Source organism: Puma concolor, chromosome D2 (genome assembly GCF_028749965.1).
Source record: "Puma concolor isolate L17-30 chromosome D2, mPumCon1.1.hap2, whole genome shotgun sequence".
Taxonomy (NCBI): Eukaryota; Metazoa; Chordata; class Mammalia; order Carnivora; family Felidae; genus Puma; species Puma concolor.
In genome coordinates this window covers 14,077,354-14,221,532 of record NC_141677.1, presented here as the reverse complement: position 1 = coordinate 14,221,532, position 144,179 = coordinate 14,077,354, and the positions used below count along the sequence as shown (strand labels likewise).

Sequence of the window (144,179 nt, the reverse complement as noted above, 5' to 3'; positions counted from 1 at the left end):
TAAACGTTGAAAAAAAAAATTTTTTTTAAAATAAAAAAAAAATACACATTAAAATTTGTTTTCATAAAAAAAAAAAAAAAACCCAAACATAATGCCATTGATATTAGCATCTCCCAAAACTTAATACTTAGGTATAAATCTAATAAAATATGGACAAGATCTACATAAGGAAAACTATAAAACTCAGATGAGTGAAATCAAAGAACTTAATAAATGGAGATATAGTTCATGTTCATAGGGTAGGAAGACTCAATATCAAGTCATCAGTTCTTCTCAACTTGATCTATAGAGTCAATCTAATTGCAACCAGAATCCCAGCAAGTCATGTCGTAGATGTTGGCAAACTGATTCTAAAGTTTATATGGAGAGGCAAAAAACCCAAAATAGATGACACAATACTGAAGGAGAAAAACCAAAGTTGGAGGGCTGATAGTACTTGATTTTAAGACTTAACTATAAAGCTACAAGATCACGTGGCATTGGCAAAAGGGTAGACAAGAAGATCAATGGAACAGAATAGAGAGCTCAGAAATAGATTTATTTGTAGAAATACAGTCAACTGATTTTTGTCAAGGACCAAAGGAGCAAAAATAGTCTTTTCAACAAATAGTGTAGGAACAACTGGACGTCCATAGGCAAAAAAAATAAATCTAGTTATAGACTTTACACAAAAATTAACTCAAACTGGATCATAGATCTAAATGTAAAATGCAAAACTATAAAACTCCTAGGAGATAATTTATGAAAAAAATCTAGATAACCTCGGGTATGGTAATGAATTTTTAAATACCAAAAGTACAATCTGTAAAATAAATAATTGATAATCTCGATTTCATTAAATTTAAGAACTTATCTGCAAAAGACAATGTCAAAGAACTGGAAGACAAGCCATGAATTGGGATATAATAATTGTACCAGACACATCTGATAAAGGATTGTTACCCAAAATATACAAAGAACTCCTAAAACTCATTAAAAAAAAAAAAAAACTAAAAGGACTCAAAGATTTTCATATATACGTCACAAAAGAAGATATACAGTGGCAAATAAGTATACGAAAAGATGCTCCATATCATATGTCATCAGGGAAATGCAAATTCAAACAACAGTGAGATACCACTACATAGCTATTAGAATGGCCAAGATCTGGAATACTGACAACATCAAATGTTGGTGAGAAGGTGGAGCAATGGGAACTCTCATCAATGGCTAGTGGGAATGCAAAATGGTATAGCCGCTTTGGAACATAGTTCCACAGTTTCTTACAAAGCTAAACATAAGGCTTACCATATCATCCAGTAATTGTGCTCTTTGGGTAAATACCAGACAGTCGAAAGTTGAAACTGTGTGTCCACACAAAAACCTGCACATGGACATTTGTATTGGCTTTATTTGTAATTGCCAAAACATGGAAACAGCCAAGATGCTGTTCAGTAGGTCAATGGGTAAGCAAACTATGGTCCATCCACACGGTATTATTCAGCACTAAAAAGAAATGAGCTATTGGGGTGCCTGGGTGGCTCAGTCGGTTAAACGACAGACTTCAGCTCAGGTCATGATCTCACAGTTCGTGATTTCGAGCCCCACATCAGGCTCTGTGCTCAGAGCCTGGAGCCTGCTTCGGATTCTGTATCTTCCTGTCTCTCTGCCCCTCCACTGCTCGTGCTCTGTCTCTCTGTCTCTCAAAAATAAATAAACGTTAGGGGCGCCTGGGTGGCGCAGTCGGTTAAGCGTCCGACTTCAGCCAGGTCACGATCTCACGATCTCACGGTCCGTGAGTTCGAGCCCCGCGTCAGGCTCTGGGCTGATGGCTCGGAGCCTGGAGCCTGTTTCCAATTCTGTGTCTCCCTCTCTCTCTGCCCCTCCCCCGTTCATGCTCTGTCTCTGTCTGTCCCATAAATAAATAAAAAAAAAAAACGTTGAAAAAAAATAAATAAACGTTAAAAATTTTTTTTTAAGAAATGAGCTATTAAGCATGAAAAGACATGGGCCTTAAATGGATATTATTATCAAGTGAAGGAAGCCAATCTTAAAAGGCTACATACTATATGATTTCAATTCTGTGACATTGTAGAGTAGACAAAACTGTGGAGGCAGTAAAAAGACCAGTGGCTGCCAGGGGTTGGGGGAGAGAGGGATGCATAGGCAGAGCAAGGAGGATTGCTAGGGTAGTGGAAATATTCTGTATGATTTTATAATGATCGATACATGTCATGTGTTTACCCACACCCATAGAATGTAGAAAACCAAGATTGAACCCTAAAGTAAATTGTGGACCTTGAATGATCATTATGTCATCAGTCGTAACCAAAGCACCACTCTGGTTAGTGATGTTGATAATGGGAGAGGCTGGGCATGTGTGGGGGCAGGGTGTAAATGGGAAATCTCTGTACCTTCCTCTCAATTTTGCTGAGAACCTGAAACTGCTCTGAAAAAAATAGTCGCCTCTCTCGCCTCCCCCCTCTCGCCTCCCCCCTCTCGCCTCCCCCCTCTCGCCTCCCCCCTCTCGCCTCCCCCCTCCCCATTCCCCTCCCCTCCCCAACAAGGAAAGAGATTAGGCTGAACCATACTTCCTCTCCCATCCCAAGTCCTGAAAATGGAGGGTCAGGAGTGTGGAAGAATTCTTGAGAATAGAAACAAGATGGGATTTTACTTATGGAAAGAAAACTAAGCAAATAAAACTGCAACTCAAAACACGCTCCAGAGAAAATATAGTCAAGAGTAGAAGCCATCGCTCCTACGTAGCTCCAGAGAAACGCCAGCCACACTAGGATGAAAACTAGGCAATGCCTCCTAAGGCAAACAGCTGGGCCAGAGGAAGGCAGGCAGTCATGGCATGCGCCCCTAGGGGTAAGTCCTAGAATGCTTGCTAACCTGAGGGATTAACCTAGCAGGGAAAAACTATATTGGTTTGAGACGGTGACGGGAGCAGCGCTAAGGTGAGCTAACAGGGCCCCCTCAACCCTGACAAGTTGAAGCAGAAATAGAAATGATGCAGCGGTCTCAGACACACAGTGATTATTCCCTGCAGGAGAAGTTCTGATCCCACACGCAGAATCCCCCCAATCTAAAGAGCCAGGGCACGGGCTAAACCATAATTTAGCAATGACAAACACGAACAGATAGAGTACAAGGTTCACCGAGCATTTATTTAAGCAAACCCGACACTGAAGTCATGAAACCCAGAGGTCAGAAGGACAGTCGCAGAAAAAGAATCTATCGAATGAACATAGGAAGTCTTTTTAAAACAAAGCAGGACTGGTATTTTCAGAGGATCGCATAAAATAACAATGGGTTGGTCAGTCACGGGATCCAGCCTTTGTCTTTGGGATGCAACCCTAAACATCATCTCTTGTGACTGGGTCCACGTCCTTGAAACAGATCCAAATATGATCCGAAGCTGTATCCAAATATTATGAAAGCTTTGTGTTGTGCCACTGTTGATATCAGCATGTAGATGCGTGGCTGGGCGGGGAGGATCTGCAGGGCAGAAGCGCTTAGGTTAGAGAAAAAAATAAATTGTCAACTCCTTCTTGTGAGGTACCATAAATGCAATAAAGTCTTGTATTACGAATGTCTTTTCCCAGGAGCGGCAAGCCCCCATTTATTCTCAATTCATGATTTTGAAGACACTCACAATTTAGCGTAATATTCATAACAGTTGCACTTGGTGACCAGAGAACATTTTCAATGTTAGGCAATTGATAATATTCACAGGTACATGCATAGTGGTCTAGATTTAACACGAGTGAAACATGATACCAACTTGTTACATTGGCAGCGGGGTGAAATTTGGACGCTAAACTTGCAAATAGCTATAGTGTCATAAAAAAATTTGACAGGCACCTGGGTGGCTCAGTTGGTTAAGCATCTGACTTTGGCTCAGGTCATGATCTCACCGCTCGTGAGTTCGCTCTGTGCTGACAGCTCAGAACCTAGAGCCTGCTTTGGATTCTGTGTCTCCCTCTCTCTCTCTCTGCCTCTTCCCTGCTTGTGCTCTGTCTCTCTCTCTCTCTCAAAAAAATAAACACTAAAAAGTTTTTTTGATAAATATTTAAATTTTGGGGAAATTAAATACAATGTAACTCTTTTCATGACGGTTTTTTGTTTCATAGCCATTGACTATCATTTGCTTCGCCTTTTCAACTTTAATAGATAAGTTTGAGTATTTTAGGATAACTTTACTATGAATGTACTTAAAAATAATTTTAATTTTCAGTTCTTTACATGGATTTCAATCTACATTGTTGCAAATGTGTATTTAAAATTTGTACATTTTGAATAAATTACATTTACTTTTAACATTGAAGTATAGTTGTTTCAGATGTCTCAGATAGTGATTGGACAATTCTATATTTACACCATCCCCATCACCTGTCACCACACAAACTTACCATTTATAATGTCCTTACCATCTGTCGCCATACAAAGTGATTACTGTATTAGCGACGGCCTTCCCTATGCCATACTTTTCACCCCTGTGCCTTGCGTGTTTTATTACTGGAGGTTTGTATCTCTTAATCCCTTCACCTATTTTGCCCATCCCCCCTCCCCCTCTCCTCCGGCAATCACTAGTTCATTGTATTTGAGTCTATTTCCAGTTTTGTTTGATTATTCATTTATTTTTTTTTTAATTCCCCACATGAGTGAAATCATATGGGATTTGCCTTTCTCTAACCTGACTATTTTCACTTAGCATAAAACCCTGTAGGCCCATCCATGTTGTCACACATGGCAAGATTTCATTCTTTTTTATGGCTGAGTAATATTCCAGTGTGTGTGTGTGTGTGTGTGTGTGTGTGTGTGTGTGCGCGCATGTGTGCACATCTTCTTTATCCATTCATCTATCAGTAGACTTTAGTTTGCTCCCTATCTTGTCTATTGTAAATAATGCTACAATAAAGGTGAGGGTGCATATATCTTTCCAAATTAGTGTTTTTGGTTTCTTTGGTAAATATCCAGCAGTGGAATCAGTGGATCATATGGTATTTCTATTTTTTAATTTTTTTTTGAGGAAACTCCATACTGGTTTCCATAGTGGCTGCACCATTTACACTCCCACCCGTAGCACATGAGAGTTCATTTCCCACATCCTTGCCAACGCTTGTTATTTCTTGCCTTTTTAATAATAACCAGTCTGACTGGTATGAGCTGATATTTTTCTGTGATTTTGTTTTGCATTTCCCCGATGGTTAGTGATGTTGGTCATCTATATGTCTTCTTTGGAAAAATGAGTATTCAGGTCTTTGGCCAATTTTTAACTGGATTATTTCAGGATCTTTTGGTGTTGAGTTGTCTGAGTTGTTTATATATTGGATATTAACCCCTTATCATATATGTGCTCTTAAAATATCTTCTTGGGGCGCCTGGTTGGCTCAGTCAGTTAAGTAAGCATCTGACTCTTGATCTCTGCTCAGGTCTTGATCTCACAGTTCATGAATTTGAGCCCTGCATTAGGCTCTGTGCTGCCAGTGCAGTGCCTCCTTGGGATTCTGTCTGTGGTTCTCTCTCTCTCTCTCTCTCAAAATAAGTAAATAAGCTTTAAAAGAAGTGCTTCTTTAAAAAAAAAAAGAAAATATCTTCTGCCACTCAGTAGGTTGCCTTTTCATTTTGTTGATGGTTTCCTTTGCTATGCAAATCCTTTTTAGTTTGATTTAATTCCAATATTTTATTTTAGCTTTTGTTTCCTTTGCCTGAGGAGACATATCAGAAAAATGTTGCTAAGGCTAATGTCTAAAAGATTATTGCCAATATTTCCTTCTAGGATTTTTTTTTATGGTTTCAGGTCTCACATTTAGGTCTTTAATTCATTATGAATTTATTTTTTGAGTATGGTCTAAGAAAGTGGTCCAGTTTCATTCTTTTGTGTGTGGCTATCTGGTTTTCCCAACACTATTCATTGAAGAGGCTGCCTTTTCCTCGTTGTATATCCTTGCCTCCTTTGTCATAGATTAATTGACCATATAATTGTGGGTTTATTGCCGAGCTCTCTATTTTGCTCTAGGCCTTCAGTACTGTGTTGAATAAAAGTGGTGAGAGTCGTATCCTTGTATTGGTCCTGATCTTAGAGGAAAAACATTCAGCTTTTCACAGTTGAGAATGATGCTATCTGTGGCTTTATCATATATGATGTTGAGATATGTTTTCTCTAAATTCACTTACTTGAGAGTTTTTATCATGAACAGATGTTGAATTTTGTCAAATGCTTTTTCTGCATCTATTGAGATGATCATATGGTTTTTATCTTTCATTTTGTTAATGTGGTGTAGCCTGTTGATTAATTTGAGGATATTTAACTATTCTTGCATTCTTGGAATAAATCCCACTTGATCATGGTGAATCTTTTTAATGTATTGTTGAATTCAGCTTGCTAATATTTTGTTGGGGATTTTTGCATCTATGTTCATCAGGGATATTTAACCTGTAATTGTTTTTTGTTTTTTGTTTTGTTTTTAAGTGTCTTTATAGTTTTGGTATCAGGGTAATGCTGACCTCATACAATGGATTTGGAAGTTTTCCTTCCTCTTCTATTTTTTGGAATGGTTCGAGAAGGATAGGTATAAACTCTTCTTTAAATATTTGGTAGAATTCACCTATGAAGCCATCTAGTCCTAGACTTCTATTTGTTGGGATTTTTTTTTTTTTTTTTTTTTTGCCAATTCAATTTCATTACTAGTAATAAGTCTGTTCAGATTTGCTGTTTCTTCTTGATTCAGTCTTGGAAGATTGTGTTTCTAGGAGTTTATCCATTTCTTCTAGGTTGTCCAATTTGTTGGCATATAATTGTTTGTGGTACTGCCTTATAATCCCTTTTATTTTTGTGATATTGCTGGTTACTGCACCTTTTTCATTTATTTTACTTTATTTTCATTTCTTTTACATTTACTTATTTGAGTCCTCTATCTCTTTTTCTTGATAAGTTTGGCTAAAAGTTTATCACTTTTGTCACTCTTTTCAAAGAACCAAGTCATGGTTTCATAGGTCCTTTCTGTTGGTTTTTAACCTCTATTTCACTTATTTCTGCTCTAATCTTTATTATTTTCTTCTTTTTGCTAGCTTTGGACTTGTTCTTTTGCTAGCTCTTTTAGTTGTAATATTAGTTTATTTATTTGAGATTTTTCTTATTTCTTGAGGTAGGCCTGTGTTGCTATATACCTCCCTCTTAGAACTGCTTTTGATGCATCCCAAAGACTTTGGACCATTGTGTTTTCATTTTTATTTGTCACCACATATTTTAAAATTTCCTCTGATTTCTGGGTTGACCCATTCATTGTTTACTAGCATATTGTTTATCTTCCATATATTTGTGTTCTTTTTTTTTTTTTAATTTTTTTTTTCAACGTTTATTTATTTTTGGGACAGAGAGAGACAGAGCATGAACGGGCGAGGGGCAGAGAGAGAGGGAGACACAGAATCGGAAACAGGCTCCAGGCTCTGAGCCATCAGCCCAGAGCCCGACGCGGGGCTCGAACTCACGGACCGCGAGATCGTGACCTGGCTGAAGTCGGACGCTTAACCAACTGCGCCACCCAGGCGCCCCCATATATTTGTGTTCTTTCCAGATTTTTTTTTTCTTATAATTGATTCCTAGTTTCATGTGGGTGTGGTCAGAAAAGAAACTTGATGTGATTTCAGTTTTCTCAAGTTTATTGAGACTTTTTTGTGGCCTAACATGTGATCTATTTTGGAGAGTGTTTCTTATGCAAATGTAAAGAATCTGTATCCTGTTTTTGATAAAGTGTTTTGTATGTATCTGCTAGGTCCATCTGATTTAATGTGTCATTAAAAGCCATTGTTTCCTTGTTGATTTTCTGTCTGGATAATCTATCCATTGATGTAAGTGAGGTGTTAAACTACTATTATTGTTAGTTTCTCCTTTATGTCTGTTAATAATTGTTTTACGTGTTAAGGTGCTTCTATGTTGGGTGTATAGATATTTACAATTGTTATATCATCTTGTCAAATTTTTCCTTTTATCACTATGTAGTGCCCTTTGTCTCTTACTGCGGTCTTTGTTTTAAAGTCTTTTGTCTAATGTATGTATTATTACCCCAGCTTCTTTTTTTCTTCCATTTGCATAGTATGCTTTTTCCAGCCCTTCATTTTCAGTCTGTACATGTCTTTAGGTGTAAAGCGAGTGTCTTCTAAGCATCACATAGCTGAGTCACCCTGTGTTTCTTTATTAGAACATTTAGTCCATTTGCATTTAAGGTAATTGTTGATATATATATATACATATATATATATATATATATATATATATATATATATATATATATATATATATACTGACATTTTGTTAGTTGTTTTCCTGTTGTTTTTGTAGTTCTCTGTTCCTTTTTATCTTGCTTTCTTCTCTTATTTGATGGCTTTATTTAGTGTTATATTTGGATTCATTTCTCTTTATATTTTGCATATCAATTACAGATTTTTAATGGGTGGTTACGATTAGGTTCATATATAACATGTGTATAGCAGTCTATATTAAGTTGATGATTACTTAATTTTGAACACATCCTAAAAGCACTAAAATTTAACCGACCTTCACATTTATGTATAAGATGGCGTGTTTTACCTCTTTTTATTTTATGTATCCCTTGATTGATTTTTGTAGATATAATTGATTTTTACTACATTTGTGTTGTAACCTTCATACTGGCTTTATATGTGATTAATCTACTACCTTTATTTATTGTTTGCTTTTACCTATGATTTTTTAAACTTTCATTAATGTTCTTCTAGTTATGGTCTTTTCTTTCAAATAAGTTTTCTAACATTTCTTGTAAGGCTGGCTTAATGGTCATGAATTCCCTTAATTTTTGTTTGTCTGGGAAACTCTTTCTCTCTCCTTCTATTCTGAATGATAACCTTCCTGGGTAGAGTATTCTTGGTTGTAGGTTTTTTTCCTTTTAGCACTTGGAATATATTATGTCATTCCTTCTGGCCTGCAAAGTTTCTGCTGAAAAATCAGCTGATATCCTTATGGGATTTCTTTTGTATGTAACTATTTTCTTTTCTCTTGCTGCTTTAAGAATTCTCTCTTTATCATTACTTTTTGCCATTTTAATTATCATGTATGCTGGTATAGAACTCCCTGGATTAATATTGGTAGGGGCTCTCTATGGTTCCTGGATCTAAATATCTGTTTCCTTCCCTAGATTAGGGAAGTTTTCTGATATTATTTCTTCAGATAAGTTTTCTGCCCCCCTTCTCTTTCTCTTCTCATTCTGGGATCCTTTTAATGTGAATGTTACTGTGCCTGATGATGTGGCTGACTTCCCTTAACCTATTCTCATTTATTATTATTCTTTTTTTTTCTTTTTGCTGTTCAGCTTGGTTGCTTTCCATTAACCTGTCTTCCAGATCACCGATCCATTCTTCTGCCTCCTCTAATCTGCTATTGATTCCCTCCAGTGTTTTTTCTTATTTTTGTTATTGAATTCTTTTTTTTTTTAAATTTCAGATATTTTTTTACTTCTTCAAGTTTATTTATCAGGAGTGACTGAAATAAAAACTGTAATGGAGTCCCATCATCATGGAAATGGCTTTAAGAGAAAACTGGTCAGATGAATATCATTCCCTCCCATTTCAACCAGTAAATAGTTACTATTGATAAATAGCCAACAATCTGTCAAGAATGCTCAAGATATGTTATATAATATTGCATGCCTGTTCACACGGGGGATAAGCTAGTTAATAACCTATGTGAACTTATTGATTTCATCACACAAGACCAGCACAAAAGCACCACCTATGTCTCTGAGAACATTGGACTGTGCACAGTTGACAAAAGCTTTGACTCTTTATCCCAAGCAATCTTCCTCCAGCAGTCAAGTGAGCCTGCATACATGATGTCAGTTCATTTGCACCCTGACTACATCATCATATGACGGCGAACAGTGTCAAACAGATAGAATGTCAACCCAGCAGCCACTGTGACAGAATGTGTGATCATCCAGCTGATGAAGATGTGAGTATTGTTGGGATCTGGAAGCATTCCCTTTGCAGTGTCATAGATACCGAAGTAGACAACTTGGTAGGTGATAATACCCTACAAAGACACACTAAATGCTTGGCACAGGCCCTTAATCCCATGAGATTTGTAGATCTTAACCAGGCAGCCACTGAGGCCTCTGAATTCCCCTTTAGCTCCAGCTTGGCCACATCAGCTGCTAAACGCATATGGGCAAAATTAAGAGGATACACAAAACACAAGGATCTATAACCCCAGCAGCACTACCTGATGCCAGATTCCCTGCAAAGTAGCACCAAAACTGGGTTCTCTTGTCCACACCACCCAGGAAGGTCTGCTTGTGTTTATCTTTGAAGGCAAAGTTGAGAGCCTGGGTAGGAAAGTATCTGATGACATTGGCCAAGTTACCACACCAGGACAGGGCTGCCTGCTCCTTAGGGATATGAGCCATGCAGTCTATAGTGCCCTTGTATTGCTTATCTGTGGTGATTTGCCTACTGGCATGCTGCACCTGCAGCAGCAGCTTGACCTGCTTGATAGGAACTGTCGTGGTCTTAGAGATGGCCACGGCCAATTCACCCACCAGGAAGTCCTTGGCAATGAAGGATACAGCAGCATCTGTCATGCTGAAAGGAAAGAGGAGGGAGGCAACTGCCTGGTTATCGAATTCTTCATCTCTGACTTGTTCTGTTTTATGTTTTCTATCTCTTTGTTGAAGTCAAAGAACTCCACTCTTCTCAAGTCCAGTAAGTGTCTTTATGATCATCACTTTGAATTCTTTATTAGACATATTGCTTATCTTCCTTTCACTTAGCTGTTTGCTGTGATTTTGTCCTGCTCTTTCATTTGGGACATATTCCTCCATATCCTCATTTTGTCTAACTCTCTGTGTGATTCTCTGTATTAGGGAGGCCAGCTTTGTCTCTTGGTCTTGAAAGTAGTGGCCTTGTATAAAAGAGGTACTGTGGTTCCCTGAGCACAATGCCCCGTAGTCACCAGAACCAGATGCTCCAGGGGGCCTCCTATATGCTCTGCATGCATTCTACTGTTGTGCCTGGGCTCCACTTGCCTTCAGCCCAATCTTCTGGAATAACTTGCTTTGCCTTCTTTGGGCCCCTTGGGCAGGGTCTGGTCCGGGCACTATTGAGAGGCATATCTGAGGCCTCTGTGAGCTCCTCAGTGGGTGGGGTCAGAGTTGTGCTAAGTGGTTGCAATTGGCCTTTCTGTTGCAGCTGCAGCTGTACCAACAGCAGGGCTCTCCCCCTGCATGGCCTGCTGAAAGGCGTGGCTGCTGGAACAGCAGATGCACTGGGGTGTGGGGTTATCTCCCCCTCTCCCTCAGACTTTGGAGTAGCACTAGTCCCTGCAGGGGCTGCTTTGGATGGATGACTGGGTGGGTTGGCTGGGAAGGGTCCCCAGGGGAATCCAGGGATAGGTCACGTGTTGCTGGGAATATAGGTGGAGAGTGTTAGGGCTGGTTCCCACCAGCATCTTGCTACCTAGGCTGGGGGAGGGGAAGAGAAAAGGCACCTACCAGCATTTTTGTTCTTGGAGAAGTCCCCTGACAACCCCTGCCCCTCCAGCACGTGCTTTGAGATTAGTAAATAGGTCTTCATGTATACGTATACCCCAGGTGCTTTTCAAGTTGCTGCTTCAGTGCTGTGTTTCAGGCCAGGTGGTTACATATGCTGGCTCTTTAAGGACATAGATTCCATTTCCTACCTCACTCTGACTCTTTTCGAGTTAAGCCTGCTGATTTTTAAAGTACCCAGAGATAAGACCCACTGGTTTTCAAAGCCAGAAGTTATGGGGACTCACCTTCCCAGAGCAGATCTCCAGTGCCTAGGGTGCCGATGTGGGGTCTGACCCTCTGCTCTCTCGGCTTGTGGTCTCTCGCCTGGGGTTTGGTTCCCAGCTGCTTCTCCCCTGCTACCCTTTTCAATGTGGCCTCATCTCCACGATTCACCGTGGAAGGTCTTAACACACCTTCCAGTCTGTTGGGTCTTTGGGTCATTTCCAGAGTTTGCTGCACAAATGTGGCTGTTAGCTCGGTGTGTCTGTGGGATGAGGTGAGCTCAGGATTCTCCTCTGCCATCCTCCTTTATCTCTCGTGAAAATACTTATTCAGCAACATAATTTTGCTGAAATGAAGGCAAGAAAATGCATTTTGTAAAATAAATATATACTTTTGTACAAGTTAGTTAAATACCACTAACCCATTTCTAAGGTCTAAATATTTGTGTTCCCCCACCCCCCCCCCAATTCATATGTTGAAATCCTAACCCCTCAGGAGGTAGGGCCTCTGGGAGGTGATTAGGTCACAAGGGAGGAGCCTTCCTGAATTCTATTCGTGCCCTTATAAAAGAGATCCCACAGAGCTCCTAGCTCCTTCTGCCATGTGGGGATACAGGAGAAGTCTGACCGGAAGAGGCCCCTTACCTGACCCTGCAGGCACCCTGACCTCAGACTTCCAGCCTCCACACCTGTGAGAAATGATTTCTGTAGTCTATAAGCCACCTAGTCTGTGGCATTTTCTTAGAGCAGTCTGAACAGATACCCACCAATAGGACTCGCAGATACGCAAGATTTTAATTCATCCATCTTTGACTTTTTGCAACTTTTAGTCATACAAAAAGTATACCTTTAAATGTATTGTGTAATGTTGCCATGATGAAGCCATACTTATCAAGGTAAAGGATAGAACATATTTTGTTTTCAGCTTGATTCATAATCTTTACTAGCCATATGAACACGGGCTCCCATTTGTTCCAAATTCCTAGAAACAGGTCAGGATAGGCTGCAATAATGTGCAACATATTCATAATCCTTGTGAATGAAAACATATTGCAATCGCCCATTTAAAAACAGATTCTCAGATGAGATTTTAAAATGTCACTGTAGGCTGTGCATAGTAGGTAAAAATGAACACAAAATCATAGGGAAAAAAAGTAAAAATAAAGGATTGAACAATATATGTACCGGGGAAATGCCACAAAAAAGAAAGATGAGATAATATCAGATAATGTAATATCATTCAAGGCCAGAAATATTAAACAAGTAAATAGGGACTTCATATTGGTGGAATATAGAATTCTATACACCTAACAAGACAACTGTGAGCTACTAAAATGGTTTAGGAATACAAAAAAGAGAAATAGATAAATACATAATTATAGTGACATACTTTAATATACTTCTCCAAGGAATCAACAAATATTCATAACAACAGAAATGCATGGGGTTTATGGGGCGCCTGGGTGGCTCAGTCGGTTAAGCGTTCGACTTCGGCTCAGGTCATGATCTCATGGTTTGTGAGTTCGAGCCCCGCGTCAGGCTCTGTGCTGACGGCTCAGCCTGGAGCCTGCTTCAGATTATGTGTCTCCCTCTCTCTCTGACCCTCCCCTGTTCATGCTCTGTCTCTGTCTCAAAAATAAATAAACATTAAAAAAAAAAAAAAAGAAATGCATGGGGTTTGAGTGAACAACATAGTGTAAGCTTAGATAATAGATTCATAGATATATAAATAGATACATGTATACATATATAGTAGATAGATAGAGTGACAGATTTACCTCGCAGAGGCTATAAATATTACAAACACCCATGGATTCATTTGAGATCTTAAATCAATGCAGCAAGAATGGAATGTTCATACTGGTATGGGACAATGGAATGAAGGAGGTGGGCGCAGATTTCCATTTGGGGAGATCTGATAGGATCTGGTGAGCAAAGACTTGGAGAAAAACAGGTCGTTGGGAGGAAATGTTCCAGGCAGAGGGACTCCAGGGACCAGCCGGCACCAGGGCTCTAAAGCAGGGAAGTGCTTAGTGAGTCTGAAGAACCGTAAGATGGTCCGTAAATCCCTTTGACAGACAGCTCCGGGCCTTTCACGTGTGGGTCTTTCTGCTGCAAATGCCCCCTTTCCCGTTCATATCTGGAAAATGTCCATGCACACTTTAAGCTGAGCTCAAAGTTCACGTCCTCAGCGAAGGTCCCCAGCTCTCCCGGGAAGGGTGTGTCCCTCCGTCCTTTGCGCTCCCAGCACTTTGGCCCGTAGCTCGGTATTTGCATTGATCACCTTGTGGCTTGTGGATTTCGTGCCTGACGCCCACCTCCAAACTAGGAACAAAGGAAAGGTAAGGACTCAGCTCTGCTTCCCCGTAGGTCAGGCTTGGTACCTGAGACCTTGAGGAAGTGTTTGTGGATCAAGCGAGGGACGTCCTGTACTAAGCGATGCAAGTCCTCTTTCGGCTACTTGTTTCCTGTCTTGCGTGCAAGTGGCAAGTGTGCTCCTAAGTGCCTTCTGCGGGCAGTGGCAAGGTCTCTGTGCCATGCGGATAATCGGGAGCTAATCAACCCCTGCTCTGGGTAGAGCTGGGAGGATCAAAGGACAGACGTGAAAGGAGTGGCACAAAATGAATGTGGTGTCCTATCCCCCAGGCTTCTGGAAGGATCTCTGTCAGCTAAGTCTGGCAGAATGTATGGGATAGGCTGCTGAGCGGAGAAGGGCATCAGGGAGGCAACCTGAGGCCAGGACTACGTCTGCGTCACTGAAGCAACCCCAGACCGGTGGCACGGTTGAAGAGATGTCTGCTGATATGTGAGTGGGTGACCGAAAGGGTCAGAATTTGGGCCAGAAAGAGTTGAGATGGGCTCCGGTGAAGGAGGGGACCTCATATCCGATGTCCCAGCCAGAGCCAGCCATTTACAATTTTAGGAGACCTGCTTTGCCCCAACTCTGAACATTTGCATCCCCTCCTGCTCTGCCTAGAAGGTTCTTCCCTCCTGTAGGAGGCAGGCCAGAAGCACAACCTTTTGTCAAGATCCGAGTTGGAGTTTGTACTCTGCCCCATACTTAATGTGAGTCTTACAATTTATACCTGCCGTCTGTAACTTTGCTGTCCAGCTGCTGGCCATGTGTGGCTATCGGGCATTTGAAATGTGACTAGTCCAGGTTAAGATGTGTTTAAGTTAATGGGCGCCTGGGTGGCTCATTCGGTTAAGTGTCCGACTTCGGCTCAGGTCGTGATCTCACAGTCCGTGAGTTTGAGCCCCGCGTCGGGCTCTGTGCTGACGGCTCGGAGCCTGGAGCCTGCTTGGGATTCTGTGTCTCCCTCTCTCTCTCTCTGCCCCTCCCTCAGCTGTGCTCTGTCTCTCTCTCAAAAATAAATAAATATTGGAAAAAAAATTTTTAAAGATGTGTTCAAGCTAAAATACATGCTAGATTTAGAAGACTTAGTATGAAGGGCGCCTGGGTGGCTCCGTTGAGCATGTGACTCTTGATTTCAGCTCAGGTCATGATCCCAGGGTTGTGGGTTCGAGCCCCATGTCAGGCTCTGTGCTGAGTGTGGAGTCTGCTTGAGATTCTCTCTCCCTCTGCCCCTCCCCTGCTCGTGTGCGCTCTCTCTCTCTCTCTCTCTCTCAAATAAAAAAAAAAAAAAAAGAAGACTTAGTATGAAAGAAAAGTAAACTACCTGATTAATTACAGGATAAAATGATAATATTTTAAATATATTGGGTTAAAGGAAATATATTACTGCAATTAGTTTCGTCTCTTCCTATTGTACTGTGTTAATGTGGCTACTAGAAACTGTAAAATTGCAGCCCTATAAAAGGGGGATAATGGAGCGCCTACTTCAGGGGGTGCTTATAGAGAGATTAAATGGGATCATAATTATGAAATGTTTAGCCCAGTGCCTGACAAAGAGCAAATGCTCAGAAAAGAGATCACCACGTTATTACTGCAGTATTTCATGGACTCTAATACCCCCATTTTTGTTCCCGCATTTCTGCCTCTTGGACACTTGGATGTGTCCTAGAGTTGACAGTAGAGTCCCCAGATCCAGTTATAAAACATAGTCGTCACCGACTGCCTACCCTTAGCCATCCAAACTTGCGGCGTCAGTGGCTTAGATGAAAATCTAGGAGATCTGAAGGGGGCGCTCTTAACCTCTACCAATCAAAATGTTAAGGGAAGGGGGTGGGCAGAGGGCAACTCCAACTTGTTGAGCAACATCCCCAAAATAGGAATGAAAACTGGGTGCCTTATACCTACTTACAAAGCGGGCAGCATTGTTCATCACCCTTTTGTGGCTCTGAAAAGTTTCACAGCCCAGGGAGGCGGGGCGCCTGGGTGGCTCAGTGGGTTAAGTGTCTGAGTCTTGACTTCTGCTCAGGTCGTGATCTCACAGTCGTGAGCTTGAGCCCCGTGTTGGGAGGCTTCCCCAGAGAGAATCAGCTTAAGATTCTCTCTCTCTCCTTTCTTTCTGTCCCTCCCCCATTCTCTCTCTCTTTCTCTCTCTCTCTAAAAAAACAGCAAACAAACACACAAAAAAACTTTTAAGAGCCAAGAGAAGGGAAGGGGAGAAGATGAGGACTTGCTCAAAGTGCTTAAAAGCATAGGTGGTGAGATTGGTGGAAAAACACATTGGTGACTAGGTCAGAGAGGGACTCCAGGGACTAGAGCTCTAAATATAAAGAAGCTTTAGGAATACAATACCTTAGTCAATTTCTGCTTTTGTTTTCCTTCTTATGTGTGTATGTAATGATATGATTTTTAAAAATTCATACATAAATATGCCTAAGTAAGTTTACTAAATTTAAGATTAGAACCCTAGTTAAGAAAAAGGAATTGCATCACGGTTTAATTGGGAATGCTTTTTCTTTTCTTAGTGGAACATAAAATAACAGTGCAAATTATTTATAATGAATGCATCTTTGATTTGGTGAAACATGGTATTCTCTTCAAAGGACTTCTCTTCCTTGAAGTCCATGGTCAAGTGACCTCTCAAATACAGCATTAATAACTTACACTTACCTTTTTCTTTGTCCTGTAATACTTCTCTATAATACTACCTATAAAATTTCTTTTTTATGTTTGTTGTTCGTTGTCTCCCTGTTAGAATGCACATTCCACGAGGGCAGGAGTGCTTATCTGTATCGTTCCCTGATGTCTCGCAAGCCCCTAGACCAGCGCCTGGCACACAGAGAATAAGCAGACGAGTGAAATCCTTTTGTGTGTCGGGCACTGTTCTGAGTGCTTTGCAGGGATGATTTCATTTAACATTTACAAGAAACCTAAGGTAAGTATGACTACCATTCACATTCTCCGTTGAGGAAACCAACATGGGCAAAGTCCCAGTAACCTGCCGAAGGTCACATAGCTTGTCTTTGGGGGAGGCAGGATTCAAGCCATCTTGGCTCCAGAATCTACACTTTGCTGCCTCTACTACAACCTATATTTCCCTTCTGGATCACTTTGGGAGAACTCCTATGTGAGCTCCCCCTGTCCTGGGCACAGGCATGCCTCTACCATAGCTCTCACTCCCGTGTGTTAGAGGACGACGTGCCCCCCGTCCCCCACTAGACTGAGCTTCTTGAGGGCTGACACCTGTCCTCATTCATCTTTTCCCCCCACAGCCTGGCACTGTGCCTGGCACTGAGCAGGTGCCTAATGTCCATGAAATAAACTGGCTGCGTGAGTACAGAGCAGGAAGCATGACGGAGGATTCATAGGTCCCTGACTGGCAGACAAAAGACCTGCGGAACCAATGGAAAGGGAAAAACTGTTCTGGAGAGAAGACACCATGGGTCCAGTTTTGAGCTTACTGGACTAATGGAAGGACATACAAGTGGGGATGTCCAGGAGGGACTTGGAAAGAGAAAAGTGGCACAGAGGTTCCCTTAGGACGAAACTGTAGGCTCAACAGGTCTTTCTGATAAGCGTGAATCAGCTCACCAAGGAAAACAGAGCAAAGAAAATGCAGGCACAGGAAAAAACGAAGAAGGAAGAAGGCCAGCGCCTTGGAGAGCAGATCTGTAGTTCACGGGAGGAGAGAGACCAGGGGCTGGCGCAGAGATCGCCGGGAAATTCACAAGGATCTCTGCAGCAACACTCCAGTCAAGGGAGGCTTTCTCCTGTTTGTGTGCCTGCGTAGGTGTCCGTGACACTGGTTGGTACAACAGTGCAGATTATAAATAAAAGTCTGTGGGCAGCAACAGAGAAACAACACATACGCTTTCCGTGCTCCGGGGTCTGTCTGGCCCTGCCCAGCCGTGCTTTGGGGATCGACTTAGCTCAGACTAGAGATACACCCACACGAAGTTTCCTCTGGATGGCAACAGCCAGCACAGCTCTCTTCCACCTGTTCACACGGACCTCTCTTCGCCCCCTCTCTCCTCCATACACGCGGGGAGACGACACTCCCTTCGTGGCAGGACAACACATGTGAAGTCATCTCTTGGCAGCCCCGTTCTCTTCCTTGTCCACAGCCTTCCAGATCTTATAAGGCGAGTCTGGCTTTTGCAGTTCTTACCCTGTGTCATTTTTGGCTTGTCTTGTCAGCCTCTCAAAATGTCTCTTTCCTAGCTGTTTTGTGCTCTGTTGGATAAATCGGGCTTTCTCCGTTGGTGAACCACGGACCTCCTTGGAGGTAAGGGTGGGGACCATTACTTTAGTTCATTGAACCTCTTTAGTAATACTTTCCTGACTGGGGGCGCCTGGGGGAGGGCGGTGCTCAGTCACTTCAGTGTCTGACTCTTGATATCGGCTCAGGTCACGAACTCACGGTTGTGGGATCGAGCCCCGCGTCGGACTCTGTGTTGACAGCTCAGAACCTGGAGCCTGCTTCAGATTCTGTGTCTCCCTCTTTCTCTACACCTCGCCTGCTCACACTCTGTCTCTATCTCTCAAAACTAAATATTTTTAAAAATTAAGAAATAAAAACTAAAAATTGTGGCATATATCATTCATACAGAAGAGTGAATAAAACATGCTTGTACCATTTATTTAAAGAATAATTAGAAAGCAAGCACCCAAGTCCAGAAATAAAACTTTGTCGGCCCTTCAGAAGGCCCCTGTTCACCTCTTCCTTTTGCTAATAGTTTTACTACTCGTCTATGTGTCCCAAACATAGCTCAGTTTTGCCAGTTTTTGAACCTTAGGTAAGTGGAGATACACGGTATCTATTCTTTGGTTGACTTGCTTCTCAATACGAGATACATCCTGTTATTGTAAGTGGACTGTAAATGCTCCTCTCATTGCTGCATCATGTTTCATAGTATGACTATACCATGCTTTATCCATTCTATTGTTGATATAAGTTTAGGTTGTATATGGTCTCTAGCTTGAACAGACATGTGCGTGTAGAAGTCAGTCTGTAGAAGTGCTGAGCCATAGTGAATGTGTATCTTGAGCTTCACTAGATGATGCCACACTGTTGTCCAAAGTGATGGCATCGATTTATATAACCATCTGGGTATGAGGATCCTTCTTGCTTCATTCTTAAACTTGTTACTGTCAGATTCTCTAATTGATCACTCTTTGGTCTGGTTGGTGTCTAACAGCATTGCATTGTGATTTGAAAGTTCAAGTCCGTGGTTACTAACAAGGATATGGGTATTTTATTTTATCGGTCATGTGTATTTCCTCTTGCGTTCTGTGCTTATGTAAGCTTTGGCCTATTTTAAAAACTACATTGTCCCTTTCTTATTGATTTCTAAGTGTTCTTTATATATGCTGGGCACGAATTCTTTGTTTTACAAACTTCTCCCACACCGTGGTTTTGTCTGTTCTACTTGCTTTATGGTATTGTTTGGTAAACAAAAATTCTTCATTTTAATACAAATTTATTGATCTTTTCCTTTATGGCTAAAAATACTTCTTGACCCCTAAGTCATAAAAACATTCTTCCATACAGGCCTATGCATTTTATCTGAAATTCTTGGAGCTGGATGTGTTTTGGAATACAGACTTTTTGGACATTGGAAAGGTACTGTGGAAAACACAATATATATTATTTATGTAACACTCTCAGCAGGAACTGGGAGAGCACCTATAGTCAATAACCAATATTCAAACATTACTACTTCTGCAGCAAAACATGTAATCACCTAAGTACATAAAGAGCCTATATAGGACTATAAAGAGCCTCATGTCACCAAGTCACATTTTCACCTAATGAGTTCCAAATACTTTGGTGTTTCAGAAATGGGGGATTTTGTAATTAGCACAAAAGTTATGGCAGCCTCATACAGGAAGAATGTAATTATTTCAGAGTTTAGAGGAACTTACTGGTGGAGCTGTGGACCTGGAATTTGTGTGTGAAAATTTTTTACTACTGATTGAAATTATGGTTTAGGCAGATTCAGATTTTCCACTCTTGAGTCAGCCAGCTGTGTTTTGCTTGAAGTTGTGCATTTATCTAAATGTTATTTGCATTGAATTGTTCATAAGATGTCCTAACTTTTTGGATGTCTATAGTTTTCATTACTAATACCGGTTAACATCCCTTCTTTTATTGTTCAATACTCTCAGATATTTGTCAATTTTATTAGTCTTTTATTGTGTGAATACTACCATCATGGGCAATTCCAAACCACTAACGTGATGTTAGTGACCATGGAGCTGGGGAGAGGTGTGCACAATTTGCTCTCCTGGGTCAGTACCAACTGTCTCTAGCACACTACTTTTGTTTCCCATTTCATTTATTCCTGCTCTTAAAATTATTTGTCCTTTAATTTTTTGTCCTTTTACTTTATTTAAATTTTCTCTCCTTTTTCTAACTTCTTGAAAAGGGGTGTTTCGCTAAAAACCTTTTAGCCTTTTTCCTAATATACTTAAGGCTACAAATTTTCCTCTAAGTTCTGTTTTAGCCTCACGCCACAGGCATTGCTGTTGTATTTTATTGTTCAGCTCAAAATGTTTTCTAATTACCATTGTGACTCTTTATTTAACTAGGTTTTATATGGACTTGTTACAGTTCTTTAAAAAAATTTTTTTTTCATGTTTGTTTATTTTTGAGGGAGAGAGAGACAGAGTGCAAGTAGGGGAGGGGCAGAGAGAGAGGGAGACACAGAATCTGAAGAAGGCTCCAACCTCTGAGCTGTCAGCATAGAGTCCGATGCAGGGCTGGAACTCACAAACCGTGAGATCATGACCTGAGCCGAAGTCGGATGCTTAACCGACTGAGCCACCCAGGTGCCCCTGGACTTGTTATAGCTCTTTATTGATTTCTAGCCTAATTGTGTCATGGTCAAGAAACACGTACCAAATGATTTCAATCTTTAAAATTTGATGAGAGTTGCTTTACAGCTAAGTATGTGGTTGATTTGGGAATCATGCCATGTTTACTTTGGAAAAAATGTACATTCTGATTTTGGTTGTGTTCAGTGTATATTCATTTAGTCAAGTTTATTAATCATGTTGTTCAAATTTTCTATATCCTTATTGACTTTTCTTTTACTTGTCTTAAAAATCACTGAGAAAGGCTTATTAAAATAACCTGATAGGACTTTATATTTTTTCTTTGTAATTCAGTCAAGTTTCACTTTTATATATTTATTATTAAGTACAAATAACCTTAAATTTTTTAAAAATTTAAATGTATTTTTTTCAACTCACACGTCATCCAAGACCCGTTCTTTTTTTTTTTTCATCCTTTTTATATTTCATCAGTCATACTTAGAAGATATTATCTTTTTTTTTTTATTTAAAAAAATTTTTTTTTCAACATTTAATTTATTTTTGGGACAGAGAGAGACAGAGCATGAACGGGGGAGGGGCAGAGAGAGAGGGAGACACAGAATCGGAAACAGGCTCCAGGCTCCGAGCCATCAGCCCAGAGCCTGACGCGGGGCTCGAGCTCACGAACCGCGAGATCGTGACGTGGCTGAAGTCGGACGCTTAACCGACTGCGCCACCCAGGCGCCCCAGAAGATATTATCTTTATATAAACTATCTTTGATAGACATAGTGTAAAAGAAATGAGTGGCTGCGGTAAAGATAAAGCATTCCACTATCATCTGAGTCCATTAACTATTACAGAAATACTTCCCATATTGTAGAACTGAAAGGAACAATCCAAATGACAGCCCTGCCTTAGTTTAAAGCTAGGTTCTCTTTTCTGCTTATTATGGATCTTTGATAAGAAATACAATTGCTGAGAAGTCTGTTTTGCTTGCTGTTTGCTACGAGCATTGTGAAGCCCTTCCTGAATGTAACCCGCTGTGTAGTAGAATGGGTTGTAAACCTTCCTAAATGTAGTCTGATATGTAATGGAATGAGTGATTGTACATAAACTAACCGGCATTTCTCGCTTCTGTAAACCTGCTTGCTTAGCACATTCCCCACCTACCCTACCCTCTTCCCCCTTCCCCCTTTTTCTTCCCGCCACAAGTAACGGACAAAGCCTTCCCGCCAAAGGACAAAGGACGCCCAATCAGAGAACAACAAATGTCCTTACTTTAAAATCAACCAATCAGGCCCCTCATAATTTGAAACCTCCCCTGTGCTATTTGTCTCTGTCTATAAAAACGCTGTACCAACCCTGATCGAGGCCTCTTGCGTCACCGGCGACGAGTGCGCAGAGGACCAGGTTCGAACCTGCAATAAACGACCCTCGCTGCTTGGCTTTGACTCACGACTCTGGTGGACTTTGTGGGAGGTTTCGGAACTTCGGGCATTACATTTGGAGGTCCCACCGAGATCTCCCCCGAGCCCACCAGACTTCTGGTCAACGGGTCGTATCTGATTCCGATCGGTAAGTAAGCCGGCTCTAAAGTTTTTCCTCTTCTCTCTGATCTGTGTTTCTTCTCTGGAGAACCGGTTCTGTCTGGAAGCTGGTGTGACCCTGGCGGACGCGCTATAGGGCACCCGGCCGGGGTCAGCTGGAGACGTCCACTGACATCTGGGGACCTTCTTGGTCCATCTGGGGGCATTCTTGGCCCATCTGGGGGCCTTCTTGGCCCATCTGGGACCTTCTTGGTCCATCTGGGGGCCTTCTTGGCCCATCTGGGGGCCTTCTTGGCCCATCTGGGACCTTCTTGGTCCATCTGGGGGCCTTCTTGGCCCATCTGGGGGCCTTCTTGGCCCATCTGGGGACCTTCTTGGTCCATCTGGGGGCCTTCTTGGCCCATCTGGGGACCTTCTTGGTCCATCTGGGGACCTTCTTGGCCCATCTGGGGACCTTCTTGGTCCATCTGGGGGCCTTCTTGGCCCATCTGGGGGCCTTCTTGGTCCATCAGGGGACCTTCTTGGTCCATCGGGGGGCCTTTTTGGCCCATCAGGATTCTTTTCTGCGGGCTGCTTATGCCCAACGCGCTTGCGAACTAAATACTTTCATTTTCTCTATGAACTTCCAGAGTGCTAAGAAATATCTCTAGGCGTCTAAAAGAAAAAACCATCTAGGCATGCCAATTGTTACCCGTATTTTGATGTGATGTGTGTCTGTGTGTCTGTCTGTGCAATCGACTGGAATGATTGTTGGGAGTCAGGGGCACGCGCCTGACTTACCCTATGTGTAATCCCACAGCATAAGCTACGGGATTCGAGTGGGCTCTAACCCGACTTCCGCGGTGATCCTCATACGGCTTAAGGCGGTCAAAATTTATTTTGATCCGAGCAGGGGGTTTATACCTGCCCGCCCATGCTAAAAGGCACCTAAGTTCCCGCGAGGGACGCGGACGGGCGAGTACGCGAGTGCTTCTATGTCAGTCTAAATGTATTGTCACCCCTGGGCCCTTGTAATTACCGCTGTCCTAGCCATAACCCTTTCTGTTAGGCTGGCCGAGACGGCACCAGAAAGTTGGAACCGCTGCGAAAGATTCTTGTTAGTTCTTGTTTTTCTTTCATGGGTTTTTCTTTCATGGGTCGGATGTTTTATTGGAATTAAGTGTTTTCTCGGCTGATCAGAATTAATTATTCCATCCTTTTTCCTCTCTCCTCCTTCCTCAGCTCCCTGCGGCTTTCCCTCCCGCCCCCTGGCCAGCAGCGCCCCCTCCCCCACGTCCGTGCTGCCCGCGCCCCCTTCTCTTCTCCTCTTCCTCAGAATCATAACATGGGCCAAACGCAGAGTACCCCTCTCTCCCTCCTTCTCGCCAACTTCAGGGACGTAAAAGCTAGAGGACACAACTTAAGCCTAGACATTCGCAAAAGGAAGTTGATCACCTATTGCCGCTCTGAATGGCCCACCTTTGGGGTCAATTGGCCTACAGAGGGAACCTTCTGCCTCCCTGTGGTCCTTAAAGTAAAGTCAAAAATTTTCCTACCAGGGAAAGAAGGTCGCTCGGATCAGATTCCCTATATTCTGGTGTGGCAAGATTTAGTAGAAAACCCACCTCCCTGGATTGCCTCTTTCTTAACAACAGGACCATGCAAAATTCTAGCAGCTAAACCTATCAACCCTCCCAAGCCGCCAACTCCAACTGCACCCCCTGTTCTCCCCGACAGCCAAGATTTACTTTCCCTTGACCCTCCCCCTTACCAGGTTCCTCCTCTTATTCCGCAAGCTGCCCCTATCCCTGCTGCGCCGGCAGAGCCTCCCGTAGCCCAGCCCATAGGAGAACTAGAGAATAGGGAGGCTCAACCCGCGCCCATGCCTAGTAGGAGCGAAGTCCAAAGGCCGGCCGGAGGTACCTGTAGGCGGGCCCCTCATGAGCCAGGACTCCACCTTCCTGACTCCACTGTAGCTTTACCCTTACGGGAAATAGGGCCTCCCGATGGTACAGGGAACCCCCGACTTCAATACTGGCCCTTCTCTACCAGTGACCTATATAACTGGAAAACCCAGAATGCCCGATTCTCTGACAACCCTAAAGATTTAATAAGTCTCTTAGACAGCGTTATGTTTACCCATCAACCCACCTGGGATGATTGTCAGCAGCTCCTCCGAATCCTGTTCACCACCGAGGAGCGAGAAAGAATTCAATTGGAAGCAAGAAAGCTGGTTCCTGGAGATGACGGCCAACCCACTGCTAACCTTGATCTCATTAATGCAGCTTTTCCCTTGACCCGACCCCCACAGGATGGCTGGGACTACAACACGGCAGAAGGTAGGGGACGGCTGCGCATTTATCGCCAGACTCTAATGGCGGGTCTCCGGGCTGCTGCACGCAAGCCCACTAATTTGGCAAAAGTGTATTCAGTAATACAAGGTAAGACAGAGAGCCCTGCTGCTTATTTAGAAAGATTAATGGAAACCTTCAGACAGTATACCCCCATGAACCCCGAGGCCCCCGAAAATCAAGCTGCTGTTGTAATGGCCTTTGTAAATCAGGCAGCCACTGATATTAAAAAGAAACTCCAGAAACTAGAGGACCTGGAGGGAAAACAGATTCAGGACTTACTCCGCATTGCCCAGCGTGTCTATAATAATAGAGAGACTCCAGAGGACAGGCAACTTAAAGCCACCGAGGAAATGACCAAAGTCCTGGCCGCTGTTGTCCAAAAGCCCCTGGGTAAACAAAAGCCCCTAGATAAGGACCAATGTGCCTATTGCAAAGAAAAAGGCCATTGGGCCCGAGAATGCCCTAAAAAGAAAAAGCCACGTCATGATCAAAAACCGTGGCGGCCAAAAACCACACCTGCCCTCTTCACTCAAGATGCAGAATAGGGGAGACGGGGTTCGGATCCCCTCCCCGAACCTAGGGTAACGCTACAAGTGGAGGGGAACCCAGTTCAATTCCTAGTCGACACAGGGGCACAACATTCGGTCTTGATCAGATCCCATGGAAAAATTTCTGAAAAATCTTCCTGGGTCCAAGGGGCTACCGGGATAAAAAAATATCCCTGGACCACCCAGAGGACTGTGGACCTAGGAAATGGAAAGGTCACCCATTCCTTCCTGGTCATCCCCGACAGCCCATGCCCCTTATTAGGAAGAGACTTACTCACTAAAATGGGGGCCCAGATTCATTTTACGCCAGGGGGCCCCCAAGTGACTGGCCCTCACAACCAACCCATTACCATACTTACTCTAAGATTAGAAGATGAATATCGACTCCATCAGGGGCCACCCTCACAAAGTCAAAACATAGAGCCCTGGCTCCAGCAGTTTCCAGAAGCATGGGCTGAAACCGGGGGTATGGGGTTGGCTAAACATCGCCCAGCTCTATTCATAGAGCTGAAACCGGGGGCAGATCCAGTTCGGGTCCGACAATACCCGATGTCAATGGAGGCCAGAAATGGCATCACACCACATATCCATCGCCTCCTAGACTTAGGCATCTTGCGTCCCTGCCATTCAGCCTGGAACACCCCCCTGCTGCCTGTACGAAAACCTAACAGTGCGGACTACCGTCCGGTACAAGATCTGAGAGAAGTTAACCGCTGAGTCATGGACATACACCCAACAGTACCCAACCCCTATACCCTCCTAAATGCCCTCAGCCCAGAAAGACAATGGTATACTGTCCTTGATTTAAAAGATGCTTTTTTCAGCCTGCCTCTGGCCCCCAAAAGCCAAGAGCTCTTCGCCTTTGAGTGGTCCGACCCTGAGAGAGGCATAAATGGACAACTCACCTGGACCCGGCTCCCCCAAGGATTTAAAAACTCACCCACCTTGTTCGATGAGGCACTTCACGAGGATCTGGGTGAGTACCGGAATCAAAACCCCGAAGTGACTCTCTTGCAGTACGTTGACGATCTTTTAATCGCCGCTGAGACTGCTGAAGCTTGCTTGCAAGGCACCAAAAACCTCCTCCGGACACTTGGTGCCCTGGGGTACCGGGCTTCAGCAAAGAAAGCCCAAATTTGCAGATCCGAGGTAACCTACTTGGGGTATCTGTTAAGAGAAGGCCAACGATGGCTCACTGATGCACGGAAGGAAACCGTCCTCCGCATCCCCCGACCCACAACGCGAAGGCAGGTAAGAGAATTCCTGGGATCGGCCGGGTTCTGCCGCTTGTGGATACCTCGGTTCGCCGAGATGGCTAAGCCTCTTTACCTGGTCACCCGAGAACAGGTGCCCTTTGAATGGACAGAGGAAACTGAGCAGGCTTTCCAGCAAATTAAACTCGCCCTGTTGTCGGCACCAGCCTTAGGGCTCCCCAATGTCTCCAAACCCTTTCATCTCTTCGTAGATGAAAATAAAGGGGTAGCCAAAGCAGTGCTGACGCAACTCCTTGGCCCATGGCCCAGGCCTGTCGCCTATCTTTCAAAAAGACTGGACCCAGTAGCGGCTGGCTGGCCCCCTTGCCTCCGTATGATCGCTGCTACAGCTCTAATGGTAAAGGATGCTGATAAGTTAACTATGGGACAAGAGTTACATGTTACAACCCCTCATGCCATCGAGGGAGTCCTCAAACAACCTCCTGACCGATGGATAAGTAACGCCCGACTGGTTCACTACCAGGGACTATTATTAAATCCCCTCAGAATCATTTATGCTCCCCCCCGAACACTAAACCCTGCCTCCCTGTTACCAGACCCGGACTTGGATACCCCCCTCCATGACTGCGCTGAGATATTGGCACAGGTTCATGGAGTTCGGGAAGATTTACAGGATCACCCGCTACCAGATGCTGAAGTTACCTGGTTCACTGACGGCAGCAGCTTTGTACATCAGGGTCAAAGGTATGCGGGGGCAGCAGTCACAACTGAAACTGAGACTGTTTGGGCACAGCCTTTGCCAGCTGGCACCTCTGCCCAACAGGCTGAACTTGTGGCCTTAACCAAGGCACTGACTTTGGGAAAAGACAAGAGACTAAACGTGTATACCGATAGCAGATATGCTTTTGCTACGGCCCACATACATGGAGCTATATACAGAGAGAGGGGACTGTTAACTGCAGAGGGGAAAACTATCAAAAACAAAGAAGAAATATTGGCTCTTTTAAAGGCACTCTGGCTGCCTAAACGACTAGCCATCATACATTGCCCAGGCCACCAAAAACCGGTCACACCGGTGGCCAGAGGAAATAATTTGGCTGACCAGGTGGCCCGAGAGGTGGCCTTACAGGTGGACTGTGCTTTAATGACCACCCTACCAGACCCCGGTTCAGCTAGTTTACCAGAAAGTCCCACCTACACTAAAGAAGACCTAAACTGGATCCAAAAATTGCCTATGACTCAGTGCCTTAACGGATGGTGGAGAGCAGCAGACTGTAGCATAATCCTCCCAGAAGAAATGGGAAATAAAGTCTTATCCAAGATGCACCGAGCCACTCATATGGGCACAAGAAAAATGCAAGACTTAATAAGACATGCTAGGATCACCATTAAAGACTCTAGGACAAAAATTGAACAGATAGTTACTAGCTGTAAAGCTTGCCAACTAACTAATGCCTCCAACCACGGGAAAAACCCTGGCTCCAGAACCCACGGAACCAGGCCGGGAGCCTATTGGGAAGTAGACTTCACTGAGGTAAAGCCTGGAAAATATGGATACAAATATTTGTTAGTGTTTATAGATACCTTTTCAGGATGGACAGAGGCCTTCCCCACCAAGCATGAGACTGCGCAGGTAGTAGCAAAGAAAATGTTGGAAGACATCATGCCCAGGTACGGATTTCCTACCCTAATAGGATCAGACAACGGACCAGCATTCGTTTCAAAGGTAATACAAGGGATAGCGCAGTTTATTGGGGCCGATTGGAAACTACATTGTGCATATAGACCCCAAAGCTCAGGACAGGTAGAAAGAATGAATAGAACCCTAAAAGAGACCCTAACCAAATTGACCATAGAGACTGGCGCTAACTGGGTAGTCTTACTCCCCTACGCTCTGTTCAGGGTGCGGAACTCCCCTTACAAACTGGGATTAACCCCCTTTGAAATCATGTATGGAGTGCCCCCCCCTATAATTCCCAACCTACAGTCTAATGTGTTAACTGAATTTGATGATCATAAACTTCTTATTTCCCTGAGGGAACTCCAGCACACCCACCAGGAAGTTTGGCCCAGATTGAGAGCCATTTATGAGAACGGGCCCCCTCCTGAGCCGCATCACTACCGACCCGGAGATTGGGTATACGTGCGGAGACACAAGCAAGAGACCCTCCAACCACGGTGGAAGGGACCCTACATTGTGATCCTACTGCTACACCCCTACTGCTACAGTGGGTGATCCTACACCCACTGCTCTCAAAGTCGACGGGATTGCTACCTGGATCCATTACACCCACGCCCGACCAGCTGATCCCTTTGCGGTTCGAGAAGACTTCGTGCTGGAAGCCAACACCGCCTGGACAGTTGACCAGAGTAAGACCCACCCTTTAAAATTGACTCTGCGTCGAAAACCTGACCCCGAAAACCGGCTGAGACCAAAGGCCTGGGTGTCCCATACCAAGACTGTTGCAGCAGCTCCGGACCCACCATGATCGGAGGAACACTCATTAGCGTGCTCCTGCTCACCTCCTACGGACTGATAAGTATTGCTAGCAACCCCCATACACCCTATACTTTAACTTGGGAGATATCTAATTTAGAAACCCATGAAGTCTATAATACTACTACAGTAGACGATACTCCCCTAAATGCCTGGTGGCCTGATCTATATTTTAACCTAGAGGACGTAGCCATAACCATGGGGGTACTTCCCCCCAATGAAAGCCGCCAGCGTCCTAATCCGTCATGGACCGGAACCCCAGAAAATGAAAAAGAGCGCATAAGATCTAGTGGGTTTTATGCATGTCCCGGGTTCAGAACAGGAGCAATGAAAAAAAACCTGTGGAGGAATCGAATCCCTCTACTGTAAGGCTTGGAGTTGTGTCACTACCAATGATGGAAGCTGGAAATGGGAGGTAAAACCCCATTACATTGACATGAAATTTGCCAGCCCCTGTCCCAAGCAAACCCGTGCCTGTAACCTTATTCGTATCAAATTTCTAGAGGACGGAAAAAAGGAGACGAGATGGATTACGGGACTAAATTGGGGAATTTACCTGTATCGGGGACCGCCTTACTTTGCAACTGTTATTCAGATAAGATTAAAAATAAAACCCAAAGCTTCACCAACACTAATAGGGCCAAACCAGTCAGTATGGCCCACAAGTAAGCCTAATACTACCCCGCGGTCCACAAATAAGGGTACTAATCCTCCGGCCACTCAGGTGGTCACTGTAACCGGGACTACTCTAAGAAAACCCCAAAAAATTCAAATCCCATTCAAAGATGACCCCTTATGGGTAATGATAAATACCACTTATAAGGCCTTAAACCATACTAAACCCAGTGAAACAGAAGCTTGTTGGCTGTGCTATTCCACAAAACCTCCATTTTACGAGTCAGTAGCAATAGTAGGAAATTATAGCACTGCAAACAACTCAGACGCTTGCAGTTGGGGACAGAGAAGACCCGGCCTCACACTACCAGTGCTTACGGGAAATGGGACATGTATAGGAGCAGTGCCAACAAAATATAGCCACTTATGCATAAGTAACAGAAATATATTCAATACTTCAGAAAACTGGATTATTCCACCAAATAACTCATGGTGGCTTTGTTCTCAGGCGGGATTAACCCCTTGCCTCTATAAGGATATGTTCAATCAGTCAGAATTCTGTGTAATGGTAATTGTGTTCCCAAAAATCATATACCACACAACTGAGTATGTAGACCAGATGTGGATAGCACCCAAAAGAGTAACTAAGAGAGCACTCATTACTGCAGGGGCTCTAACTCTAGCCACCATGTTCGGACTCGGGGCCATCGGAACAGGGACAGGGATCTCGGCCTTAACTATACAAAACAAGGGATTTAGTATACTTAGAGAAGCGGTCGACAAAGATATAGAAAGAATTGAAACTGCCATCACTTCGCTTGAAAAGTCCCTGACCTCCCTCTCAGAAGTAGTTTTACAAAACAGGAGAGGATTAGACCTGCTGCTCCTACAGCAAGGTGGTCTCTGTGCAGCACTAGGAGAAGAGTGTTGCTTCTATGCTGATCACACAGGAATAGTAAGAAATTCTATGGCCAAGGTCCGAGAAGGGCTAAATAAACGAAAAAAGGAAAGAGAACAGGAGGCTGGATGGTTTGAATCCTGGTTCAGTGCGTCCCCATGGTTAACTACCCTGCTCTCCGCTTTACTCGGGCCTCTAGCCATCCTACTTCTCGCTCTCACATTAGGCCCCTGCATCATAAACAAAATTATTAATTTTGTCCAAGACAGGTTCAATGCTATACAATTAATGGTCTTACGAACTCAGTACCTACCGCTCGAGACATTACAAACAGAGGCTTAAAAGATCCAAGATTGGCTCTCTAGGCACAAGAAAAAGGGGGGAATGAAAGGAACAATCCAAATGACAGCCCTGCCTTAGTTTAAAGCTAGGTTCTCTTTTCTGCTTATTATGGATCTTTGATAAGAAATACAATTGCTGAGAAGTCTGTTTTGCTTGCTGTTTGCTACGAGCATTGTGAAGCCCTTCCTGAATGTAACCCGCTGTGTAGTAGAATGGGTTGTAAACCTTCCTAAATGTAGTCTGATATGTAATGGAATGAGTGATTGTACATAAACTAACCGGCATTTCTCGCTTCTGTAAACCTGCTTGCTTAGCACATTCCCCACCTACCCTACCCTCTTCCCCCTTCCCCCTTTTTCTTCCCGCCACAAGTAACGGACAAAGCCTTCCCGCCAAAGGACAGACAAAGGACGCCCAATCAGAGAACAACAAATGTCCTTACTTTAAAATCAACCAATCAGGCCCCTCATAATTTGAAACCTCCCCTGTGCTATTTGTCTCTGTCTATAAAAACGCTGTACCAACCCTGATCGAGGCCTCTTGCGTCACCGGCGACGAGTGCGCAGAGGACCAGGTTCGAACCTGCAATAAACGACCCTCGCTGCTTGGCTTTGACTCACGACTCTGGTGGACTTTGTGGGAGGTTTCGGAACTTCGGGCATTACAGAACATATGTTTGGTAGTACTTAGCTTCACATAGCTGCCCTGAAAATCTGCATATATTTAATTTGGAAAATATCAAACACCTGCATCGAATGCAGAACTGTACATTGTTTATGAGTTTTATAACCACTTCAGATCAGGATTAGATGATGCAGGTGAATATGTTAAGAGAACCAGACAGCAGATGACTGACTGATCTTTATCCATAAACGTGCTTTTAAAGATTCTGCTCAGAGATATTAACTTGTTTATCTATTAGAAAAAGCATACTTTTGAAATATCTGGAGCAGCTCTTTTCATTCTGTTTTAAGATACCTTGGCGTTTGGGGAGTAAAAAGCCACAAGACTATATCAATATTACAGATATTGATTTTCTCCATTCTCCTGACCAATTTGTGCTACCTTTCCACAAATTTTATATCCAAGTCCACAGATCCTATCTGTAACCTATAATCAGGCTCACATTTTACCTATCACATCTCAGCCGAACGGCACTTTGCTTTCACATTCTCTTTCACTAGATGTCTCCCAATACCAACTAAAAAGACATTTTCTTTGCACAGAAGCAAGCCTCAAGGGTTCAAGGCAAGCTGGTGATGTTGAGAAATGTACCAAGATGAAATCTCAACCAGGGGGCTAGGAGCTCAAAGCCTAGGGTTCGCAGCTTGATGCACTTTTTTGCCAAGTCTTCTGGGTCGTGTCCCTTTCCCTCTCTACCCATCTCTCTTCCCCTCTTTCCTCTCCCCCACCTCCCCTCCCCATCTTTCTTTCTCTCTCTCTCCCTCTATCATCTCCATCTCTGTCTCTCTACACATCTCTCTCTAGGAAGCGATGAGTCAGGCTTTTCATCTCTAACGCTTTGTCTAGCTCTTATCCCTCAGGGGCAAATTTCCACCCCAAACTGCCTTCTCCCGCAGGGCTGGCGAGTCAAGCCTTCCAGGCGGCGCTGGAGGAAATATACATAGCCATTGATATTTACGAAAGGAGCACAGTTCCTCACAACTTTTCAAAGCTGTGGGGGGGGAGAGACTTTACACACAAATAAGGTTCAGGTCTCGCTAAGCGGTGACAGAGTCACACCCAGCCTCCACCTCCACACCCCCAGGCACCGCCTCCCACAACACCGGAGATCCGGAAGGAAGTAGCTGCAATACGAGAGAGCGGAGCCGGAAGTCCCGCCTTCCTCGAACCGTGAACGGGATCCCATAAGGGTCATTCCAAGCTGGAGGGCGGATTCACCGCGTGAGTTGCTTTCTCAGGGTGGGGTGTTCTAACGCCGCTCGAGCCCCAGCGGGCGAGGCGACCCTCCGGCGCCAGGACTCGGCACCGCGCCTTCTTCCCCCAGTTTGTTGGGCTCCATGACCCCTGCCTCCCCCCACACCCCCGTCGGTGCCGAAGGGAACCTGGTTCTGGGCGGGTGAGAGTTCAGCGCGCGGTTGGGTCCGGGCGGGCGAGCGAGCGTGGAACGAGGACGCGGTGGTCACCGACTCCGCGCTCCTCGGGCTCCTCTTCTGCAGGCCTGGGTAACACTCCTGGCCCTTGCGGGGTGATTTCGCCCCCGTGCGCTTGTTTGTGCAGAAGTTTAGTTCCATCGGCAACCTTGTAAACTAGGCACTGCTACCCCGTTTCACAGATGGGCAGCAGGTCCTAGAGGATAAATGAGCTCCCCTAAGTGACAGCCCCGTGCCAGAGCCGTACTTCTAACTCGGGCTTCCCGAGACCAGGCTGGCACCCAGCAGTGGATGCGGTTCCATAGAGTAGGAGCTAAGCTTCAAAAGCAGGTGTTCTCATGGGATCGTTAATTTAGAACAGATTGATGTCAGTTGCATCATTAAAGAGAGGAAGTGGCAGGGAACTGCGGCGTTGTCTGTGAATTGACCAGTTCCTCGTTAATGTCACATGTTGTTTCGTTAATGTCACATGTTGTTTCGGCCGACAGCTGGAGCCCACTGGGAATGGCAGCCCCTTCTATGAAAGAAAGGCAGGCTTGCTGGGGAGCCCGGGATGAGTACTGGAAGTGTTTAGATGAGAACACAGAGGACGCTTCTCGGTGCAAGAAGTTAAGAAGCTCTTTTGAATCGAGTTGTCCCCAACAGTGGGTAAGGCACACTCGGATGCGTTTCTCTCCGCTGTTAAAATGCATAGAGCTTACAGGGTGAGTGGTCTATGACGAAATGAAGCCCTGTCCGAGGCGTGTCACATCTAGTTTCTGTGAGCAGCAGAGAGACCTCTGGTAATCCCGGCGTGTTTTGTGCACTTACATCAGGGAGGCATTTGGGAGATGTTACCTGACACTTTAAAGATCACTGAAAACAAACATATAGACAGTAACCAAAAATTGTGACCCACTACATGGGTAGGTTTCTCCAGGATCTTAAGAAGAGTCTTGAATCTTGGGCAAGGGTCGGCAAATTCATGGGCCTAGAGCTACTGTCGGAAAGAAAGCATTCCCTGTCGCCCACCCCAAATCATAGGGCCATAAACCCAAAATGCTTTGAGAATGGTTTAGAAAATAGAAGAGGATGCCCTTATGATGGCTTCTGCCACCCTCCGCCCCAGATGCCTCCCCGACAGGCCTTTCCCTGCTCTGTACTGCCTGCCCTTCTGGGAGTGGGTGGAGAGGGGAACTAACATTGAGCTCAGCAAATGGTCCTAAGTGGTGGACACTCCTGTATCCGTATCCTTTCAGATGGGCGGTTTGCTCTTTGTCCGGAGGAGGCATCTGAAGCTTGGGGTATTGAAATAACTTACTCTATTGGTCCGTCAGTGGCAGAATTGCAGTTCGAAGTCAGGCCCCGCTGGCCCATGGCAGATTTGAACCTGAATTTGTCTGTGCTTTTTCACTCCCATCGTGCTGCTGCAGAGTGTGCTAGGTAGCGTGCGAACAGATCATCCTAGAGATGAGACGTGCTTTTAGGGTCTTTGCCACATTTTTAGATGAGGAGCGGGAGGCGTGTGGGAGACCAGGTGGAGGGTGGGGGGGTGGTTCCTACCGGAGGGCTGGGCAGGGAGTGAGGCAGTCCGAGAACCTGCTTTAGATGAGCTCCTGGTCAGATCAGCATCATGCCATGTACCTCATGGGATTCCCTTGGAGAGTCGATGTCTAACTTGACACAGAAATAGAAACCTGATAAATGTGGGGCTTTGTGATCAGATTGCATCATGATTTAGGAAAAAAAAAAAAATGTTATACCTCCCTGGTTTGCCCACCAACCGGATGCACTGTGAACTGCCTGGTTTAACTAGCAGGTGGAGTTTGGGCTGATCAAACCTGATTCCTGGAAGGCCCTGATCCCTTTGCTGCCTGTGCTGCCCCCTTCTCACTGGGCCCTCCGGGCCTGTGGTCACAAGAGGTTGCTGAGAACCGGGCAGGACTAGGCCGCCCACCCCCCCCCCAGGCGGGTCACAGCTGGGGTGTTGGTAGGTTCCGTTCTCGCCCCACCCCCGCATTTTCTCAGGAGAATTTTGTCACTAGACCGGTCTTTTGACAAGTGTTGCCCTGATTTCCACTCAGATTACGTCTTAATCATGTGGACGTTTGCTGAACAGCCATGTCCCAGACCTCACCTCCGATTTGCTGAATGTCTGGAAATAGAACCCGAGCTTTTCAAACTGGCTGTGGTTCTACAGGTGATTCTGACAGTAACCACCCTTGGGAATCACGGTCTTAGCCCCTGGCAAAGTCGCACTTCAGTCCTATTTTTATCCTTTCTCCATGGAAACCCACTGCTTTCTCTCCAACCCAGGGTTTGGCAGACCCTCTCCCTCCCCTACCTTCAGGGCACCTTCTGTTCTCTGCATCATGAAGGGTTTTGTTTTGGTTTTTGGTTTTTGTTTGTTTTTACTGCCAGCCAGTTGCTTCTTCATTCTGTGTCCCTTCCATTCTGACACTGGCTGAATGTTGCAGCCTGAGGGCCAGCCCTCTCCCCAGGTTCCTGTGTCCCTGTCACGCCTCTTATTTACTGAGGAAGGGCTCTGAGCATCTCAGATGTGTTCCTCCTAGCAGCTGTCACCGAGTTTTGCAGACAGGGACCCCGGGCACATTGAAAGGAAATCACCTGTAAGCGCGGAGCCTGGATTTGAGCCCAGGAGTCTGAGTCCGGACCCCACGCTTCCCCCTTCTCCACACGCTGCCGCTTGTGCTTGCCCCGCGACACCGAGATGCCTGAAAGTAGCCTGCGCGAGCCTCCTGCTGATCTTGAACCTCAGTCCTAAGTTTCCAGTCCGTTGAAACGCAAGAGCCCCTTCTCCCTGGGCGCCTTTAGGGTTCACTGCCCTAGTTCCCCCTGCGTGTGTCGCAGCCACGCCTTTTGGAACGCCTGCCTACGCGTGGTAAGGGCTGTGCCCGCTCTCCCGGGGCAGGCTGGTCTTAGTTGGTGCCCGATCTGCAGCTCCAGCTCCCGAGGCACCTGTCGAGCGGTCTAGTTAGATGTTCACAAGCACCGACCTTGCCCTCTGCGTACACAGGACTGAACTCCTCCCCATCCTGTGCCCAGCAGGCCTCTCCTCCCGTGCCCCTCACCTCGGTGATGGCCACCTGCATCGACACAGGCCCGGAGAGCAGGGCGTCAGCCTTAACTGCGGGGCGTGCTGAAGGAGCATCCTCAGGAGGGCGGCGGGACAACACAACGGCCCTGCCGTTTCAGGAACAGCAAGGAGGGAGTAGCGGAAGTCAGGGTCGGAGAGGCGACCGGAGGCCAGGGGCCGTGGCATTTACTCTGAGTGCTGCGAGAAGCCATTGGAAAGCTTGGAGTTTGGGGCGCCTGGGTGGCGCAGTCGGTTAAGCGTCCGACTTCAGCCAGGTCGCGATCTCGCGGTCCGTGAGTTCGAGCCCCGCGTCGGGCTCTGGGCTGATGGCTCGGAGCCTGGAGCCTGTTTCCGATTCTGTGTCTCCCTCTCTCTCTGCCCCTCCCCCGTTCATGCTCTGTCTCTCTCTGTCCCAAAAATAAAAATGAACGTTCAAAAAAAAAAAAAAAATTAAAAAAAAAAAAAAGAAAGCTTGGAGTTTGGCTGTGAGGTGGCATGAGGAAAGGAGAAGGAGCCAGTGACAAGGTGGCGGGTGGGTTATTGGCGTCTGGGTCTCACAGAGAAAGGGAAGAGCTGGTGGTTGGAGAGCAGGATACTCAGAATTGGGACTGCGGACAAGCTGGATTTACTGGGAAGGCCGAGGCCTACACTTTGGTCTTGGGAGGAAGGTTGGGGGACAAGGTCACGGATGAGGTCAAGGAGCCGGGAGGCCTGGGCCACGGAAGGACTGACCCCGCAGATGCTGGAGCCCCCCCCCCCAAGCACTAGGACGGGAGTGTTGGTGGAGAGAACGAGAGTAGCCTGCAAAGCCAACCCCAATGCAGGAGGGCGGTGGGTAGTGCAGCAAAATACTGGAATTGACTTCTGCAGCCTTTGACCGTGGTGGCCACTTTCCTGGTTAAAACGGTCCGATTCTGCAGTGCGGTGCTCTTTCTCAGCCACCTCCCGCCTCACCGGAGCGCTCTGCGCAGGTATCAGCTGTTGCAGCCTTACCCCAGTAGCCAGAGTCTAGAAACGGAAAGATGTTTTCCGGAGCAGTGTGTGAGAAGGCGGGGGGGTACATGGGCAGGGAGGAGTCAGAAATGCAAGTATCGTTTGGGTCCATCCTGGGTGAGACATTTTTTTTATGAGCTTTATTTTTCATTCAGTCTCGTGAGTACTTGTGTGTTTTACACGGTAGGACCTAAGGCTTAGAAAGGTGAAGTGACTTGTCCAAGATCAGCTGAGGTCAAGTAGGAAAAGGACCTTTGTTACCTAAGAAGCGTGGCAAACAGCTGAAATGCTAGCTGTCACCACAACGAATTACTCTTCACTCTTGCTTTGTGGCTTTTAATGGCGCTCGTCAGCCTAACTTGTGTAACAGGCCTGTGTAAAGTCTCCTGTCGGTTCAGCAGAGGAAGGAGCAGGGATGAGATCCATCATTCCGGCATCATCCGAGAGACCCGATCCCATTATCAATTTCAGATACTGTCTTTTTCGTATAAACCTTTGATACGTTGTAGAAATTCCAGAGCGTTGGCGTTCGCACTGCTGTCCTGTATCTCATGTAGCGGCTTAGAGGATGCTAGCATTTCGCGTACACGGTCCTTCTCGGTAACTGCTCGTTGGCTTACTAGCTTGGAGAGAGAGAGCGCGTGCGCCGTGTTGAGGATCCTGGACTGTGAACCGAGGAGGGGAAGGCCTGGGAAGAGAGCGGTTCGGGCAGAGGGTGGAGCACACAGAGGCCTGGAAGTACAGTGCGCAAGAAAGAAGCGCATCTAGGAGCTGGAGGGGCTCTGTTGGGCCGGCATTTCCGGGACTGGTGGCACATTCAGGGAGGACAGAGACCAAGCCACGAATGGCCTTGTCTGTCTTGCTGAAGAGTTTGGATGTGGACCTTAAAGCGCAGGGATACCCGGAAAGACCTTCCAGCAAGGGATGGGACCAGCTGTGGGCTGCGGAGAGACCATGCCTGGCAGCAGCACGACAGACAGATCAAGAGGTTCAAGAACCCAGTTCGGGAGCTGTTGGGACAATCCGAGCTAGAAGGGAGGGCCTGTACTGTAGTGACGAGGAGGGGGTGGGATCGAAGTGTGGGGGTGCGTACGGGCACATCCACTGAAGTGTTAGAGGACAGACGCGTTTGAAGCGGCGGCTGGGACCGAGGTGTTAGGGCGTCTACGTGGAATTGTCGGTTAAGCGGTTGGCAGTGTGACAGATGTCACAAAGATCTATTAACTTGCCACAGATGTCCAGACCCTGTCCACTTCTTTCTGTGGGATCTTTAGTAAAGGACACCCGTCCCAGCCACCAGGGGTGAATCTGTAGTCTGACAGATGTATTAACACATAACCGGGGAGGGAGGCCACATATCAGAGGAACTGTGGGCACCTCACCAACTGGAGGAAGGGAGTCCTCCCCAGGCATAGGGGCAGGATGGGATACAGGCAAAATTGAAATGAAACAGGGCTGCATCTAAACAGGTCATTGTCAGCTCCAGACTGAGAAGGGGACCAAGGGTCCTGTTTTCTTAAAGGTGAACATCGTGTTCAGAAATCCCTTGAGATCCTGCCCCTGGGTTGGAAATAGAGGCTGCTGCTTTGTGTTAGATTGCCTTAGATCCTCCAGGCAAAGGTAAGAGGTTTCACTTTTATTGATAGAACCACTAAGAGCAAATTTCTGATAGTCTCTGGTTGCAGAGGACAAGGTTTCTTGGTGAGGCAGAAAGCAGTGGTCCCTTAGCGGGGTCTGTCAGGACGTTCTGTGGCTACGGTGTCCTGGGGAGAAATGGTCTGTCTCTCATTCCAGCTGGAGATAGGTTTACATTCTCAGTCTGATTTTCACTTAGGATTTAATTCTTAAATTATTTAGTGGAGCCTAAGGAAAGCTTTTATCAAAAGAACTAGTGTTGTTTATTCTGACAGTGAAGACGTGTAGTGTTCTGCCTTTGCCTGGTCTGCACAGCAGCTCAGATACAGACACGGAGAGTTTTGTGATTGACCTTGATTTTCTGCTGGAATTTTACTGTTTCAGGATATGGGGCTTTAAGATACTTCAAATTCCCTAGGCAAGAGGAGGATGTAAATAAGAGGACGTCTTTGAGTGGATGGTAAAATTTCAATAAATTAGTTTATAAGTAAAATTTATAAGTATAATTTTTAACTATGTGTTTCTGGATGAGATCACCTTGCTAAAAATATGGTTGGTGAACTACAAAATTTATTGAAACTACAGTTGATAAGAAAAACTTGTACAATGTCTTTAAATCATGAGTGTTATGACCTATGAACTCTCAGCCTGCATGGCAAGATTCATACATCCAGGCACAGGGGCATTTTTCGAGAAGGTTCATGGGTTCTTTGAAGTCTCAACAGGATCTATAACTCAAGGGGTCAGGGCTCACTGGTTTACATCCTCTTTGGAGACTCATATATCATATGCACAGATTCAAAATGATTCTAGAATGCAAATCACTTATACCACTTACTCAACTAAATCTGTGCTTTTGTTTAAACTGCAAAACTTTCCCTTCACTTTTTTTCTCAACAGATAAAATATTTTGATAAAAGAAGAGACTACTTAAAGTTTAAAGAAAAATTTGAAGCAGGACAATTCCAGCCTTCAAAACCGACTGTGAAGTCCTAGGCTATTCCTGAACTTGTCAGAAGGGTTGAAACGATTCTCTCTGCACCTGCAGCAATGCTCCGCTGACCGTGGCAATGATGGGACTCACCATCAGTACTTGTTCCACACGCAAATGGTCAAGTAACAGATTCCATCATTCACACTATGAAGAGTCGAAATGGTATGAAGTATGCTTAGTTTTAATGTAGTCAGAAATCTATATTTTAAGAAAAATTAAAGCCTATTGTAAAAACCCATGTACTCTTGTTTGTTTTGGTTGGAGCGTCAGTAGTAGGCAAATACAGGCAGACCTTGGAGATGGCGCACGTTCGGTTCCAGACCACTCGATAAGGCAAAGAGCACAACTAAGCAAGTCAGATGAATGATTGCTCAGGGTACATAAAAGTTACGTTTACACTATACTGAATTCTTAAGTGTACAAGAGCATTATGTCTAAAAAAACAATGCACATACTTTAAAAAAGATGATAACCATCATTTGAGCTTTCAGTGGGCTGTACTTTTTTTTTCCCTGCCGGTGGAGGGGCTGGTCTTAATGTGGACGGCTGACCAGGGTGGTGGCATTCTCTTGAAAGTAATGAAGTTTGCCCCGGGTTGACTCTTCCTTTTACAAGCGATTTCCCGTAATATCTTAATGCTGTTTGTTAGCATTTCAAGAACCTTGACAGCATCTTCACCACGGGTGGATTCCGCCTCACGAAACCACTTTGCTCGTCCGTAAGAAGCACCTGCTCATCTGGTCAAGTTTTAACATGAGATTGAAGCCGTTCGTTCAGTCCCGTCTTCGGGCTCCGCTTCTGATTTCCGTTCTCTCGCTGTTTCCACATCCGCAGCAACGCCCTCCCCTGAAGTCCTGAACCCCTCACAGTCATCCGGGAGGGCTGGAGTCAACTTCTTCTAAACTCCGTTAATGATGTTCACCTCTTCCCATGAGTCATGAATATTCTTCATGGCATCTAGAGTGGTGAGTCCTCTTCCAGGTGTGCTTTGCCCAAATCTGTCAGAGGGGTTCACTATTTCCGGCAGCTCTAGTGTATTTCTTAATAAGATTTGGGAGCTGAAATTTCGTGATCCACGGGCTGCAGAATGGATGCTGTGTTAGCAGGCATGAAAACCACAATCTGGGTGCCTCTCCAGAGCTCATAGGTGACCCGGTGTATTGCCAATTAGTAATATTGTGAAAGGAAACTTTTTGAGTAGGTTTAAAACCTGCAGTAAAACTATGTTGTAGACAGATGTGTTGTCATCCAGGCTCTGTTCCATTTATACAGCACAGGCCTTTATTTTATTATTATTATTTTTTTACTTTGATTTTAGAGAGTGGGGGAGAGGGAGAGAGAGAATCCCAAGCAGGCTCCATGCTCAGCACAGAGGCTGATCCCATAACCCTGGGATCATGACCTGCGCTGAAATCAAGAGTCAGACGCTCAACCGACTGAGCCACCCAGGCGCCCCAGCACAGGCTTTTAGTTAAAGGCACTGCGTTTAGTTAAAGCTGCGTTAGCCCCTAACAAGACAAGCAGCCTGTGCTTTGAAGCCAGGCACTGATTTCTGCTCCCTAGCTAGAGAAATCGTAGATGGCCTCTTCTTCCAATAGAAGTTAGGCAGTTCTGCCTACACTGACAATCTGTCGTTGAGTGTAGCCGCCTTCACTGATGATCTTGGTAGGTCTGGATAACTTGCTACCTCACTTTGTACTTTGAGGTTATAGAGACGGCTTCTCTCCTTCAACCGCATGAACCAGCCTCTGTGCGCTTCAAACTTTTCCTTTGCAGCTTCCTCACCTCTCTTGGCCTTCATAATACTGAAGAATTAGGACCTTGTTCTGCATTCGGCTTCAGTTTTAGGGAACGTCGTAGCTGGTTTGATATTCCCTGCACACCGCTCAGATTTTCTCCGTATCAGCGGTAAGGCTGTTTCGCTTTCTTATTATCCATGTGTTCACTGGAGCAGCACTTTTTAACTTCCTTCAAGGGTTCCTCTTTGCATTCACAACTTGGCTGTTTGGCAAAAGAGACCCAGCTTTTGGCCTGTCTTGGCTTTGGACATGTCTTCCTCACCAGGCCCAATCATTTCTGATTTAAGGTGAGATGTAGGATTCTTCCTTTCACTGGGAGACACTGTAGGGTTATTAACTGGCCTAATTTCAGTGTTGTTCATTCGTTCTCAATTGCCAGTCAGTGGAACAGTCAGAACACACACAGCTTTAAGTTTGCCACCTTCTATGGACACCCTCATGGTGCCCCAGAACAATTACAATAGTAACGCCAAAGATCACGGATCACTGTAACAAATATAATAATGGAAACGTTTGAAATACTATGAGAATTACTAAAATGTGACACAGAGACATGGAATCAATGGTGTTGGCAACATGACATCAACAGACTTGCTCAACAGAGTTGCCATAAACCTCCGATGTCTAAAAAAAAATGCAGTACCTGAAAAGTGCAATAGAACGAAGTATACCTCTATAGTTAAGATAGTGAAGAAAGTCGGCTGGTGTGTGTCCTGGGAATTAGCATTTTAATATAGGCACAAAAAAAATGAAGACTGGAAGAAAAAAGTCGAACTTAAAACATAGAGGTAAAATAACAAAGACCATCTATAAAAAAAACCCCTACAGCGAATATCATACTTAATGTAGGAAGATAATACATGCTTCTTCCCTAAAATCATCCGTAGGGTAAGGATGTCCCTTCTCATGTCTGTTCAACATTGTGCTGGATTCCTAGCTGCTTCAAAGACAAAAAAGAGAGAGCATACAAATTGGGAAGGAAGAAATGAAACCGGCTCTACGAACGTAAGACACAACTGACAAATGTGGTAAGTTCACCGTCTTCCGTGGGCATGCTTAACTGCTCCCCAAGACAATTTCAATAGTGATGTCGAAGATCACGGAGTGCAGGTCACCGTAATAAATATTATAATGAGAAAGTCTGAAATATTACAAGAATTAGGAAAATGTGACAGACACAAAGTGAACCAGTGCATTGGAAATACGATGCCTAAAGTCTTGCTGAACACAAACTTCAGTTTGTGGCAATGATGGTGTCTCTGTAGAAAGTCTCAAAGCACTGACCAAAAAGCTCCTAGAACCGAGCGAATCTTAGACGGCAAGAAACAAGGTTAGACGGCAAGAAACAAGGTCAGTATACGCAAGAAAATCCTATTCCTGTAGACCAACAATGAATAATTGGAAGTTAAAATAAAAAACATACCATTTATAGTAGCACTAAAAAAATTAAAATACTTGACATAAATCTGCGTATAGGACTGTATGTGAGAACTACAAAGCCCAAAATATTTGAAGTCAGAGAAGATCTAATTAGATATACTGTAGTCAAGATTTAGAAAACTCGTCTTAATTTTCTCAATACTCTTAAATCCTCCCAATTTGTTCAACACAACCCTAATCAAAATCCCAAGCTTTTTTGTGTAATTATTGACAAAAGCTGATACTAAAATTCGCATGGAAAGGCAAAGGACCTAAGATAGCCAAAGTAATTTTGAGAAGAACAAAAAGTTGGATGATTCATGTTACATGATTTCAAGGCTTATTATAAAGGTACGGTTATCAAAACTGGTATTGGCAAAGGACTCCCACTGAGCTCAGTGGAACAGAAGAGTCCAGAAATACACCCACACAAATAAAATGAACTGAATTTGAGCAAAGGTGCAAGGCAGTTCAGTGGAGAAAGAAGAATTGCAACATGTGGTGCTGGAGAAAGTGTCCTCCCACACACAACAAAGCAAACCTTGACACCACACATCTTACTAAAAACAAACTCAAAATGGATCATAGACCTAAATGTAAGATACAAAGCTACAGAATCCCTAGAAGAAAATACAGAGGAATTCTGCATTTTCATTTTTATGTAATGACATCACAAGCACAATCTGGAAAAGGACAAAAGTTTTGTAAAAGCTGAAACTGTTTGAAAACTAAAAATGCTGTGTGAAAGATACTATTAAGAAAACGAAAAGATAAAATTACAGACTGGGGAAAAAAATATCTACAAATCACACAAAAAATTTGTATACAGAATAAAGAAGTTTTCCAACTCCTGACAAAAATAAATCACCCACCTAAGCTTTAAAAAATGGGCAGATTATGTGAATATTGTTGCATATCTACTCATAGTGTTGAATATAACATTAGGAAAAGAAGCTCCATGTTAGTAGAGTAATGCAAATTAAAATGAGGATGATCTCTCACACCTATTAGAATGGCTTAAAATTAAAAAGCTGATGGTACCAAGTGCAGATGACACGACCGAACAGAAACTCGTAGTCACTGCTGAGGGGAATGCAAAACAATAAAACCCCTCTGGAAAAGTTTGGAATTTCTTATAAAGTTAAGCATCTGCTTACCTTATGAGCCACCAATCACACTCCTAGGCAGTTCACCAAATGAACTGAAAACAAAACCTATGTTTATAGCAGCTTCACTTATAATTGCCCAAAACTGGAAACAACCCAGATTCCTACAACAGAGGAGCAGAAAACCAGGTATACCACTCAGCCATAAGAAGGACTGAACTTCTGAATCTCACAGCAACAGGCACGAACCTTCCATGCATTTTTCTATGGGTAAAAAGCCAGACCCCAAAGGCTATGCGTTATATGCTTCCATTTACAGGATTCTGGGAAAGGTTAAAATTAGCACAGAAAACAGATGAGTGGTTGGGAATGGGGAAAAGGGTCTTCTCTGGCCCTGTGGTGGGGGATTCGTGAGTATGCACTCGTCAAAGCCCAAAGAACTGTGCACGCTAAAAAGTGACTCTGTATGCACATTAAAATCAGCCAGGATTTTGGAGGGATTCCGGTTTGGAAGGTAGATAATGACAAATGAGTCTACTTGTATTAGAAGCATATGCCATATACTCACTGGAAGGGATGGCTAAGAGAGGAGCTGACCCATGTGACTTAGAAAAATGGTGATCTGACTGGATCCTGTAAGGCTCAAGACAAAAAGAACTTACAGAAATTGTGAAGTTTCACAGGTTCCGGGTTAGCGACTCTCAAAGTACAATAATGAGAAGCATGTGCAAGTCAGAAAAAGCAGTTAAAAATAAGCTGTGTCAGAATTAACCTTGTAGAGCTGGACTGGTGTCTGAGAGCTCTAAGAATTCATGCTTACATTCAGACGTAGATGTTGTATTTCTGTGCACATGTGTGGCAGACGCCTAGATTCCTTAGCTCCAGCCGCCAACAGGGCCTGCAGGGATACTCGGGCAGCCACGGGCACGTCTGGAACCAGTGGTCCTTGGAGAAATGTCTGATTCTAGAACCAGGGTGGAGAAAATAAAAGAGCCTGGAGCACTGTGTATTGCCGGAGAGTAAGGAAGGTTTAAGAAAAAAGAATGGAAGAATGGGAACAGGTCAAAAGGACAGGAGCCAGCCATCCACGCTGATCTAAACAAATGACTGAATAAGAAGGGACTAGTCGTCCTTCTAGCAGAATCCCAGGTCACGGATGCAGAAGAAATGAGGGAGATGGACTCTCACCGTGAGAACACGGCAGGCAGTACCCACTGACAAGTACTAAAATGAGTGGGCAACACACTCAGGAGCCACCTATCAGCATAGCCTCCCAAGTATCTCTCCCACAGTATTAATTACCATGGTCGTTTTACTAGGTGCCCCCAGCAGAGGTTGAAGCTTATCTTCTACCCTTGAGCGTAGGCTAGGCTTAGTGACCCCACTTCTAACAAAGAGACCACGGGAAGCAAAAAACAGCAACTTCACTGAGCAGAACACGGCAAACGTTGCCTTCAACAAATGACCAGGGTGACGGTCATGCTGCGATGTGAGGACAAGGGCACGTCATCCCTGCAGTGTCCTTCCTGAAACCCCAGACGCCTCAGTCCGACCATGAGAAGACGCTAGACAAACCCAAATTATGAGACATTTACAAAATACCTGACCAGTACTCCTCAAAAGTGTCAAGGTCAGGAAAGACAAGGAAAGATGGAGACCCGTCACAGATCACAAGACACTAAGGAGACTTGAAACCCTAAAGTGATGTAGCGTCCTGGAGTGGCTCCTGGGACAGAAAAGAGATGTCAGTGGGCAAATAAGAAATCTGAATATAGGTCAGCTTTGTAGTCTGCAGTTAGTGAACGGCACCGTTACCAAAGTTAATTTCTTAGTTTGGATAAATGTCCCCAGTTGGAGAAGATTCTACTACAGGCATCTGGGCGAAGGGCATACGGAAACTGTACTTTCTTTGCAACTTTTCTGCAAAACAAAAATTATTTTAATAAACCTACAGAAGGAAACATATACACTGGTAACAGATTCTGAAATTTAGCTATTATTAAAAAGGACCCAGACATGACTGAAGTTCATTGCTGGACGGTGATATGTGGTCACCATTAAATACTGAGGTAATTGCAGGATCAAACAAAAGCCCCCTCAGAACAAGAGAGAGAGAAAATCAGCCTTCTTGGGCTCCATTCTCACTCTTGGTGATGATGTGCAAGAAAAATTCACGGTCTTTGGTCTTTGGGTGGAGACAGTGGGGAGGGGCAGAGAGAGAGGAAGGAGGGTGGGGCGGAGAAAGAGAATCCTAAGCAGGCTCCGTGCTGCCAGTGCAGAGCCCAGTGCAGGGCCTCAAACTCAAGAACCGTGAGATCATGACCTGAGCTGAAATCAAGAGTCACATGCTTAACCAACTGAGCCACCCAGGCGCCCCAGAATATAGTCTGTTTCTGTGAACTCTGTGACCAGAAGTAGTATATGAAAAATTTCCCAGAACTTCCTATGAATGATAAAGGCCTATTATCTGAGTATTACGCATTCAGGAGGGGAGCTGGCTCAACATCCTGCCGAGCAGGTTCCCTCCCTGGGAATAAGGCGACAAAAAAAGCAGCAAACAGGACCTCTCCCGTGCAGGACCTTGGCCTCCACCCCACCGTGTTTCCCGAGGACGTTCGGGGGTGGTGTTCACAGGTAAGAGCCGCTGTCATTCTGCCTTAGTCCCATCACTGTCCACATTTCTGACAATGCTAGCCCCTAGGAAAGAAAGAAATCTTAAGACACGTTTTATTTCCACAATTGCTTAAAATATTTTATTAAAGACAATGCAATTTAGCTAAAAATATTTATTAAAGGGGACGATATATAGTAATGTATTTAAGGCACATGAAGAAGTTTTGGCATTAAGTTGCAAGAAAAGGAATACAAATTATCTCAGTAAATTTCAGACTATTACATTAGCGCACGTAGTTTTTCAAAAACGTTTCAAGAGCACCAGTAATCCATCCCCGATAAGGCACAAGCTTCATGACTCGGTGTCCCCATGCTTGAGCAGCTGCTGTCTGGTATACTCCCAAATCAGCAGCGCCCCACTCACGTGGACGTTGAGTGAGCGGATAATACCCTGCTGAGGGATTTCCACGCAAACATCCAGCTGCTGGATCAGGTTTGCTGGAATTCCTTCACGCTCATTTCTGATGAAGAAAAATGAGAGAAGAAAGGTTAGTTTTTGTGTAAGACACTAATTTTTTCTTAGCTGTCATGAACGTCAGCGCAGAGCCAGATTAACAAAACGAAGTCTGTGGCCCCGGGAAACAACATGGAGATTTAAGGGTTGATCTCTGTTCACTTGACCATCCCGAACAGGTGACAGAAAACAAAAACCAGGGGTCTTTCCATAAGCGGGACACGTGAGAAGTCCTGATGTGGGTATAACATCAGGAGTCTTGGTGAATCCTAAGATTTCCGAAGCATTTTCCAGACCGACTGCAACGCATCTTCTTACCCCAACAAGAGCAGAGACCGCTCAGGAAAGCTGTACTGGGTTAGGTCTACACTTCTGGCGGTTTGTTCCACACCGATGACGGTGTAACCTTCCGCTTTCTTCTGTTGCAGAAAATCGATTAGCTGAGGTGGTCTTACCTTAAAGTGAGTTTTAAAACAGAGTAGTAAATTATTCATTTATAGCCTTGTCTGGAGTAAAATCAATTTCATACAAGTTATTTTGAAACTCTTAAGTCTTTTTACAAGGAAAAGGAATTATACACCATAAAAAAGAATTCTCCCCAGCATCATATATATTTATAAAAGTATTCCTAAGAGTGAATTGCAACTCATAGGACATATGTTACTGAAAAGAATTCTGTTATTGAGGATCTCTAAAAATACCACAATGTGAAAGATAATTTGGACTAGGAGAACAGAGGGGGCTGTATTTTAATTTAAGTTTATTTTAGGCTGTTGAAGGCTGGACAACTGTAAAATACTCCAAAAGGACGGACACCTGAAGACAGAGGGCAATGAAAGACTTTAGTGAAGAAACATTTTAATAATAAGTTACTTTCTACCCACCTCCACTAAAGGAAGCCACTGCTCGGCCGAAACACTCAGGCACTGAAACTGCTTGTCTCGGGTGCACTGCAGGCTGCCTACTGTGAGCGCCGAGGCCCCGAACACCTCGCAGGTGCGGCACAGTCCTGCAGAATGGGCCGCATTACTGTTTCGCACGGTGCCGTGCTCACTGTGGCCCACGCATCCCTCCAAAGCTCCCAAGGATGGTTAAATGTGGAAAAGACAGGCAAAGTGGCATGGGACCGACTGTAGGTTTTCAGGATCCAGAGATTTTAAGCAACCCCCCTGGAAAACTAATTTTACCTCCTAAATTAGTTGGCTTATCGATGAGTGAGGCCACTACAATCAGTCTGCTAATCGACTTTCCAAGTTTGGCAACACGATCCTGAAACACAAGCTCCAGATCTAAATCTGGAACGTTATTTTTCCACGGGATAATCTTCTTCTGAACATCAGTCCACTCTGACTGGTCATCTGCTTCACCTGAGTTAGAACCTGGGAGGGAAGAAGAAAATAATCCCGTATCTAAAAATCTATTTATTTAAATACACACTTTTTTTTAAGAGTTTAAATTTTTTTTTTCAACGTTTATTTATTTTTGGGACAGAGAGAGACAGAGCATGAATGGGGGAGGGGCAGAGAGAGAGGGAGACACAGAATCGGAAACAGGCTCCAGGCTCTGAGCCATCAGCCCAGAGCCCGACGCGGGGCTCGAACTCACGGACCGCGAGATCGTGACCTGGCTGAAGTCGGATGCTTAACCGACTGCGCCACCCAGGCGCCCCTTAAGAGTTTAAAATGATAGTTTAGGGGCGCCTGGGTGGCGCAGTCGGTTAAGCGTCCGACTTCAGCCAGGTCACGATCTCGCGGTCCGTGAGTTCGAGCCCCGCGTCGGGCTCTGGGCTGATGGCTCAGAGCCTGGAGCCTGTTTCCGATTCTGTGTCTCCCTCTCTCTCTGCCCCTCCCCCATTCATGCTCTGTCTCTCTCTGTCCCAAAAATAAATAAACATTGAAAAAAAAATTAAAAAAAAAAAAAAAAAAAAAAAAAAAAATGATAGTTTAGGATAAGATTCATTAACTAAACAACTTTACTTGGATTGGGACACAACTGCCATTTTCAATAGTAATTTTAAATGTTCCAATTCAACTCTAAAAACCAATACTACATTTCATGAAAATTTAAGATGCACTGTTGTTTACGTTTTAGCATATGCAAACTTAGGAAGCATATTAGTATCCACAGGGTCTCATAGTTTGGTAAGATTTTCACATTTTTTCTTAGAGGTCCATAAAATAATGGTGTATCTTAAAAACAACAGAGTATTAGTATGGAATTTTCTGTAGAAATAGTGTATTCCTGAAAACAAATAGACAGTCTTTATCTTAAATTATTGGACAAGTACTTGGGCCAACTTTTCTAAAACAAAGGATATTCTCCGAAGCGATGCACCGAGTACGCAGAATGTTGTTGACCTTTCTCATGCAGTGTTGTGAGCTGTAGTGCAGGACTGAGACTATCCTTCCAGGCTCTTCCTCAACTGCTCCACTCAAAAGTGTTCACTGAACCATCAAGGAGCACTTAGCTCACGGGGATGGAAGAGACACACAAATACTAGAACACGGTATGACAGTGAGGGTAGGTAATGTCTGCTGGGGGAGGAAGGGAGGCGCAGAGACCCAGGAAGACTCAAGGGAAGTAAGAGTTTGCAAACAGAGAGGGGGAAGGGCAGCACTGACTGTGGGGACGGCGTGTGCATGGGCACAGGACGTGGAACGAAGACGACGGGCAGTGGCAGGACTTTGGTATAAGCTCACAGCCTGCCAGGATGGAACGAGGTGGCTCAGACCATGCGAAGAGCATGAAAAGCATGTAGACGATGATAAAGAATTTACAGGTAGGAGCCATTAGAGGCTGTTAAGAAGGGGGAGAACAGTACTGGTTTTGTGTTTTAGGAAAAACCCCTCATAAAAGTGAGGTGGAAGATCAGCTGGAGCCTTTGTACAAGTCCAGGCAAAGACAGAGACAGTCTAAATTAAGGCAAGAGCAGAAGCAGCCAGATCTGGGAGGCAGAATTACCACGATTCAGTAACAGATCAATGTGGCTGGCACGAGGGAAAAGAATGACCTCTGTGATGATCCAGTGACACCCGTAATAGCGTTTATAGAGGAGGCAAGTTTGGGCAAAGAGGGAAATCCAATTTGTGTATGCTGAGTTTAAAGAGTTTATGGTGTATCTGGGTGTAAATGTCCAGCAGGCTCAGGAAAGAGGCCACAGAGAGATACAGATTAGAAGTTATGCTAACTGGCAGTGGTTCTGCATTGTGGAAATTAATAAAAATGTTCAGGGAGAGCATGCAGAATAAGGAGACCAGGCCCATGAAAACATTCAGGGGATACGAACACCTAGTCCTGCCATAAATACCGCACTGTGATACCCTTCTCCTTACCACACACCAAACAAAACAGATACACACCTCCTCAGCTTTTTTCCAAACAACACCTGATTTCTCAGCTCCGCTCTGTGGCCCAGCTCAAACCAGCTGCCCACATGCGTCGTCCTTGTCTCTCCTCTGTCTCTGCTCAGCCTGCCCTGGCGGGGCCGTCCCCACTACACTGATGAACTAGCTTTTGTTGCCATCTTTTGCCCCCAAATCTCCCTGACTGATGTCCTGCTTTGGGAAAGCCCTTCCTCCAGATCTCTGCTCGACCTGCTCTCCCTTCACATGGGTCTCTACTCATTGTCAACTCCGGAGAAACGTCTCCTTGATCCTCTGTCACTATCTCTATCTGCTCTGCTCTCATGGTACTGTTTTCATAGGAACGTAAGCTCCTCGAGGGCAGGGACTTGGTCTATGTCTAGCACACAGGAGGCAATCGCTAAATCTCTGTTGAAGGAATAAATAAACTTAAGGTGGTAGGTCGAAAAATGTATTCACGAACCATCCAGAGTGTTTGATAAAAAAAATTCTCCAGACATAGTGACTTAAAATCTAAGGGTGGCCCCCCAGTATCTGTACTTTAACAGGCTATCCAAGGGATTCTTGAAAACATTAGCATTTTAGAGAAGTACAGATCTAAGGGACAAAGAGGGGAGCTCCTGAAGGGGCTCAGAAGAGTCAGACTGAGGAGGAAAATCATAGCAAGACGCTAGCAAATACATGCCCCATAAAGGGCAGTCCTTAGACTTTGTGAAGGAGGCGAAACGACCACTTCTGATTTTCTGAAAGAAGCTTCGGTGGTCGTGGGTCAGGGAGGGCCAGAGCAAGCAGCGGCACTGCGACAAGCGTGGGGACTGTGGACCATGGCTACAGTCACTCAGATCAGCTGTGGTGTAAGAAGAGGTGGCATTGGTCCTTGGATGGGAGGAAGAGGAGGAGATGAGCAATGAAGGAAATGAGAAAAAGGCCCCAGGGAAGCAGTAAGTGTAACAGAAAGTTGGGGAGACAGGAGGAAGAAGGCCAAACAAACGGGTGAGGTTCCACCAGTCCCCACAAGGGACGAGAATCAAGGGCTCTGCTTTACGCCTAAATGGGCCAAGAAGTGAGATTTCATACTTTGGCGCTTTCTAAACTCTATACTTTTACAGGAATATATATAATGGGAGAGTGATAAACAGTAATAATATTTCAAAAAAAAGAAAAGCTACTAGCTTGATATAATAACGCAATCAGGCTCTCTTGGCTTTTTAGAGCAAAGCTAACGCATTAACATTGCTAGTTAGTTATACCACGTTTTTTCAGTCTTTTCTCTAAGCCATCAAGCAGAGTTCACTTCAGTGAAAAGTGGTCTTATCAACTATGTGTTCTCAGTAACTGAACTGAGTAAGCTGAACCAAGTCAACAAGGGGAGGGAAAAATAAAATTTTTTTTTTACCTATGTCCTGCTGAGCCCAGTCACCTGGTTTCCGTTCACAAAGTTGAGTTGGAGAAAGATACCACTGAAATCCTGAGTCTAAAGGAATGTCCGTGAATCTGGTAAATTTACCAATGGCAATCCATTCATCTTCAACAAGGCCTGAGAGGCGTGGAAGGATGTAAAATATGGTCTGAAAAGAGAACTGTAAAATCTCAAATTTTTTTCCTTCAAAAATAACAAAGAAACACACGGTAACATGTCTAAAATACAACTTTTACTTACTCTTACTGATGTATTCTCCCAAACTACCACAATGATCATATTATGTACTTTTATGTACATTTTATCTTGTAGCAACTCTCTCGACATATTTCTCATCTACTCTAAAGAATCAGGGGATTCATTTAGGAAAGCCTTGAGGGCAGGCACATCTTCCACCCTGGTACTTCTGTGCAATAAACCACTCTGTGCTTGATAAAAGCAAAAAGGGTTCAGTAGGATTGAGCAATATTCACGGTGGCAACATTTAGATAAGTGCTATTTATTGATAACCGAACACCTCCATAAGCGGTCAAAGTCAAGCTCTTTTGATGCCAAGTCTTTACTCTTGTTACCATGAGACAAATTTGGAATCTAAACTTTGCATTGGCCGTAGATTAGCTGTGACGTTAGGCAAACCACTCGGCTTTCTTGGCTTCAACTTCCTCATTTGTAAAATGAGGATAAAATCAGGTTCAAATGGCACATCGAGGTGTCTGTAAACTGCACGTTATGACACCACTGAACATGGTAATTATTTAGTCATTACATAAACTATCCCCCTTTCCTTTCTTTACCTACAAAAAGAAACAGAACCAGAGAATCATCAAAGGAGAAAAGGCACATACAAAACAGAAGCACAAGTAACAGGCAATGTAAAAATGAAATGACGAACACCTGACAACGCGAAGCCTTCATGCTGGCCCTACTTGTACGAATTTAAACTGGCGTGAGGACCGCCCCACAGTGTCCACGGAGTAGAAACCAAGTACAGTCCAAATGCAGAAAGAGGCGGAATTTGTGAGCCGCTGTGTCATTTACACATACAAGTACAGCTCCTATCGTTCACAGGGAACAGAATACACAGAAAGGAGGCGGTGAGGAGTCGGACAGGGAGGAAGGAAAGAGGGAAGAGGGACTTACTCCTGCTGCAGAACTGAATAGAGAGTGCTGACTTAACACTAGAGAGCTAGTAAGAGTCCTTCAGAAAGATGTCAAACAAAGCATTCTGGGCACTAAAGAACACAGAACAGAGCATGTTAAAGTAACTGAAAAATCCTACATTTTTTGCGACGAAGCAACAGAAGCGCACATTAATATTCTGGAGCGAATATCTCACAATATAAAGATTAATATTTTTTTAAAGGCCAGCTTATTAGTAACCGATCCCCCCAACTGCATATGCACAGCAGCTCAAGTTACTGTGGAAAAAACCCTAGGTCACCTGTTTTAAAATTTTTTTTTTTTTCCAACGTTTATTTATTTTTTTTGGGACAGAGAGAGACAGAGCATGAACGGGGGAGGGGCAGAGAGAGAGGGAGACACAGAATCCAAAGCAGGCTCCAGGCTCTGAGCCATCAGCCCAGAGCCTAACGCGGAGCTCGAACTCACGGACCGCGAGATCGTGTAGGTCACCTGTTTTAAATTCAAAGGCAGAACACTGGAGAAAGTGACACGATTTACACACATTTTAATAATCTGTATATTAAGTTCACTCACATGCTAATTGTAATAAACGTGTTTTATGATTCTTAAAATTAAGTGAACACCTTTGGATACAATGAATGCAGGGGTGTGTGTGTGCTGTATAATTCTAGTCACCCAGCATCGGGAAAATGCGAGTGACAAAGGGACAGATCTTTTTGCTTTCACAAACAGCTTCATCACAGCAAAATCTCACCTGCACAAACGTTCTCACCCATCTCCTTTTAATGTCAGAACAGATTTCTGTTTAGAGTTAAATATTCCCCCTTCCAGTGTTTACAAGCCTGAGAAATAGAAAGTGACGGTGACTCGCCAATTTTCACTGCCTATGAGCGAAATGCGAGCAAGAGTCATCTGCACGAAGTGGCAAAGTTAAACTTAGGACTTTACGCCGTGAGGGTGACGCTGTAAGGGGGAAAAACTCACCTCACCCTCCAAGAACTGTGGCAGAAAGCACCAGGATTAAAGACACGGTAGGGAATTTACAAACGACACTCTCCACTCACCTCCAGACAATAATCCTTAAGCGGGTGAAATGTTTCAAAAAAGAAATGCTCTTGGATGCGTTGCCAGTTCTTCTTGGCGTTCCTAAGGAGTAAAGATACGGTGTCAGGTCCAGACAAGTGAGAGAACTCTGGTGGGGGGCGGGGAGGGGGAATCAATCAGATAATCCCAGGGAGTGCAGAGGTTAGAATGCACGGAAAATCTTGGGAATTTTATCCTAAGATTTATACACCCCCTGCCTACCTCCCAGATCAACGTACTTCACACAAACTGACACTGAATTTGACATTTTGAAATGAAAGTCAAAGAAATGACTGTTTCACAGTCCCACAACAATGACTCAACAGGACCCGAAGCCAGGTCTCTGCGCTTAAAAATACAGGGATCACTCCCATAGATGGTGCAGAGGCCTGCGCTCCATCAACGCTGATGGGATGAGGAAATGGCTGTCCATTGGCAGTGATGGGGAGCCCTCACAGGAGCAGCCTGTGACATGTAGCACTTACGTGCTCGGGGCAAAAGAGCTCTAAAAGGGAACCGTGTGAGAAACCTGTCCTTAAAGAGGACAGTCCTCAAGTCCCCACCTGGCAGTAAGTGCTTTTTCTACTGCGAAGATTCACAAACCACCGGAGCTCCTAAACCACACAGACAGAATAGGGAAGGTTTTAAAGTCTTAACACATCAGCCACGTTTTCAAAGGCAAAGGGGTAGGGATAACAGCCCATAAGCCAAGTAGTTTCGAGGCTCCCACGCTGGCCTGGCCGGTGTGCCTTCCTTACCCCTCAGACCCCTCACCCCGCCACCTGCTCTGACAGCCGAGCCTCCGGGCACTGCGGGGAGAGGAGAGAGTTCTCACCTCCCGCACCTCCTACCACCTGCCCGCTTGGCTCCTAGAGTCTCCTAGACCCGGGCCCCTGAACTGTCCCCTCCCGGCTCCTCTAGCCTGATCAAAGGGCTCCGTGTCTTATCTTAAAAAAAGAACCGTACTGAAGCGCCATCAGGTGGGGCTGGGGAGCTAGCCTGAGGCCCACCACATAAGGGGACACCCACGCACAAGGGGATTCCTTTGGGGGGCAGGGGGCCGGGACGGGGAAAGGAGACAGTCTTGCCTTTATCTGACACCTTTCTGCACTGTTCAGCTTCCTAACCACAAATCCTTATTTAAAAACAACTAATGTGGGGCACCTGGGTGGGTCAGTCGGTTAAGCGTCCAATTTCGGCTTGGGTCATGATCTCACAGCTGGTGAGTTCGAGCCCTTCATCTGGCTCTGTGCTGACAGCTTAGAGCCAGAGCCTGCTTGCTTCCGATTCTGTGTCTCCCTCTCTCTCTGCCCCTCGCCTGCTTGCACTCTCTGTCTCTCTCAAAAATAAATAAACATTAAATTTTTTTTTAATAAAAAAAAACCGATGTTACCAAAGAAAAAATACAAGCCCTCCTTGACTCCACATCCTCTACAGCTGTTCTATGACAGTTCACAGAAGAGTTTTGGGAGAGAATTATCCCCTCAACATGGCTGTGTTTTTACCTTCTTCATTGTCTTTTAAAGACATGATGTATTTCAAGTATGCGAGTCAAGAAACTAAGCTAATAGGCAGCAATGAGCCCATCACCGGATTTAACATAATATATTGTCCCAACCACTCCTAATCCACTTTAATTTGGTTTCTGCCCCACCAATAAGGCTACTGAAATGGCTCCCCCTAAATCCAGCGGGTGCTTTTAGGCTCTCATTCAACTTACCTCAAACCTGTCCATTTCTCTACCCCCCAGTAACCTAACACATGACTTCCTCCCATTCTTTTTTTTTTTTTTCTTCGTTTATTTATTGTGGGAGAGAGAGAGAGAGAGAGAGAGAGAGAGAGAGAAAATGAGGAGAGGGGCAAAGAGAGGGAGCGAGAGAATCCCAAGCAGGCTCCGCGCTGTCAGTGCAGAGCCCGACATGGGGCTCAATCCCACGGCCCTGGGATCTTGACCTGGGCCCGAATCAAGAGTCAGACACTTAACTGACGGAGCCACCCAGGCGCCTCTCCTCCCATTCTCTCCTGTGGTCCCCTGATCTGTTCTTCACACTTTAAAAAATGCAAAAGCAAACCCAGTGATGTCATTACTGAGTTTAAATAATTCACTCAACAGAAGCCCAACCGGCCTGGCCTCTGCCCCTTGCTTCCTGCACGCACTGCCCTTGGGCAGACCAGCCCTGTTCAGGGCTCTGAGTGCACCGTGCACACCGGCACACCAGCTTCGGGCCGCCCAGACATCACCGTCCTCCATTCCTCCATAATGGAAACATCACGTGACTTAGAAAGGCCTCCCCTCCCCCACCCAGCCTGGAGAGGCCGCATTTTCTCATCACGATCCTTCCTTTTCCACTGGGGTACCTGCCATGACTTAATTTATTATTTGTATGAGTGTTTACTTGATGTCCCATCCACCTGACTGGGAGCCACACAGAGATGAGAACTGTGTCCACCTGGCCTGCCGCTGATGCCCCACAACTCAGCCTGCATCGGTCACAGAACCGATTCTGCCATGCATCAGAAGAGCAGAGATGGTCCGATGACCAGGGTTCCTTATTCTAATTGGTTAAATCTCCTACCTGGTACGAGGATTTTAAAAAGAATTAAGTTACTTTGTAGAAGAGTGTTTTACTGCTTAAGAAAGGAGCCGACCCAACTGTTTTTAGAAATCAAAACACAGCTACCCAGGAACTCTGACCAAGATCAACCACCAACCCAAACATCCCAACAGCAAATGATAAAGCCCCGGTTTCATCATAGAGAAAACCGTAAATGGACAAATGCCTATCCGCACGTAAAATGTATTCATTTCCCTCAAACTTCCTTCCGCTAGGGGAAGGCGGTGTGCTCCCACCCACCCACCCACCGAGGGGAAAGGAGACCTGCAGGACTGCCCGAGCAAGAGGAGGGATTCCAGCTGCCACAACATACCTGGAAAGGTAGGAACTCTAAGCACTGCTTGGTCAGCTACTAATTTTAATGATCAGTCTTTGTCGTGACCAGAATTTCTATACAACGAACTGTGTACAATGTGTCAGAGGTGACCGGCGCCTTCCTTTGCACTTTTGTCCCTCACCTGTGAACCTGCCCTGTGTCCCCAACCTAATTCTCTCTTCTGGTTTTTCCCTGTTGTGTCTCATGCAATTATATTTTAGTATTTGTATTTGCTGAATTGAGTGTCTTCCTCCTGAGACGCCAAAAGCTCCCTCACCCACTCGACCACCTAAATGCTTCTTTTCAACCAATGTATGGGAAGTAAAAGCAGGCAGAAGGGCTATCGGGTACTTTGTGGCCGCGGGAGTACCTCAGTCCTGGCCCCACACGAAGCTTCGTAAGGACTCAGTCTTATTTACACCATCTGTTAGCTTGATGGTCAAACAAAGACCCCCCCTCCCCATATGTTACTGGTTTTCCAAACACTATTTCACGTGCTTAACGTGCTGCCTCAAACCTTTATCTGTCTGTTTATAAGAATTTGTGACTATTTTTGAGCTTCTGAAACTTTTTATGTATTGACTGATATTGCCAGGGTCTCTGGAAGTTATAAAAATCCTGGCGTTCTTGGATAGTGATAATCAATGATAATCAATGATAATGAGGAAACAATAAAACAACAACACTCCCTTAGAGCCGGGGAAACAAGTTCAGATACCAGGAGACAGGATACTCGAGCCTGCCTTTGTGTGCTGAATTGAACAGGGCTGGGTGTGGGAGAAGCGGCCTGTATAGAATACTGAGCCGGGTGGCCCCCCTCCCCCATCCTGTACCAGTGGCATTTTATCTGTTCGATACTGAGCCTCTGTGCAGGATTTTGTTTGGGAAACAGAGACACTCGCTTAAAAAAAGGAAAAGAGAAAAGCTTCCATCTTTAATTAGTACACCTGGGCAGTTGGGAGCACGTCTTTAAAGCCAGATTGTTCTGCTTCCCAGTGCTTCTTTGACAACAGAGGATGGGGGCATTCAGCTCTACTGAAAAGGAATATCTAAAGGTATGTAAAACATTACTGTAAAATAAAGGATCAAGGATAAGAAAACAACAACGACAAAAAAGGTTGAGATGGAGCTGACCACAATGAGAAGTGTGATGAAACGAGGCATCCCACAGTGCTCTGCCCACGCCCCACCTTATCTGAGCTCCGATATCCACGCACGGAGTGATGACAGGCTAACGGGACAGAGGCACCTCCTCGTCCCCTCTGCTCTAGTGGAAGTAAAGTGAAGGGGAGGGGGTCTGCTTACCCTGCTCCAGGCATGTTTTCCACTTGACTAAGACTGGACTCAATAACAGAAGTCAAAGCGTCAAATTCTTCAACGTGCCATGTCTTACACATGCTCCAGATTTTCTTAAGGGCCACTAACGCATACAGGCGGATACTAAAATTGTGACTGAAGCACCACTGCAGGACGATGATAAAGGCTTGCTTCAGAATTGGCTTCTGAAAAGAAAGGGCAAAGATTCTTCAAATGTAAACCCGGGCCCTTGACTGTAGAACCACAAAGCAGACAGAAGATGACCTGATTTTGCCCGTTCTGCATTAGCGGGCTCCTCAGACACACCCAGAGTGCTGCGGTTCGGGTCTCCTCGAGGGAGAATTTCCTCACAGCTCCAGGTTCCGCTTACAACGCGGCTGCGGTACATCCTCCCCGCACTCCAGCACCTGCGGTACCATGGACAGCACCTCCACGCCAACCCTTACTTTCCCACAATACATCCTCCCCACACTCCAGCATCTGAGGTACCGTGGACAGCACCTCCACGCCAACCCTTGCTTTCCCACAATGTGTGAACGACAGCCCCCATCACGTATGACCTTTCCCTGGGCTGGAAAAGTCAGAATGTTCTCTAAAAGCCCCACTTCTGGTGCACTCCAAAGTGCTTCTAGAGCAAGGCATCTCACACAACGTTCTTTTCCTCCTCGTCTTTGATGTGAACGACTGTTTCCCCAATGGTGCTGTTGGACTCATGTGGCACTGAGTGGTGGCAGGAAAATTAAAAGGTGGGGAGAAATATAACAAAGCCGTTTAAACTTCCCTGTAGTCTTTTCCTGTGAATTCACAGACTGTTCTATCTTCACAGCCTGCAGACTTCATGCAATGCCAGTCCCTGATTGCCAAAACCACACAATTCCACAGATATCGAAAGGCCACAGAAACGACGTAGATTAACGTGGAAACCAGATGGACTGAAACTTTTAATAAAATATCAGGAGCTACCTCGCTGCTTCTACCATGTGGGTCATCTGTAAATGTTTGCAAGGCTGCACCTAGCCAAGAGTCCTGAGGTTTCTACTGAAACAACTGTGCTCACAGAAGACTTTTACCAATACGCGGGTATGGTTAACAGCTCACTTCAATTTCCCAAAGCTCCTCAGAGAAGGACAAAATACAGATATATATGATCCTCTTATTTCATTCCTTTATTCAAAATATGGTCAACAGCTATCAAAGGTCACTGTATTGCCAGCATCACATGGACACTGTTGGGATATGTGAAAGTACACACACACGAAACCGTAATACGTAAACGACCCTCTATGTGTGATGAGCAACCAACAAAGACCATGTTTACGTAGAGCAAAGTGCGGTAACTAGTCAGATGGGGTCCAGCAAAAAGGCATCATGTAGGTTCCCCAACATGGCGCTTGAACTCACGACCCTGAGAACAAGACCTGAGCTGAGATCAAGAGTTGGATGCTTAACCGACTGAGCCACCCAGGCGCTCCAAGGAAGAACGAGTTTTAAGAAGAGGAGCAAGGGAGCTGAGGGGCACACCACATGTACAGCTGAGAAAACCAGGACATGCGGTGCAGAGAAAATATATTTACTTGGCCAGGAGGAAGATGAAGAGAAGTATCTGGGCGCCAAAGGAAAGAGGCAACTTCCAAATGATACACGATTGGGTATTTAGTTGTATTTTACAAGTTGAAAACCAAGGCAGGTTATCCAAGACAGCCGAAACACCATGAGGAGTGAATTTAAAAATTAAAAGAGGGGAAAAAGAATGTTGATTATTAATTACTAATATATTACAGTCCTTTACAATTTTACGAAGCATATACGCGTGAGCGCCTAACCATGAACACTACTGCTGGTGTTACGTAACCCCGGTGTTTGTAACACGCGCAGCTTCACGTGTGGGTCTTACTATCCACGAGCTCCACGTCAGACAACTCGTGTGAAGATGACGTGTACCAGAACAGCATCAGCACAAGGCCCGGCATCCCAAACACGACATGTCCAACACCGAACTCCTGACTTCTCCCACAACCTATGTGGGGTCCTACTGCCTCCACGCCGCCTCCCTTATTCCATGCCAATTGCTCTGACCTCCCAGGCAGGACGAGACCACACACCTACAGCCCGCACCTGCTGTTTGTTCCCTTGTCCTGGAAAGTGTCCCAGACCCTCGTGTGGCTTGCTCACTCACTGCTTTTGGGTACATGTTCAGGATCACCTCCTTGGGCAGGTCTCCCCTGAACCCACCTCCTGAAATAGCCGTCCTGCCCCAGACACCCAATCTTCAGCCCCTTGTTCTGCTTTTTTCTTCAAAGCCTGTGTCACCACCTGACAGTATCATGTCTAGTTGTCGTCCCTCCCCGCACCAGAATGATGGTAGAGATGGTTTGATTCACTGCAGAATCCCCAGGGCCTGGAACAACCCACCAGGACACACAGAAGGCACAGGACAAACACTGGAGGGGGGAAGGGAGGAAGAATTCCTCCAAAGTACCCCTCTGACGGGGCCTGCGGCCAGCTGCCCGCACTATACACCCCTACTCCAAGGTCTGGCTTCTCCCAGCTCCCTCAGAGTTTTCTCCCCTCCCCTTTCATCCCTTCCCCTGCAGCTTCCAAGCCCTCCTTCCAGGCATGGTCTCCAGCCCCTCACTAACCTTTCTCTCCCACCTCCCTAAGTCATGAAAAAGTCTGCGCCTGTTCCAATCCTCAGTGTGACTTCTGGACCATCACTTCTCCAATGTCAAAGAAAAAGCCACGGCTTTTTCTACCCAGAGCCACGGCCCACACCTTGTCACAGAACCTGTAACTGTTCTCTTTTCTAAAATCTGAAAATCAGGTATTCCTACCGCTGACCCAAAGCACCTGTCTGCAGTCTCTCTCCTGGCCACCCCACCTCTTTGCCTCCTGTACTCGTGGAATTCATCCAAGTCACAACCTCCTTGTCGCTGAACACTATGGATAAAGCCCTTACCTTTCCTGACCTTTCCAGGGCACCCCACTCTCTTGACCTTTCTCTCCTTGAGAAGACCTCTTCCTATGACCCTTAGAACACCCCATTCTTAAGGCTGCCCCCCTCGTCCTCTTCCTGTTTCTTCTCAATCTCTTCCTCTCCTGTCCCGTAAATGCTGGTGCACCTCTGGGCTCTGTGCTCGGCTTCCTCATTTTCTCAGGCTACACACACACACAGTCTGCATTTGTTTCCATGGCTTCAGTCCATTCACGGTTCCCAAGCTTGTGAGTCACAGCTCCTTTTCTTCTTTTAACCGACACGTTCCTGAGATCACTGTAGATGCACGTGCAGTCATAAGAAATGATAGAGAGACCCCCTGTGCCCCGCACGCTTTGCCCAGCTCCCCCTCCTGGTAACATGTGGCAAATCATAGTACGGTGTCACAACGAGGATGCCGTCACTGACATCACCCATGAATGTAACCTGGATCTCCTCAGCTTTACTGGAATTCGTTTGTGTGTGTGGTGTGTCTGTGTTCAGTCCTACACCATTTTATCACACGTGTGGGTTCACATCCACCATCACGGTCACGATACTCAACGGTTCCGATGTGCAAGGATCCCTCCTGTTGTCCTTTTGTAACCACCCGCCTCCTTCCCACGCTCCTCTCCCCACACCCATTTTTTATACAACTGGCACAGGGTTTTGAAAACTATTTGAATTCAGGGGCGCCTGGGTGGTTCAGTGTCCCACTTCGGCTCAGCTCATGATCTCCTGGTTCGTGAGGTCGAGCCCCACATCGGGCTCTGTGCTGTCGCCACACAGCCCGCTTCAGATCCTCTGTCTCCCTCTCGGTGCCCCTCCCCAACTTGCGTTCTCTCAAAAACACACATTAAAAAATATGTATTTGCATTTTAATCTGCCCGAGGTGAGCTTCTGGTGGCCAGTTTGGCAGAAATGGGTCTTCACCATGGAATCACTGAGGCACTGAAGAAATGGGCGCTCCGCTCTCTGCTGCACCACTAAGCTGGGGGTTACCTGGAGCCCTGGCTACAGGACGGTTTCAAAATAGAGGTTTTTGTGTTTCGGGCGCTACAGCCCAGGGCTCACCAGACACGGAATGTGGTGAACCCTGACCCACAGCTCCTCATATCTTCAGCAGGGTTCACCCTGGTTCACCTGCAGCCCCTCAACGTCCTCTGAGATACACTGGCAACAGCACCCATCTATCCGACACAACGCCCCTCCTGGTCTCGCAGCTGTGGTCCCAAAGCCAGTGACAGCTTCTGAGCTGTAGTTCCTATTCAGAGACCTACATGCGGCTGCTGCCTGCCATGCCTATGGGACACCCTGCGGGTGACACACTCATAATCCCATCCACTCACGCCACCCTCCCCCCATCCTGGTCTACTCTCCTACTACTGCCCTGTTCCAGTGAAAGTCACCACCACCCCTGCCAGCCCAGGTCACTTCCCTGCTTCCCTCCACCAAAGCCATCCTCCAAACTCTGGCGTTTCTCGCTAGCACGTACCTGTCACGTCTATCCACCCGCGACCTCCATGCCACATCCCAGCACCGCTCGAAGCATGAAGGTAGCTTCCCAGAGGTTTCCGGTTTTACCCCCGTGACCGAACCAATCCTACACACCGCACTCACAACACCAAGTCTGCTCATGTCACGTTTCTGCTGGAAGTTCAGCAGCATCTCCCCAGTGCCCTCTGGATAAAGACCAAATTCCTCCCATATGGAGTATTTACTGTACGTCTACACCACCGTTGAGTTAACTTGACCGAGTTCACACACCACATAGGAGGTGGAGCCAAGATCCAATCGCAGGGCCCATTCACTCAAGCACTGGGCTCACCTCCTCCACCTGCCTCACAAGGGCCCTTCCGTGCTGGGCCCTGCCCGCCCTGCAGCCCCGCCTGCCCTGCAGCCCCGCCTCCACCTCCACCCCAGACACTGTCTTCCAGATCCCGACTGCACCAGGCTTCCGTGCACTAGCCTGTTCCCCTCCCTGCCATGCAGGCCTCTGTGCTCAGCTGCGAGACTTGGGAGGTCTCGCCTGCACCCCGCAGTCTCGTGCACGCTGCGCTGGTCTGCACAGATCTGCGTCTTGCCTCCCCAAACCTCCACGGTCTAATGTTGTGCTTCGTTACAAGAAGCACTAAAACATATTCTGAATGAATGAATGAATGAGAAAAACGGAAGCCTTGATCCCAAACTCTGACAGGTATCAGGAAGGACTAAGGACAACCGTGACAGGAGAGAAAGTACCTTCTGTGTTATTTAATCCTCACAAATATCCCACCAAGTAGATAGTACTGTGTCCACTTTACCTAATAGGAAACCCGAAGGGATCGAGTCCAAATGCCTGCCTTCCCTTCCCAGTTTCTTACGGCTCCTCTATAACCTTAATCCTCACTCCAGGCTTTGTTCAGATTCCCTTAGTCTTCACTGATGTGCCTGTCCTGATCCCGATTGCACCCCGGACACCACGGTACATCTAGTGGTCGTGTCCCCTTACCCTCCTCCCTCCTCTGGGCTGTGACAGCTTCTCAAACTTTGCTGGTTTTTGATGATCTTGTCAGTTCTGAGGAGCAGTGGGCAGGGATTTTGTGGAATGTTGCTCGGCTGGGCTTTGGGGGATGTTTTTAAAACCTCATGATGAGACCAGGGTCATGGTGTTTTGGAAGGAAAACCACAGAGGCCATTTTCATCCCATCCTATCAAGGGCACAGACTGTCATACGACTGACCGCTGTCGTGGGTGCCCCCGCTGCAAGGTCACTTTCCCTTCCACACTCTAGTCTTCGGAAGGGCATCACCAGGGCAGCCCGTGCTTAAGGACTGGGCGGGTTATGCGCCCCCTCCTTGCGGTCAGTGTCCATGTAAGTTATTTGGACTCTACATATCTGTCTTTCCCATTTGTTTATTTAGTCAGTCATTTATTTGTATCAGTATGAACTCATGGATATTTGTTTTATGTTTTGGTTGTAATCCAGTATGACTCTACTGTGTTGCGGGTCTCAGTGTTAGCAACTGGGAGCTCCTGTACCCCTCTGCAGACCCACCCCATGTCAGTGTATGTGTGGAAAGCACTTCCTTTTCTGGTACTACAAGATGCTCCAGATTTACCTTGTGTATTGTCTGCCCCAGTTCTAGAATCAGCTGTTTCTCCAAGAAGCCCTGGTTCCTGGTGTGAGAGAACGATACTAGAAACCAAGATCTGGGGGTGAGGTATAGATTACTCGTGAGTGCGGAACAAAAATCCAGTAGAATTCTCAACAGGGAAAAGAATGCTTTTATGAACACTGCTCAAGATACACTGGTATTGCCTGTGACCATTTGCCTTGGCCAAGACTCAGCTACACACCGTTCACGCTGGAACACCAGCAACGCCACCTCGTATTAGCTGTCGAGGTTTGGACACACTGCACAAGACGACAGGACGACACAACGATGTGTGTACTGGAGAAAGGGGTTTTTGATTTCTCCCCCCTCTGCTTTTAATTTCCATAGAACATTTAGGGTTCTGACCTCTGTCCTGTTTGATGGTAGTTCGGAAACTTCTCGGACTACTTAGCACAGACCCACAAGGTTAAGTGCACATATTTCCATACCGTGCGGAAAATGGGAAGTTTTGAGACTGTTCCCAAGAAGTCTTTAAACAAAAACACATCTGTCAATTAAAAATGGACTTTACAACAGACACTGTGAGGGGTGTGGAAACAGACTAACAAAAGTAAACTAGTCTGGTCTTTACTTAGATGTCTCAATTTAGATTTTTTTTTTTTAATAGAGAGAGAGCACAAGCAGGGGAGAGGGGCAGAGGGAGAGAGAGAATCCAAGCAGGCTCCACACCCAGCACAGAGCCCGACATGGAGCTTGATCCCATGACCCTGGGATCGTGACCCAGGCCAAAATCAAAAGTTGAACGCTCAACCAACTGAGCCACCCGGGTGCCCCGAAATGGTGATTATTCTAGTCCGCTAATCAGCATTCCTTCTTTTGGATGCTTAAAAGTAAAAAATAAACCTAAAATATGTAATATACACCAGGTGCAAACAGGGCTGGATGGGAAAATAGCCTGTTATTTATAACAGACCTAGCAGGAGATCTTCTAAGATGAATTCATTTTCAGAACTTGCCTGAACGACTCTTGAGCTATTCCAGCCACCCTGCCACAGGACAGTCCCTTGTCTGTCTTACCTCTCGTGGTAGATTGCAAGCACATCTCTTTCCTGCACATATTTAAAATAGAAAGATAACATGTGATGTTATTCGATGCTCGAGCTTGCCTGATCTCTCCAGAAGGTGTTAACACGAGTTTTTACGTAACTGTAACTCACACACTGCCATCTGGCTGACAGACACTGTAAGACACGAGCAATTTTAAGATCATCATGATCTGAGGAGTTAAAATGTGGTGGGGGAAAAGGATGTCAGTCTTCGAACTGATGAAACAGGTTAACAACTGAATTTGATTGCTACCACTGTGTAAAGACAAGAACACAAGAACACTCTGAGAAATTCTAGGAAACCCTTTCCCCCCATACTTTTCTTCCACTTTTAACACCAAACAATACCTCTTCTTCTACATACTCAGTTTTCTCCTCGAGTTCACATCTCAGTGTGCTCTTTCCTGTGGGTTCAATAATGCAGAATCTTGCTCTAAATCTTACTGGCAGGTTTTCCTGAATTCTTACCGGCTTTGCCAAATTGATTAACCAGTATTAGCGACGATCTCTACCGGTCTGTGGGGTACAGCGCTACGGAGACGGCTCAAAGCCTGAGAAAGACCAAAGACTGGCCTCACGCTCCCAACGATGATGACCACAGCTCATCAGCCTTCATGCAAGCTCCTCTGCATGAGCACATGCTCGATAACTATGTCAGTCAAGGAAGGGTTGAAGATGCAATAAGAGAATTCCTACCTAAATAATCGTATGTAGATACCTGCATAAAATTGATGACCTATCACTAGAAATTGCCCATTATTTGTCTGCAGATTTAATACAGGCTCAGGCATCCCTCGGTGTGTATGTGTGCAGGTGGGTAACACCTGCCTGCGTATTTGTGTCGTACACGTGCACACTAATGGAGTAGTACAAGGGAAGAGGAGTAGCAAAAATCACAAGAAATACTTACGTTAAAAAAAAATAGTACAGGGTGCCTGGGTGGGTGGCTCAGTCAGTTAAGCATCCGGTTTGGGCTCAGGTCATGATCTCACGGTTCGTGAGTTCGAGCCCTGCACTGGGCTCACTGCTGTCAGCACAGAGCCACCTTTGGATCCTCTGTCCCCCTCTCTCTACCCCTCCCCTGCTCGCTTGCTCTCTCTCAGAAATAAATAAACATTAAAAGTATTTTTAAAAATTAGTCCAAATCTATACAATTCTATTTTGATAGACTGCTCAAACTCCTCTTACAGACACACTTAAACTCACCTTTTCTGGAACATTTTGCGTAATGATGTCCAAATGTGACAAAACTGATAAAAATGTACAAATGCTTGTTTTAAGATTTTCTTCACCCTGGAAAAAAGTCAGATAAATAAAATAGTCATTCAAGGCTCACCGTGGTGCTGTGGGGCCCAGAACAGAGGGGGGATGTGAGGCGGCCGGGCCTCGGTGGAGATCTAGGATGAAAGGAAATAGCTTCCTAGAGCCGAATGCCAACACAACACTCAGCAGACACCACAAGGTTACAAATGAATTTAACTGTGAAGTAAGCGGTATGGCCAAGGACACACTCACCTGAGAAGAGACGTGGGCAGCACGGGGAGGGCAGGAAGGAAAAAGAACTTGTGAGAAGTAAACGTGATGCACTAAGTCTGAGGTGATGGGGAGGCAGAGGTGGTGAGGCAGAGAGATGGGGGAAGGGGGGTGGATGGTAGCAACAGGTTCAAAAGTTAGGACCTTGCAGATGACTTTAGAGCCAGGACAAAAAGCTACATAAGAGTGTTCAACTGGGGTTCAGAAACCTCCCCAATAACAGGGATTTGGAAGAACACAACATTCTAGTGATAATAAGCTGATGAACCCCAGACAGACTGGAAAGGAAAGAGACTACAGACCCTACAGTCCAGAAATTGCTCCAAAGGCAAACAAGATGATTAACCTCTTTATGCACCTGGCAGTTACTGGTCTTCCGTGTGCCAGGGATGATGACAGAAATCAGGGGAAGCAAAATTAGATAAGGTTCCTGCCTTCAGGGACCTTCGTCTAGTGGGGAAGGAGGACAAAATCACCCAATAAAGTAAAATCCCCATTATAACAAGCACTATTTATGTGCTACAAAGACCTCTAATCAGGGGATCTCCAAACCACTCTTCCTTTAAGAAATGACACCAAGGACATGTAGGTGGAGATCTAAAGGAAGAGAAACAGTTCTGTAGATGAAGACGAGAAAGGGCAGTTCAGGTAGAGGGCAAAGCTCATGCAAATAGCCTGAGAGCCAAAGGACATGTGACAGAAAAGGTCAGAGTGACACTCGGTCCCATCTGTAGCTGCCAGTGACCCCGGCTCCCCTGTGCCCATGCCCTAATGCAGGCCCCACCCACCGTCTGAGGCTCGGTCGCACCATCTGCTTTGGCCTGTGCGTCAATCAGCGAGCAGGATGCAAGCGGAAGCTGGGGAAGCACATGCACACCACGACACGACCACCTGGGTTGCTCGTTCCGGGAGCCCTGAGCCACCACAGAAAGAGGTCCAGCCACCCGTGCCGGTCAGAAGAAGCCCGTTGGAAGTTCTAGCCCCAGCAGGCACCACATGGAGCAGAAGTGCCCATCCAGGCCCATGTGACCCAGAATCGTGAAAAATAAAACACTGTTGCCTACACTCATGTGTTCTGGACTGTTCTAGCAAGAGAAAACGGGAGACTGTCAGAAGTGTAAGAGCACCTGAGAGCCGCAGGCCATTCTGAAGACTCTTGGTCTTTATTCCAAGAGCAATGTTTGAAGCAAGTGGGTAACCTGACCAAATTTTCATTCTGAAAAGCCTGCTCTGGCTTCAGCATGGAGAATGGATTCAAACAGAGGCAAGAATGGACGCAGGTGGCCCAGCGAAAGAAGCACTGCACTGGGTCATGGCAGCCTGGACCGAGACAGAATGCTAGAGACAGAAGGGAGGCAAAGGAGAAACCCTTGGGACGGAAGGGCCATAGGAGCTGGTCACGGATCAAGGTTTCTGTTCTGTGCAACTCTATGGAGGGTAGTGCTAGTTGGAAGATCAAGTGTGGGAAAAATATGAGGCACATGGTGTCAGATATCCAAGTTCCAGATGATCTACAAACATTCGAGGAGAATGTCTGGAGCAGGGTGGGCTGACTTCTTCTGTAAAGGACCAAACAGTGGTCCTAAAAACGTGGCTTTGCGGGTCGCACAGACTCTGTTACAACCGCTGAACTCTGTCATTTGGCACAAATGTGGCCACAGACAGTACGTAAATAAATGGGCAAGGCTGTGTTCCAGTAAAACCATGAGGCCGAACTTGGCTGTAGTTTGCCAACCCCTGATTTAGCACTTAGGGGAAGGTGTCTGGAATCAATACAAATTAGCCATTACATCAGATAAGTGAAACTGTACCTTAGATACACCTGAAACTAGAAAACAAGGAAAAATGAAGGGGGGTTAAAAAAAAAAAAAAAAGGCCCAGCCTTGAGAAGCACAGACATTTCATGGTTGCATGGGAAGGGAAAGGCTGGAAAGGACACAGGAAAGAGGAAACAGAGGGACGAGAGGAACCTGGAGAGCGTGTCAATGAACCGGAACCAAGGAAGTCATCAAGAGCGTGGATGGGGCCAAAAGAAGAAAGAGCAGGGTGACGACAGACTCTGGACAGTGTCCTCTGCAAAGCGACAGCACTGGACTGCAGGGTCGGTGGGAGGAAGTGGGAAACCCAGCTGTGGAATACGGATGCCCCCTGCAGGAGGTCTGACTACAACACAGGAGTGAGACAGGGGGACCACAGGGGAGGGGCGGGTTGTGCGGTGCAGACATCCATAAGCGACGGAGGAGACGTGAGAACACGGAAAGCAATGGAAACCATTTGGTTAAGAAGGAGAGACTGAGTACAGAAGACAGACTGAAAACAGAAGGTTCCTGAGAAGGCAGGGGAAGAAGAGCCAGAGAAAAAGCAGAAGAATGATCTTCAAGAAAGATTCAGGTCCTTTATGATACAAAGAGGGAAGAAGTCTCAGATGGATACGGACACAGGCAAATGTGTACCGCTGTGGAGAAGGTAAAGGTATCCCTGTGTGAAGACTTCTGTTTTCTCTAAAAAATAAAAGTTGAGGTCCTCGGCTTCCAATAAAGGAAGAAAAGGGTGTAGTGGATATTTGCCTTCATTTGGGTATCTATCCTGAATCCCCTTCCGAGTTTAGGAAATTCTCCCACCTTATAGGTCTTGTGGGAAGCGGAAAATGCCTCATACATTCCTCTTCCCAGCCTCTTGGCAGCTAAAGAGAAGGTACCGGAGACTTGGATCCAGAAGCATCCACCCTGAACTCTGAATCGAGAACTCTTAACTTACAGGGGCAAAGCCCACGGAGGCAACAGGCGTACAACAGGTTAGATGGCACGTCATCTCCGGTGGGGTAAACCAACGTCCGCCAATGGACCAGCTCCATGGCATGGCTATGGTGCAGCTGTGGGCCGTTCAACCTCCTTTATTCTTATTTTCCAGCTTTCTGGACATTCTGCATACCTCCTGACTCCCTGCTCCTCCTCTGCTTAAGTACCCCCCCCTTCTTTTTTGAGAGCGAGCGAGCACGTGCATGCACAAGACAGTGGGGGTGGGGCATGGAGAGAGGGACAGAGAGAATCCCAAGTAGGCTCCAAGCCCAGCACAGATCCCAATGCAGGGCTCAATCTCATGAACCGTGAGATGATGACCTCAACCAAAATCAAGAGTCAGATGCTTAACCAACTGAACCACCCAGGTGCCCAAAGTCCCTTTCTGATTCAATCAAAAGTTGTTTTATTTGCTTACAAGGAATACCCCTGACTGACATCCAGAGAAAGAGACCTGAAGACAGGATACAAGATCTGAAAGCTCTGTACGAAGAGAGAGACTGAACTAAGTGGAAAAACGTCACAGAACTGCTGGCATTGCTGGGGCTACAGGAGAGACAGGATGTCTCAGAAGGACACCAGAGCCAACCTGCCTTTCCTGAGACTTCCTGAGGCAGAGCCTCCCCACCGGAGAGCAGACAAAGCAGACGACGTTAATAAAGCAGCAGACAGGGGAAGCAATTCAAGGGAAAATGATGGAGTGTTTTTCTTAGTTCCACGTACACGAAAAGGGGAAGGAGGAGGCAGACGGGGAATCTCACAACAGCGAAAAAGAACGCAGCTTCAGAAATTAAACGGAGTTTGAATTAAAGCTATGTCATTTCTTTTTTAAAAAATTTTTTTAACGTTTATTTATTTATTTTTGAGACAGACAGAGACAGAGCATGAACAGGGGAGGGGTAGAGAGAGAGGGAGACACAGAATCTGAAACAGGCTCCAGGCTCTGAGCTGTCAGCACAGAGCCCGATGCGGGGCTCAAACTCACGGACCGTGAGATCATGACCTGAGCCGAAGTCGGACGCTTAACTGACCAAGCCACCCAGGCGCCCCTAAAGCTATGTCATTTGTTACTGGTGTGACAAGTCAATCTCTCTGAACTTCAGTGTCTTCCTAAGTAAATTGTAAGAAAAAGAAAAAAAGAAAAGAAAAGCCCGACAGATCTTTCAGGCTGAAGGAGCAGGAGGAAGGAGCCCCGGGCTTTAGGGACACGTGGGTTTCAAGCGAGGAGACTGGGAGAAAAGAACGAGAGAAAGGAGATCGATATCAGGGAAAGGTGCTATCATCAGGCCAGGTTTACACGCGGATTGGAAGTGACCCTGAGAAAGCCCGGCCGGTGGCTGGGGGGGCAGGGAGCCACACACGTGGGTTTAGAGAGCAGAGTGCAGAAAGAGAAGCACCAAGGGGCTGAATAAGGATTCTTCTTGTTCTCACACTGAGAGAGATTTCAGTTTATTCCAAACAATGTGGACGGGGCCTTCTTGTATAGATCTCTTCTTTATTAACAAATGTTTGTATTTGAGTACAGCTGACACATTACATTAGTACATTCGTTTCAGGGATTACAGTTCCTAGTGACTCCACGTGTTTATACATTATGCTTTGCTCACCAGGAGCGTAGGATTCTTAAGATAAAACCAAGCGTGAGGGTTGAACGAAGGAAAGGGAACACATCAAAGAAACAGGGAAGCCGTCCGTCAACCTGACAGGGAAGGGGCCACATGGTTCACTGCAGCGGACGTCAGCTGTAGAGAAAGCAGGTGCCAGCACGAAACGTAAGGAAGACGGAGACAGAGAAAAAGGCGGTCTGGGGCTGCATATGAAATCCTCAGTATAGGATCTCTGAAAACGTAGTTGACCACAGTCGTTTACGTAAAGGAAGAGAGGAGGGCAAAGTTCACGCATCTGAAAGTGTAATTCAGGCATGCCTGGGAAACACCACAGGCTTCAGGCTTGGTTCTGGACCATCCCAACAAAGCAAGTATCACAGTAACAGGAGTCAAGCAACTTTTCTGGTTCCCCAGTGCATATAAAGGTGACATTTACTAGACTCCATGTACACCAGACTATAGTAGACTATGAAGTGTTTGGTAGCCATTATGCCTAAAAATGCGATGTGCATACTTTAATTAAAAAAATACTTCACTGCTGGGGCGCCTGGGTGGCTCAGTCGGTTAAGCGTCCGACTTCAACTCAGGTCACGATCTCGTGGTCCATGAGTTTGAGCCCCGCGTTGGGCTCTGGGCTGACAGCTCAGAGCCTAGAGCCTGCTTCAGATTCTGTGTCTCCCTCTCTCTCTGCCCCTCCCCCGTTCATGTTCTCTGTCTCAAAAATAAATAAACGTTAAAAAAAAAAATTTAAAAAAATACTTCACTGCTGAAAAATGCTAACCATCACCTGGGCTTTCGGCGAAAGCCAAAAATCACCATAGATCACCATAATAAATGTAATAATGAAAAAGTCTAAAATATGGTGAGGATTATCAAAATGCAAACACAGAGCCCCACTGTGACTAAGTGCTGTTGGAAAAATGGCACCAGGAGACGTGCTGGATGCAGGGCTACCACAAACCTTGCATTTGTCTGGATCGCGGTGTCTGTGCAACGTAACAAAGCAAATCACAACAAAATGAGGGGTGGCTGCGGAAAGGGAAAGATGGCACTAAGACAATGGCTGGACAGAAGAAAAGTCAACAGAGGAAGAATGAAGAATGAAGTCCCCCTAAAATACAAATAAGGATGGGGACAGATGTGACAAAGACAACAATTTCTTCCCCTGAAACAGAAAGGAAGAGTCATAGGGTAGATCTGTTTTTAGTTTTTTGAGGAACCTCCACACTGTAAAAATTAAAAATAAATCTACCCTATGACCCAGCAATAGCACTGCTAAGAACTTACCCGAGGGATCCAGGAGTGCTGATGCATAGGGGCACTTGTACCCCAATGTTTATAGCAGCATTTTCAACAATGGCCAAATTATGGAAAGAGCCTAAATGTCTGTCAACTGATGAATGGATAAAGAAGTTGTGGTTTATATACACAATGGAATACTATGTGGCAATGAGAAGGAATGAAATATGGCCTTTTGTAGCAACATGGATGGAACTGGAGAGTGTTATGCTAAGTGAAATAAGTCATACAGAGAAAAACAGATACCATATGTTTTCACTCTAAGTGGATCCTGAGAAACTTAACAGAAGACCATGGCAGAGGGGAAGGAAAAAAAAAAAAAGGTTAGAGAGAGAGGGAGCCAAAACATAAGAGACTCTTAAGAACTGAGAACAAACTGAGGGTTGATGGAGGGGGTGGGTGGAAGGGAGGGGAGGGTGGGTGATGGGCACTGAGGAGGGCACCTGTTGGGATGAGCACTGGGTGTTGTATGGAAACCAATTTGACAATAAATTTCATATTAAATAAATACATAAAATAAAACAATTATAACTGGACTGTAATAAAAGTTATATGAGTGTGGTCTCTCCCCCCCCCCCCCCAAAAAAAAGAAACATAAAGGAAGAGACAGAAAGATACGTTGAGGAAGGAAGGCATCTCCATTTTCACACAAAGCAGAAGGCAAGGTCATTTGTATTAAGAAAAGGAAGCTGTGGGGCGCCTGGGTGGCGCAGTCGGTTAAGTGTCCGACTTCAGCCAGGTCATGATCTTGCGGTCCATGAGTTCGAGCCCCGCGTCAGGCTCTGGGCTGATGGCTCAGAGCCTGGAGCCTGTTTCCGATTCTGTGTCTCCCTCTCTCTCTGCCCCTCCCCTGTTCATGCTCTGTCTCTCTCTGTCCCAAAAATAAATAAAAAACGTTGAAAAAAAAAGAAAAGGAAGCTGCTTTGGGGAACCAACGAAAAACATTCAGGGCAAGTATTTAGAACTGATGTTTAGAAAGAGTTCATTATTTGCCAGGAGACTGCAATTGTAAACCCTATCACTTATCCGTGCCTTAAAAATGATTTGCAAGATATAAGAAATGTCAGGCAGAGAGGAATGGGGTGGGGGTGGGGGATGAGGGTAGAGGTGAAGTAAGAATGGAAATCAGTGGATATTTGTTCTCAGCTGGTGAGGGGGCTCCCTCCCAGTCTCTCCACTTGGCTTGTGTGGAATTTCCCTACTAAAAAACTCTTTTAAAAATGTAAAGACTGCATTTAATTCCTCTATGTTCTTATTTTTTTTTATGTTTGTTTATTTTTGAGAGAGAGAGTGAGAGCATGAGTGGGGGAGGGGCAGAGACAGAGAGGGAGACACAGAGTCCAAAACAGGCTCCAGGCTCCAAGCTGTCAGCACAGAGCCCAACATGGGCCTCAGACTCAGGAACTGTGAGATCGTGACCTGAGCCGAAGTCAGACGCTCAACTGACTGAGCCACCCAGGCACCCCTCACTGTTCTTATTTCTGAAAACAAACACAGACATCGCTTGGTGAATAAGGATAGAGAAGGCACCCATTTCTCTTGACTTCCCAGTAACATAAGCCTTTTCCATCCTTACTCTGTGGGAACAGAAGACTGATAACTCAGGAGGAATGCCAGGGATCTCTGTCTCTTCATTTAATTCAGATTTTGCAAAACAGAACACAGGAAGTCAATACATCAGGCACAGGACAACAGACAGTCAAAAACACAACTATTAAAATGAAACAAATCTCCCAGCATAGCCAAAATATTTGAATTTCAAAAATTATGAAAAAATCTCTTTTACTTACATAAGAAAAACAATCCCAGAACTTCGGAAGAAACTGAGGAAATTTATGAAGAATCAATATAATAATCCATTCTATAAAATATTTTATGGATGCTTGATTATTGATGAAACCAGCACGGAAAATCTTGTCAATAATTCTATTCAAGAAATTCTGAGAAAAATAAAGTTCATAAATTAAGTGGTTATGTTATGGTGATTAACTGTTTTATTTTATTGAGATATAATTGATACATAACACTCAAGTTTAAAGTGTACATCATGTTGATTTGATACACTCATGAGCTGCAATATGACTGCCACCATGGCATGACCAAGGCGGGAACAATTAAGATATAGTCTTGTAGCAACTTCCAAAATGGCTATTGGGGCACCTGGGTGGCTCAGTCAGTTAAGCGTCTGACTTTGGCTCAGGTCATGATCTCACAGCTCGTGAGTTCAAGCCCTGCATCAGGCTCTGTGCTGACAGCTCAGAGCCCGGGGCCTGCTTCAGATTCTGTGTCTCCCCCTCTCTCTGCCCCTCCCCAGCTCAAGCTCTCTCTCTCTCTCTCCTTCAAAAATAAATAAACATTAAAAAAAATTTAAAAAGAAAAAGGCTATTAATTTGAACTTAAATAGTCACCATTAAAAAAAATAACTTCAAGGGGTTTTTTTTGTTTTTGTTTTTAAATTAAGCTCTACACCCAACGTGGGGGCTTGAACTCACAACCCTGAGATCAAGAGTTGCATGCTTGGGGCGCCTGGGTGGCTCAGTCAGTTAAGCGTCTGACTTCGGCTCAGGCCATCTCATAGTTCGTGGGTTCAAGCCCCACGTCAGGCTTCTGCTGACAGCTCAGAGCCTGGAGCCTGCTTTGGATTCTGTGTCCCTCTCTCTCTGCCCCTCCACAGCTTGTGCTTTCTTTCTCTCAAAAATGAATGATTAAACATTTAAAAGGAGTCGCATGTTGGGGCACCTGGATGGCTCAGTCAGTTGAACATCTGACTCTTGATCTCGGCTCAGGTCAGGATCTCACAGGAACAGGAGTCTGAGCCTGTTTAAAATACTGTACATATTACAGCTCAACACTAAAATGCATTTAAAAAGAAATACTAGAAATGTTTGACTAGGTTAACTGAGAATATTTTTTTTGTCTTGGCACGGAAGGGCTCCGAGGACGAGGGGAGTGTTGGGGAGGGGTGGGGGGCACGACAGAGCAGGTAGGCTTGTCAGGAAGAACTTCAGCATGTCTGTTAGGGAGCAGCCAGTGCTGAGAATTTTAAATTCTTGTACCTTGTGGTTGCACTTAACTTTCACACCCATCGTGCAAGGCAGGCCACGCGTATTCCCCTGTTGCCCAGCGGGGAACTGGAGTTCAGGGAGGCGGGTGTGAGTTTGAGCCCCACGTTGGGCTCTGTGGTGATGTCACAGAGCCTGCTTGGGATTCTGTCTCTTCTTCTCTCTGACCCTCCCCTGCCTCTGCATGCATGTTCTCTCTCAAAATGAATAAATAAACTTAAAAAAATAAAAATAAAAATAAAAAGGGCTGCATGCTTTACCGACTGGAACCCTGAAATAGCTTAAAATTTTAAGTAATTATCAGATCTACAGCTCTCTCAACAGCAAACCTAAAAACTGTTTACTGAATCATAATGATAAGGTACTTTCCTGGGGACTTTATAATTTGCTTGGACATAAAGTCTATGAGGAAGGTTATTGCTCTGTATTTTCATAGGGAAAAGAAAAGATTCAGAAAAGTTAAATATTTTTTCAAAACCTGGCAGGTGGCAGAATTCAGATTCAAACCAGCATCCATCAAGATGTCATGGGCTTAAAACTTGGAACAGGAAGGACTGATGCCAGAGTCCGCAGGAGGCAAATGAGACCCAGGAGAAGTAGGTCCGGGGCTCCTTTCTCCCTTTGGACTACACATCACCTGCCCTTACAACCTCCCCAGTTCTTCTGGCCAAGACCTTAAGCTCCCACATCATCCTCCCTCGCCCCAGCCTTCTTTTCAAAATTGTACTTCCATCTGGGTAAGGGAACATATCTAAGTAGCAGGTAAAAATATGTACACATACATACTTCTGTAACATAAACACATTTATGATGTATATTTCTTTATTTTAAAGAAGAATCTATCTTCAAAACATTTCTAATTGGCAGAAGAGGAGCAGACAAGCTCATTTGTGGGCCCTGAGACAGCTCTGTAAAATCCGGCTTGGAGTTGGGTAGAGCCGGCTGTGAAATTCCACCCCCATCATTCAGCCGCCGCGTTATCGTGCAGGCAGGTCACCCGCCTCCCTGAACTCCAGTGCCCCGCTGGGCAACAGGGGAATATGCGTGGCCTGCCTTGCACGATGGGTGTGAAAGTTAAGTGCAACCACAAGGTACAAGAATTTAAAATTCTCAGCACTGGCTGCTCCCTAACAGACATGCTGAAGTTCTTCCTGACAAGCCCACTTGCTCTGTCATGCCCCCTACCTCTCCCCAATATTCCCCTCGTCCTCGGGGCCCTTCTGTGCCAAGACAAAAAAAATATTCTGTCAACCTAGTCAAACATTTCTAGTGTTTCTTTTTAAATGCATTTTAGTGTTTAACTATAATACGTACAGTATTTTAAAAATCAAATAACATGAAGAGGCCTATGATGAAAATCAGCAGCCCCCACACATCTGCTAAGATTCCTCCCCAGAAAGGACACTTTTAGCCATTTCCTCTTACATTTATCCAAACAATTTACTTGGACATACTTCTGTACTTATAGTTACTTAAGTGTTTATCTCTCACAGATAGAAGGCTTCATAAGTTGTATTAAAAAGGAGTTTGCTATGTTTTTAAAACTCTCCGAAACATTTAAAACTTTAGGAGGGAAGACGGGGTGTCTGGGTGGCTCAGTGGGTTAAGCATCCAACTTCGGCTCAGGTCATGATCTCGCGGTCCGTGGGTTTGAGCCCCATTATCGGGCTCTGTGTTGACAGCTCAGAGCCTGGAACCTGCTTCGGATTCTGTGTCTCCCTCTCTCTCGGCCCCTCCCCTGCTTGCATTCTGTCTCTCTCTCACTCACTCAAAAATAAATAAACATAAAAAAAAAAAAAAAAGACCTTAGGAGGGAAGAACAGGAAACTCTGAGATCAGAGGAAAACTTTTTGCATTCAAAAATGCTTTTTAAAATTGTGTGAGATATACCTAACTTTCCAATAATGATCTATTTTCTTAACAGGAATCCTAAGCAAAGATGATCGGAGAAATCAGACAGATTCCATTCACTCTTCCTCAGGGAAGAGAAAAGTAACTTGGACAAAGACTGTTGTAATAGATTAAGATCTTGGCCTTGGCTTAGCTGGTTTATATGATCACAGAATTCATGAAATTAAGGGGGGGGAATCAGCCATGGGAAAGGACTATCTCATCCAAAACAACAGCACTCCAAAGTAACTTAGCTGTGGGAAACGAGAAGTGAACGGACCTATATTTTCTAATCAAATGGCACACCAGACATTAAACAGTTACGATGTTATTTACATTAGGTAAGAAAAAAAGAAGAAAAAATATTAAGTAGTGCCACGTAAACTAGTATGCCTAATTGCCTTAGGATTCTTTCCACTAAACAAAAACAGAAACAAAAACAAAATAACAAATGAATAACTTCAATTTTAAGAACTGAAGAATAAATTTTAAGATTACTTTCTCAGTATTAAAACAGCACATGACAGTTTTTACTATTTTTTGTTCCGTATCAAAACATCATGCTTAAAGGTACCGATGGAATACAAATTATACCTGATCAAACCTGGGGAAAATCACCAGTAGCGCCTGCCATATTCGGTTCTTCACTCTGTGCTGTTGAGAATTCACATAGTATCGGGTTCTGGACTTGGACACCAACTCATCCTGGGGTGGGGAGAGGACAAGGATCACATTACCCACGGAATTTGTGATCAATGAGAACAAAACCAATGGCAACTTCAAATTTAAAAGGTGTCAACAGTGCAGAGGCGCTCATGACCCCTCCCCGAAGGCAGAAAGGAAGGTAAGTAAAGACGCTTTCTTTTTTTTTTTTTTTTTTAAATTTTTTTTTTTCAACGTTTATTTATTTTTGGGACAGAGAGAGACAGAGCATGAACGGGGGAGGGGCAGAGAGAGAGGGAGACACAGAATCGGAAACAGGCTCCAGGCTCTGAGCCATCAGCCCAGAGCCCGACGCGGGGCTCGAACTCAGGGACCGCGAGATCGTGACCTGGCTGAAGTCGGACGCTTAACCGACTGCGCCACCCAGGCGCCCCTAAAGACGCTTTCTTATGAACACTTGATTTCCCTTCAACACCATGAAGTTAGTTGCTTTTGTTAATTTATCTGCTTTTCAAGTTAGAAAAGGGATAATAAAACTGTAGTTGGCACAAAAAGTATTTGGAAATATCTGTCTGTGCCTTTGTGGCCACTTTAATGTGGAGATACGGGGTCACGGGGGCGAGGAGAGATGGAGACAGTTGACACGTTTTACGATGCACCAATATACGCGCTTCTCAGCTGCTGCCTCCGTGTCCTGTGGAAGTTTGCGGTAATGGTATCTGCAGTTTGATGTGAACACCATTAAGGGAGACACCAGAGAATGGCAGCAGGGGGACTCTTCCATTTCTTGCTTGTGATGGTCCGTGCTGTCTAAATTCAGCCAACTGCCAGGCTGACTTTTGTTCTGTAACTACTAGTGCTTAGCTGCTGAGTTATGATTGCAATAAAGAGCGTGCTAACATTTTCATGGGGCACCTGGGTGGCTCAGTCGGTTAAGTGTCCGACTTCAGCTCAGGTCATAATCTCACAGTTTGTGGGTTCGAGCCCCGTGTAGGGGGTCTGTGCTGATGGCTCAGAGCCCCCTCTCTCTCTCTGCCCCTTTCCTGCTCACACTCTGTCTCTCTCAAGAATAAACATTAAAAAATTAAAAAAAAAAAAAGTGTGATAACATTTTCAAATGTCCTAGCAATGAAAAAGTAGGTCATCTGCTATCTCCAAACCCAGTCATCGAATGCAGACAATCCTCATCTACTTGATAAATTCTGTGATCTTTCTTCACTGATCCCATCCTATGCATGTCAATATGTATACAATTTCATGACAATAGCCAAGTTAACGTAGAGTTTAATGCCTCCTGACGACGGTTAAGATATCACAGCCTCCTCTCTTGCCATGATTTCTTTGGGGACATTTTCTTCTGAAAGAGGTGATTCAGGTTTCACGTCCTACTCAGCCTGGATGCAGCCAAGCATGGAACCACCACTAGGGCGATCACACAGCACGCTGGAGCATCACTGGCCCAGTACACTTGCCACCGGGGCCTCACTGGAGTCACCGTCCTCACTTGGAAATGCTGACATTCCCTCTTCGGCTCAAAATTTCCTGTCCTTTCACTTGTTCCACTCAATGAACTCTTTTATTCAGAAACATTTTTCTTTTCTCTGCCAGTCCGTCAATCTCTCTAGTTTCTTGCGCCTCCTGACCCACCCTGGGCCCAAGAACAATCTCTACGCTATCTTCAAGAGCACATTCAATTTCTTTCACTATACCCTCAAACCCATTTGCAAATTCCCTACTTTTGAAACAACCCAGTGGTCTTATGTAATCTGATCCTACTTTCAAGTTGCCAGGCACTGCTGAAGAAAAGAAAAATCATCTGCTCCAACCGACTTCATCGAAAGCATGTATTCTGGGCCCTGACTGCCACTAGACCGGTGGTCTCCAAGTCTACAGAGTTTCAGGATCACCTTGAGGGCTCCTTCAAACAGACTGCTGGCCCACCCCCAGAGCTTCTGATTCAGCAGAAGGCGGATGGGGCCCTGGAATCTGCATTTCTAACATGTTCCCTGGTGATTAAAGCTGCCAGTCCAGAGAACACACTTTCAGAATGATTCCACTCATAAATGGAATCGAAAAAAACCAAACCAAACCAAACAAACAAACAAACAGCAGAATGGGAACTCCAAATACAGAGAACTGATGGCTCCCAGAGGGAACGGGGGTGGGGGGCTCAGTGAAACGGGTGAAGGGGAGAGGGAAATACAGGCTTCCAGTTATGGCATGAGTAAGTTGTGGGAATAAGAAGCAGAGCATAAGAATAGCCAATGACATGGTATGAGTGATGGAGGAGGACAGGTCGCAGCTACACTTGTGGTGAACACAGCATAACGTAGAAACCTATCCAATCGCTAAGTTGCACACCTGACGCTAATCTAACATGGTGCCAACTACACCCAATTAAGAAAGAATTACTGTGTTCGACCATCATTTTGCTTTTCTCAAGTCTCACCCCATTCTTATTTCCACAGAAACAAGTTAAAATCTTTCCCACTTTCCCAAAGCCTTTAACACGGTCCAGTTTTTTTACTCTGACCATGTGATCTTTCCCACTTCAACAATCCTCCTTCAACTTCCTCACTCAACTTTCTGTCTCCAGCCTTCATCTTCTCGTATCCGAGGAAGAAAGGTCCTTGGGTTTCCTTCAGAGATTCATCAAATCAGTTTTTTAAAAGTACAATTCTTGGGGCACCTGGGTGGCGCAGTCGGTTAAGCGTCCGGCTTCAGCCAGGTCATGATCTCGCGGTCCGTGAGTTCGAGCCCCGCATCAGGCTCTGGGCTGATGGCTCAGAGCCTGGAGCCTGTTTCCGATTCTGTGTCTCCCTCTCTCTCTGCCCCTCCCCCGTTCATGCTCTGTCTCTCTCTGTCCCCCCAAAAACTAATAAACGTTGAAAAAAAAAAAAAAAGTACAATTCTTGCGTTTTGTGCGTGTCCGCTACCCCTTCACTCTACTGCAAACCGGCCCTACCCAGTGGGCTTCTGAAATCTCAGAAATGCCTCCCAGCTTCTCTCCTCGGCGCCCGACCTGCTCTCAGCTATGGTGGATGCCACTGGTAACAGCCCCTAGACACAGCTTGTGGTGGAAAAGAAGAGGCTCTGAGTTTGAACTCGTGCTCTGAGATTAAAGGTTATAATCATGGACAAATTCATAGAGGTTTCTATGCCAAATTTTCTACAGATAAGGTTTTTCTTTTTTCTTTTTTTAATGTTTATTTTTGAGAGAGAGAGAGAGACAAAGCATGAGGGGGAGGGGTACCGAGAGAGGGGGACAGAGGATCTGAAGCGGGCTTGACAGCAGTGAGCACGATGCAGGGCTTAAACTCACCAACCATGAGATCATGACCTGAGCTGAAGTCAATATTTAACCAACTGACCCACCCAGATGCCCCCTGTAGACAAGAGTTTTAAATGAGATCAGTCAAGAACACTAGCAACACCAGGCCAGCACCATCTAATTCTGCTTCTATTCTCCTTTCTCAGACCTCTTTTTCATGATCTTTCTCTGGTTCTTTTTCCTATCAACATACTTCAAATGTCAGTGTTTTCTAAATTCCCATTTTTAGCCTCCTCCTAGACGTTCTTGTCTTCAAAGTTTCAGCTATCACCAGGTAGGATGGCTTCCATTTCTTTCCTAAATATCATACTCCTGTCTGTTACTGGGTAATTTCACATGGAGGCCCCAACGCATCTCAAATGTAATATACCCAACACTAAGTTATATTCTCAGATTTTCTCATTCACCTGACCGAAATTGGGATAAGGGACTGAAACACATCAATATGTTTAAGTTAAAAAAAATAATAATAAAAAACAAAACAAAACAAAAAACATCACTGATCACCATTAGAAGAAACTAGAATACACTAGGAAGCTAATTTAATTCATTATTTTGAAAACTGGTAAGTAACAGGAAAAAAGCAAGCATTTATCCTGCCTTTCCTATAGGAAACATACCTCAGGGTATCTAAATACTTCATATTTGGGTACACAGGAACTTCAGCCAATAAATGAAAAAGGAATAAAATAATTAGAGTATCACCATTTTGGGGCGCCTGGGTGGCTCAGCCGGTTAAGTGGCCGACTTCGGCTCAGGTCACGATCTCGCGGTCCGTGAGTTCGAGCCCCGCGTCGGGCTCTGTGCTGACAGCTCAGAGCCTGGAGCCTGTTTCAGATTCTGTGTCTCCCTCTCTCTGACCCTCCCCCGTTCATGAGCTGTCTCTTCCTGTCTCAAAAATAAATAAACGTTAAAAAACAAAAAATTTAGAGTATCACCATTTTGAAAGAATTAATGGAATGAGACAATTCATCAAGGACTAACATCCCAAAAGAAGAGACAGCCAAATACTCTAAGCTTCCTGATGGATGTACACTCTTGCTCCACCTCTACCCCCAAAAGGAAAATCAAACCTAAATCTGATCAAGGCTCTAGATCTCAATACCATCTTGTATGAAGGGGTCAGAAAAACATTGTAAATGGCACCCCAGAAATTCAAACAGCAAAACCCAGTTTGTGGAAGTCTCTACAATGAAAACAATCCGCTTTCTGCAAAAAATACATTCAAGTTTAAAAAGAATGAGGAGGGGTATCTGTAGATTAAAGGACATTAGAGACATCGCAACCAACCAAAGGAATGGACCTTATCTGGGGTCATGTTTCAAACAAACTGACAAAAATGTAAAGCAATCAGGTAGATTTAAACACTGACTGGATTACTTGGTAATACTAAGGAATTATGAATTCAGGTGTGAAAATGGTATTGTGGGTGTGGCTAAAAAAAAGAATTCTCATCTTTTTGAGATACATACTGAAATATTTAGAAGTAAAACTCATGTCTGGGATTGGCTTCAAAATGATGTGTGCTGGGGGGAATGTCAGACCCAACAAGACTGTCCATCGCTGATAACTGGGCCAGGAACGGATCACTTTGGAAGCTACTTTGACAAAATGTTTGCAAGTTCCCAGTAAAAGGTAAGCAGAGAGCTACCCACACAGGCCTCAGTAAAGCCTAAAGAACTAGAAGAAGAGCGAGCGGGCTGCAAAGGCCAGGTGCTCAGTAGCCGCTTGCCCACGGGGTGGCCAGGCCGCCGTGAGCCTGGAGCCAGGCAGCGGGGGCCCGACGCACTCACGGCGCCTCTTTCCAAAGCAGGTCTTCCGTGGCGCCAGGCGGCCCTTGAAGATCTGCCCAGGCGGCCACCACATCCTCTTGCTCCGGTTCACTCTATCCGTCCATGCACTCGAAACTATGTGCGTGTCTACACACGTGCGTGTCACCTACGATGACACGTTAGACACACGGTTGTCTAAGCAGTGACATGGTGGTGTGGAATTCCACCCTCTGTGGCTCCAGCACTTTAACCACGACCGTGTATTAATTCTAACCGAGATCTTTGCTACAGCTTCAACCTTCACCTCGGTTTTCAAACGCCAACCGTGTTTCTGCGTCTTCCCTCTAGAAATGATCCTGCCTCCTGGCCCAGAACACAAGTGCGTCAGGCGTTCCCTCCTCTCACACAGACTCAGCGCCACCCCCCTGCTCTGTTCCCCAGCTTGGAGGACGCGGTGTCCCTCCGGACTACAGCTACCCAGCCCACCCCGGTCTGAGTACGATCCTTTTTCACTTTCTCTAGGATTATTCTTTCATTTTTTATTTTCAAATTACCTTTTTCATCTATTATTTGCTCTGCTCAGTTTTCTTCATCTTCGAAAAACTCCTGGGCCTGAGCAAGTGTCTAACATAAGTTTTTTGTCTTTGCTTTTCCAGCTCTTAAATAAAGCTAATCCTTCTGTTGGACATTAGGGCCAATCTAGACTATTCAAGGATTTTTTTAAAAATATAGTTCGCGTGTCATAAAAATCACCATTTTAAAGTGTCCAATTCAGTGGGTTTGTGTGTATTCACAAAGCTGTGCAACCATCACCACTGTTTATTCCAGAACATTCTCATCACTCTGAAGAGAAGTCCTGTGCCCATTAGCATTTGCTTCCCGATCTCTCACCCTGACCCTGCAGCCACTAATCTATTCTGTCCCTACAGTTTTCCCTATCCTGGACACTTCATATAAATGGAATCGCACAGTATGTGGCCCTTTATGATGGGCTTCTTTTCACCTAGGACGACGACTTCAAGGTTCACCAACGTGGCTACTTTCAGTCTGTTTGTTCTAAGAGCCAGCCTGGTGGATGCGAAGCGGCTACTCGAGGATTTCGCCTGTGTGACCACCCTGGCCTCTCCACTACTGTCATCCGCCCCCCACCCCGATCATTTCCTTCAACATACAAACAAGCCCCTGACCCACGCCCTCCTCCAGACACCATCCCGTTACCCCCTCTCATCAGAGCGAACTCAAGAGTGCCTCTGCTCATCTCCACTGGCTCCACAACCATTTTCTTCTCAGCCCTTCCATCGAGGCTTATTCTCACCATCCCAGTCAAAGGTCTTTGTAGAGGTGGCCAACGACAGCCTTCTTGCCGAATCCCACGGACGACGGGCATCCTCGTGTCCCTCCACACCTCCAGCCAGCACTTCCCTCATGTGGCCTGGGGACACCAGCCTCTCCCGGCATCCTCCAGCCTGACAATGCACCCAGAGTTCCGTCCAATGTCACCTGTCAGAGAGGCCCTCTCTGACCCTCCAAATAGCTGCCCCTTGTCCGTATTCTGCTTTTCTTTGAAACACTCTTATATCTCATATCACGCATCAGTGTTCACTATGATACATCTGTGTGTTCTATCTGATGGAGTATCCTGCAACTCTAAAGTCTACTCATCCTTCAGGAAACCAGCAAAACACTATTTCCTCAGAGACATGCCCACCGACTCCAACAGTGCAAAGAAGGGAATTTTTACATTAAAAAAACCCCACTTCCTAGATTGTACCTGACGCTGATCTGCTATCTGCAGAACATAAATGCATGATGAATACTGTTATTTCAGTACAAGTGGCTTAAGTGGGTGCTATGGCCATCAGTTATAACCCAGCTTGGCCCAGAGGTGACAAAGCAGACCGGGACTCCATCTATCTCAGCCTCAAATTCAGAAAAGAGCATTAGATTTAACTTTACTCCTTTTATCTTCCTCCTAGATTTATAAATGATTTTGCAAACAAAAAAAAAATCAGTTCTTCAAATCACGCCACTTCCTAAATTTTTTACCTTTTTATTCCATTTCTTATATAAAGCAATGTATGGATATATGACTCTAAACATAACCGCTTTTGACTGGTACTAGGAAATACACTGAGCAAAGTTTAGACAGTACAGGGAAAATATTCTTCTTCTCTAAAACCAAACAATTGGACAATCGCTAATGTTTAACTAAAAACGTGTTTTTTTCTTGATAAAAAATATTCAGAATACTACCATGTTGACATAGTTAGCTATCAAGAACAAAGATTTAAAGTATAAAATAAGGCATATTTACTTTATCTAATAGCTTGATTGCAAGATCTTCCACAAACAACTTATGAGACATATTTGAGCCATCTAATAAACACAGGAATTTGACAGCACAAATTCTCACATAATGGTCTTCTCTTTTAGTACTAAAAAAACGTAAAATGACAAACTATGTTAATACATTTTCAAAACAGAAAAATAGGTCACGTATTCGTTTCAAAATATCAAAACCTTCCAAAGATTTCTAAAATTAAGGAGCTCCGTACTTGATGACTATGCTTTTTCGTAGTTTAGGATAATGCAAGGTGACAAATGGATATATCAAAAAGAGAGCCTGTACTGAAGGTCCGAATGAGCACAAATTCACCCAGACTTCTGGTAAAACAGTGCACACACCACCCATCCTGGGTCAGTAAGATCTCTGTGGACAGAACAGATCACAGCTCATGAAATGGTTCCTTAAAGACGACCACGGACACCTGTTTGCTGGGGGGCGTGAATGCACATCAAACACCCGATCGCTCATCTTTACTGTGCACACCGTGTATGCAAGTTCTCCGAGTGCTGGGCAAACTCGGGAGCAGTGCACACTCTGAGCAACCTGTATGTTCAGTAAGCACATGTGGGAAGATCAGTTAAGTGACATTGTCAATACATGTTTCCAAAGCTCATCAGAGCTGTTGTAACGTCGGCAAATGTCACTTTAACAACAAAACATTCGTCTAGTAGAGACCAAAGTATTTTGAAACCATCAAATAAAAAATTTCACTTTTATTGCTACTTTCAACCAGCCAAGAAAACAAACAATCAGTTGAACAATTAACGATGAAGAATGTATTAAATATAAGAGTGACAAGTGATTTAAAAAACAGCTATAACTTTTGGAATAATTAACACTGTGATACCTACATGCAATTATCATTTGTGCATTTTTTATGAACATCTAAACACACATTTTTGAAAATTATGTGAAAAAAATTTTTTTAAAAGGCTACTTGACAAGCTCTAAAAAAATTAATTCAGAGGTTAGATAAGAACGGTCTTACCCCAGAAATCAAAACTTTAGGGCCTATTCCAGAAGTAATTTTATTTTTATGTGTACTATGTTGATGTGTTAAATGGTAAGTTGTGACCAAAACTAAGAGAATACTATGTGTATGTTGATGACCACCCCTCCACCTAAAAAAGAAAAGGGATTGGGGTTTTGAGATCCCCGTAGTCACTTTCTTATTTATACTGGATTTTGCAGTAAAATGTGTTTTTCTCCAAGAAAATTCTCATTTATTCCCGTCAAGAATGTGATATTGGGGCATGTGGGTGGTTCAGTCAGTTAAGCATCCGACTTCGGCTCAGGTCATGATCTCATGGTTCGTGGGTTCAAGCCCTGCATCGGGCTCTGTGCTGGCAACTCAGAGCCTGGAGCCTGCTTCAGATTCTGTGTCTCCTTCTGTTTGTCCCACCCCCACTCATGCTCTGATTCTCTCAAAAATAAACATTAAAAAAAAAAAAAATTAAAAAAAAAAGAATGTGATAACATTGTAAAAAGATGTCTTCCAATGTCATTTGCTATAATTTCTTCTCACTTTTTCTTCATCTTCAAGACATTTTTTGAGCTTATCAAATTTTAGTAAAAAGTTTTACCTCTAGAGAAAATATATTAGCCAGGGAATGTAATTTCTAACATGCTTTTGAAGGCTCTTTCACTATCTTATAGATATCACTGGGAAACACTTATTAAATGTAACAAACACAGGATCTCTCATCTGATGTTAAATTTTGAATATTCCATTTATATCAAGATATGGAAAATCCACCATACTTACTTTTCTATAACAGTGTTGGCTGCACAATCATGGCCAAGATTTTCTATGTAGGTCTGCACATCCTGAATAAGTCTTCCCATAAAAAATATTTGACAAAGAACAGGTTTTAGACAGGAAAATATTAAAACCCCAAATTTAAAGTTAACTAATACTTTATATCTGTCTAATTGAAAGCCTCAAAGTAGGGGCACCTGGGTGGCTCCGTCAGTTGAACGTCTGACTCTTGATTTTAGCTCAGGTCATGACCTCACGGTTGATGAATTCAAGCCCCACATCAGGCTCCATGTTGACAGTGTGGAGCCTGCTTGAGATTCTCTCTCTCTCTCTGTCTCTCTCTCTCTCTCTGCCCCTCCCCCGCTCTCTCACTCTCTGAAAATAAACTTAAAAAATAAATAAAATAAAAATTTGAAAGCCTCAAAATAAAGACATAATCCTACTCAAGTAGGTACTTAATAGAAATGAAGACAGGTTGAAAATGGTATCTTTTACCTTTGATCACGCCTAAACACAGTTCCAAATATACAGGCCTCAAGGACAAGTTCGCTGTAATTTTTAGCAGTTGATAAAGACACTTGGGACACATTTGAAGCAGAAACTATCCAAGATTTGCAGCAATAACTTATCAGTGTATTGAAGACTCCAGTTTTTATAGCAGACATTTCAATTATCTTGTACATAATCTGGAATGAAATACAATGGTCATTTTATTCTTTGACCCATTTAGGTTAAAAAAAAAAAAAATGTTGCTAAAACAACTTGTTTGATGGCTTCCAATGACAGTTTCAACCTAACCATAGAGGATAAAAAGTTAAAAATTCTTTATTGTTAAAAGTTTTCCAAGATGATTGATAATCACCGAATGCTTATTTTTCATTCCTCGGTAATAAAACTAAATGCAATTTCACTGATAGTGATATTCTCCCTAGACTCTCCAAAAGAAAAAACTGCCCAAAGTAATAGAATGGAAGGGAGAAAAATCTCTCACCCTTTATATTTTCAGTTTCCTTTGCATTGTCACCGCCTCCCTCCCTTCTCTGAGGCAGCAAATACCCTGGTCTCTAGGTGTGTGCTGTGGGACAGGCAAGGACAGAGAAGCAGTGCAGGGACAGCAGCGTCATAAAAGGACTTCATTTTCCATTTCCCCCTCTGGATAACAAGGTCTACACGAGTTCCTAGACATGACATCCTTCCACCACGATACGTCCCCTACCGTGTATCAGTGGTTGCAAACGCCAATGCCTTCAGGAACCAGGAAGACCTTTTGACTACGGTTATATTCAGAGAATTGTTCCTTTATACAAGAAAAGCAACAGCATAAATGTGGTGACAGAGGGCACCTGCCGTCTGCCGTTGGTCTCCAGGATGGTCAAGGACTGGTTGTGGAGAAATGCAAGGGGCGTGCCCTATCTGGACGGGCAGCTCCTAGGAGTGGCCAGGTCATCCAATTCTCCAGCATTCCATGAGAAGGGAAACACAGACTTTCATGCCAATTGTCTAATTCTTAAAAGTTGGCAACTAATTAAAAAAACTTTTTAAGCATTACATGAATCAAAGTAAGTTTCTGTGGCACGTGTGGTTCACAGGCTACCCTTTCGCACATCTCTTCCATTTAACAGGTTCTGTTCTTACTCATGACACTGAAGAAGGTTCAAAATACATACTGACTGAATGAATACATAACAGCAAATCTAATACGTAATCACAAATAGAACTCTCTTCTTCCTCACGTGCTACAGGTCACACAAATTAAAAAAACAAAAAGTTACCTCCTTTTAACCTAAAGTAGTCAAATTCATAGAAACAGAAAGTAGAACGGTGGTTGCCGGGGGGAGGGACAGAAGGGGAGCTGTTTAATGAGTACAGAGTTGCAGTTCAAGTTCAAAAAGTTCTGGAGACCTGATACAACATGACCATACTTAACTCTACTGAACTCGAAAAATGCAAGATGGTACATTTTACATTATGCATTTTTACCCCAATGTAAAAAAAGTTACCTCTTTTATTTTGAAGTATGCCTGGCCCTTGATTTTTGCAGCAGTGGTAAGAACTTTGGTATCAAAAACAAATTGAACGAAAGCTTTTAAATTAGACCAGAATATCAGCTGAGTGTTGCTTAAAGCAGATATAATTTTCCAAGCCATGTCAAAGGACTCCACACAGAGTGATTCAGAGGAGGTCAAAAGCTGGTAGGAAAAAAATAAATAAATAAAAAAAAAGAAATACATAATTATCTCTTAATTTCAGAAACTGATCTCTGTTCTGTAGTTATTCTTCACTTCAGGTCTCACTTTCTCTCACCTTGGGAACCAAAATTTTCATGCAGTGGAACACAGGCAGGACCTGATCCGAAGGCAGGACCGTGAGGGCTTCGAGAGCGGCCTGCAGGGTCCTTACTGGCATTTGGACGGCAGGTAGGATGGGTTCCAGAATTTCACCCTCTGAGGTTGGTATCAGGGTGTGATATTTCTTCAGCAAGAAAGAGAGGCAGACCCACTGATCATGGATATATTGTGCAACTATTTTCCCCCATCCTTGGGAAGACGAGGATTCTTCGCAAAGACTGAAACAAAAGATCAAGTCACTGCCCCAGGCCTCCGCCAGTCTGTGCCGGCTTCTTCTGCATGTAGTGCACTATCCTCACGGGGCGGGGAGAAATTCAACAGTCATTATTAAATAGCCCGTCTACCGAAAAGCAAGGGAACCACATAAACCTCAGTTTTCTAACTCTGAAGGTAGGTGTTTTCATTCACTTTAAGGGGATTCACCGAGAACCGCGTGCAGTCGGGTCAGGGGGTTTCCGGTAACAGAGACGAGTAACGCGAGAACACGGGCTCATCCTGAACGCAGCCTCATCTCCAAAGTCCCATCCCCGATAAACAAGGTTGGGCCATCGCTCATTATCTCAACGACTAAAAACAAAACTGAAACTGTAAACGTGAGCAGAAAGACGCCCTTCGTGTAGAAGCTGTCCTCCAGGGTGCACACACCTACCTGCTCTCCTCCTCTGCGTGGGGCTTCTGCAGCGTGTGATTGAGCGGGAGAGCGGAGAGGAACCTCTCCGTGGGCCCAGCCTCCAGAGAGCCGAGCTGCAGTTCCGGCGTCCGGTCGGTGGCCTCACACACCGTGGCCAAGGCAGCCATGCTAATGACCCTCTGGACCTGCGTGCCCAGCGTGGGCTCCTGAGGGGGAAACGGAACAATCTTATTTCACGTGGGCCACTCCCACCCAGGCAGGACCCGAGAGCCCAGCCTACCGACCCCTCACACCCTCCGGCCCCCCTCCCGGCGACCGCCCATCAGTGAGAACAAGAGGGAACCCGACACCGCACGTCAGGTTTGTTTGCTTCGCCACTTCCGTACAGATGGGCGGTGAACAAATGTAAGGTGGCAATAAAAATTCAGCAGTTCCGACTAAGAAGACAACTGGATCGCTTCGATTTGGGGGGTGGGTCCCTGGAAGCAGGCCCATGACGGATGAGCCGCACACAGAGCCCGCGAGTATACGTGAAGCAGCACTTCTCCATCTTTTTCCTACCCACGTACGCATTCGGACACATTTCTACGGGGGAGTCTCGCTTTCACTGTCTGGCTGGAGTGTGTGAAGGGAAACAAGGCTCCAGGCGTACATGCAAATAATTCCTCCGCTCAGCTGTTAGCTGCCTCGGGAGAGGGGACACAGCACCGCGACCAGGAGCTACTCATGAACCACCGGGAAGAGGTCTGAATCCCGGCTCTGAACTCGATACCGGTTTGCCTGTGGACACGGCGCACCTTAGCTTTCTCACCTGTAAAATGGGGACAATAATAGAATCCACCCTTCAGTGTTACTGTGACGGTTAAACAGATGGGAGGATTTCACGGGTAGCGCTTGATGCTCTACGGGCAGGAGCGCAAAGGAAGGAAACCAACACAGCCTGGCGTTGCACTGACATGGGAAACCCATTACCACCACCACCGAAGCCAGGAGTGCAGGCCAGAACCCAACATACGGAAAACAGCTGCACCGAGAGTCTGAAAGAGGGCTCCCCAATACTACCAGCCCGAGAGGACCTCTCTGTTACTCATTCCGTCCCTCCCCCACCAACCCCCCGTAAAATAAATCCACTATCTCTACGGATAAATTGTGCGTAGCGACACTGTCACCACAAGAAGTAAAATTCAGTGTTACTTGTAGTCAGTATGGTCCCTGTTAACCTTAACATAATTCAGTGAATTACTAAAACAAGCCATCTTTTAAGAATCACTGTGATAGGGTTCATGATTTTGGTCTACATTCAAAGCTCACAAAGTCCTCTCACGGCGCGAATGCATTAATACATACTGGACAGGATGCTGAAGTACTAATCAGGCTTCCTTATCATTTTCTTTCGGGACAGTTCCTAAAAACAACTTTAAAAACTACATTATTAAAGCAATCATGTACATTCTCTGTTTTAATTAGCAGCCTGGACTTTCCGTGTGCCAGACGCTGTTCAAAAGTCTTAGCATGTATGAGCTCACTTTAACTCTCATGATCAACTCTGTAACCCTCATTTTGCAGTGGTGGTAAATGAGGCACAGAGACGTTAAGTAACTTCCTCAAGGTCACACAGCTAACAAGGTTAAACACAGGATCCACACCTAGGAAGTCTAACCCCAAAGCCTGTGCTCATAACCACTACGCCTTTTTATGCCATGTTTTTTTTTTTTTTTTTTTTTTTATGAAATTGATTGTCAAATTGGTTCCCATACAACACTCAGTGCTCATCCCAACAGGTGCCCTCAAACCCATCATCCACCCACCCCTCCCTCCCATCTCCCATAAACCCTCAGTTTGTTCTCAGTTTTTAGGAGTCTCTTATGTTTTGGCTCCCTCCCTCTCTAACCATTTTTTTTTCTTCCCCTCCCCCATGGTCTTCTGTTAAGTTTCTCAGGATCCACATAGGAGTGAAACCATTGGTATCTGTCTTTCTCTGTATGGCTTATTTCACTTAGCATAACACTCTCCAGTTCCATCCATGTTGCTACAAAGGGCCATATTTCATTCTTTCTCATTGCCATGTAGTACTCCATTGTGTATATAAACCGCAATTTCTTTATCCATTCATCAGTTGATGGGCATGTAGGCTCTTTCCATCATTTGGCTATTGTTGAGAGTGCTGCTATAAACATTGGGGTACAAGTGCCCCTATGCATCAGCACTTCCATATCCCTTGGGTAAATTCCTAGCAAGTGCTACTGCTGGGTCATAGGGTAGGTCTATTTTCAATTTTTTGAGGAATCTCCACACTGTTTTCCAGAGCGGCTGTACCAGTTTGCATTCCCACCAACAGTGCAAGAGGGTTCCCGTTTCTCCACATCCTCTCCAGCATCTATAGTCTCCTGTTTTGTTCATTTTAGCCACTCTGACTGGCGTGAGGGGATATCTGAGTGTGGTTTTGATTTGTATTTCCCTGATGAGGAGCGACGTTGAGCATCTTTTCATGTGCCTGTTGGCCATCTGGATGTCTTCTTTAGAGAAGTGTCTATTCATGTATTTGTTTCTCGGGTGTGGAGTTTGGTGAGCTCTTTATAGATTTTGGATACTAGCCCTTTGTCCGATATGTCATTTGCAAATATCTTTTCCCATTCCGTTGGTTGCCTTTCAGTTTTGTTGATTGTTTCCTTTGCTGTGCAGAAGCTTTTTATCTTCATGAGGACCCAACAGTTCATTTTTGCTTTTAATTCCCTTGCCTTTGGGGATGTGTCAAGTAAGAAATTGCTGCGGCTGAGGTCAGAGAGGTCTTTTCCTGCTTTCTCCTCTAAGGTTTTGATGGTTTCCTGTCTCACATTCAGGTCCTTTATCCATTTTGAGTTTATTTTTGTGAATGGTGTGAGAAAGTAGTCTAGTTTCATCCTTCTGCATGTTGCTGTCCAGTTCTCCCAGCACCATTTGTTAAAGAGACTGTCTTTTTTCCACTGGATATTCTTTCCTGCTTTGTCAAAGATTAGTTGGCCATACTTTTGTGGGTCTAGTTCTGGGGTTTCTATTCTATTCCATTGGTCTATGTGTCTGTTTTTGTGCCAATACCATGCTGTCTTGATGATGACAGCTTTGTAGTAGAGGCTAAGGTCTGGGATTATGATGCTTCCTGCTTTGGTCTTCTTCTTCAAAATTACTTTGGCTATTCGGGGCCTTTTGTGGTTCCATATGAATTTTAGGATTGCTTGCTCTAGCTTCGAGAAGAATGCTGGTGGAATTTTGATTGGGATTGCACTGAATGTGTAGATAGCTTTGGGTAGTATTGACATTTTAACAATATTTATTCTCCCAATCCATGAGCATGGAATGTTTTTCCATTTCTTTATATCTTCTTCAATTTCCCTCATAAGCTTTCTATAGTTTTCAGCATACAGATCTTTTACATCTTTGGTCAGGTTTATTCCTAGGTATTTTAGGATTCTTGGTGCAATTGTGAATGGGATCAGTTTCTTTGTATTTCTATTGCTTCATTGTTAGTGTATAAGAATGCAACTGATTTCTGTACATTGATTTTGTATCCTGCGACTTTGCTGAATTCATGTATCAGTTCTAGGAGACTTTTGGTGGAGTCTGTCGGCTTTTCCATGTATAATATCATGTCATCTGCAAAAAGTGAAAGCTTAACTTCATCTTTGCCAATTTTGATGCCTTTGATTTCCTTTTGTTGTCTGATTGCTGATGCTAGAACCTTCAACACTATGTTAAACAACAGCGGTGAGAGTGGACATCCCTGTCGTGTTCCTGATCTCAGGGAGCAAGCTCTCAGTTTTTCCCCGTTGAGGATGATATTAGCTGTGGGCTTTTCATAATGCCTACTTATGATGTTTAAGTATGTTCCTTCTATCCCGACTTTCTCGAGCGTTTTTATTAAGAAAGGATGCTGAATTTTGTCAAATGCTTTTTCTGCATCGATTGACAGGATCATATGGTTCTTATCTTTTTTTTTATTAATGTGATGTATCACATTGATCGATTTGCGAATGTTGAACCAGCCCTGCAGCCCAGGAATGAATCCCACTTGATCATGGTGAATGATTCTTTTTATACGCTTTTGAATTCGATTTGCTGGTATCTTATTGAGAATTTTTGCATCCATATTCATCAGGGATATTGGCCAGGGATATTCTCTTTTTTTACTGGGTCTCTGGTTTAGGAATCAAAGTAATGCTGGCTTCATAGAATAAGTCTGGAAGTTTTCCTTCCCTTTCTATTTTTTGGAATAGCTTGAGAAGGATAGGTATTATCTCTGCTTTAAATGTCTGGTAGAATTCCCCTGGGAAGCCATCTGGTCCTGGACTGATAAGAATATGGTAATTGCAGGGGACTTTAATACTCCACTTACAACATTGGATAGATCATCTAGACACAGGATCAATAAAGAAACAAGGGCCCTGAATGATACACTGGATCAGATGGACTTGATATATTCAGAACTCTGCATCCCAAAGCAACAGAATATACTTTCTTCTCGAGTGCACATGGAACCTTCTCCAAGATAGATCACATACTGGGTCACAAAACAGCCCTTCATAAGTATACAAGAATTGAGATCATACCATGCATACTTTCAGACCACAATGCGATGAAGCTTGAAATCAACCACAAGAAAAAGTCTGAAAAACCTCCAAAAGCATGGAGGTTAAAGAACACCCTACTAAAGAATGAATGGGTCAACCAGGCAATTAGAGAAGAAATTAAAAAATATATGGAAACAAATGAAAATGAAAATACAACAATCCAAATGCTTTGGGATGCAGCAAAGGCAGTCCTGAGAGGAAGATACATTGCAATCCAGGCCTATCTCAAGATATAAGAAAAATCCCAAATACAAAATCTAACAGCACACCTAAAGGAAACAGAAGCACGACAGCAAAGACACCCCAAACCCAGCAGAAGCAGAGAAATAATAAAGATCAGAGCAGAAATAAACAATATAGAATCTAAAAAACTGTAGAGCAGATCAATGAAACCAAGAGTTGGTTTTTTGAAAAAATAAACAAAATTGATAAGCCTCTAGCCAGGCTTCTCAAAAAGAAAAGGGAGATGACCCAAATAGATAAAATCATGAATGAAAATGGGATTAGTACAACCAATCCCTCAGAAATACAAGCAATTATCAGGGAATACTAGGAAAAATTATATGCCAACAAACTGGACAACCTGGAAGAAATGGACAAATTCCTAAACACCCACACACTTCCAAAACTCAAACAGGAAGAAATAGAAAGCTTGAACAGACCCATAACCAGCGAAGAAATTGAATCAGTTTTATGCCATGTTTAAGAAAAGCTTATAGGTACTAAAATCTAGAGGAAAATACACATACACATAAGTTATTCCAAAAACAAGAAAGACAAATACTACAATGGAGGCATAAAGAATAGGTAAATAAATGAGTCACTGACCCAAGTTGGGCCCTATAAGGACCGAGCAGATTACTGACAAGCATTGTCAGTGTTAGGAGCAGACGGAAAGCCTAGATGGGGAAGGATGTGGCATGTGCTTGTCGTCCGTGAAGCTCTACGAGGTGGCCTAGCGTCACTACAGCAAAATGGTACTGGTTGGGGGAGGAGTAGAGGGGAAACAGTGTAAGACCAGGGCAGACAATGAGGTTGAGAGGCAAGGATGGGGGATGCTGGATGTGTTAGTACACATTATATGTCATATATCAGATATTATGCATGTTATATGTCACATACCATATATTGTATACCTTTAGACACATTAATGTGTCCCTTACTGGTTGGTATGTAGGCAAAGACTCAGTGCAAATCCACAATCTGTATCTAAATGGTCTTAAGACTGAAGTCACCACGCCTTTGTTATATACCTAATATTAGGATAGGAGTCCCAGTCTTCATCAAACATTATGAACAAAGGATACTATGTTAAAGTTAAATTTCAGCACTTTTCATGTCAGAATATTGTATGATAATCAAATACGTATTCTACGTACGCCTCATTCAACCGAATTATACACCTTGAATCAAGGATTACCTGTCCATGGTCCATCTCTTGAAGATGCCGAATGGATGCATTTTTCAAAGGAGAAATAACTCTCCAAATGGGGTTGCCTCGTTTCCACCCAACCTTCAAATGGAGATTTATAAGCTCAGTTAATACCATCAGGTATAAATGGCAACGATCCAGATCGGAAACCTAAGACAGACAACAAAACACGTTAACACGCAGGGCTCGTGGTTTTCATCAACCTGTGAGAGTTCAGACAGAAAACAAATTACCTTATTTAAACGCAGTAAAACAAGATATTAATAAGAGAAAACAAGCCATCTCCTCCAAGAGGCCCTCCATAATCTCCCCGTGCAGAGCTGAAGACTTCCTTCCCTGTGCTGACACAGCGACTGCACTTAACGCAACTGCAGCACACGTCACCATTTACTCCTCTTGCTGGCGCTCTGATCACGAGACCCTGGAAGGCAGAGACTATGTCCTGCCAACTCTTGCGTCCCAGGGCCAACACGTCATAAATAATAACAATTAGAACAAGGAAACTGCCTTTGTTTCAGGCAGATTGCGACACTCTGTTCTTACTAGGAAGGCTGCGGTCCCACCTCCCTAAGACGATGACTAAGTTTCAGAGAGGACACACGGCTCACCCAGCATCTCAGGGCTGGTGTGTAGGAGAGGCGGAACTGAACGCCTTGTATCTGAGACTTGTAGACACGTGCTTCAGTCCAGCTCTACCACCCACCGGCTCTGTGACCTAACCTCCGCAGACCTGATCCCTCATCCACAAAATGCGGAGGGTAACGTCCACCCGTCGCAGGGGTTCTGAAAGAACTGAAAGTATGCTAAGTGGACGAGCCCCGAATGGTGGCCCTGATGACTACTACCGTGCTCATTACGGATGATATCCTCGGAGGCCTTCCACCACACCAGGAAGCACAGAATTCATCCATTTAATCAGTTTTTACTGAGCAGCCACCATGTGAGGCACTCCAAGGGCCGGGCCCCCAGGCAGACAGGAAGGAGCAGCTGCAGGAGCTGGTGGAGACCGGACACTGGGGTGAGACTGACAGACAGAGTGCCAGGGAGGATTCTTAAATGAGAGGCTACAGAAACTGGCCGGATGGTGGTACATTCACTGAGCAGGGAACGGTGAGGGCTTCAGTTCTGAATGGCTGAGGTGTGACAGATGCAACTGGGCCATCAAAGAGCGCTAGGCTGACGGGGCGGTAGGCTGGGGAAAGCAGCCGGCGGTGAAGACGGAGAGGTAGGGTCCCTGGCACCACCAAAGCTGGGGGTGCAGCCTAGAGGGCCTCCCTCAACAGAGGAGCGTGAGAAAATAAGGGCCCGGGCCACCCTTACAAAAGCGCCGACGTTCGGGGTGCCGGGGTGGCTCAGTGGGTTGAGCATCCGACTTCAGCTCAGGTCATGATCTCATGGTTCACAAGTTCAAGCCCTGTGTCGGGCTCTGTGCTGACAGCTCAGAGCCTGGAGCCTGCTTCGAATTCTGTGTGTGTGTGTGTCTCTCTCTCTGCCCCTCCCCCACTCGTCCTCGCGCTCTCTCTCTCTCTCTCTCTCTCAAAACAAAACAGAACAAAACAAAAAACACTAAAAGTGCTGACGTTCAAGTCTATGTAGTAGAGAACGGACGTTCAAACAGAAGTGGGGGTGACGGCAGAGCGATGGGGCCACAACCAGGACAGGAAGGTGTCACAGACGCTGAGGACGACTGGTGTTTCCAGCGGGGAGTGGTTGATGTGTCCAGCAGGGCTGAGGAGTCAAGGAAACTAGGACTTGAAAAGCACCCATTTGGTTTATGACAACTTTAGAGACAGCTGTTTCCGCGTGACAGAAGAGGCAGAAATCAGAGAACGGAGTGGCAGGGCGTGTTTATAAACAAGCTGACCAAGAGAGGAAAACTGAAGGGACCATGGAATTGAGAGGGTCTTTAAGATGAGGGGCTCTTAAGTTGTTTCAATGCTCATGAAAAAAAATCCAAGAGACAAGGAGAGGCTGAAAATACGAGACAGAGAGAGAAACAGAGAGACAGAGAGACAGAGAGAGGAGGGAGGGAGGGGCGCGAGGGAGGGAGGGAGAGAGGGGATGGACAACCGTAAGGTTCTTGAACGGATGGAACGGAGCAGACTGCTGTGCTCTACAGGAACCTGGGAAGGCGGGAGATGGGTTCAGGTGTGGCAGCTGCTGGTCCCATGTTGGGGGGATGCAGTGTTCCCCGGGGGGGTGCAGTGTGCCTGAGGGGGGGCAGTGTGCCAGAGCAGCCTGCAGCTGAGCAAGGGTCCTCCCTCGCTCCGACTCCACGGCCTCACGTAGGCAACTTGAAATCAGCCATGGAAACTGATACGATACTACGAACCTGTCTTTTTTTTCCCTGAAAGCTGGTTGTTAAATAAAATCACATTAATCCTTCCCCCTTTTTCTTTTAAAAGTTTGTTTATTCTGAGAGACAGAGACAATGCAAGTGGGGGAGGGGCAGAGAGAGCAAGAGAGACCGCAAGAGCAAAAGAGAGAGAGAGAGAGAGAGAGAGAGAGAATCCCAAGTGGGCTTTGTGCTGACAGCCCAGAGCCCGACTTAGGGCTTGAACTCATGAAACCACAAGATCATGACCTGAGTGGAAATCAAGAGTCTGATGCTTAACCAACTGAGCCACCCAGGCGCCCCTAGTCCTTCCCCTTTTAAAGCTATTTTTAGCTTTAAATTCCAAACAAACCAAAACAGTTATGTTCTGTAAGGGGTACATGGAGGCTCATTATACTTCTTTTGTGTATGTCTGAAAATTTCCCTAATGGAAAGATAATGTAATACTGGTGGTAATAAAGTGATATTGACGCAAAACAAACCCAAAGAGTTACTTCTTTATGAACTGCCTTCTTCGGAACATATGTGTAGCAATGCCACTATGAGCAACTGCTTAATAAGAAGAAAGCTAAACACCCCCCCACCCCACTCCAACGGGCTTTTTCTCCATATATCTTTGCCTTCCTGTCGTAACAATTCAGGTCTTGCAGCATAAAACTTGCCTTTTTTGTATTTTCACACTTGCTCATAAGGCTTTCAAATGCACTTAAGTGAGTATTCTAAAAAAAGGTGAAATAAGCATATTTTCACACTTTGTTCACAATCTATTGATTCTAAACCTTTAACATTTGTCCCTAGAGATTTCAACCAAAAAAAAAAAAAAAAATTAAGAATAAGCATTCCTACATGAATTGGCATTTTCAAAATATTCTTGAAGAAAAGGGAAATTACTTTCTTTCCTTTTTTTTAATTCCAGCATAGTTAACATACAGTGTTATATTAGTTTCAGGTGTTATTTTTCTCAGCTGTCCTAGAAGGAACAGTCTGTGGAGAATAGAGACAGAGCAGGTAAGGAGGACACTTACCTCAGAACTGACTGCTTTCCACTCTGTGTTTCAGAATCACTTGCAGAGCTTTGGAAACATACATGTACTGTTACCTGGTCCCACCCCAAACATCCCAAATCAGAATCTCTGGATCCTACGACCAAATACACATCGAATATGCTAAATATTCCAGATATGTTACACCATGCAAAACTCCCTAGCCCCTGGGAAGGAGATGTATTATCTCCATCTTGCAGATGAGGAAACTAAGGCTCGGAAAAGCTACATAACTTTCCCAAGGACTTGGTTATGACTCAGATGGAATGAAAGTAAGGAGGAGACTCCGAAGCTTGTGTTTTTTTCTGCTTCCTAAGGTGTCTTCTCCAGAAAATATCACATTAATTTTCTCAATTTAATACAGTGCCTGCCAGTAAGTAATCACTCAAATATTGACGAAAAGAATGAAAAGTGACTCCTAGGAATACTTACACTGCTCAGTTCATTCATGGTAAGCCGTCGGAGAATAAATTCAGAAACGCTCTCTGCAGTAGACATGACAAAGTTCTGAAGAAGAGTAAACACCTCATCTGTACAGGAAAAAAAGTGTGCAACTGAATGACAGATGTAAGTTCCTTGGTACAAAAAAAATGCCAGATTTTCTAGTAAAAGTACATCTATGTTAAGCACGTGAGTGAATCACTAATCAAAACTGAATTCCAATAAAACAACAGTCATTAGTATTATGGGGAAATCTATAATTCACCTTAAAATTCATTTAGGAGTTTTAGTTCTGGATAAGATGGAACAGGGACACACCAGCCTCTCTCACTATAAAACCCAGACTGAATAACTGAGCAGCTATGTGGAGACTCTACAAGGTAAAAAGTAGTGGGAGGATTCAGAAAGCAGTAACACCAAACACAGTGACCTTGGTCTTCCTACAGACTGGAACCACGTGCAGGAGCAGTCAAGAAAGCAGGCAGCCTGATGGGCCCCAACTTTCTCATCAGAGAATGAAAAGGGGGAACCCCAGAGGAGCAGACAATGAGTCCTAGGAGATTCCTGAGAGAGAGGTACTCAGGAAAATGGCCCCAGAAAGTGGTCTGTGAACTGCTGGGCTCCCCCCGAGCTGCCCTGCATGGACCGGCTACTAAGCAGCATCCCAAAGACTTCTGGAACTCAACTAACAGAGAGACAGCTGCCCACGTCCCAGACTGGCCACTGGGAGGATCACATGTCAAGGTCAAGACCACACCACAAAGGATCGGAAAACAAAAGTGACAGCGGAACGAACGCGCACAGAAGATGGGACATCAGGAACTGGGGCTGAACCTGAAGCTGACTGTCGTCGACACAAGAATATCAACATTCTCCACAGGATGTAAACAAGACCCAGAGTCTCATAACACGATATTCAAAATCTCTAGGATACGATCCAAAACAAGAGGGCACATGAAGCATCAGGAAGTTCCTACCCCACGAGGGAAAAGACAATCTACAAAAGCCAACAAGATGATGCAGACTCTAGAATAATCTGACAAAGACTCCCAAGCAGCTAATGATAAAATGCTTCAACAATCAATCAATACACCCTCTGGAAACATATGGGAAAATAGAAAGTCTCAGCAAAGAAATATAAGATATACACAAAAACCAAATAGGAATTTTGTAGTTGAAAAGTACAATTACTGTAATTTTAAAAACTCACTGGATGGGAACAATAACAGAAAGGAGATGCAAGAAAAAAGAGTTTGTGAACTTGAAAACAGACCAACAAAATAAAATAAATCATATGCAATATGATAGAGTATAACCAAACAGCTGAAAACTAAAGACAAAGAAACAACCTTGAAAGCAGAGAAAAACAGTGTTATTACCTACGCAAAGAACACTTGGAATTACCAGAGAATTCTAATGGCAGCCAGAAGCAAATGCAGTATTTTTAAATTGCTGAAAGAAAAGACCCGTCAAACCAGAATTTTATATCCAGTAAAATATTCCTCAAAAGGTGAAATAAAGACACTCTCAGATGAAAAAAAACTAAGAATTCACTGGCAGCAAACCTGTTCCAAAAGAAATGCTAAAAGCTGTTTTTCAAACACAAAGTATATGATGCCCCAGGAAAACACGAGGCATCAGGGATGAAAGAAAAGCCAAAGAAACCACAAACATCTAGGTAAATACAATAGGCTACTCTCTTGAAATCTTTAAAATCTCTTTGATGGTTAAAAGCAAAAATTCTAACATTGTCTGGTATTTTTCAGTAAATGCAGATAGAAGACAACTAGAATACGTGGGGGAGAAAGGGGCAAAGGGAGTCCAGAAGGTGGTCAAGTTTCCACATTCATTTCAAGCAGTAAAACGTTAATTCTAAACAGACTGTTAGGTATGCACACTGTAATCCCTATAGCAATCACACACAAACACACACACAAAGCTTTAGATGTTTAGTAAAAAACACAATGGGTAAATTAAAATGGAATATGAAGTAATGTTCAAACTGCCCAAAACAAGCCAAAAGAGGGAAAGACGGAAATGAAAAATGGGAATAAACAGAACACAAAAAATAAAATGACAGACCTAAACCCAAACATATATGTAATTACATTAAATGCGAATAGTCTACACCAACTAAAAGACAGTGTCAGAATGGCCAAAAAATCATGACATATGCTGTCTGTAAGAAATTCACTTCAAATCTAAGGATGTGAATAGAATAAAAGTAAAAAAGCCAGGGAATAATACTATGCAAATTCTAATCCGAAGGAAGTAGGAGTGGTTATATCACTACCAGGCAAACTAGACTTCAGAGTAGAGGAAATAACCAGGGATAAAAAGGGATATTACATATTGAGGAAAGAGTCAACTCACCAAGAAAACACACTCTTCTAAACATGAACACATAGGCACCTAACAACAGAAGTGCAAAATACAGGACGCCAAACCCACAGAACTAGAAAGGAAAAGAGGCAAACTCAAACTCGGACCTGGGGACTCCAGCACTCCCCTCTCAGTAACAGAGGAAACAGACACGTCAAGTATATAAAATTGAGATGCACCACATAAGTCTTGGATCTGACATTTATAGGACACCCCACCCACCAACGGCAGAATACACATTTTTTCCAGGTGCGCATGGAACAGTAGCTAAGACAGACCATACCCTAGATCATAAAACAAACCTTAATGAAGTTGTAAAAACTGAAAAGTGTACAAAGTATGCTCTCTGCCTAGAATAGAGTAAAAATAACAGAAAGATAATAAGAAAATCTCCAAACACATTTCTAAGTGATTCACGAGTAAAAGAGAGAGTCTCAAGAAAAGTTAGAAAATACTTTGCACTGAAATACAACACACCAAAAGTTTTGGGATGCAGTTAAAACAAAACTTAAAAAAAAAATTATAGCATGAGAGGTCATTTTCAAAAAGATCTAAAATCTACAACCTGAACTTCCACCTTAATTTTTTTAAATAGGCAAAATAAACTAAAAGCAAGCAGACAGAAGCAAACAAAAAACAGGAAGGAAATTGGAAAAAAAAAAAAATCAACAGGGGCGCCTGGGTGGCTCAGCTAGTTAAGCGTCCAACTCTTGGATTTTGGCTCAGGTCATGATCTCACAGTTTTTGAGTTGGAGCCCCACGTCGGGCTCTGTGCTGATAGCGTGGAGCCTGTGTGGGATTCTGTCTCCTTCTCTCTGCCCCTCTCCCACTTGCTTCCACTTGATGCTTAACTGACTGAGCCACCCATGGGCCCCAAATTTAAAAAATTTTAAACACAGGGCACCTCAGTGCTCAGTCAGTTGGGTGTCCAATTCTTGATTTCAGCTCAGGTCATGATCCCAGGGTCATGAGATTGAGCCCCGCATTGGGCTCTACACTGACACTGAGGAGCCTGCTTGGGATTCTCTCTCCCTCTCTCTCTGCCTTTCCCCCACTTGCGCTCGCTCTCTCTCTCCAAAACAAATAAACAAACTTTAAATAAATGATTTAAAACACAATTCAGCCAAAGTTGCCCCAAAGAGCATACTGCCAAGCCTCAATCCCAGCAGCTCACAGTAAGTCTACCTGGGTATTTCTGACTTTACCCTTATTTCTTCACTGCCCCTGGTACTGGTAATTAATTCCCAGACTGTTTCCTCATTTATAAAATGGAAATAGCTCTTTTCTATTTTCCTCTTCCTTCATAAAAGAAATCTTTCAGGATTAAGGTCTAGTTACAGTTAACGAAGCTTGATATGGTTTACCAGTCAAATGGAAGCCAACGGCTATCAAAATCAGTATTTCCCTAGCTCTTCCTTGGTGACGTAAAGAGAGATATGCCTGAGGTACAACAGGAACACTGACATTCTGCGGGAAAGAATATAAAGTGTGTACGCATTTAGGGACACGAAGCTGGAAAGAAAGACACTTTTCACGACCTTATAAAGCTGAATGTGCACATACCCTAGGAACCAGTACACAATGCTGGAGAGAGACACACACAGGCCCACAAGACATGAAGACACATGTTGGTGGCAGCACACATGTGACAGTCATAGCCACACTCCAACGTCCAGCACTAGGAAAGCGCATAAATAGCGGTGCCATCATACGAAAGATTACACGACGGGGAAAGTAACGAAGTCTAACAAAGGATGTGGAGGAAGCTTAGAAACACGTGAAGTGGGAAAAGTTACAGAAGACTTCCTACGGTGAAGCGACATTTCTGTAAAGCTCAAAAGCAGGAAAACTGGACAGTACGTTGTTGAGGAATACCTACACATGAAATAAACCCATTTTTTAAAGTGCACGGAAGTGATAAAGACAAAAGTCAAAATTAGGAGGCAAACAGAGGGGACTGGGGGGTAACAGGTAACATCGTTCTTAGCTTGGGTAGTAAGTTCACAGGTGTTTGATTATCGGGCATCGTAACTTACATATAACATCACACACTCGTGTGTGTGTCAAATACCACAGTTTTCCAAATGGTGCCTATGACCCAGTCCTGCACTTGAAAGCACTGAGCTTAGTACAAACAGTCAACACATGTCAAAGGAACCCAAATTTATGGCCTTAGCGAGTTGAAAAGCTTATAAAAAGTTACCATTACACGCGTCCAGCACCTGATTCTGCTGCCAGTATCAAAAATATCAGAATTTGGAAACTGGCTTTAAAAGTTCACAGGCCACACGTTAAAATATAATCCCATCAGTGTTTTCCTCAGGCTTAGCCTCACAGCAGCGCTTCTCTAGGATTTTCACACAGCAAATTTCTAAAATGCCAAGTGAAACTGGTGAGAACGGATTGGGAATCAAGGCTCATCCATGAATATTCTTGTCTCTAGTGTCTGTGGTTTCCAGCTACTGTTCTGCATGTATCTTTGTTTAAGGAGAGACGAACTCAACGTTTCCATTACCACTACACTTTCCATATGAATTATTTTCTACTTAAAAGGTACTTAGAGGGGCGCCTGGGTGGCTCAGTCGGTTAAACGGCCAACTTCAGCTCAGGTCGTGATCTTGCCATCCGTGAGTTCGAGCCCCGCGCCGGGCTCTGTGCTGACAGCTCAGAGCCTGGAGCCTCTTCGGATTCTGTGTCTCCCTCTCTCTGACCCTCCCCCATTCATGCTCTCTCTCTCTGTCTCAAAATGTTAAAAAAAAAAATTAAAAAAAAAAAAAAAAGGTACTTAGAGGGGCACCTGGGTGGCTCAGTCAGTTCAGCATCTGACTTCGGCTCAGGTCATGATTTCATGGTTCATGGGTTCAAGCCCTGCATTGGGCTCTGTGCTGACGGCTCAGAGCCTGGAGCCTGCTTCAGATTCTGTGTCTCCCTCTCTCTCTCTGCCCCCTGCCCCTGCTCGTGCTCTCTCTCTCTCTCTCTGAAAAATAAAGATTAAAAAAAAAAAAAGGTACTTAGAGACCAATGTATTTGCAAACAACTCTTTATAAAATGACTACCATTCTCACGCTTTAGCTTAATCTCTGCAACATGTATCATAGTGGCCATGAGAAAGGGATCTTGCTGTAACATGTGAAATAGGGATCATTTTCATGGCCTGGAAATCAATGACTGAGCATAAATGGGGAAAAAAAAAAAAAAGACAAGCAAAGAAGATCGAGCTGTAAAATCAACAGTAACTGGCACATATGTAAAGGCTTTGTTGTCAGCTCCATGAGGGCAGGGGGCTTGTACCTTCACTGCTGGATCCCCAGTACCCCCGGGAAATAGTCGATATCTGCTGAATGCATAAAGTAATCCTCTTATTTCAAAGAGTCAGGAATGTCCTCTCATTCCAGACACCAACAATATACCAAGCAAGACACCAACAGAAACCATTTGTCCTCACCATCTTGGGTACTGGAACCTTTCAACATGCAAGTGTGCAATAACTTCACCAGCAACTGCAGGCATCTGTCAGTTTTCAGCAAGGGCATGTAGGCATTTGTGCCCAACTTCATAAGGGATTCCAGAAGAGGATCTAAGAATATCCTTAATACATTCTGTGTTCTCCGCTTTTCACTAGATATTAAAAGACATGCCCAAATCAAGCATTTCAAAACCATGAAGAAATTCGTTTCCATCTATAACTTGTGGAACTGGTTATATAACTAATGGATTCAGTTAGACAGAATTAGTCTTCTAGATGATGCAGACACGTAGCACCTGTTAGGACTGATCTCTCCCTCCGGCCTCTTCGCTGACCTCTCCAGTCTGTGCTTTCTCAGGGAGTACAGCATTGCACTCACAAAGAAAGCACAGGGAAGAACGTTCCACACTCAACTTCAAGCACAAGTATAAAGGGAATCCTATACCCAATTCATTCGGAAATTAAAATGCTGAGACCCTGCTACAATAATTTAAAAACAAAACAAAACAAACATATGCTAGCCAAGGAAATGAGATGTTAACAAAAAATACAAAGAATTAAGGATTTATAAAAAAAACATCATAACCAACTTTAGTACTAAAGCTTTGTCTAGAAAAGAGATTTGATGTTAATCAAATTAACTGCATATCATGCAAATACACGAGCAAGTGGAAGTTGCTTTCTGCAACAATCATAATCTGGTGAGAACTGATCTGCGCACATTTTCAAAATATAAATGAGATCGCCTTGTCTTTATTACATTAATAAAAAGTACACGTTTTACAAATGTGTTGGGTTTGACCAACCCAGTAAATTTCTTTACCCAATCATATGCGAGAATCTTAAAATCTGTTCTAATATTCTTATATAAAACTGTGATTACTGTATATAGTGTTTCTGACCTTCTCGAACAGCTGAACTTACTAACCTAAAAGCCTAATAAGGCCCATTCATATTAATTTATTGTTAATTTTAGGCATTTCTTTAGTGTACTGACAATGCTCTAGTTTCTTCTTTTAATACCCTGTGATCAACTCCATACAAATAATCGTGGAAAAGTCTGAACAGGCACCATAAATTTGATTAGCCTTTTTTTTTTTTTTTTTTTTTTTAGCTTGAAAACACTTACCTGTATTGAGACTTCATTCCTTCCACATCTACAGCCAACAAGACCATCATTGCAACAAGCTTGGCTTCAAACCAGTCAGGCATAAAGCAGTTTTCTCCTGCTTGAATAATAATAGTCAAGGTTTGCAAAGTGTTAACAAAATCCTTCAAAGATGAGGTTTCAAAACAAAACAACCAAATGATTATGTCTTATCAATATCAGATTATAAGAGCTGAGATGAAATGCAGGACAACACCTTACAGTATAGCTCATCGTTATACGTGTTTAAATACAAACAAACAGGGGCACCTGAGTGGCTCAGTGAGCTAAGCATCCCACTTCAGCTCAGGTCATGATCTCACAGTTCGTGTGTTCGAGCCCTGCATCGGGCTCTGTGCTGACAGCTTAGAGCCTGGAGCCTGCTTCAGATTCTGTGTCTCCCTCTCTCTCTCTCTGCCCCTCTCCTGCTCATGCTGTCTCTCTCTCTCTCTCTCTCAAAAATAAACATTAAAAAATAAATAAAACAAAACCAATGCCTTCTGCAGGACACAGATAAAGGAGCTGACCTAGGTGCTGAAGACACAATGGCTCCTGTGCTAACGGAATTTACGTTGCAGTAGAGGAGAAAAACATTCGTCAAAGAACAATGAAATGTAAAATGACAACTGTAGTGACTGGTATAAAATGTCACGAGGGAAGTGCACACTAGGAGGCTATGCTCTCCTCTTTCTGGGCAGTAAAGAGAAAGTGCCCTGAAGAACGAGTAGGCTGAGCACAAAGGCTGGGAAAGAGTGCAGTAGTTGAAGGGATGCAAGGCCTTCCCAAGTTAGGAAGAGCACATCAAGGGTCCTCTGAAGCAAGCCGTGCTCCAGGAGATAGAGGGGCGCCCATGTAGCAGGGACTCACAAGTGCGAGGAGTGCCAAAGATGAGGTTGCAGAAACAGCCAGGGAAGAGACCAGAAGACTGAGCAGGCCATGCAAAGAATTCCTGTCTTGACCCTAAAGGCAAGGGAAGCCACTGGAGGTTAAAGTGAAGGCATATAAAACAAAGGGAGGAAACATCTGTAGATCCAAATTAGTAGTTTGAACAGATTTCTCCAGGCACAATGTGGGAGACAGACTGTAGGGGAAGCAAGAGGAGATTCAAGTGGATGGGTTAAGAGACAATTCTAGTATTTCAGTCGAGAGAAGAAAATTCCCTAAAATGCAACCAGGAGGAGGATGGAATAGGTATGGACACAAAGGCTCTGGAGCTTCAGACGTGCGTCTGAACCCGAGTCCTGTGCTCGTTAGCTGTGGGACCCTGGAATAACTAACTGCTCATCCTCTCAGAAAACTCAGGTCTATGCTGAAACTAACCTAACACTGTGTGTCAACTACACTTTAAAAAAAAAAAAAGTTTAGATCACTTTCTATGAAATCAAGCTAACAAATAAGACTTTCCTTGGGTTTATTATAAAAATACATGCAAAGTTTCTAGAATAAGTTTTGGAAGAGAGAACATGGTTAACAGATAAAATGAGTATTTCCCATCTCTGAAAGCCAGTTAAATTAAAATAAGGCATGAAGAGAAGATTTCTTCTTTATTCGTGGTGTATTACTATAGTGAGGTCACACTTTTCACCTCAATTTCCAAGAAAATTTTTGGCAAGAGATCTAGTTTTCCAGCCCAGGAGTTTAAATACTTAAACCATTTTCTTAAACACTCTAATATATTTTGGGGATAATTTATTTTGATACAAATTTATTGGAATAGTACAGAAGATGGACAACGGTAAAAACATGCTTGCATGTAGGAGAACTCAGTTAAAAAATACAACAAAAGGAAAAACTTTGTTAGATATTTTAAAAAATCTTATAAATGGCACTTAGTTGCCGTCAATAAAAAATCTGCTCATATTTATTAAAAAAAATCCCAATGTTGGTGCTATCTAGAAAAATTAAGTAAGCCACATTTATCAGTGTAAAGATGAGTTATTCAAACTTATTCTCTGCAACATTTTTTCTCATTAATGCTTTACATCCCACATTTACACTGAAAATTCATTTATAAACACAGACTAAGATGAAATCAAATGCCAATATGCTCTTCAGTTCCCTCTATGCTTTTTGTTTTTTTTTAGTTCCCTCTATTTTGAAGAACATTTATATAATCAGATACCCTTGACCTCACAGGAGGCGGAAGGGGTGGGGGTGCTATTTAAGAAGGAAACCTTTCCAAGTCGCAGTGGCCCTTAAGCATCTTCTCCATTTACACAGCATGTGAGCAGGAAGCCTTTGGATGTAAATACGACACGTTTTGGTATGAACAGCACATGCTGGGTCCTCAAAGTGGCTACCCTGACAGTTCTCACTTCCTCCGGCAAAATACCAAGAGCACAGTTCTAGAAGCACAGATCCTGTCTGAAATCTTGAGCAATTTTTCACCTTGGATATGGAAAGGGAAGGTTGTAAATGAGAAGTTTAGTGGATATTTAATGCCTTCTGCTGTCAAGGAACGCCACAGTACGAGGCCAGTAATAACTGGGCGCCTTACTCCTCCAGAGGAAGGCACACCTTTGCAGGGAATTTTGCGGCAGGTTGCTTCCTGAGTACTTTGTCACCATACTAAGCAAATCCATGCTTCAGTGCAGTGGGTCTCAAACTTCAAAATAACTGGAGACTTTATTAATACAGAGGGTGAGCTCCTACCCAGAGATTGATTCAACAGGTTTGGGATAGAGCTGGAGAATTTGTATTTCGAAACAGTTTCCAGGTGATGTTGGCATGGCTGATCTGGAAACCGTACTCTGCAAACAACTGGCAGAGAATTCCTATTTATGCTCCGTTTTCTCTCCCTGGAGGTAGAAAAGTGGAGGCAACAGTGGTTTTAAGGAAACAAAAGAATCGCTGGCTATTATTAATCACCTTAAGGCAACTTAGCCCTGAATCACCAGTCAAACCTTGCCACCGTGAATTTTAAAAACGGAGTGCAATTCTAGAAAATGCAAACTAATCCGATGTCTTGAGAGCACATCAGGGCTCGTCTGTGCTTGGAGGAGAAAGAGGTAGAAGTGCGAAAACACTTTTGAGCCTGACAGTTATGTTCGTCACACCTTGCTATGCTGGTGGTTTCATATATACATAGGTCAAAACCCATCACACCGTACAGCTTACGTAGGAGCAGTTTAACATACATCAATTATACCTCAAAGCTATTTTTATCATTTGTTGTACAACTGCAATATACTACTTTGGGGTTATTCCATAGCTCTACATTTCTTAGTTACATTTCAAGTAGGCACATTAACCTCAAAATCTTCACCTATCAAATATCCTTTCTGAGGACCGCTTGATTTCAGTATAAATTTCTTCAAATGTATTTCACATTCTGGTTAATCTTAGCACATCCAAGTTCTGACAAGCCTTTGGTGCTATTTCCAAACTGTTGCACTTCCTGTAATTTCTGAAAGTTCTTTGACATTTTTGTTTGTTTGTAGGTGATGCTGGTTCTGTGTGGTTTTTGTTGTTGCTCTGTCCTATTGTCTTAGGTATCGTGTGAACAACACAGCGTGTGTGCGTGTGCGTGTGCGTGTGTGTGTGTGTGTACCTCATATCCATCCTTACCTCTTACCATTCTTTCTTGAGCTCCGTGTCATAAATACACAGATGAAAGATACACAGATATACAAATACACAGATGGATAGTGGCCTGCCTACTTTCTGCTCCCCGGACGCAAGTTCATCCAAGCCTTGTGGGATGCTCCTTCCCTCTTTTCACCTTAATTTCTATTCACACGTCAGACGTCGCTCACCTGGTGACGTCCCGCTACCTCTGCTGTTCTACCTGTTCTAAACAGACAACTGCTCGTACAGGCTCCCCATCCCAGTGCTTATGGCTTTCAAGGCACTGTGCTAGGATTATCTGCTTACTTATCAACTTCCTTGCTAGATGATGCTCCTTCTGAGGGCAAGGGATACAGCTTTTATCTCTGTAATTCCGATGCCTGGCACTTAGAAAACACGTGATATGTGCTTGCTGAATCAATAGTATGAAAGCTACCTGTACTAACTATATACCAAAAGCCAAAGAAAAAGCTACTTTAGATGTAGAACCTGACTGAAAATAGTGTTTTGGCCAATCAGTCTTTATATAAAAACGAATGCGAATATTATATGTATCTTACGTTCAGAAACTCAAGATAAATATCGTTTGCTTTGGAATTTATTCATTTGGTCTCAGAATTGCCCAGTAGCTGTCAATTAAACTTCATAAAGGCACTTAGCCAAGGGCATTAAAAATCAAACAAACAAAAATATTAAAACAAACACAAATGCTTCCTTTGTACTTGAAATCAAGTTTTAATTTTTTTAAAAACTTAAAATAGCATGTTATATATTAAATAGTATATTTTAAGTTCTAGAAATATTAAAGAAATTCTAAAAATAGCGTTTCATCCGATTTTGAGTATCTAATCGGATCTGACACTGTTATATACTCTAAATTATAAAACAAGTTCTATAGATATTTCAGGGAGCTTAACGTGTGTTTACTCTAGTAGGAACTAAAATTTATTTACTTTTGTAGGCCTAACAAAAGAATCCTCCAAGTAACAGCACAGAATTATTAGACATAGAATAAAATACAAAAGAGAAATATTCTACGAAGGAAGAAGAGATGAACTTGGAAGGATAATTATCTGATCGTTTAAAACCTATTCCATGATCAGAGAAATCAGTACATGAACACAACTTAGTCTGAGACAACGCTAGGAAATTTAAGACACGTTAAATTCAAAGATGTAATTTACCCAAATTACCCCTAACGACTTTAATGAAGCAGCATTAGAAATGTAAGAAGAATCCTAATTAATGAATCTGCTAATAGTTCTTCCCTTATGTAGTCTTACACACTTCCCCAAAGAAGTTGGAAAATTGATATCGGCTAAGTATCTGGTAAAAAGAAAAAAACTAACAAAACCACCCTTTCAAACATAACTTTTCTCTAAAACTACTTTTCAAAATCAGTTCATATTACATGTGATGTTTTGGAAACAAACACATAAAAGCTACCCATATTTATCTACAAATATTTCCACTTACAGAGGCTCTAAAAACACATAGGCGGTATGGAGCCTGTGAAGATTCAGTAATTATAGAATAAATTTGTGTCCAATTCCTACTTTGGCAACCTACTAGTTTCTTAAAACATACAAAAATAGTTTGAAAACCTCAAGTCCTAGAACAGATAAAGTACAAGTAGGAAACGTATTTTTACATTCCATTATTCACATCTGGCTGAAAATAGGAGTTGGATACCAGTAAATCACGCATTTCTTCGTTAAGCGTGTATCTTGATCTGAAAAACTAGTTAAAAGTCCTTTGAAGACAATTTGGTGATACCAATCCATATAAATGATTTCAGACTTACTTTCCAAAGCAGGTGACTTCATATACTCTTGAACTAGGTTCTTCACGTAAGCATTTAGAGAGGACATCTCAGGAAGTCCAACGCAACTACAATCTGAGGCTCTCCTGAAACAGTTTTCATTAACACGCAACCAATCACAGAGCTAGGAAGAAAAAATAGTTTTTATTTTAAAAACCTACCTGAACAAAGGGTTTCTAATTGCCCTAAGCCAATTTTCTTTCTTCCACAATAAACTGAATTTAAATAACTGAACACAACAAAGTAATAAAATATTTAGTCATGATGGAGTTCTACAGATAATAGTGCAGATAGAAAAAAAATGTGTATATGTATATATATGTAGGTATCTGTGTATATACACATGTGGGTGTTTCAACCTCCCTCAGAGAGTGCGTAAACTTCATTAACAGGCAAGAATTTTTAAAGAACGGCAGCACCTGGGTGGCTCGGTGCATTAAGCGTGCAACTCTTGATCTTGGCTCGGGTCATGATCTCACGGCTTGTAAGATCGAGCCTCGCATAGGGCTCTACACTGACACCATGGAGCCTACTTGGGATTCATTCTCATTCTCTCTCTCTCTCTCTCTCTCTCTCTCTCTCTCTCTCTCTCTCTCTCCCTCTGCCCCTCCCACGCTCACAGGCCAACAGGCATGCCCACACTCTCTCCCAAAACAAACAAACTTAAAAAAAAATTTTTTAAGTACCTAATATATAGTACACATTTTGATAGGGTCTTCTAAAGAACATCTTTGTGAAAAGTGACACATTACGTAAAACAAATTACAACCTTAAAATTCATTCCAACTTCACATACAAAAATAAAGATATGTTTGAGAGAATGCAGAATGTATTAAGTTGTAATTAAAGTTCCCACCTTCCTGACAAGGCTACTTTCTATCATACGCACCTTTTGAAATGTATGAATTAAAAAGAGAAATACTAGTCCTTTCCCATTACATCTTTTGGAAGATGTACAAAACTACAAGTCACAGAATTCAACTTTGATCACGCATAATTGTGAATTCTGTTTTGAAATCTAATTATGTTCTAGGTTTTCCTTTTACAGCACATCTCTTACTGTACACATTCAACTTACGAATTTTTTTTTAATTTTTTTTTTTTAACGTTTATTTATTTTTGAGACAGAGAGAGACAGAGCATGAACAGGGGAGGGGCAGAGAGAGAGGGAGACACAGAATCTGAAACGGGCTCCAGGCTCTGAGCTGTCAGCAGAGAGCCCGATGCGGGGCCCAAACTCTCGGACCATGAGATCGTGACCTGAGCCAAAGTCGGACGCTTAACCGACTGAACCAACCAGGTGCCCCACAACATACGAATTTAAATACGAAGTCAATCATTATGAAATAAGTCTTTCTAAAAAATAAGAATTTTCTCGGTATTAAGGTCATCCAAAATTACATGCAAGGAGACCGTGATGCATCACCTGACCAAAGACAAATTTCATGAATGAATGAATCAGTCAAGACTAAAACCAACATCCCATAGGTGCCAATGAATGAGTTCAGAAACACCAATGTGTAGGTCTTTATTATCAAGTCAGAGAACTGTAAAATCTGACAGGGAGGCCAACAAGGATACTGATCTCCCAACAGAATATACTTTTTCTCTATATTCCTCTCACACTGGTCAGGCTACGTTTCTTAATTACTGCTGTAAAACGTGTGAGGTTTTCCAAATCTTGCATTTCCCACAAGCGGCATCCTACTATGACAAAATAACCGACAGACAAGTAAACTCAAATTCATATCTGCTTCTTCCTTCCATCAAATCTGTCACAAGACTCAGAATGTTGTCTTCTTCAAAGAGTTTTCATGTCAGAATTATGATTTAAAATGGCATCTACCTAGCAGTCTCTGGGAGACAGGTTCCCTTGATTTCCCATTAAAATACAAGTCTCAAACGTTTATTTGGATACTGTCAAGGAAACCAGAAGATGCCACAGACTGGGAGGAAACTATTTGCAAGAGACACATTTCTGGTAAAGGATTGGTATCCAAAATACACAAAGAACTTACCGTTACGAAAACAAATAACCCGATTTTTACAAATAGGCAGAGATCTGAACAAACGCCTCATCAAAGAAGATACACAAAGAGCAAACAGCATATGAAAAGACGTTCAGCATCACATCACTAGAGAACTGCAAATTAAAAAAACAAGATACCACCACACGCCTCACAGAATGGCTAACGTTCAAACCACTGACAACACCAAACGCCGATAAGGATGTAGGGCAACAGAAGTCTCCTTCGCCGCTCGTGGGAATGCAAAATGGTACGGCCACTTTGGAAGACAATTTGGGCTCTCCTTAAAAAACTGAACATTCTCTTAACGTAATCCACAACAACTGAAATCCACAGCACTCAAATGAGTTAAAACGTTATGTCCATATAAAAACCTGTATGTTAAGGTTTAGAGCAGCTTTATTCATAATTGCCAGAATTTAAAAACAACCGAGGTGTCTTTCGGGAGGTGAATGAATGAATGAGCAGTGGCATATCAGACAATGGAATGTTATTCAGTGATAGGAAGATGTGAGCTATCAAGCCATGAAAAGACATGCATATTTCTTAGTGAAAGACGCTAATCGGAAAAGGCTTCACAGCATAGGATTCCAGTTAGAGGACATTCCGGAAAAGGCAGAACGATGGATGCAGAGAAAGTATCAGTGGTTGCCCAGGGTTTGGGGCTGGGGGGAGAGAAGAAAGGGACAAGCAGGTGGAGCACAGGGGATTTTTAGGGCAGTGAGACTCATCGGTGTGATAGGGTAATGGTATTTGTGTCATTACACACTTACCAAAGTCCATGAAATATACAAAACAAAGAGTGAACCCCAATGTAAACTATGGACATTAGTTAATAATCATGTATCAATACTGGCTCATCAATCATAACAAATATATCCCATTAACGCAAGATGTTAATAATAGAGAGGGAGGAGGAGGGGACTGGTGAGGAGGTGGGGGGACCTCTCTGCACCTTCTGTTCAGTTTCTCTGTGAACCTAATACTGCCCTTGAATTTTAAAAATTACTTAGGTTGAGCTATAGGGAAATGCCATTTCCACAGGTTAAAACTGACCGAACATCAATGATTTTACATGATTTAACATAATAGAGATTGCTACTGCAATGAGGACACTACCCCATATGCACTATAGCCAGAACTAAGCTAAGGTACATATATACATATTTGCTTCTATTTTTAAACAGAAAGAATTAAAGTTTGGGTTCAGATAAACCACCAGCCTGTAAGCTTTGTGAGGACAGCGGCCACGTGTATCTTGCTGACCACGAATTTCCAAAACTTAGCACGGAGTCCACTGTGTGCAAAGTGTGCACACGATAGTCTTCAGTAAACCAAGATATTAAGGGATAAGCAAACAGACCAAAAGAAAGTTAAAAAGAAGGAAAAAGATGAAGACATAGGAATGACTCAGAGAATGGAGAAAATAAGTGGAACTAATTAAGAAATCTAAGGGGGGCTCCTTGCTGACAAATAAAACAAGCATCCGGCTGGTCAGAGGGGAAAGGACAAAAATGGTAGAGTGTGTCAGACTTAGTGTGGATCAAGCATAGTCTGAAACACTTTCATACGCATTTTCTCACTGAAACCTCACCACTCATACCGTGTCCCAAGATAAATTTCAGATGGATTCACCACAATTTACAAACTGTATACATCAATGCCATGAAGGGACCTCATTTGAATGCTTGAACAAAGCTGAATATTTGAACAAACAAAAAGCAAAGTACAAACACACTTACTGGGCATCTGGAGAAATTTAAACACTGAATATTTGAAATCAAGAAATTATCATGAACATTTTTAGGTATGATAAGAGCCTATTTCAGCCCTTTTTAAAAAAATGTTTTTAATGATTTATTCATTTTTTGAGAGAGAGAGAGAGAGAGAGAAACAGGGTGTGAGTCAAGTAGGGACAGAGAGAGAGGGAAACACAGAATCCAAAGCAGGATCCAGGTTCTGAGCTGTCAGCACAGAGCCTGACACGGGGCTCGAACCCATGAACCACGACATCATGACCTGAGCCAAAGTTGGATGCTTAACCGACTGAGCCATCGAGGTGCCCCTATTTAGCCCCTTTTAAAGTCTTTATCTTTTAGCAGCACATACTTCTAGATGAAATGATAAGATCTGACACAGAAGTCCAACAAAAAGAACTGATTCAATAAATTCTAAAAGATTTAATCACCTGAAATTTTAAATATCACATGGTGGAAGATTATTTAGCAACATGTTAAAATGCTCAAATGTACGTGAAGATGAAAAATAAAATTCGGAACAGCATAATTGTAACTTTGTTTAGAAAATCACACATATTAATATTTATTTTATCTTATTTTATTTTTAAGTAGGCTCCATGCCCAGCATGGGACCCAGCGCGAGGGCTTGAACTCACAACACTGGGATCAAGACGGACGCTTAACTGACTGAACCACTCAGGCGCCCCTACTATGTTATTATATGTATATGAGGTGAGAAAGCAAGACTGAGAATACATATACTGAAAACATTAATAATTAAGGCAAAAATTATGGATTTAATTTGGTTGCAGGCATTACAGGTTATTTTTATTTTCTTTATATGCTTCTGTATTTTTCAGATTCCACCTAATGAGATGCAGTGTTATCAAGAAAATACGATGAAATTCTAATTTTTAAAGGCCCTGATTTTCTCCTCCTTCTTCATTCCATTACCCTACTCTGTGCCCTCATGATTTCACACCTAAATTATTTTAGCATGGCTCAAGTTGATTTCTCTTGTTTCTGAGCATACATAGACAAACTTGCTTTCTAAAATAAATTAATCACATCCCTGCCCTCGGTAATCTCAGTAATCAGTAATTGGGAGAAATATAAATCTTTTCTTAAAAAGCTCCCTGTCCTCAAAAACTGTAGAACTGTATAAGATTAGAATTCAACCAGCTAGACCCATCATATGAGCTGACGTGAGTAGTGTGGATGGAGTCCCATGGTTTCAGACAAAACAAAGAGGAGGAAGCAGACCAATGAAGACCGCACGGACAAAAGGAGCACCGTGAGGCCACAGTGGCACCCCGAGGCTGCCAAGGCTGTCGCAGGTGAGGCAGTACTAGTTAAGGGTCTCCACAAGAGCAAGGGTGGCAGAAAAGGAAAGGCACTGAGGATTTCATGGTGGGTTCGATGCATAAAGTCAGGAAGAATCAGGAATTACCAAAATGCGAGACTTGGGCAAATGGGTAGATGGAACTGCCATTAACAAACAGAACAAAAAGCAAAAGAGGAGGTCTGTGTTCCTGTTTTTGAGTTATCGTGACTCCTGATACATCTCATCCAGACTCAAGATCTGCCCACGAGCCCTACCTTCTCTTCTAAGTAAGTCTGTCTCTATCCCCAACATTCTCCTGTCTCCCCATAAGAATCCTAGCTGCACTGTTAGGTCCATTCAAAGCAAATAGACAATATTTTAAAAGCTCTGTTGGTAGGGGCGCCTGGGTGGCTCAGTCAATTGAGCAACCGATTTCAGCTCAGGTCATGATCTCACAGTCCGTGGGTTTGGGCCCCACGTCAGGCTCTGTGCTGACAGCTCAGAGCCTGGAACCTGCTTCAGATTCTGTGTCTCCTTCTCTCTCTACCCTGCCCCACTCGGACTCTATCTCTCTCAAAAAAAAAAACATTAAAAAAAAGAAAAAGAAAACCTCTATTGGTAGATAACAAAGCCATCACTGTATGTTACATAAGAGACTAGTAGTGAATTAGAATAAAATTTTTATAACATTTCAAAGACCTTATCATTAAATTATTTTCAATCTCACCTCTGTCCACAATGAGGTTCCTCGTCCTAAGGACTCCTCTTGTCTCAGACACATGAGAAAAGTTGAAATATCAGAGAGTGACACCTTCTCCTATAAGATGGTGGGGGGTCGGGGAGAAGGTGTCAGGGCAGTTAAAAAAAAAAAATCACTCATTTAAAAATTTTTAAGCAAATAAAATGAAATCACTGTAAAAGCAAAGCATACTATTTAAAGTAGAATATTACTGGCTAAATCAAAAGAAAGCTATTTTTTTAAAAAGAAAATACTCAACCTTAGAAATGAAGATACTGACTACAAACGTTACATCATTACTTAAAGTCAATGATTATTTTATACATCTATTTTCCTTACAGTCAAGGCTACTACCTTAAAGACAAGATGGTCACAGTCTAAAAGCAAAACAAAAACATTCTATAAGAAATTACTTAAGTCGAAAAGTGAGGCTTCCTTTTCTAAGCCCTGCTTTATGAAACGACACCCTGCCTCATGAAAACCACCTAAGTCTTTTCATTCTCTTAAGACTGTACATCTTGAATTAAGATACCTTGCTCTAGGCCAGGAGTCAGCAAAACCACTCGCAGCTGTTTTGTAAATAAAGTTTTAGTGGTACAGAGTCCCTTTATTTATAAACTGTCTATGGCTGCTTTTAAGTTGTAACAGATACACACAGCACCTTAAAAAAATGGGACTTTTTCTGGCCCTTCACAGGAAAAGTTTGCTAACCCTTATTTTTAGCAATCGTAGTGGTGTGGCTCTGTAAAAAACAAAGATACTCTACATTCCTTGAAGGTGGATTTACAGGAAGATGTGAAGAGGAAACCCCTCTCCCCCCAGTGAAATCACCCGAAACAGGTTTAATCCCTCCAGCAACAAGCTGTAACAACATGCGAAATGTTGTCTACCAGGGAAGAGACTTATGGCCCTGGGTTTTTACTGGGAGCTGATCACACAGCCATCTCTCCAGAGCACCTACCAAAATCCCAGACTCCGAGAAGGAGGAGGTGTTCAGTATAGACGACTGTGTGTGTAAACACCTGAGGCATAGTACATCGCTCTTACTAGTGAGGATAGGGGGAAACCTCCTGAAATCCAAGTTCCCAGCCACGAGCGAGGGCCGGGCTGACCTTATGAGCAGGGCTTTCTAATGACAGCACCACAGGCCTGCTATGTTGACACTTTTCTGCACACCTGCTCATGGAGAAAGACTTGTAAATTGAAATATCATGAGTAAAGAAGACAAACTTACCACGTCTACCAAATTCATGGCTGTCTGAAGAAGGTAGCACTGAGCCGCCCCTCTCAATAGAATCTGATGGGTGATCATAGTACACTGAAGAACATCCCTGACGTCAAAAAACAAAAACAATGCATTTCCATGTTCTCAAAGACAATTCTGATAACTCGTAAATATTGACAAGCTGATTTCTAGTATCTACGATTCCCGTTGCAGAAAGTCACTGTCAGTGCAACTTCAAGGCTATTATTTTCCATGAGGTCTCTACTAGAACTCAATTTACTATGAAACATACTTCTTTCAAAGACTATAAATGACACTTTTAAAATAAGAAGTTTACGGTTTTTGAAATACTTTACAATCAATATTACCGTCTAGTATTTTAGTTCTAGTTTCCTACATTATCAATGTAATTTAAGAGAACCTTACTGGCCTTGTTTCAAAATCATCAAAATCCAATAATCAGTAATTCAAATGATCGATTGGATTCAAAATCCAATGATCAGTAATTCATAAAAACAAAGTAAGCTCAACCACATACACAGATTTTTTTTTTACTACTTAATATAAAAATTAAGGGCTCAGAAGTCCCAAGGCCAGCATTAACCAAAACCACTCACGATAGATGAAAGCAGAGGGGAAAACAACATTTACTGACGGAGAGTTATGGCAGATAACCATATGTGAACACACAAACGTATGTGAGCAGGAAGTAAATTACCTGAAAGCAAGAAGAGCTTCGATACCCAGGGCCTTACATCGTGGGACATTTGCCAAAGCCTTTGACAGAAACAAAATGGGAATGGCACACCAATGTCTACTTGACATCTTCTGAATACACTTTAATAGGAAACTGCCTGAAAGAAAAAGTTGTAAAATATCACCGTTGCCAATAAGCACCTGGAAAGCTTCTCAACGTCAGCAGTCATTAGGTATGAAAATGCACATCAAAAACCATGAGACAGAACTTCACACCCACGAGGAGGGCTACAATCAAAAGGATAAACAGTAACAAGTGCTGACACAGACACAGAGAAATTGGAACCCTCCCACACTGCTGGTGGGAGTGCACAACGGTGCAGCCAGTATGGAAAAGTTGGGTAGCTCTTCCATGAGTTAAACGGAGAATTACCAGAGGAGCCAACAATTCCTCTCCTGGGCATTTACTCAAAAGAACTGAAGGCATACGTTCATACAAGAATGTGTATGTGAATATGCACAGGAGAGTTATTCATAATATTCAAAAGTGGAACCAGGACACCCGGGTGGCTTAGTTCGTTAAGCATCTGACTCTCGATCTCGGCTCAGGTCATGATCTCAGGGTTCATGAGTTCGATACTGAGTGGGGCCTCTGTGCTGACAGCGTGGAGCCTGCCTGGGATTCTCTTTCTCCCTCTCTCTGTGCCCCTGCCCTGCTTGTGCTCACTCGCCTTCTCAAAAATAAATAAGTAAACTTAAAAAGCAAAAGTGGAACCAATCCAGATGTCTACCAACTGATAAAAGGATAAATAAAATGTGAGATATCTATACAGTACAGTATTATTCAGTCACAAAAAAAGAATGAAATATTGATACATGGGTCATTATTGGATGACCCATCATGGATTAATCTAAAAACATTATGCTAAATGAAAGAAGCCAGACATAAAATAAAAGGCCACATACTGTATGATTCCATGTATATGAAATGTCTAGAATCGGCAAACCTGTTGAGAAAGGAGATTAGTGGCTGACAGGAACTGAAAGGAGATTAGTGGAAACTGATTGATGATGGGCATAGAGTTTCTTTTGGGGGGTGATGAAAATATTCTGGAATTAGAAGTAATGGTTGTACAACTTTGTGAATGTACTAAAAAACAAATGAATTGAACACTTTAAAAGGGTTTTATGGTATGTGAATTTTAGCTCAACAAACCTGTTGGAAAAAATCAATGTCATTTTAAATTACATTCCTCTAAGTATTCTACTCTATTGTAAAGATTCTGATAACCATGCAGCTATAGTAAAAAAAAAAAAAAAAAAAAAGCTTAAGGTAAAAGATCAACTTTTTACTGTTAAAAGCCATTCTTCTGTTGGAGATATTAAAGAAAAACAGGGTAAGAATGGGTCTAATCAGGGCGCCTGGGTGGCTCAGTCGGTTAAGCACCTGACTTCGGCTCAGGTCATCATCCCAGCCCCACATCAGGCTCTGTGCTGACAGCTCAGGGTCTGGAGCCTGCTTTGGATTCTGTGTCTCCCTCTCTCTCTGCCCCTCCTCTGCTCACAGTCTGCCTCTTAAAAATAAATAAACATTAGAAAAAAATTAAAAAAAAAAAGACATTTCATAGCTTTCAAAAAAAAAAGAATGGATCTAATCACTGTTTATTTTTCTATTTTGAGATACAAACATCAGGTGCTCTGTCCTGCCTTCTCTGCTAATATGTGATTTCTTAAAGGACCCTTAAGTCATGCAATTAGCGTAAATGTCTGTTTGCTCTGATCATCCCTATAGAATGACTTAAGAAATCCTTGGAAGCTGCTGAAAGGAACTTGTGTTTCATGTTTTACTCATAAAATAATACTTTATACTACTTATTTATAAAATATCATGCATTTTGTATCTTCCAAAGTATCTAGCACAAAACTAGATACATTTAAGATACTCACTGGAAATTGTTGACTAAAAAACTACCAAGTAAAACCTGAGTAAACAAACACTTTACTTGCCCTCTTGTGGGACTAATTAAGTTCCCCCTTTTGCCTAACATGTCACTCACAGCACAGAAGACGGCGATGGCCACGATTCCATTTCAAATTCATTCGACATGCTTACAGGTATCCTCTGCATGCTGGCTATGGCCACAGACAGCAGGCACTGAAACCCCGGGGGCGCTGACCCCCACCCCCTCCCTCGCTCGGCGCTGATCTGGGATGTGCCAATGTGGTCGGCACAGTAATCTCCGTATGGCTGACTTCGGGCAAACTACAGAGCGTCTGAGAGTTACCTTCTCCAGGAGCGGATTTTTTACAAAAGCAATCAAAATAATCAATTTTCCAAAAATCTGAAGTTGAGATATACAGATCATCTTTTCCCTTTTCTCCTTTTAAGTAGATATTACCATTGGTCACTTGTTTCGCTATACTTGCAGATGAAATACAAAAGGAAACGTGCATATATTTCATACCCAGGTTCACTTTACAAGCCACAAAGCCACGAGTGAAAAGGACCCAGGAAGTAGAGTTGAGTCTTTCTGCTCAGCAAACAATAGAACACTGGTTTTGTTCTTTCCTTATCAACTTAACTCCTCAGAAAGGAAAATAAACCCCCAATGTGAACGGGTATTTCTAAGATATAAGGTCTTACATAAAACAACTGTATGTTTCTGTGACCTTTTAAGTTCATATCTATAGACGGGCAGTTTTGCCACAATGGATATTCTGTTTACAACTTTTTCCTAAACCCAGGTTTCTCTTTGTTCAAACAATTTTACTGATTTTTAGAAAACGAATAGAGAAAACTAGAAAAGACAGCCAACTGCAGCACCCATTCTAAAATTACGTCTATGTTGGGGCGCCTGGGGTGGCTCAGTCGGTTAAGCGTCCAACTTTGGCTCAGGTCATGATCTCACGGTTCATAGGTTTGGGACCTGTGTCGAGTTCTGTGCTGACAGCCTGGAGCCTGCTTCTGATTGTTTCCCCCTCTGTCTGCCCCTCCCCCACTCATGCTTGCTCTCTGTCCCTCTCTCAAATATAAACAAAAAAATTTTTTTAATTACTTCCACTTTACTCATGCCAATACTAGTAATTACGTATTATATATAAAGGCAAAAGTGTGCACTCAATTACAATAAACACCTGTATAATTCTGACAAAATAGGTAAATTCCAAAACAAGGAAATTACTTTGATAATATTGATTATAATAGTTATAGGATAGTGCTTATCACCAATATACTAAAAAAATTTTTTAAGCCTTAAAGCTAATAAATTAAAAAACTCTTTGCCAACACATACTCTTTATTTCTTCTGGAAGAAGAGAAATATAAGTGACTAAAAACTTCTGTAATTTCAGTCCCAATGGAGAACCAGTTCCTATCAGCTGGCCTGGGGACCTATAAACAAATGAGGGAAAGAAACAAATATTTACAATTTACAAATAAGGATACTGAAACCAGATGAACTATGGCTCTAAAGTCTTTCAACAACAAACATCTTTTTCTGAACCTGCATTTTATTTTTCAGTGAAATTTTGAAGCTCCTTCTGATTACAGAAACATCAGGGTCTTCTAGGAAAACGGACATGGGTTAATAACGTAACATACTAAGTAGCCGCGAATTTCCTTTTTGCGATAATTTCCCTGACACGCATATAGGACTCTTGCTAAACAGCGTCAGTTTTTAAAAAGTCTAAAACTGATCATTTTCAATTATACTTCATTGTTTCCAACGTATAATCCAATGAATTCAAATCTTTAAGTATTAAATAAAAGAAATAACATTCCCAGAAAAACATATATGGGTAATTAGTTACTTCTGCAAGAGCATTTAACTATTCGCGTCTACTGAAGTCGTGGTTTTTTTCTGCCATATGCTTCCGCCAGGGACATTATGTGTTAATTGAACACATTAGAGTGGGCGAAAACTGAAGGCATTTCATAATAAATGTGTCTGCCGGCTCCTTTAGAGGCACCAAGTAGGTTTTACTGCTCTCCAGCTATCTAATTGCTTCACAGAACTATTCAATAGTAATGAGTTATCTGAACACTAATTGGCAGATCAAGCATTGCTATGTTCTTTCAATATTTATTAAATAGGATTAAATATTAACAGCAGCACAAACTAACTTAAACATCTCAAAGAGACTGGCAGCGGGTGTTTGTTTGTTTTTCTGTTTAGAGGTACACCGAACAGAAGACCTGCAAGTATAAATTTACTTCATCGATGTTGGAAAGACAACCGAAGTTCAAAAGCAAGGGGAAATTCTGAAGGTATAATTCAAGAGTACAGATAACGCTGACAAACTGAGGCCATCGCACAATGACAAACTTTTCGCTGTCTGACTTTTCAAAGTGGAGAGGGGGCAGGAAGTGATATATTCTAGACAATGGCAGCCGCTGTCAGATTTGGAAACGGCAAGGTTAGTGAGCCCTGTGGTAGCAGATTGGCATCGGAGGTGCTGCTGTGAACTCCTGGCTTTTCACGTGGATGGAGAGGCAAGTGGACAGACAGACAGACTGACAGACCGACCCTGAAAAGGATGCAGATGGGTAAGTCCGCCCAGCAGACAGAGCTGCTGGTTAGCCAAAGTCACTATAATTTGCAAAAGGGCAGAAAACAGAGCAAGGGGAAGAAAGTAAATAAACTCTGTGACCTATACTTTCCAGAAGCCCAAGAGTGGAAGGGTTCAAGGTAAGAAATAAGAGAAAAAGAAGGAACACTTGATACGTAATAGAAAGAGAGCAAGAAGAACCACAAACACAGAGGGACGTTGTAACAAGAAAAAGTTTCATGTCTCTTCAGCAACACGTAAGACGTACCAAATGCATTAAACTGCCTGGTCCTATTTCACAAACATGTTAAATTTATACATCAAGTACATATTCCCACATTGCTGCTGGGTTACATACTGCCTGTTTACCTGCTATATAGAGAGCTCTCTGAAAGTGCATCCATTAATGGTCCAATAATAAACTAAAAAAAAAGAAAAAAGAAAAAAAGTAATTAATGTTAAGCTACAGCTGCAACTTTGAAAAGTCAGCTTTGCCCTAACTGCATATCCCAGTAGCGATGCAGACGAGCTGGTCTATGCAAAGCTCATCTCTTACCCTGTAGGCTAATTCCATGCTAACCTTGGAGGGTCCCTTAAGTCCATTGCCACAACAAATACAGAATTTTCCCACCTGATAAAAACTTAGGAAGAGCGTTCATATAGGGCCAGGAAGGAAGAAACAAACCCCAAGAAGAAATACACGATGGAAAATAAGCACAGTTACAGAGGAAAAAAAACAAAAAAGATACTCAAGAGAAAATTTAGGCTCCTATGCCTGGAAAATAAAATGGGGGGAAAATTATATTTTCAAAAATATTACCCGACATAGGGCCAAAAAAGCAAGAGTCTAGGAAGCGCAGGGAGGACAGGAGAATGTGGAAAATGAGACATCTCAAAACATGACAGCAGGTCCTCAGTTAGGAAAGTTTACTAGGGTGTCTCTAAATAAGGGGTAAATCACTGTGCTCCCAGTGATCACGTGACTCACCGGCACCGTAAGACTTAAATCACGGCTATAATTCTCAGTCTCCGCTTTGTGTGATTTCTGATCAATGGCCGTATAGATGCTAATAAATACAGCTCAAAAGGCGATCTCTGCTTAATACAATAGCTAACACTAATTCAGATATTCAGAACTGTGGAAGCAGCATCGTTATGCAAATCTATAAAGTGTTACTTGCTATGTGAGAGCCCCAATATACAGATTTTTTGAAGATCACTTATGATGCAACAAATGCCTTTTCCTCTCATCTCTTGACAAAGGGAACAGGGGCGGGGGGGGTGGCAGGGTGGTGGGGAGAAGCTGTCAGTACCTCAGAAAATTCTGGCGAAAACGGAAGAATCTTTGTCTCATATAGCTCCAAAAAATGGAGAACACCTTCTTTGGTCAGGATTTTATTTTCGCTTTCAAACATTCTTTTATAAATACACATATGCCAGGATGGGTGAAAGAGCCAATTTCCTGTGGAAATAAACACCCGATGTTGTTGACAGCTGATTCTCACGTTATGTTGTGCCACACAGACTATAGATTCATAAATAAACACATTTACACACAGATACATTAACTTCATTAGGACACTACAGCACTGAGTTTTTAAATCATATCCAAGGGTGCTCACCGAGTGACCAAAAGGACTTCAGTCTTCAGTGTTCCATGATCAGATAGTTTCACTTAGAGAGACCGCAGGCAACTTTACCACCTCTACGGCGCACAGGGTTGGGACTTTAGATTTGGGGCCATTTCAAACAATCCCTGTCACCCTACTTCAGTCCATTTTTCACACAGAAACCTGAAACTGTCCCTCCTCCACTTAAAACCCTTGAGTGGCTTCTCATACGTGGAATAAAATCTTAACGGGGCACCTGGGTGACTCAGTCGACTCTTGATTTTGGTTCAGGTCATTATCTCTCGGTTCGTGAGATCGAGGCCCGTGTTGGGCTCTGTGCTGAGTGTGCAGCCTACTTAGGACTCTCTCTCTCTCTCTCTCTGCTGCTCTCTCCTGTTCCCATCTCAGGACCTCTGTACACAGTGTCGCCTCAACTCTGAAGTTGGACGTCCTTTCTCAGGTAGGCCTTCCCTGCCCCGCTCACTATATACTCCATTTCAGTCCTTTGTTTGGTACCTTTACAGAACTTATCGCGCGACTTTTTTTTCACGGAAACGAGACAAAAGTTAAATCAAAAATAGTACATCTGTCTCACCGCTTTTTTCCTAGCACTTAGCATATACTGGACACTAAGGAATTTCTGTTAAATATATAAATGAGTGAGGGCAAAAACACACAAAAAAATGGAATAAATATGTACCTTAGAGATTTTTTTTTAAAACTCTTTTGAAATATTCTTTAATTCTTCTAGGAAAAAAATTATTCAGCATTTTTAACTCATGGCATTCTAGAAATAAATTGGTCCATTATTTGTAATTTACGCCAAGATGCTTGTTCAATGCTTTGGCAATGGTAATTTTTCAAAATCTGTCACTGCTATTTGATTTGGCTTGCCAAGAGCTGTGGGCAAAACATGGTAATAAGAGAATCATTTTAATAGTAAATGCATAAGGGAAGTCACAACAGGATTCAATTAAATTCTAGCCCCAGGTGACTACAGATTCTTTCGCTCTGTGAAAAATCCCAGTGTATCCAAAAACAACTACAGCGCTTGGCTGAATAAAAGCTCAACTCCTAAGGGGTCAAACTATTAAAGTTGTAATTATCTAGAGAAGGCACTAAAACCCATTTACCTAGGTTAATTCTCACGGGTAAACATGATAATGTAACAGTTTATCATTCACATGCATACTAACCACTGTCAGCCTGCATTTAGCGGTTTTGTTGACTCAAACTTCATTTCATAAAATAATTTCAGGAAGCTCCGCTTCCTTCTATGTCTCCTAAAAGGCTCTCAAAATACAGTACTAGGGAAGGGCTTAAAAAACCGTTTTCCAAATTCTGTCTTGGAATCTTCCTAAGAAGTCCAAGTGACAGAGTAGTAATTGAACCCCCCAAAAAGGAACCAACAAACAATGAAACGGATCTGGAGAATAAGAACGGAGAGCAGTTAAAATATAGAATACCAAGGAGCTATTATTAAAAACGTAGACCACACCGACATCAAAACATTACTGAAGAGCCCTTATCTTTTAAGGATATACGCTGAAATAATTATAGACAACATGATACGCTGTCTTGGGGTGGCTTCGCAGTCCCTGGTGGGGAAGCAGCAGGACGGGTTGAGAGAGGATACGAGGCACCGGTTGGCCACGTGTTGATCACTGTCCGAAGCTGGGCGAGGGGGTTCATTTTACACGCTATTCTCCTCCTTCTGTGAGGGTTGAAGTGTGCCGTCACCAAAAGTTTACAGAGTTAACCATACCTCCGACTCACAAAAAACTCTGCAGTCATTTAAAATTATGTTCTCAAAAACTATTTACGGATACAGGTAAACGCATCTGGACACAAGCCTAAGTGAGACAAACGTTATGATCAATCAGTCCAGAGGCGTGGGTCTGGAACGTTAACAGCCGTTCTCTTGGTGGCAGCAGATTCACATCATCCTCCTTACACTTTTAAAGTTTTCCCCAACTCTCTGTAATGAGTAAGAAGCAGGTATACAAACGAGGAGGAAAAAAGAAACTCTAAATGTCACAAGAATCAAAATAAAAGTAATCATTACCATTTTCCTCGGACACCGCATATTCAAACAGACTGTTGAGCTTTGGTAAAACTGGCTTTATAACATGGATCTGAAAACAAAAACAAAACACCATATGAAATAAAAATTCACCTTTGAAAACTTCGAGGTAAACTTGAAAAAAGAAAATGAATCTGCTTTTCATCCGTTTATAGAAGAGTAGCCCTTCTGTTTTTTTTCCCCATAGAAAAACTATGCAGAAGGTGCCAGATTCTTCCAGTTGTTAAATCATATGAATTCTGGTGTAGGAGACCGAGTGCGGCAAAGCTAACGACCACAGCCTAGGATAGAGTAACAGGACCGTCACATCTGTACAGTGAGAATCATAAACCACGTCATGTAATCCTCAGCTGTGCTGGGAAACAGGCAGAGCTGGTAATACCAACAGATTACAAAACAGGGAAAAAATATTCTCTCTAGTCGCTCAAGTTGTTCAAGGCCATACATTTAGAAGTAGGGCCAGTTCAGAGTTCAGTGTTCAACTACTTAGCCTACGGTAGGTAAATCAGAGTTTCTAAACAAATTATAGGGATCTTATGTATATACTGATTAAGGAAAACCATAAAAGTTTATTTGAATTTGGAAATGCTTTCTTTTAACGTTTATTTCTTTTTTGAGAGGGAGAGAAAGTGCGAGCAAATGCGAGAGGAGCAGAGAGAGGGGGAGACAGAGGATCTGAATCAAAGCAGGCTCCACTTGAAGAGCAGCGAGCCTGAGGCGGGGCTCGAACTCACAAACCAGGAGATGATGACCTGAGCCGAAATTGGATGCTCAAACAACTGATCCACCCAGATGCCTCGGATTTAGAAATTTAGTGGTGCCTGGGTGGCTCGGTCAGGTAAGTATCCAACTCTTGATCTTGGCTCAGGTCATGATCTCACAGTTCAGGATTGGCCCGTGGGGCTCCATGCCGATAGCCCGGAGCCAGCTTGGGATTTTCTCTCTCTCTCTCTCTGCCCCTCCCACACACATGCACAATCTCTCCCTCTCTGAGAGATTCCTCTCACCTTAAAAATTTCATGACTCTACAAAAACTAACTCAAAGTTAACTGAAAATGACTTTTCAAGTTTCCACTTGCATGACTACGTACACACAGATATAAGAACTAAAACAAGAAAGAAGGAAGGAAGGAAGAAAGGAAGGGAGACCGGCCTACAAAATTAAAGGGCAATTATTTATTTAACAACAATTCATCTCAGAATCACCTTAAGTAACATTTTCCTAAGTGTGTATTTCTTTGGAGATTATTCAGAACACTGAGAAAGTAAAAACTAACACTTTAGAAGGAAATGTCAAGGGAAGAATAAACAAGGCTAAAAGTCTCTGAGTCACAATTTAAGTCGATTAAAAATACGCTTTAATTTCCTGAGTTAACAGTTTTAAATTGCATTTATGCCAGAGAACAAAGGGCACTTGTATCCCATTATGCCTTATCCAAATTTGTCTTTTTTGCACTGCTTTTACAAAACATTTGAAAAAAAAAAATTAAAACTGCATCTACATAGGATTTGTTAAAATATGAAAACACCCACCTGATTTCCTTCTAGAGTTTCCATAATTAAAATATAGTTTTCCCAAAACTTGAGAAGTTCATCCTTTTTCTTCTCAGACCACCAAAACAGACTCGGGCCTGATGTGGTTTAAAAAGGAAAATTAATTCCTCCTTTTGCGTATTTCTTAGGTTTCTTAATGACAGTCATTTTTAAAATCATGCCACTGTTACCAGATACCGTATCCTCTAATAATGCAGGGTACCACTGTATCAAAGCCCAGAGAGGAAGCTCGGGCTAACAAGAATCTCAAAAGGAGTTGTGTTTTTTTATTTCTTTCCTTTGCTTTTAAATAAGATTACTGTTTTGGAGTTCTGGGTAAGAGTCATAAACCCTGCTTTCTCTCCCTAAGAACCTCGCTGTAACAGCCAAAGATTTTTCAGAGGCAAAAGCCCAGAAGTGTGGAGAAAACAGGGAAGCAGACAACAGCAGTGAAGCTTAGTTTGAAAAATTAGAGAAAAACTAAGCAGACTCAAGAAAAGTGAGTATTAAGTACCCACGGGGAAAGCCAAGAAAAAAACTGATTTCTACTTTAAAAATTTCCCCAGACCTAAGGAATTGCCAGCAAAAGCGAACTCTGTAAGCAGAAGCAAAAACCGAGGATAAACTAAAAGAGGATGTGTTCAGTGTGTTTAAGTAACAGAGCCTTGGTGCCCCTTCCTGTGCTCTGAGCCAGAAAAAGCCTGGAAGTGATTCTCTGGAGAAGGTAAAACTGTGGGTCTCTGGAGGGAGAGGCATTGGACTCTGCTGAGGTCAGGAATGAGTGCCGTATGAAGCCGGGAATTAAGTGACCATGGAAGCACCCGGGTGCTGAGATCCCCCTCTACCTGCCCCTTCTACCACATGAGCCCCTCGGGTCCCAGAATGCTGACCAGGACTACACTATGCAGCAGCAGACTAGAAGGTCTCCGTGGAATCTGGCCAGCGCAAGAGGAAAGACCTGTCATGGGAGATCACCTTGCACTGAAGTTCATGCAGGCTCTGCTCACGTGCTTAGAGACTTAAACTTGGTTTTTGGCTCCTTATTCTTAAATAGAAACAGGTATCTAAGGATCACCAGATGTCTGCGGGAACGTGCACATTAAAGATCAAGACCAAACAAACAGGAGATTTGGAGAAAACACAACTAGGGGGAACAAGATAAACCTCAGGCTGCTATAAGAAAAGGATACGATTAATAAGGGTGCATTGTAAGAACAAGAAAGATCGCGTGAGAATAAAAATTTGACAGCAACAAACAAGAAGCGCAGAGAAAGGACCGGAAATAATGCTGAGAGAGTCACGCAAGAAATAGAACAAAGAGACAAAATCATAGGAAACAGGAGAGAAGATGCTTTGCTAACCAGTCCAGGAGCTTCAATATCCAACATGAGAACAGAAATGAGAAAGGAAGGAAGGAAGGAAATAAAGTAATTCAGAAGTTCTCAGAACTGAAGAACATGATTTCCAGATTGACTAGGTCCACCAGTGGCCAGCACAGGGATGAAAACTGACCCAAGCCAAAACTGTGAAATTTCAGAATGATGGGGGCACAGTCCCTACTTCCACGCAGAAGAAACACAGCACATATAAATAAACATGATTCAGAATGGTTTCAGACTGCGCAAGAGCAACAACAAAAGCTCTAGCTTCGAAGACAATAGATCAATGCCTTCAAAATTTTGAATGGAAACGTTTTCCAGGCTAGAATCCTACCCCCGGCCAAACCGTAAATCAAATGTGATGGGAAAACAAAGGCATTTAGACATGCTTGGTCTTAGCTTTCACTTAGGATATAGAAAGCCACAGAAGAACATTCCTGCCACACTGACAAAGGGAAAAAGCTGGACAACACACAAAATCTTGAACTCCTGAAACCTAAGGCTGTCAAGCAACCCGGTGATCTGGACTCTAAAGGGCAGAAAGTCTCTCCAAGAACAGACAGGACACGCAAACTGACCTACCTCTGGCCAAGTGCAGGAAGAGGTGGTCACCAAAAAGTAGTTTAAAAAAAACAACGAGGGGCACCTGAGTGGCTCAGTCAGTTAAGGATCCAACTCTTGAGTTCGGCTCAGGTCATGATCTCGCTGCTCGTGGGATCAAGCCCCACGTCCACTCTGCGCTGACATCACGGAGCCTGCTTGGGATTCTCTCTCTCTCCCTCTCTCTCTCTCTCTCTCTCTCTCTCTCTCTCTCTCAAAATAAATAAAGGAACTTGAAAAATAGAGAGGCAAAGAAACAACGAACGTTTGGGGAGTTTCTCAAGGCCAGGTGTGGGCTAGTTTAACAGCCTAGCACCTGGAGAACCGCAAAGGGAATCCACAACCATTCACCAGCTCAGTTCCCTTAGGCCTCCTCCAGCTGTTCTGAGAAAGACTGTGGGAAAGGCAAGAGACTTTGCAGCACAAGCATGCAGGCCCCACCCAGGTTCGAAGGGGCAGCAAGACTAACTGGAGAAGCCCATCCTAGCCCTCCAAGGGTACAAGACGGTGGTCAGCTGCTTAAGCCTGTCTGCACCCTGGACCCCCCCTCACACCAGAGGCCACACCTGTCTGCCCCTGGGGGAAAGCCTCGCACGTCCCCATGCCTGCCGCAGCCCTGATACCAGGCAAAAGCTGGCCGCCCTGAAGGATGGACAGAAACCTGCACCGACAGGAGGAGACCGTCTCATGCCCAGAGTCCTGCACTGGGACTGGCAGCAGGTCCGCTGCTGGGAGAGGACAGGAAACCAGCAGCCAAGACCTCCCGCAGATACAAGCAGAACGAAGCCACCAAAGGACAGGGTAAGGGAACTCTAAACTCTCCACTAAGCGGGAGGCAGAGATGTGCTAGCTTCGGCAGCACACAGACTAAAAAGGGTAGGAGACAGAGGTTATTGGCCACGGGGGTGGGGGCAGAGATGGCATAGAAAGCTGGAACCCTGAGGTTCAGGCACATGGGGCCTAAGAAGAGGCTGGCGCAGAAGATATGAAAAGTCCCACCCCTCTTCACCCTCCACCTCCAGCCTTGCACCGAGGGACAAACATCAGCGGTCTAACCCTGAGGGAAGGACCCCAGCTGTGGTGTTAGCATCAAGGGCCTCAGAAAAACAAGTACACTGACCGAACCCCTGGGTACTCCCGACTTCCCACTGAACATAAGCCAGCAATAATCCACAACCACAACAACAACAAGATCCAAATACACACTAGTGTGACTCAACCCCCAGCACTAATGGCCTAACAGAAGAGCGGCCTTCTCTATGCATAAATATTTACTTCAGTCTCTACTGAAGAGAGTGACCCCACCGCCAAGAAATAAAACAAAAACCCAAACCAAACTTAGAAATGGCCCATGCATACACACGTGACTAGGATGAGTATGTTGAAGATATTAAAGGACCTAGTGGAGAAGGCAGAGAGCATGTATGAACAGATGGGGATTCTCAGTGAACGGAAGTGTCAGATAGAAATGATGGAAATAAAAACATATCAGACACAACAACGGGTTCTTTGATGGATTCATCAGATATGCTCTTAAAAATTTCGATCTCGGGGCGCCTGGGTGGCGCAGTCGGTTAAGCACCCGACTTCAGCCAGGTCACGATCTCGCGGTCTGTGAGTTCGAGCCCCGCGTCAGGCTCTGGGCTGATGGCTCGGAGCCTGGAGCCTGCTTCCGATTCTGTGTCTCCCTCTCTCTCTGCCCCTCCCCCGTTCATGCTCTGTCTCTCTCTGTCCCAAAAATAAATAAACGTTGGAAAAAAAAAAAATTTCGATCTCTGGAAAATGCTGTACATCAAAACAAGTAAGTCAAAAAAGGGGAAGGTAAGAACCCCAGGAAACAAGAGTTCCAAGACAGGACTCAGGTGAAGGCAGATTAAGAATGGCAACTGGGCACCAGGCTGAACTTCTACAGGCATCTAACAGAAATGATCAAGAAATGATCAAGAAATCCAAGGGGCGCCTGGGGGGCTCAGTCAGTTAAGCGTGGTCTTGCAGTTCGTTGCTTCAAGCCTAGTATCGGGCTCTGTGCTGATGGCTCAGAGCCTGGAGCCTGCTTTGGTTGCTGTCTCCCTCTCTCACTCTCTACCCCTGCCCCGCTCACGCTGTCTCTGTCTCTCTCAAAAATGAATAAACATTAAAAAAAAAAAAGTGTCAAAGAAATCTAAGAGAAAAATCAGGAAAATTTTATACAATAAAAACTGAGACAACTAGCTAAAAATCTGAGGCTGAATTAGTGATACAGAGAGAACCAGATTTTTAAATGACGTAATTCCAGGAAAAACATGCAAGAAGGAAAAAAAAAATCGTAGCTTACTACATAGATCACCTGTGAACAGTAATTTCAGCCATACCTTTATAATGTTGAATTCACATTTAACCAAAGGGTAACTATGACAATGGATGTTGCTTTACCCAGATCATTGGAAGACACAGAGGTAAGTACCAAAATAATCCATTAAAAGGGTACAAGACGTTGTTTTCTGAAATGGAAACTAGAAGTGGGAGAGCACAGAAAAACTATTGCTTATCTTTAAAACTCTGCAGAATGATTCTTTAAAATCAATGGCTTTAATTTTGGTATTTTTAAAGTCTTCTCCAGGGGCATCTGAGTGGCTCAGTTGGCTGAGCATCTGACTTAGCTCAGGTTACGATCTCACCATTTGTGACTTTAAGCCCCACATTGAGCTCGCTGTCAGCACAGAGCCTGCTTCGGATCCTGCTTCAGCTCCTGTCTCCCTCTCTCTCTGCCCTGCCCCTCCTTGAGCTCTCTCTCAAAAACAAATAAAATATTTTTTTTAAAAAGTCCTCTCCAGTGAAAACTCTAAATAGATGATCACCAATTCGTGGACTGTCAAAATATTTACTATCTAATGTTTTAGACAAACAGGAAAATCTACTCACAACTTCAACCAAACAAAAATCCTTTACCAGTAATAGGCAGCTATAGCTGACAAAGTAGAAATTTTCTATCTACTGAGACAATGTCGAATCAATCTATTTTCGGTCTTGGAGAGCTCAAAAAGATGACCGAAGGGCATGTCCACACATTTCAGTGAACAAACCAATTAACAGTAAGTACCAAATGGAAGGGAGTCCTGGTTATTTCAACTACTCTTGTAGGAAGCCCAGGCTCAAAAGGTTTAAAAAAAAAAATTACTTAAAATCAACAGCAAAAATACCCTCAAAAGGTCGACTTAAGGACTACACATTTAACAAACTTCAGTAACTCCCAGACAGAGAATTGCCAAGAGAAACTTTCAAAGAGTGTGACGATTTCGAGTTCAGAATTCTAACACTCAAACCTCAATGCACTGGTCAGGACAGGGAAATAATTTTTCTTTCAGTCTGATGGAAGCGAACCCTTCCTTTCTGTTAGGATGGACCTACCACGAGATCGCGCAAATGTGGTCTGTAAAATGCTGAATGGGCTCAGTCCTGTTCCTAATTATTCCACGGACGCAGGGTTCCGCCCCGCTCTGGGTCAGAAAGGTTAAGAAACGCTGACTGTTCTCAGCTGCAGTGATTGGTGACACTTGGAGCACATCCTCTCGAGGTGAGGCTCCCAAGGTGTCCGGGCTTTAAGGTCAAGGGAAGGCACATCAGGCACGGAGGGCGGAGAGCTGGGTTTCAGAAGCGGGAGGCCTCCCCAGCGGGAAGCCAAGCGGGGTGGGGCCGGGGGCAAAGAGGCAAGTACCGTTTCCTTCCTGGGGGCCGCAGGCGCAGCGGGCCCCCAGCTCCGCCGACACCTCCACCGCCCTCTGCAGCAGGTAGCGCGCTCGCTTGCGCGTCAGGGCGTCCTGGGCCTGGGCCAGCCCCGCCTGCACCGTCCTCCAGAAGCGCCAGCAGCGCCGCGCGTCCGGGCCCTCCTCGCGCGTGCGCGGGTCGCGGTCGGCGCCGGGCTCGGGCAGCAGCCTCTCGGCCAGGGCGCTCAGCACCAGCAGCTGCGGCCCGACGCGGCCCGGCCCCGGGGGCGCCCCGGCCGCGCCCAGCCCGTCCCACACGGCCCGCAGCGCCGCCCCGCCGCACTGGCCCAGCGCCGGCAGCAGCCGCCCGGCCGCCAGCGCCGCCGCGTCCTCCGCGGGCCCGGCCTCGCCCCCGTCCCCGTCGGCGGCCAGCGCCAGGGCGAGGGCCGCCTGCGCCACCCGCTCCAGCAGCGGCCCGTCCTCGCGGGGCCGCAGGCAGGGCCCGACGGCCGCCAGCACCTCCACGGCCGCCTCGGCGCCGGGCGCGGGCCCCGCAGCGAGCAGGTCGCGCAGCGCCTCCTCGGCCAGGGCGGCCGCCAGCTGCGAGCCCCCGGCGAGGCGGGCGCACGAACGCAAGGCGGCGCCCGCCGCCCTCAGCACGCGCCGGCGGTGGCGGGCCGGCGGGCCGGGGTCCGAGCCGCCCGCGGGGCGCCCGCGCAGGCCCCGCAGCAGCGGCACCAGGTACCCCGCGGCGACCTCGCGCGCCGCCTCCGGGAGCGCGCCCGCGCCCCTGCCGCCGCCGCCGCCGCGCGCCTCCTCGTCTTCGAGTCGCTGCAGCAGAAAGCACAGCGTCTCCACGCGCTCCGCGGACGCCTCCCCGCGGCACAGCGCTCCGAGCAGGACCCGGGGGTCCCGGCTCTGCGACAGCAACGCTTCCGCGAGCACCCACTCCATTTGCCCCCGCGCGCGCCGCCGACACCCGGCGCCCAAATGAGGGGCCGGCGTGCGCGAGTGCGTGCGCGTGCGCGGCTGGCCCGGGCTCACGCCTGCCCGGAGGGGGCCCTCAGCCCGCCCAGGTCCGGCCCTGCGCGCTCTGGGGCTCCCCCCAGCAGCACCGCCTGCAACCCGATCCCTCTCGCCCCTCCCTTACTATTTTGTAGTGGAAAGAAAGCCCTCGTTAAACGTCACTGTCGTCAGGGCATCAACTCCATCAATTCCTAATTGGAGATGGGCCTGCCCCAGAGCCCTAAATCAAGCAGGCGTGCCTGCGACTGTGGGCCAGAAGCACACCTCGGTGTACTTCAGTCTCCTAGAAGGTTGTTTGCAAAAAGGCGCAGGTTGACACCGCTCACAAAGAGACTGGGTCTCAGTGGGTCCGAAATGGGTTCCGGACACCTGCAAAAAAACAAACCAAACCAAAAAGCCATACAATGAAAACTGAGAATGACTCAGAGGCCCTGAAAAGTACTACAGCTATGTGTTAGGGACAGGGCAGAAAACGATGCCAACGCCAGCCTTTGCGGTAAATGCCCAAGCTGATGTAACATGCAGATGTTTCCACATAGTGCTTGTGCTCCAACGAGCGATCTCAAAAATTGCCCATCTGTGTATTTTCTGTGCATCTAGAGCCACCCGCAAAAACAGAAAACCGCACCTTAGCATGTACCTTACTGGTTTGGTTCCTGGCTTAATCCTAGGCAAACGATCTATCACATGGGTTTTCTTTGCCTTCTAACCATAAAGATCTCTCTGGCAGTCAATGGGGGAGGACACAAGCCCATCTTCAAAGAGCTTGACGTGTATTAAACATAATTGATGAGGTATAAAGTTATTTGAAGTTAGGTTTTTTGTATATAATTTTAAGTTATTTTTACATTTCTGATTTTCTATAATTTGAAGTTACCGGACATCCTATATGCAAGATTTTTTCTGTATTTCAGACTCATTCAGTTTTCCGTTAATAGAATGCATAAATGGTTCTGTTGTAAACCCACTAAGAATGTGTCAGTAAATATCAATTGCCTTCAACATATCACATGCCAGTAAATATCAATTTTCCTCAATCTACATTTTTCATATACCTAGCAAACAAAAATGAGCAAAACTCTTGAGCAGACACTTAACCGCAAATGTAGACCTCTGAAAAGGTGTTCAATATTGGCTGCTAAAGAAATTCAAATTAGACCACCAAAGAGATACCACTTCATACCCATCAGGATGGCTAAATTTTAAAGGCGGAAAAGAGCCAAGGACGTGGAACAATTGGAACTCCCATACATGACTGGTGGGCGTGTAAATGGGACAATCACTTTGGAAAGCCATTTCTAATGAAGTTAAAATGTACCTCCTTGATGACTCGGCCATTGCACCCCTAGATATTTGCCTGAAGTCAATGAAAACATACCCCAACAAAAATGCTTGTGCATGAACATTTTTGCCAACCTTAGTCATTACCAAATGTTTATTACAACCTAAATGTCCATCGATGGAAGAATAGATGAACAAACTGTGACCTACTCATATAATAATGCTACTCAGCAATACAGAATGAATTACGAATCCGTGCAACAACATGGATAAATCTCAAAACCCTCATGCTGAACAAAAGAAGCCAGAGAATAAAGTTTACATACGGTCTGATTCCAGGTATATGAAATTCAAGAATAGACAAAAGTAATCTTTTGGGTAGAAATGAGAATGGTAATTACCTGTAGGGAGTGGAGATTAAAACAGGACACAAGGGAACTTTCTAAGGTGATGGAAGTATTTTATCTTGATTAGGGTGCTGGTTACACAAGGTTTCACACTTGTCAAAGCTCCTTGAATTGAATCCCCAAGATCTATGCATTTCACTGCATGTAAGTTTTACCTCAGGTTTTTTTTTTAGTTTATTTAGTTATTTTAAGTTTATTTAGTTATTTTGAGAGAGAGCACACGCGAGAGCAGGGGAGAGACAGAGAGAGAGAGAGGGAATGAGAGAGAATTCCAAGCAGGCTCTGTGCTGTCAGAGCCCTGTGTAGGGGCTCGAACTCACAAACCTTGAGATCATGACCTGAGCCGAGATCAAGAGTCGGTCGCTTAACCGACTGAGCCACCCAGGTACCCCTACCTCAGTTTTTAAAAATGACTTACTGGGGCGCCTGGGTGCCTCCGTCGGTTAAGCAACAGATTCTTGGTTTCGGCTCAGGTCATGATCTCACAGTTTGTGGGTCATGAGATCAAGCCCCCATTCCAGCTCAGCACTGACAGCATGGAGCTTGCTTGGGATTCTGTCTCTCTCTTTTCTCTCTGCCCCTTTCCCACTTGAGCGCTCTCTCTCTCTCTCTCTCAAAATAAATAAATTTTAAAAACAACCTTTAAAAAAATGACTTATTAAAAATACACTCATAAGTTGGCCTATGTATTCATTCCCTATTACCTACAGAATAACGCCCAACTTTAGAGCACGCTGGTGGCTTCTTGGGCAGCCAGTGAAAGCCAACCAGCCTCATGACCTAATTTTCCCTACTCTGCCCATGGTTCCAGACACATGGAACTCCTCTGTTGCCACATGTTTGTACTACTTATTTTCTCTGCCCGAATTATGTCCCCCAGTCACCGCTTCCCTGGCTCACCAGGAGGGCAGGGGTCTCCTCACCACAAAAGCCGCCTCTTGTGTCCTTGTGGTACTTCACGGTTGAGGACTTCCTTTTCCTGAAACACTGTTTTCCTCCGGTTCTCATGACCTAACTTCTTCCTCCTCTTTGCTTTTCTCGACTTTTCCAGCTGTTTCGTCTCCACCTCTTTGGGGGGAAGACTCCTCTTTCTCTTCCTGGCCTGTTTCCAGGGTTACATCTTCAGGCCTCTGCTCTTCTCACTTTATAAATTTTCCCTGAATAGCGTCACTAAAACTAAAGTGAGCTCCCATTTACATGCTAACAATGCGGGGGGGGGGAAAAAATCTAGATCTCCCACCCAGATCTCGCTGCTGAGCTCCAAACCTGTCTATCCACTGCCTACCAGACATCTCCTTCGGCTTACCACCAGGGCATCAGTCTCAGTTTCCACTTTTTCAGACTTCAGCCTATTATCCTCATTCCCCAGCATCCTTACTTCTCGCCAGGTATTTCCCATTTAGGGGAATGGCCATTTTCAGTCAGCCGCCCAAGTCAAAAACCCCGGGACCCTGTAGACTTCTCACTCCTTTCCTTGACTACCACGTATGATCACTCTTCAAATCTATCCGTGGATCTTTCTAAATCTCTAGTGTCCCCGCCTCTCTGTCCCCGACTAATACCTGAGTTTTTGACTGATGTCATTTCTTACTAAGATAACAGCGACAACCTCCTACCCGCATCACCCTCCACTCCAGTACATACTCGATGTTGCTACCATGGTGATCTTCCTAAAATCAAACCATCGGGTGCCTATAGCCCTTTTGAGATACAGTTCAAATGTCATCTCTCCAGAAAGTCATTTCTTTTTTTTTTTTTCAACGTTTTTTTTTTTTTTTTGGGACAGAGAGAAACAGAGCATGAACGGGGGAGGGGCAGAGAGAGAGGGAGCCACAGCATCGGAAACAGGCTCCAGGCTCCGAGCCATCAGCCCAGAGCCCGACGCGGGGCTCGAACTCACGGACCGCGAGATCGTGACCTGGCTGAAGTCGGACGCTTAACCGACTGCGCCACCCAGGCGCCCCAGAAAGTCATTTCTTAATACCTCACTCCCACCAACAACACCCACCCCACCTAAGTAGGTGACCCTCTTCCAAATTCCCAAAACACCCTGGCATATCCACAGCATTTGTCATGCAGTGATATCATCGCAGGCTCACTTTTCTGCCCACTTCCCCACCATGAGCAATTGGTGGGGAGGAGGATGGAGTTACGTCTTTAATCACATGAATCTGGCTTCTTGCATCTCTCGCTGTAACGCGCTCCAGGAATGCTCACTGAGTGACTAGCCATCTCCAACTCCTCCACGAGGACCCAAATTCCAAGGCATCTCCGGAAAGCTGTTCCCAATGCCCAGTTCTGTACTATCCAAATCTTCCATTTAGTAATAATAATTTGTCCATTATCCTTACAATGAAGAACGCATAGTAACATTTTTATATATGTGTTACTCCATTAAACTCTCAAAACAACTCATAAATGAAGCGCTATTATTTTTCTCACTTTACAGAAAAGTTAACCAAGAATGGGCGAGGTTAAGTGACTTGCCCAATGTCACGCAACAAAAAAGCAGCAGAGGGGACTCGAACCTATGCCCTCTGCTACGTTACCTCTAAAACATCAAGAAAGTCTACGATTAGTATGTGAGGTTTACTGCCTCATAATCTCTGCACTCCCGGTGTCTAGCAGAGAGTAGCCACTCGGTAAATTTACTGTCATACGAATGGATGAATATGTATGTTTCCACCACGGTTTACGAGCCCCTTAAGAATTAGGATTTTGCTTCAATTCATTTTGTATCCTACACAGCAAACACAGTACCAGAAATATGGTAGCTCTCCAGTAAATGTTGGAAACTGGATAAACAAGAATTCAGGGGCCCCCGGGTGGCTCAGTCGGTTAATCGGCCAACTCTTGACCTTGGCTCCGGTCATGATCTCACGGTTCGTGAGACTGAGCCCTGCATCAGGCTCTGCGCTGTCAGCACGGAGCCTGCTTGGGATTCTTTTCTCTCTCTCCCTCTCTCACTGCCCCTCCTCCACTCGTGCTGTCTCTCTCTCTGTCTCAAAATTAATAGACATTAAAAAAAAAAGAATTCAGTATTTTGTAGTGGTAGGTGTGATAAATTCATCAGCCAGAAAATTTGCAGGGACACGATTCCTCTTGAAACACGAGCATCTGAAAGCTGAAATCCTTGTCGCCTGGACCAACATGTAATAAGCGTGTTGCTTTGATAGAGGAGACTCAGACCCTCCAGCCACCCCTCCTCACCCTCGCAACTGCCAGTGATGGAGTGGTGTGGAGAGAGGTTTGCTGCCCCCCATCCTTGCAATTGTCCTCCGTCACCCACAAACGAGTAAGAGTTTATGGCGGTTATTTTAACGGCAAAAACAGGTGCCAGGAGAGACGAGCGCTGGTCTCCCCTGCCTTCTGTTTAGCTACTTTAGCTCAAGTATTCATGTATTCAACATTCTCTCTTGCTTCCCTTACACCCAAAGCCTGCCACGTGCTGTTTCCTCCAACAACAAATGTGTATGCTTCTGAGAAAGAAACCCTGCCCGTCTGGTGCGTGCAAATATCTGGCAGTGGTCCCCTAGGGAGCTGCTCCCTAGGATGTGACCCCCTCTGCTGCACCTCTGGCTCTCCCGGCTGAATGACCACCGTGCGTGGGCTCTCACCACACAAGTTGCAACATGCAAATAATTCAAATTTTTGGGCATTCGTCGCCTGCACCGTATATTCTAAATCTTCCCATGAGATCTCTAAAGATGGGTATCCTGGATTCCCTTCGAGGCTGAAATAGTGCACTTGGAAATGTGATTGTTTGATAAGGGAAGGGAAGCAAAAATAATATAAAAACAGAGAGAGGGGCAAAACATAAGAGACTCTTAAATATAGAGAACAAACTGAGGGTCACCGGCGGGGTTGTGGGGGGGAGGGATGGGCTAAGTGGGCAAGGGGCATTAAGGAGGGCACTTGTTGGGATGAGCACTGGGCATTATAGGTAGGGGACGAATCACTGGAATCTACTGAAATCATTATTGTACTATATGCTAACCAACGTGGATGTAAACTAAAAAATAAATGAAAAGAAAGTGGCTGCAAAACGTAAAGGAAAAATAAACAAAATCTAATATACTTGTCTTCGGGGCACCTGAGTGGCTCAGTCGGTTAGGTGTCCGACTTCGGCTCGGGTCGCGATCTCGCGGTTTGTGAGGTCGAGCCCCGCATCAGGCTCTGTGCTGACAGCCCGGAGCCTGGAGCCTGCTTCGGATTCTGTGTCTCCCCCTCTGTCTGCTCCTCCCCTGTTCATGCTCTGTCTCTCTTTCAAAACTAAATAAACACTTTTAAACAATTCGATCTACTTGTCTTCAAATTAAAAAAATAAAAGAAAAGAAATACGATTGTTGGGCAGTGCCTCTGACTGTTAATCCCAGCTCTTCTCATGTTTCCAACTTAAAATGAATACTGCTTCCTTCTTAGCAAGGGTAATGGAGAGTAGTGAATGGGGAAGAAGAAGGGTAAGTTAGGGAAAGCCATCCAGGTAAACATTTTCTCAGATGGGTCTTATCGGACTGTTTGCATGAATTCCCTGTTTGCTGCTGCTGAGGCACCTTGCTGGTACTTACCCGGATCTTTCATGATGCTGTGGATAATAGATATCCATAGAAAATAGTGCATGATGAACATCCATCCAGAGATAGGTATCCAGGGCTCAAAACCCACTGAAAAAGTCCTCTTTAAATGCCGGAATCTTGTTTGCATGCACACAGGCTCTGGAATGAATGCACAGATATGTCACCAAAACGGATCTGGTTAGGGGCACCTGGGTGGCTCGGTGGGTTAAGCGTCCGACTTCGGCTCAGATCACGATCTCACGGCTGGTGAGTGCGTCGGGCTCTGTGCTGACAGCTCAGAGCCTGGAACCTGCCTCGGATTCTGGGTCTCCCTCTCCTTCTCCCTCTCTGCCCCTCCCCCGCGAGCGCTCTTTCTCTTTCTCAAAAATAAATAAACTTAAAAAAAAAAAAAAAAAAGACGGATCTGGTTAGAAGCTGACACTTCTCGGGATAGGAGACGGTGCTGTTGTCAGTGTAGTGTGCTCTTCCATCCTCTGTGTCCACAGTTGCAAAGTGGAGGTCACGTAGAGAAAGAAAGCATAGCCTGGAGCGTCTCTTGTTGAATATTTCATACTTATCATCAAGTATTCCTACCGGATACAGGACTCCTGCCCAGCCTCACATTATTTAGAATTATTGGCTCACTTAGCTCTGACATCTCCCTCTTTCCGGGCTGAGGAGCCTCTTTCTGACCAGTTGCCACCATCATTCCTGCCTTGAACCTCACATTCACCGTTGCTAAGCCTTGCGACTCGTGGCCCAATACAGAAGGAGGCAACACAATGGATCCCGGCTGGGCATCCATTCCTTCCGTCTCTG

General features: G+C 44.2%; 3 protein-coding genes, 1 long non-coding RNA gene and 1 pseudogene across 8 annotated transcripts; 2 read left to right on the top strand and 3 right to left on the bottom strand.

Moving 5' to 3' along the window:
- Positions 1 to 9,701: 9,701 nt before the first annotated feature.
- Positions 9,702 to 10,598, bottom strand: LOC112851557 (ADP/ATP translocase 2 pseudogene; annotated as a pseudogene).
- A 13,210-nt stretch (positions 10,599 to 23,808) lies between these two features.
- LOC147575800 (uncharacterized) lies at positions 23,809 to 25,373 on the top strand. Its single transcript, XM_086679457.1, has one exon. The coding sequence runs from the start codon at positions 23,809 to 23,811 to the stop codon at positions 25,360 to 25,362; it is 1,554 nt and encodes a 517-aa protein (XP_086535583.1). The 3' UTR covers positions 25,363 to 25,373.
- Positions 25,374 to 32,691: 7,318 nt separating this feature from the next.
- Positions 32,692 to 39,981, top strand: COA6 (cytochrome c oxidase assembly factor 6). 2 transcript variants are annotated; one of them, XM_025915069.2, is made up of 3 exons: positions 32,692 to 32,836; positions 33,534 to 33,693; positions 39,650 to 39,981. In XM_025915069.2, the coding sequence occupies exons 2-3, from the start codon at positions 33,550 to 33,552 to the stop codon at positions 39,743 to 39,745; spliced, it is 240 nt and encodes a 79-aa protein (XP_025770854.1). In that variant the 5' UTR covers positions 32,692 to 32,836; positions 33,534 to 33,549; the 3' UTR covers positions 39,746 to 39,981. The 2 variants fall into 2 exon arrangements, with proteins under 2 accessions (XP_025770854.1, XP_086535783.1); XM_086679657.1 differs by lacking the exon at positions 32,692 to 32,836 and adding an exon at positions 32,843 to 33,011.
- LOC147575799 (uncharacterized) lies at positions 33,691 to 36,346 on the bottom strand. Of its 2 annotated transcripts, XR_015241573.1 has the most exons (4): positions 36,117 to 36,346; positions 34,588 to 34,697; positions 34,346 to 34,488; positions 33,691 to 33,900 (listed from the first exon to the last, which is right to left on the bottom strand). It is a non-coding gene; the product is annotated as an uncharacterized LOC147575799 (long non-coding RNA). The 2 variants fall into 2 exon arrangements; XR_015241572.1 differs by lacking the exon at positions 36,117 to 36,346 and having other exon boundaries at positions 34,588 to 34,923.
- A 6,811-nt stretch (positions 39,982 to 46,792) lies between the features above and the next one.
- Positions 46,793 to 137,102, bottom strand: TARBP1 (tRNA guanosine 2 -O-methyltransferase TARBP1). Of its 3 annotated transcripts, XM_086679654.1 has the most exons (31): positions 136,102 to 137,098; positions 130,429 to 130,526; positions 128,878 to 128,947; positions 126,516 to 126,664; positions 125,572 to 125,624; positions 123,948 to 124,045; positions 120,677 to 120,812; positions 119,968 to 120,064; positions 118,722 to 118,811; positions 112,887 to 113,028; positions 107,498 to 107,597; positions 106,348 to 106,520; positions 100,512 to 100,609; positions 99,699 to 99,755; positions 96,690 to 96,851; positions 90,684 to 90,871; positions 89,991 to 90,252; positions 89,687 to 89,875; positions 88,182 to 88,372; positions 87,693 to 87,764; positions 85,895 to 86,015; positions 78,409 to 78,519; positions 74,653 to 74,802; positions 66,832 to 66,918; positions 58,439 to 58,635; positions 54,184 to 54,265; positions 51,953 to 52,124; positions 48,382 to 48,573; positions 48,079 to 48,203; positions 47,513 to 47,649; positions 46,793 to 47,201 (listed from the first exon to the last, which is right to left on the bottom strand). In XM_086679654.1, exons 1-31 carry the CDS (start codon positions 137,042 to 137,044, stop codon positions 47,033 to 47,035), a joined length of 4,911 nt encoding a protein of 1,636 aa, XP_086535780.1. In that variant the 5' UTR covers positions 137,045 to 137,098; the 3' UTR covers positions 46,793 to 47,032. The 3 variants fall into 3 exon arrangements, with proteins under 3 accessions (XP_086535780.1, XP_086535781.1, XP_086535782.1); XM_086679655.1 differs by lacking the exon at positions 99,699 to 99,755 and having other exon boundaries at positions 136,102 to 137,097; XM_086679656.1 differs by lacking the exons at positions 46,793 to 47,201; positions 47,513 to 47,649; positions 48,079 to 48,203; ... (2 more) ...; positions 54,184 to 54,265; positions 58,439 to 58,635 and adding an exon at positions 65,627 to 65,760 and having other exon boundaries at positions 136,102 to 137,102.
- Between the last annotated feature and the right edge of the window lie 7,077 nt (positions 137,103 to 144,179).

Coding starts and splice junctions, on each gene's coding strand:
- LOC147575800 (XM_086679457.1), top strand. CDS start 23,809: ATGGGCCAAACGCAGAGTACCCCTCTCTCCCTCCTTCTCGCCAACTTC.
- COA6 (XM_086679657.1), top strand. CDS start 32,953: ATGACCCCTGCCTCCCCCCACACCCCCGTCGGTGCCGAAGGGAACCTG. Junction 33,012..33,533: donor GGGAACCTGGTTCTGGGCGG/GTGAGAGTTCAG, acceptor TTCGGCCGACAG/CTGGAGCCCACTGGGAATGG. Junction 33,694..39,649: donor CGAGTTGTCCCCAACAGTGG/GTAAGGCACACT, acceptor TTTTCTCAACAG/ATAAAATATTTTGATAAAAG.
- TARBP1 (XM_086679654.1), bottom strand. CDS start 137,044: ATGGAGTGGGTGCTCGCGGAAGCGTTGCTGTCGCAGAGCCGGGACCCC. Junction 78,520..85,894: donor CAATCAAGCTATTAGATAAA/GTAAATATGCCT, acceptor TCCCCACCCCAG/GATGAGTTGGTGTCCAAGTC. Junction 47,650..48,078: donor AGTGGCTTCCTTTAGTGGAG/GTGGGTAGAAAG, acceptor ACTCACTTTAAG/GTAAGACCACCTCAGCTAAT.